This window comes from Oncorhynchus clarkii, chromosome 10, assembly GCF_045791955.1.
Source record: "Oncorhynchus clarkii lewisi isolate Uvic-CL-2024 chromosome 10, UVic_Ocla_1.0, whole genome shotgun sequence".
Taxonomy (NCBI): Eukaryota; Metazoa; Chordata; class Actinopteri; order Salmoniformes; family Salmonidae; genus Oncorhynchus; species Oncorhynchus clarkii.
Window position 1 is genome coordinate 37,811,343 of NC_092156.1, and position 144,179 is coordinate 37,955,521.

Sequence of the window (144,179 nt, forward strand, 5' to 3'; positions counted from 1 at the left end):
TGTTTCCTATAGCCTCAGGCTCTCTGCGGGGGAAAACTCCCATGAATAAGCTGTTTGAGGTTGGTTTTACTGCACAGAATAAGTATGGGATATTTAGCTACTGTACATAATTCCTCCCAAACCAGTGAGAAGCCTTGTAATTGATACCAAATGTTTGTGTGTAGAAAGGAATTGATTGAAATTGTGAGGTTTATTGAGCTGCTTGGCTCTGTGGCCTGGGAATGTCAGAGGTCAAGTCTAATTGTCTGCAGATGTATTCTTGATGCAGGGTTCAAAAACCAACTAAATGCCCTTGCTTTTTAGTTGCATTAAAATAATCTAACACTGCAGAGAGAGAGATAGAGAGAGAAACTGCAGTGTTAGTTGTTTATATGTGAACCCTAGAGGGAAACATTTGTGGTTTATTTAGGGTCATTCAAGGTTTATTATCTTCTCAAACGCTCACACATTCAGCCTTTAGGACTGTATAATGTAAGACCACACCTTAGCTAAAGGCTTGAGTAAACACTACTTGTATTTCTCAATGTCTGGTTGACTCACAGAAAAAGCAGACTGTTCGGAGTAAATTGCCATTTGTTTAAATATTCTGAATAACATGACAGTCCGCTCTCTTGGCAGCGTTGATTTGATTTCTCAGGATGTGTACTTTATTGTCAGGGGATTTATATTGTACCATAAACACTGCCGTTCCACTGTCGTCTGCAAAGGACCTCCCATCTGCAAGTAACTTTAACACTAGTATTTAAGTTATGAATACAGTACATGGAGATTACTCAGAGCAGAGATTAATGGGACGTGGGACAGACTTGCTTTCTCTTTCCAACATGAATATTTACTTTATCTTCATTTTCAGGCAGAGTGGAGATGATACTGATGCTATCCTGACAGGGCTGCATATGGCTATTGTTACTTTCAAGTTTCAAATTGTATTAGCCGTATATACGGGATACGCATGGTATAGATTGTCCAACAAAATGTTTACTTGCAGGTTCCTTCTTGACAATGCAGCAACAATAATAAATAATAAAATATAAGAATATGAACATCAAGTAAATGGCTCAGTGGAATAGAATAATACATTTTAGCATAAGCATAATACAGGAAGGCACAATTTATAGTCCAAAATTGTACATGTGGGGCCTCCCGAATGGCACAGTGGTCTAAGCTGTGCCACTAGAGATCCTGGTTAGAGTCCAGGCTCTGTCATAGCCGGCCGCAACTGGGAGACCCATGGGGCGGTGCACAATTGGCCCAGCGTCATCTGGGTTAGGGGAGGGTTTGGCCGGCAGGGATGTTCTTGTCCCATTGCGCTCTAGTAACTCCTGCGGCAGGCCGGGTGCATGCACGCATGCATGGTTGCCAGGTGTACTGTGTTTCCTCCGACACATTGGTGGGGCTGGCTTCCGGGTTAAGCGGGCATTGTGTCAAGAAGCAGTGTGTCTTGGTTTGGTCATGTTTCAGAACACGCACGGCTCTCGACCTTCGCCTCTCCCGAGCCGTATGGGAGTTGCAGCGATGAGACAAGACTGTACTTGATACCAATTTGATACCACGAAATTGGCGAGAAAAAGGGGGTTAAACAAAATGTTATATATAAAAAAATATATTTAAAAAATGTTAGGCAAAAAATTACAAATAATGTAACCTAAAAATACTACAAATATAAACATTCATACAAAAAAACAATTGTACATGTGTATTGGGGAAGGTGGGGATGGTGGGCAAGTGTATAAATTGAGCAGTATAATAAGAGACATTTTGGGTATTTGGGGTATTTATTAGGATCCTTATTAGCTGTTGCAAAAGCAGCAGCTACTCTTCCTGGGGTCCACATGAAACATGACATAATACAGAACATTAATAGACAAGAACAGCTCAAGGACAGAACTACATAACAAAATAAATTAAAGGCACAAGTGGCATACATATCAATGCATACAGACAAACTATCAAGGTCAAATAAGGGAAAGGTGCTGTGTCGTGAGTTGTTGCTTTATCTGCTTTGTGAAACCAGGTTTTTGTTCATTTGAGCAATATGTGAGGGAATGGAGTTCCATGCAATAATGGCTCGATATAATACTGTACTCTTTCTTGAATTTGTTCTGGATTTGGGGACTGTGAAAAGACCCCTAGTGGCATGTCTGGTGGGATATGTGTGTGTGTCAGAGATGTGTTTAAGTTGACTATGCAAACAATATGGGATTTCCAACACATTAACGTTTCTTATGAAAAGAAGAAGTGATGCAGACAGAAGAAGTGATGCAGTCAGTAATTTAGTTACCTCAACTTGTTCAACAGCCACACCATTCATTACCAGATTTAGCTGAGGTCTAGAACTTAGGGAATGATTTGTACCAAATAGTTTTAGAGATGTTCAAGACCAGTTTATTACTGGACTGAAACTGTTTGTTACAGACTGAAACTGTTTGTTAAGGGTTTCTGTGACTTCATTAGCTGTGGTTCCTAATGCATATATAGTTGAATCATCAGCTTACATGGACACACATGCTTTGTTTAATGCAAGTGGCAGGTCCTTGGTAAAAAAGAGAAAAGAGTAGAGGGCCTAGAGAGCTGCCCTGCGGTACACCACACTTTAAATGTTTGCCAAAGAGAGGATTCCATTAAAGAAACCCCTTTGAGTTTTATTAGATATATAGCTCAGAATCCAAGATATGGCAGAGGTTGTAAAGCCATAACATGTGTTTTTTCAACAACAGGTTATGGTCAATAATATCAAAGGCTGCACTGAAATCTGACAGTACAGCTCCCACAATATTCCTATTATCAATTTATTTCAACCAATCATCAGTCATTTGAGTCTGTGCAGTACATGTTGAGTGCCCTGCTGAAAGTCTGTTGTTCATTTTTCTTCTAGGCTCAGATTAAAGATATGACAGAGTCAGCTATCATCCTTAATAGTTTTCCATCTAAATTGTCAATGCCAGGGGGTTTGTCATTATTGATCGATAACAATAATGTTTCCACATCTCCCACACTAAATTTACAAAATTCAAACCTCCAAAGCATGTCTTTCATTATTAGTTTTTTTATGCATGAATACGATGGCTCACTGTTTGTTGTTGGCATTTCCTGCCTAAGTTAGCCCACTTTGCCAATGAAGTAATCATTAAAATAATTGGCAACATCAAATGGTTTTGTGATGAATAAGCCATCTGATTTGATGAAAGTTGAATTTGTCTTTGTGCCCATAATTTCATTTAAAATACGTCTGTTCAATCTCTCTTTCATATCATCCGAGATCCCTTAAGATTGAAAGCTGCCGCGGTCATCCCCCTCTTCAAAGGGGGTGACACTCTAGACCCAAACTGTTATAGATCTATATCCATCCTGCCCTGCCTTTCTAAAGTCTTCGAAAGCCAAGTTAATAAACAGATCACTGACCATTTCGAATCCCACCGCACCTTCTCCGCTGTGCAATCCGGTTTCCGAGTTGGTCACGGGTGCACCTCAGCCACGCTCAAGGTACTAAACAATATCATAACCGCCATCGATAAAAGACAGTACTGTGCTGCCGTCTTCATCGACCTGGCCAAGGCTTTCGACTCTGTCTATCACCGTATTCTTATCGGCAGACTCAACGGCCTTGGTTTCTCTAATGACTGCCTCGCATGGTTCACCAACTACTTCTCAGACAGAGTTCAGTGTATCAAATCGGAGGGCCTGTTGTCCGGACCTCTGGCAGTCTCTATGGGGGTACCACAGGGTTCCATTCTCGGCCGACTCTTTTCTCTGTATATATCAACGATGTCGCTTGTGCTGCTGGTGATTCCCTGATCCACCTCTACTCAGACGACACCATTCTGTATACATCTGGCCCTTCTTTGGACACTGTGTTAACTAACTTCCAAATGAGCTTCAATGCCATACAACACTCCTCCAACTGCTCTTAAACGCTAGTAAAACCAAATGCATGCTGTTACGTTCCCCAGTTTATGTGTTGTAGTTTGTGTATTTGCATGTATGTATTTCAGGATATGGCTTCCTGAATTCTCCCCAAGCAGCTGATTGGTCAGCCCCGTTGATGATTGGAGCTGACCCTGCCCCCTCGTCAAGATGCAGCTGTCTCCAATTACCAATGCCTTCTGACACTATATAAAAGCCAGTGTTATGTTCAGAAGAGAGATCATTGCTGGGAGGTCATTGCTGAGAGAAAGATCATTGCTGAGAGAGGAGGCTGATGGCTATGGGTGATATACTGTGTTGGTTGTTCTCAGAGGGAGATGATTAGTGTGTCCTGTATTGGTTGAGTGAGAGGGCTGATTGGTTATGTCTGTTGTGTGTCAATAGGACGCAGTGTTTTGATTATTGAAATTGTTTGTGTTATTCTGTTTAATTTGTTCCCAGGGGGAAGGGGAAGGCACCTAGGGAGTGCTTAGGCAAGAGGCCCGCGGGCATGCATATACCCGTAGTATATTCACTGTCTAGGCACACTAGGTAAGACCTGGGCGAACCAAGCCCTATATTTTGGTTAGGGCACCAGGTGATGCTAAATTAGGTAAGTAGTGGGTGGGGAGGGGGCTTTGATATTTACTTTCTTTGCTTTGGTTCCATCCAGCCCTTTTTCCCCATATTACGCGTGACGGAATAAATTCCTTGTAAACGGTACCACTCTCTCTGCCTTTGTCATCCTTACTCGCACCTACAGTCCCATATCTCTTTCACGTCATGGGGAGTTGAGTTGTAGCAGGGTTTTGCGTTCCCTCTTCACAAAAGGCTAAGCTGTGTTTCAATATATTTCACTTGTGATTTCATAAATATTTTCTAGTAATATTTTTTGTCCATTGCGTTATGCTAAATAGTGTCAGTTGATGACAATTCTCCCGGCTCCGGGAGCGGTAGTTCCTTCTCTAATCCAAAATTAAATCTAGAATCGGCTTCCTATTTCGGAACAAAGCCCCCTTCAATCACGCCGCCAAACATACCCTCGTAAAACTAACTATCCTACCGATCCTCGACTTCGGCAATGTCATTTGCAAACTAGCTTCCAATACTCTACTCAGCAACTCAGCAAACTGGATGCAGTCTATCACAGTGCCATCCGTTTTGTCAACAAAGCCCCTTATAGCACCCACCACTGCGACCTGTATGCTCTAGTCGGCTGGCCATTGCTACATATTTGTCGCCAGACCCACTGGCTCCAGGTCATCTATAAGTCTTTGCTAGGTAAAGCTCCGCCTCATCTCAGCTCACTGGTCACAATAACAACACCCACCCGTAGAACACACTCCAGTAGGTATATCTCATTGGTCATCCCCAAAGCCAACACCTTCCTGCTCTTTTGCACACACATTTTTACTTGCACATCACCATCTGCTCATCTATCCCTCGTGTGTTAATTTGCTAAATTGTAATTACTTCGCTACTATGGCCTATTTATTGCCTTACCACCTCACGCCATTTACACACACTGTATATAGACTATTTTGTTTTCTATTGTGTTATTGACCGTACGCTTGTTTATTCCATGTGTAACTCTGTGTTTGTGTCACACTGCTTTGCTTTATCCTGGCCAGGTCGCAGTTGTAAATGAGAACTTGTTCTTAACTAGCTTACCTGGTTATATAAAAGCACTCTTTTTTTCATAATTCTTTATATCATTGATCTTGGATTCACAATACAGTACAATACAATACATTCTTTTGTTGAGTTTAGTCACATAATTTCTCAATTTGCAGTAAGCCAGCTGTGTAACCAGACTTATTAGCCATTCCTTTTTCCCCCATCTTTCAACCATAGTTTTTTATTTCCTCATTAATCCATGGAGCCTTAACCTCTCTGATCTACCCATCCTGGATCCGGTATCAGGAATACAGACTCAAGCTCATTACCATAACGCAGCGTTAACTATTCATGAAAATCGCAAATGAAATGAAATAAATATGCCATCTCTCAAGCTTAGCCTTTTGTAAACAACACTGTCATCTCAGATTTTCAAAATATGCTTCTCAACCATAGGAAAACAATAATTTGTGTAAAAGTAGCTAGCTAGCGTAGCATTTAGCGTTAGCATTAGCGTTAGCATCCAGCACGCAACATTTCAACAAAAACATAAAAGCCTTCAAATTAAATAATTTACCTTTGAAGAACTTCTTATGTTTTCAATGAGGATACTCTGTTAGATAGCAGATGCTCAGTTTTTCCAAAAAGATTCTTTGTGTATTAGAAATAGCTCCGTTTTATACATCACATTTGGCTACCAAAAAAAAACGAAAATTCAGTCCTCAAAACGCGAACTTTTTTCCAAATTAACTCCATAATATCGACTGAAAACATGGCAAACGTTGTTTAGAATCAATCCTCAAGGTGTTTTTCACATATCTCTTCAATGATATATCGTTCCTGGAAGCATGGTTTCTCCCCTCAATCAAATGGAAAAATACTTGCACCTGGCTTTGCGCACCAGTTTCGACGCAGGACACCAGGCGGACACTTGGAAAATGTAGTCTCTTATGGTCAATCTTCCAATGATATGCCTACAAATACGTCACAATGCTGCCGACATCTTGGGGAGACGGCAGAAGGTCTAAGCTTATTCCTGTCGCATTCACAGCCATATAAGGAGACATTAGAAAACAGAGCTTCAGAAATTCTGCTCATTTCCTGGTTGACGCATCATCTTGGTTTCGCCTGTAGAATGAGTTCTGGGGCACTTACAGACAAAATCTTTGCAGATTCTGAAACTTCAGAGTGTTTTCTTTCCAAAACTGTCAAGAATATGCATAGTCGAGCATCTTTTCGTGACAAAATATCGCGCTTAAAACGGGAAAGTTTTTTTATCCAATAATGAAATAGCGCCCCTATAGACTTAACAGGTTAACAATTCTAACAGTCAGTTTCTTAACAGGTGCCTGTCTCTCAATAATTGTAAGAAGCAGTTTCTTAAATTAAATGCAGCGTCTGAGTCACATGCAAAATCGTTTGGATGATTTCTTATACACTATTTTAGGCCCAGCTTTTGGAACTTTGGCTTTCCTGGATATCACCACTATATTGTGATCACTGCATCCAATAGGTACGGATACAGCTTTAGAACAAAGTTATTCAGCATTAGTAAAAATGTGATCAATACATGTGGATGATCTTGTTCCTGTAGTGTTTGTAAACACTCTGGTAGGTTGATTAATAACCTGAACCAGATTACAGGTACTGGTTAGTGAGAAGCTTCCTCTTGAGTGGACAGCTTGATGAAAAGCACGCCAAAAGAAAATACTTCAGCAGTGCCAGGTTAACCTGAAACCACAGTTGAGTAACACTTGACATAATACCTTCTCTAAGTATTACTTCTGGGAGGGAGGATGGACAATGAGCCTGTCATAGCTGATGTAAGCAATATCCTCACGCGCTCTGGGCTTTCATGGCTGGGATAAGTTCTTTCCACTTCTGGTGCACATCTTCAGGATAGTCCTCATTGAGGAAGATATATGTTCCTCTCAAGTTCTTAGCTATTTTCAACACAGCTACCTTGTCCTTGAGCCTCAGGAACTTGACCACTATCGGCCTGTGCCTGTCACTTGGGCCAGTGGTGGGTTTTCCAGACCTGTGAGCATGCTCCACCTCAATATTCCTGTGGTCCATCTTCAATCTCAGAGATCATTTCCATCACTTTGTCCTCAGACTCCTTCCAGGTCTCATGTGGAGATTCTGCAATTCCGTCCACAACCATGTTGTTCCGCCTTGATTGTCCCTGGAGAGTCTGATTTCTCCATAATTGTTATCATGGATTCACACACAGAACTGATGTCCTCTCTCAATGACTTACAGATTGCTGTCATCTTGCCGTTCTCCTATTTCAACTCATCGAGCTTACCCTGGGAGAACTACAAACTGTTCTTCAGGTCCTGGACCTCTCTGGTCAGGCTGTCCATTCCACCATTTTCTTGTGGTTGTAACAACTTGTAGAACTTGTTGTTTGTTTAAAAGATCCCTCAGGGCCTCCCGGGTGGCGCAGTGGTTAAGGGCGCTGTACTGCAGCGCCAGCTGTGCCGCCAGACACTCTGGGTTCGCGCCTAGGCTCTGTTGTAACCGGCCGCGACCGGGAGGTCCGTGGGGCGACGTACAATTGGCTTAGCGTCGTCCGGGTTAGGGAGGGCTTGGCCGGTAGGGATATCCTTGTCTCATCGCGTACCAGCGGTTGCCAGGTGCACGGTGTTTCCTCCGACAAATTGGTGCTTCCGGGTTGGATGTGCGCTGTGTTAAGAAGCAGTGCAGTTGGGTTGGGTTGTGTATCGGAAGACGCATGACTTTCAACCTTTGTCTCTCCCGAGCCCATACGGGAGTTGTAGCGATGAGACAAGATAGTAGCTACTAACAATTGGATACCACGAAAAAGGGGTAAAATTTAAAAAAATGAAAGATCCCTCACATGTGATAGTGGCACCACTGTGCTCAACGGTACTCCCGCCAGCTTTAGTCTTTGTAATGGTCGCTAGCAACCTAGGTTACGCTGTTACTCCTCACAGTTCCAGACAGGGCAGGTCACAGGGAAGATTGAAAACAACAACAAACAGCAGGGATCTAGACAGTCACAAACTCGGGACAATCCGCAGTCCCAGCCACAATGGCTAACCGCATCTCGGGCTGTGTTCAAGCCATCAAGAAAACCCTACTAGCTTGATAGGCTACACCAAATAGCTCCTCAGACCCGACCTTGGTCAGCAGGATCACTAGACAGAGAGTAGCTGTCCCAGCAACTGATGCCAACTGCGTCATGGGATCCAAACTCAAAGGTTAGCTAGCTACTAAGAAACTTACCAATACACTTTCAAAACATCAAACTTTCCAAAACAACAAACCGAGCTCTCCCCTTGTAGCAACAGTTGTGGTGTGGGTGTGTTATTAAGGACACTTTTTAAAAATGTTATCCTAAAATGACACCCAAATCTAACTGCTTGTAGCTCTGGACCTGAAGCAAGGATATGCATATGCTTGATACCATTTGAATGGAAACACTTTGAAGTTTGTGGAAATGTGAAATTAATGTAGGATAATATAACACATTAGATCTGTTCAAAGATAATACAACAAAATTATGTTCCATCATCTTTGAAATGCAAGATAAAGGCCATAATATAATATTGCAGTTTAGATGCAATTTAGATTTTGTCCACTAGATGACAGCAGTGTATGGGAAATGTCTCAGATTGATCCTGTGAAGCATTGCAATACTGGACAATATTTAGTGTAAAGTCTGCCCAAATGTGCTGAATTGATCAATTGATACATTTTCAAGTACATAACTATGGTAATACAAAATGTAAGTTTACACTCTCCCAGGAATGTCATACATGAAGGATCATTAGCTTATACACTAACTTTCACACATCTAGATGACCGGGCAGGGTAGGTGTGGAGCAAGAGACAGCAGGAGTTCAAACTGTAGAACCCAGTTCCTACATTTGAATATAAAAATTGATATTATCCCAAAAAAACTATGTAACATTTTATATCTCAAACCCTCAGGATGACAAATTAGAGCAAGATTACTGAATATCAGTACATTATTTACCTTCAGAGGTGAATGTATCAAATCAGTTGCTGTGATAAGTGTGTTGTTGGTGTGCACTCTCCTCAAACAATAGCATGGACAGTTTTTCACTGTAATAGCTACTGTAAATTGGACAGTGCAGTTAGATTAACAAGAATTGAAGCTTTCTGCCCATATAAGACATGTCTATGTCCTGGAAAGTTTGCTGTTACTTACAACGTCATGCTAATCACATTAGTACAAGTTAGCTCAACCGTCCCGGTATAGGGACACCGATCCCGTAGTTAAGAGTGAGTGTATGCATGCAAGGTGTGGAGAATCAGAGCAGGTAGTCAGTCCAGTTCAAGTGTTCAGCAGTCTGATGGCTTATAGATAAACTGTCTCTGAGTCTTTTGGTATTAACATGCCTTCCTCAGGCACCATTTCGAGTAGATGTCCTGGATGGGTGGGAGCACGGTCCCAGTGATGTTCTGGGCCGTCTTTACCACCCGTTAAAGGGCCTTGCGGTCGGGGTCGAAGCAATTTATGTACCAGACTATGATTCAACAGGTCAGGACGCTCTCGATGGTGCATGAGTATTTGAAGAGGAGCCGTGGCGGCATGCTGAATTTCTTTAGCCGCCTTAGGATGTAGAGACACTGTTTCACCCTCTTGCCAAGAGTTGTGGTGTTGTTGGTCCATGACAAGTCCTCAGTGATGTGGACACAGAGGAACTTAAAACGTGTGACTCTCTCTAATGCTGTTCCGTTGATGTGGATAAGGGTTTGTTCCCTTCTCTGCTTCCTGAAGTCTGCAATCAACTCCTTTGTTTTGCTGATGTTGAAGGAGAAGTTGCTTGATAGGAAACAAATTGTTTCTCAAATATTATAGTATATCAAGTCCGTCTTTACTCCCTCCCTCAATGCCAAGCAAGACACATGAAAAAAATCTGATATGAATTCTCTATATTCCTTTTTAACAACAATATACTGTACACCTTGTTGTACAAAAAATACACTGTACTACTGATGGGGAACAGGTCATAAACACATGATGTATGCTTTTCACATTGCTATGTTCTTTGATCAGACCGTGACATTTTGTGTATGACTAATACAGCTATATTAAGAGTCAGAGGCCCCTTGCTCTGGCTCTGGGGTAGAGGCACCGTTGAATGGGCATCGGTCCAGGTCCTAAAGCCATGACTGTGCCTGATATTCAAATTACCAGTTCCCTCTGCTCTCTCTTAAGATTGTAGGATAGCATTGCTTGGCCTTAACCAAATCAACTAGCCCCCCTTGACAAAAAAGCACATGTACAAAATCCCTGACTAAATGATTCCAGTCTTACTGTAGAAAACATCCCAAAGGTAGATCCAAAATGTAAATAATAACATATTAAAGCCAGAGAATGGATTCTTTCTCTTCCTGCACAGAGACTTAAATTAGAAGCAATGATTCCAACCACAGGAAAATAAACCTCTGAAGAAGGATGGACAATTTCTGTGGTTTCCAGTCATTGTCCAACATACTGTACCCATGTTTCCACTTTACTACGTATTTCTAAATGCAAATGAAGGTGTCACAATAGACTAAATAGTTTACCTTTTCCATCTAGATCTTGTGTGATGCCCGTCAGATATGGGTAATGTTGCCTTTGTGGCAGTGAGTGGGACTGCTGAGGTTTTTAGTGTTTAGATGGTATTACAGTCTACTTTGCCCCTGCCTCTGCCCCTACCGCCCCACTGTCTGCACATGGCTCCTAGATTTAGGTCATGTCTCAGATGGAGGGGCTGCCGCTCTGCACTTTTCACATGACACAATTGATAGTGAGTGAACTGAACTGTACACTATGTACGAGGGTGAGTGGATTTTGGGAACAGTTATGCACTGCTCAGTCTATGAAGCGTAACAAGACCCCATCAAAGTATTTTTATGAGTTTGGCAATGTTTTCTTTCAAACTTTACAACAGATAAAATATTGAATGAGTTATTGACATAGCATATAAACAAATGTATATGCATTGCTTTTAAAAATGATGGGCATCTTTTATATCGGACCACTGCACTTAAATGTTACCCAATGTCTGACTAACAATGACAAAAATAATGCCGTAAGTAGGCCTACAGTGAAACATGGAGAATCATGTAATCATTGGAATCATGAGACTAGCAGTTTAAATAATTTATCAAGTGCAATTTGAGATCAAGGGACAGGGATTAGAGCACATGTTTGTCCGTGTTGTCCTCAAAATATATTGAATATGTATTTTTTGAATACATCTTTAATCCTGTACCGTGATAAAGTAATCTAATAGGCAAAACTATTCCATCACAATTAAATGTTTTATTTTATTGGAGTATTCAGTATGTTTGATTTCAGTATCGGGTGTGTTTTGGCTTGTATTGATATGCGGGAGGAATTCCAGGCATCCCGTAATTAAGGTAATAGTGTAAAACAAACCACAACCTGTCTTCGTCTCCACACTCATAAAAACAATCCTGTGGCTGTTCCAAACACGTATTTCAGCCAGCCTGTCATGTACCCAGTTATCAGATGGCCGGAGGAGGTACACGTAGCCAGCAAAGATTTGAAACTGGCAGAAAAATGTAATGCTCTCAGCCATGCACCTGAATACATGCCTGGTAATTTCCCAGGTTGTAGGAAAATGAGCTGCCCCTGCTTTACTTATTTAGCTGTTTAATCTGCACCCCAATATGAATCTTTAACATGAGCATATCCTGTGTTGGTTGGTCTTCAGCCTATACAGTGACAGTGTGTGTTAGGATCCGGTCCGGTGCATTGCCCTAAATGTGGATTGGTCTGTTGAGGCTGTTTCCAGGGGAAATGAGCTCATCCGGAGCAGTGGAGCCTCAGACTTGCCTCCAATTGGTTCTCACCTGTGATGTTACTGGAGACCCATTACTTGTCAGGAAATTACAGTAACTGCACTCATTACAACATCCTGTCCTGTGTATCTTGGATATCTGTGTATCACAAGTATCCAGCACATGAAATGTTTAAATTGCAATTGATGTATTCAGTTGCTGAAATGTTGGTTTAACTGACATAAAAGGGCAGTAATGCCAATACATAATTGTTTAGGAATCTCAAAGTACAATGTAATGGGGGTCAATGAGACTAATTTCCTAGTGGCATCACCATCAGTAAATTAAATGCATTTATTAAACCAGGAATGACTAATCATGACTGCATCTCTTTATTTAAAGACACCTCGGTTTGCTGTGTATGAGCGTGTTTTAAGATCACCCCTAGCATACAGATTGCTGAGTGATGTCAAGAGAGGGTGAAGGTCGAGAGTCGGCCCTTTTCATGTCACGGAAAGTGGTTTATTTTTCGTTCCAGTCGCAGCACAAACATTCATGATATGCATGCGAATTCACAGCGATGGGGAGATCAAACAGTCCGTCGTGAAGGAGAGAGGGGGAAACTACTTTTCCTCATGACAGTATGATGCACTGCAGAGTGTCTGCAACATAAACATGGCCCAGAAAAGTAATTTCACTCTGAATTTGAGCACCGGTCTGACAGCACAAGCCAGATAACCAGAATTTGTGGGCAGAGTGTTATCTCTGCAGGCAGTGTCAGGAAATTTACTGCTGAAAACGTTCAGCGGTAATCCATTTGTTGCTTACGGTCATTCCTAAAAGAGTGTTTCTCCCACCTCACTGACCATATCTCTGTCTCTCCACTTTGGCTTGATGCTCTCATCAAAGATGAAGAGAAATGTCATCTACACTATATATTACAGACATGATACAAAATCATGCATGCATGGCTTCCAAGGTGAACAGTATATGAAAGTAATAATGTTTAAATAATACTAATAATGTTTAGTTTTCATTATTAAAGCTCTAATGTTAAAATAAATAAAATAAAACATTATTTGTCACATGCGCCGAATACAACAAGTGTAGACCTTACAGTGAAATGCTTACTTAAGCCCTTAATCAACAGTGCAGTTCAAGAAGAGTTAAGATAATATGTACCAAATAAACTAAAGAAAAAATAATAAAAAGTAACACAATAACATAACAATAACGAGACTATATACATTGGGTACCGAGTTAGTGTTCAGGGGTACAGGTTAGAGGTGGACCGATTCATCGGAATGGCCGATTAATTAGGGCTGATTTCAAGTTTTCATAACATTCGGAAATCGGTGTTGGAGGCTGGCTGTTGTCGATGTGTTCCTGGTTCGAGCAATTTTTAGTTCTCCAATAATTGGTACCGACGTTGAAAAATCATAATCTGTCGAACTCTAGTACAGGTTAGAGGTAATTTGTACATGTAGGTAGGGGTGAAGTGACTATGCATCGATAATAAACAGTGAGTAGCAACAGTGTACAAAACAAATGGAGAGGGGTCAATGTAATAGTCCGGTGGTCATTTGATTAATTGTTTAATTGGGGGTAGAAGCTGTTAAGGAGCCTTTTTGGTCCTAGACTTGGCGCTCTGGTACCTCTTGCCATGCGGTAGCAGAGAAAACAGTCTATGACTTGGGTGACTGGAGTCTCTGACAATTGTATGGGCTTTCCTCTGACACCGCCTATTACATAGGTACTGGCAGAAGCAGGAAGCTTGGCCCCAGTGATGTACTGGGCAGTACGCACTACCCTCTGTAGCGCCTTACGGTCAGATGCTGAGCAGTTGCCATACCAGGCGGTGATGCAACCTTTTGAGGATCTGGGGACCCATGCCAAATCTTTTCAGTCTCCTGAAGGGGAAAAGGTTTTGTGCCCTCTTCATGACCGTCTTGGTATGTTTGGACCATGATAGATCGTTGGTGATGTGGACACCAAAGAACTTGAAACTTTCGACCCGCTCCAATACAGTCCTGTTGATGATAATGGGGGCCTGTTTGGCCCGCCTTTTCCTGTAGTCCACGATCAGCTCCTTTGTCTTGCTCACATTGAGAGAGAGGTTGTTGTCCTGGCACCACACTGCCAGTTTTCTGACCTGCTCCCTACAGGCTGTCTCATCATTGTCTGTGATTAGGCCTACCACTGTTGTGTCGTCAGCAAACTTAATGGTGGTGTTGGTGTCGTGTTTGGCAACACAGTCATGGGTGAACAGGGAGTACAGGAGGGGACTAAGTACACACCCCTGAGGGACCCCAGTGTTGAGGATCAGTGTGGTAGACGTGTTGTTGCCTACTCTTACCACCTGGGGGCGGCCCGTCAGGAACTCCAGGATCCAGTTGCAGAGGGAGGTGTTTATTCCCCGGGTCCTTAGCTTAGTGATGAGCACTATGGTGTTGACCGCTGAGCTGTAGTCAATGAACAGCATTCTCACATATGTGATTTTTTTTGTCCAGGTGGGAAAGGGAAGTGTGGAGTGCGATTGAGATTGCGTTATCTGTGGATCTGTTGTTGCGGTATGCGAATTGGAGTGGGTCTAGGGTATCCGGGAGGATGTTGTTGATGTGAACCATGACCAGCCTTTCAAAGCACTTCATGGCTACCGACGTGAGTGCTACGGGCGGTAATCATTTAGGCAGGTTACCTTCGCTTCCTTGGGCGCAGGGACTATGGTGGCCTGCTTGAAACATGTACACTACTGTTCAAAAGTCTAGGGTCACTTAGAAATGTCCTTGTTTTTGAAAGAAAAGCACATTTTTTGTCCATTAAAATAACATAAAATTGATCAGAAATAGAGTGTAGACATTGTTAATGTTGTAAATGATTATTGTAGCTGGAAACGGCAGATTTTTTATGGAATATCTACATAGGCATACAGAGGCCCATTATCAGAAACCATCACTCCTGTGTTCCAATGGCACGTTGTGTTAGCTAATCCAAGTTTATCGTTTTAAAAGGCTAATTGATTGTTTGAAAATCCTTTTGCAAACATGTTAGCACAGCTGCAAACTGTTGTTCAGATTAAAGAAGCAATAAAACTGTCCTTCTTTAGACTAGTTGAGTATCTGGAGCATCAGCATTTGTGGGTTCAATTACAGGCTAGGCCAGCATTCCGGAGTCGCCTCTTCACTGTTGAATATTGAGACTGGTGTTTTGTGGGTAATATTAAATGAAGCTGCCAGTTGAGGACTTGTGAGTTGTCTGTTACAGACTCATTCAGGGAGAGGTTGAAAATGTCAGTGAAGACACTTGCCAGTTGGTCTGAGAATTCTTTGAGTACACGTCCTGGTAATCAATCTGGCCCCACAGCTTTGTGAATATTGACCTGTTCAAAGGTCTCGCTCACACCAGGTAACGAGAGCGTTATCACACAGTCATGCAGAACAGCTGGTGCTCTCATGCATGCTTCAGCGGCAGGGTAGCCTAGTGGTTAGAGTGTTGGACTAGTAACCGGAAGGTTGCAAGTTCAAACCACCGAGCTGACAAGGTACAAATCTGTCGTTCTGCCCCTGAACAGGCAGTTAACCCACTGTTCCTAGGCCGTCATTGAAAATAAGAATTTGTTCTTAACTGACTTGCCTGGTTAAATAAAGATAAAATTAAAAAAGTGTTGCTTTCCTCGAAGCAAGCATAAAAGGCATTTAGCTAGTCTGGTAGGCTCGCATCACTGGGCAGCTCGCGTCTAGGTTTCCTTTTGTAGTCTGTAATAGAATTCATGCCCTGACGAGCATCAGAGCCCGTGTAGTAGGATTCAATCCTAATCTTGCATTGACGCTTTGCTTGTTTGATGGTAAATTTGAGGGCATAGAGGGATTTCTTATACGTGTCCGGATTAGTGTCCCGCTCCTTGAAAGCAGCAGCTCTAGACATTAGTTTGATGTGGATTTTGTCTGTAATCCATGGCTTCTGGTTGGGATATGTACGTACGGTTACTGTGGGGACGTCGTCGTCGATGCACTTATTGATGAAGCCGATGACTGAGGTGGTATACTCCTCTGGTACTTCCTGCTCCTGCTTGTAAGCAGGAATCAGGAGGATCGAATTATGGTCAGATTTGCCAAATGGAAGGCGAGGGACAGCTTGTATACATCTCTGTGTGTGGAGTAAAGGTGGTCTTGAGTTTTCTTTTCCTCTGGTTGCACATGTGACATGCTGGTAAATCTTTGGTAAAACTGATTTAAGTTTGCCTGCATTAAAGTCCCCGGCCACTAGGAGTGCCGCTTCTAGGTGAGCATTTTCTTGTTTGCTTATGGCCTTATAGAGTTGGTTGAGTGAGATCTTAGTGCCAGCCTCTGTCTGTGGTGGTAAATAGACAGCTACGAATAATGTACGTAGATGAGAACTCTCTTTGTAGATAGTGTGGTCTACTGCTTATCATAAGGTACTCTACCCACAGGCGAGCAATACCTTGAGACTTCTTTACTTTTTTAATATTAGACGTTGCGCACTAACTGTTATTGACAAAAAGACACACACCCCACCCCTGGTCGTAGCTTCTCTGTTCTGCAGATGCTTTGAAACTCCCTCGAGCTCTATATTGTCCATGTCGTCGTTCAGCCACAACTCGGTGAAACATAGGATATTACAGTTCCTAATGTCCCATTGGTAGGATAAACAAAAAAAATAAACATATTGCACAATTGATTACGGCCATGTAAAACGTTGGCCATCTTCTTCGGCACCATTTTATTTAAATAATCAATTATTTAAATAATCAAAATAATCAACTTCTACCATCTTCTTTATGTTAGATGGGTTGCTTACTGCTTAACGTTGCTTATTGATTGTGCCATATAAAGGTTTGTACTTTTTCCCCTACTATGTTCAGAATGGAATACCACGTTGGTCTTCCTGTGAATTAAAAAACAAACAAACATTTTAACAGTAAAATCAGACCTTGATCTCATGAATGCAAGATAATGCGTGGCCCTCCTGAGGGCGAACAGCCTTGGTTAGATTTTTATGAACACATAGATCTCTATATTATAACTCTCACATTTAAGTGATGGGTTGGGATAGGTGGAACCCTTTATCTAATGGGAAGTCTGCTGCCTTACTGGGTCACATGGCCCAGCACTGCTTTCTAGCTCTGCTGTTCTGTTCCAAGAGGAACAAATTAAAGTTGCAGGGAGGATAGGAAAGTTTCCAAAGTTAGCAGCGTTAGCATTCACTTTTCTCTTGAAGGCGGTGCATGTAATGATTTTTTCCCTCCAGACAGTTTTCTTTCACTCCATGAAGCAAATATGGAAAAGTTTATTTTTTTATATTCATGACAAGATATTTGCTGACAGTGGCACTTATGAAACTTTTTGAGAAGTCAAAGAAATATGTGCTGAATTTTCTTTCACAAACTGAGTGTCTGAAAGAGTTGAGGATGAAACATGTATTGGGGAGTGCCTGGAACATCTGTTTAAGAACCGATTCAATGCCTTATACAAACATTTAGCAAACCGTGTGAGAGACAGGCTACTTCCAATTAATACCACCAAATACATGTGTTTGACTGAAATTCTGTTTGAAGTGACGACACCTAAGAGCTTGCTGTGGTTGTGTTTGAGATTAAAATTACCAGCAATATCTAAATAAATTATCGCTTTGAAGAGTTGAATTTCTATAAATTCTGGAGGACTTCAGGGAGCTAATAGGGATCACTGCAACAACACATGATTTGTTCATTTGGATCAATCGCCAGTTTGGATGTCAAAAAGCCAGGATGTCGAACACCAGGATGACTCAGCAGCAGAGATATCCACAGTTAGAGCTCAACCTGCAAATACACATTTATTACAAGACCTCCTGCACTAACTCCAGCCATGAGAGCAACATTTGCTCATTAGATGTGTGCTGGGAGCTGAGGCTCGGAACAAATGGATAGCATCAACAAAAAAGTCAATGGAGAAGAAATGTACAGTCGTGGCCAAAAGTTTTGAGAATGACATAAATATTAATTATCACAAAGTCTGCTGCCTCAGTTTGTATGATAGCAATTTGCATATACTCCAGAATGTTATGAAGAGTGATCAGATGAATTGCAATTAATTGCAAAGTCCCTCTACCATGCAAATGAACTGAATCCCCCCAAAAAACATTTCCACAGCATTTGAGCCCTGCCACAAAAGGACCAGCTGACATCATGTCAGTGATTCTCTCGTTAACACAGGTGTGAGTGTTGACGAGGACAAGGCTGGAGATCACTCTGTCATGCTGATTGAGATTGAATAACAGACTGGTGCTTGGAATCATTGTTCTTCCAGTAAGATTGCACCTAAATCAACCATTTATCGGATCATCAAGAACTTCAAGGAGAGCGGTTCAATTGTTGTGAAGAAGGCTTCAGGGCGCCCAAGAAAGTCCAGCAAGCGCCTGGACCATCTCCTAAACTTGATTCAGCTGCGGGATCGGGGCACCACCAGTACAGAGCTTGCTCAGGAATGGCAGCAGGCAGGTGTGAGTGCATCTGCACGCACAGTGAAGCAAAGACTTTTGGAGGATGGCCTGGTGTCAAGAAGGACAGCAAAGAAGCCACTTCTCTCCAGGAAATACATCAGGGACAGATTGATATTCTGCAAAAGGTACAGGGATTGGACTGCTGAGGACTGGGGTAAAGTAATTTTCTCTGATGAATCCCCTTTCCGATTGTTTGGGGCATCCGGAAAAAAGCTTGTCTGGAGAAGACAAGGTGAGCGCTACCATCAGTCCTGTGTCATGCCAACAATAAAGCATCCTGATACCATTCATGTGTGGTGTTGCTTCTCAGCCAAGGGAGTGGGCTCACTCACAATTCTGCCAAAGAACACAGCCATGAATAAAGAATGGTACCAACACATCCTCTGAGAGCAACTTCTCCCAACCATCCAGGAACAGTTTGGTGACGAACAATGCCTTTTCCAGCATGATGGAGCACCTTGCCATAAGGCAAAAGTGATAACTAAGTGGCTCGGGGAACAAAACATAGATTTTTTGGGTCCATGACCAGGAAACTCCCCAGACCTTAATCCCATTGAGAACTTGTGGTCAATCCTCAAGAGGCGAGTGGACAAACAAAAACCCACAAATTCTGACAAACTCCAAGCATTGATTATGCAAGAATGGGCTGCCATCAGTCAAGATGTGGCCCAGAAGTTAATTTACAGCATGCCGGGGCGGATTGCAGAGGTCTTCTAAAAGAAGGGTCAACACTGCAAATATTGACTCTTTGCATCAACTTCATGTAATTGTCAATAAAAGTCTTTGACACTTATGAAATGCTTTTAATTATACTTCAGTATTCCATAGTAACATCTGACAAAAATATCTAAAGACACTGAAGCAGCAAACTTTGTGAAAATTAATATTTCTGTCATTCTCAAAACTTTTGGCCATGACTGTACACTAAAACACCCAGTTTTTTTTCTCTCTCTCTCTCTAAATCAAACTAGTTCCAAACTGTTCCAAACTGCCTCTGGAAGCAACATCAGCACAATAACTGTTTGTCGGGAGCTTCATAAAATGGGTTTCCATGGCCGAGCAGCCTAAGATCACCATGGTTGATCAAGGTTCGGGCTAGGCCCCTTCGTTCCAGTGAAGGGAAATCTTAATGCTACAGCAGACAATGACATTCTAGACGGTTCTGTACTCCTAACTTTGTGGCAACAGTTTGGAGGAAGACTCTTTCCTGTTTCAGAATGGCAATGCCCACGTGCATATAGCGAGGTCCACACAGAAATGGTTTGTCGAGATCGGTGTGGAAGAACTTGACTGGCCTGCACAGAGCCCTGACCTCAACCCCATCGAACACCTCTAGGATGAATTGGAACACCAACTGCGAGCCAGGCCTAATCACCCAACCTCAGTGCCTGACCTCATTAATGCTCTTGTGGCTGAATGGAAGCAAGTCCCCGCAGCAATGTTCCAACATCTAGTGAAAAGCTTTCCCAGAAGAGGCTGTTTATAGCAGCAAAGGGGGACCAACTCCATATTAATGTCCATGATTTTGGAATGAGATGTTCGACGAGCAGTGTCCACATACTTTTGGTCATGTAGTGTAGCTATACCACCACATATATTTTGTTCAGCTAAGAAATGTGGCAGTCAAGATATACACTCTGAATTGCTTTTCAATAAAACCCATATCAGTGCTGCCTTGAGTAAGACACATTCTACTGTGCATGGTTCAATGCACCATCTGCTTGCTATACATTTTGAAATAAAAGACACCAGATAAATTCCATAGGAAAAATTTATTTATCAATATGCAATATCAGGATTTCAAACTTGGCTCATGGAATTTCCATTCCATAGTAACTGGTTATGTTGAACATGGGTTGAAGCTGCGTGTGAATGAAAGGCGAAATATGAACGCGGAGCAGATACAAAACACACAAATGCACTGGGATTGCATACATGTACATTGAAAATAATACTGTATCATGAACAGAAATAGAACAATGACAATAATGACACAGAGCAGGGAAAGTGAGCAACCAGTCAAACTGAACAAGCCAGTACTGTTTAAACTGTGATGAGCAGGAAAACCAAAACACTGTATTACTACTCTAATAACATGGAGCTGTATAAGTTCATGTACTGTACTTCCACTATCATGTCGCTAATCACTGCTCGAATATTTTCCTTTGTGAGCGGCCTGGCCACCACAGCACAGCAGAGTCTGGCTGAACTTGGCTGTGTGGCGGCTGATAGCTGAAGAAATGTCTGGGGCTTGAGCTGCTTTATCATTAAAGAGAGCCAGAGATAATATTGTGATCATCTGCAAAGGTCAAGAGAGCATCTCCATTTCACCTTGAGGGCTGACAAAGGAGTGAGATCGAGCCATGTATGCTGGCATTATTTATTTCCTAAAGTCGCAAGCTCAGCAGAGCTCCAAGCACGCAGCTCCCCCTTGGACTCTCACAACTAGAGATGGAATGACTGTATTTAGGGAAACTTGCCCAGAATAATATACTTCCAAAGAGATGCCCGGAATAATGTTCTGTTCATCTGAATATTTTAAATCAGCATGGGTTTATTTATTTACCTATGGAGTATGTTATTATACTCAGATGAATCTTGATCAAGGCATTAGATATTTAACTGGTTGCTGACCCTCCCCTGTTTTACGTTCACTAACAGTTCCATTGATTTCAAGGGGTGACTGTCACAGAGAAAATTGATTACATGTATAGTAGAGTGTCTAGCCCTTCTCTAGGTTCTCAATCCAGCACCCACAAACAAACAATCTGGGACAGCTAGAATGAAACTAAGGGGGGGGGGGGGAATCTCTCATGCTGAATGTATATGGTGAACCATGATACGATGTTCTTCTCTCCTTGCAATGCCTGACACTTAAACACTGTCTCTAAGAGATGTGTCATCTATTATCGGTCTCTAAAAAAAAATCTGGATTTATATGAAATGTATTTCCAAAAAGACACCTATTTACAAAATTCTGCATACAAAAAAACCAAATATGTTCATAAATGGGGCTCTATTAAATGTAACTTTTAAATTGAATTTTTTTCACATATTTACATTATTTTAGGCCACTGAACAAACCAAACAATAATAAACAAGCAGTAAATGTATGTCACTTCTAGGACCACATGGTGTTTGTGGTAGTGTTAATTGAAGACCATACAGTGGTGTAGACATTATCCTTCCAACATTTTGACGATTATCATTGTATTCAACTATACCTTTACCCAATGACAAACCACACACAATAACCACACAATGTTTGTTCAATATCTGAAGAATTTGGATTCTGTTGGTCACCAGTTTGTCATTGACTTCATCTGAGTTTTTTTTTAAATCACTTATTGAGTTGTGCACTCGATAAAACTTAGTTACAGTATTGAACAAAATATGTTTAAAAAAATGTAATGCCAAATCATGATTACAGTCATTTTACATATGTTGTAAACAATGTATTTTTTCAATGTAGGTGTCAATGTACAAGACACTAGGAAGGCAATAGTACATTTTTTCTAGGTCCTTTTTAAGCCAAACAAATGTGAATGTATCAACATAAATCCAGACTGGGAAAAAATAAAATAAATGTTTTGTTATAAAAGAACAGGCAGTCTGCTATAGCCCTCAAAGCAAACAAATATGTCTGTGTACAGCACAGGAGGTTGGTGGCACCTTAAGAATCTGAAACAATGCCAACAAACTGGTCGCACATGTCCTGCTCTTGCTGCTATACTTCTTAATAACTTTAAACAATGTCAATGTTATCAGCATTAAAAATATGCCAGAATAACCTCTACTGTAAATACAGGACAGTGTCTATCTTCTTTCACAATAAACACAGACAACTAAACAACGGGACAAACTTCAGAACATGGGGATAAGATATTGACACAGAAAATACTGTACGTGTAATGATTTGTGTTGAAAACTATTTGGTACCAGTGTAATCTTCCCTGGTCTTTGAGGTTGCCATGTGATAGGAATTGTAAGTCATTAGTTGTCCTCCTGAAGACACCAGAGATGTTTAAGCGCCACCCCGTTGCGGTGGTAATAACTCTTTAGGAATTAAAAAAGCCTTTTCATGAGCAGGAATAGTTTAAGATAAAAATGTTCTGTATTGCAATTACGTTTGTACAACAATTTGTAATGTAGAATCATTATTTACTTTAAGTGTCTACTCTGTGCCTCATCTGCGCTAAGTGATTTTGAAAGGTTTGGTTTTCCCACCATCGCACAGCTGAGGAGAATAGGGACTGGAGCTGGTTGCCAAACTCTTTCTATTATCATTTATTCTCCTGAAACTCGCTTTTATTGAGATGCACAACACACATGATTGACATTACCTGCACCCACTTCTCATTCTGAGCACATGACTGATCCAGGCACCATGTCTACAGTATGTGACTATGAATGAATTCAGACCCAAAAGAGAATGTGGAAAACAATAAAAGCATCCTTAGCAACATCCCTATCCATTCCATTGTCTCCGGGTGCAGAACTAACACTACAAATGTCATACCATTCGGTGAACACCACTCATTCCCTCCAAAGCCATCCAATTCTTCTGAGAGCACGACCTTTAGGGGGGAGTGAAAGGTTTGATAACATCTTAATTGTGCCCACACTTTTTCTGCTCATGCAAATCAGATCTTGTTATTATTTTTCACTGAAGGGAAAACTCAGGCCTAATTTAAGAGTAGCAAAACCCCTTGAGGCTTCAGATACAGAAGTGACTTGTCAATTTGAAACAACATTTGTTTTATTTTATTTCAGTCATGATGGCCTCTCACCATGATTGAGTATGAGCTATTTGTTTTTTATTCATTTATATCCAGGGTGAGTCAACTTCGTTGCTCGTTTTTTCCCGCCACAGTTGCATAACTGACTTTGCCTGTTCAGACAAGCTTAGAGAAGTAGAAGAGGATACACTTATTTCACACAAGTATGTCACCTAGATGTGTGTTTTTTTTATACAGTACCAGTAAAAAGTCTGGACACAACTACTCATTCAAGGGTTTTTCATATTTTAAAAAAATGTTCTATATTGTAGAATAATAGTAAAGACATCAAAACTATGAAATAACACATATGGAATCATGTAGTAACCAACAAGACAATGACCTAAAACACCTCCAGGCTGTGTAAGGGCCATTTGACCAAGAAGGAGAGTGATGGAGTGCTGTATTAGATTACCTGTCCTGCACAACCACCCAACCTCAACCCAAGTGAGATGGTTTGGGATGAGTTGGACGGCAGAGTGAAGGAAAAGCAGCCAACAAGTGCTCAGCATATGTGGGAACTCCTTCAAGACTGTTGGAAAAGCATTCCAGGTGTAGCTGGTTGAGAGAATGCCAAGAGTGTGCAAAACTGTCATCAAAGCAAAGCGTGGCTACTTTGAAGAAAATATATTTTTATTTGTTTAATACTTTCTTGGTTACTACATGATTCCATATGTGTTATTTCATAGTTTTGATGTCTTCACTATTATCCTACAATGTTGTAAATAGTAAAAAATTAAGAAAAACCCTGGGATGCGTAGGTGTGTCCAAACTTTTGACTGGTACTGTGTGTGTGTGTGTGTGTGTGTGTGTGTGTATGTGTATATGTGTATATGTGTATATGTGTATATATATATATATATATATATATATATATATATATATATATATATACACTGTAAATATATATATATAAGAGAAAGAGTGGCAAAATATCACTAAAGGACACATGAAAAATATTAATATTTACCATAATATTGTATGTATTAACTAGATATACAGTATAAAATAAACAACGTTGAAGGAGCAGACATTGGTGAAGAGGGAGCTACTGTAGGTGACTGATAAAAAAGAATAGTGCAGGTAAAACATATTAAAGGGAAGTGTGTTATGCTATATCATCACACTGTGCCTTTTTCTGTCTCTGAGCAAACCATGAAGGCTTCATTACAGGAATGGAGCCCATGAGTGACAGCCCTATCGCGGGTCCTTTGTTTGTGTAGTATACCCTGTTTGCAACTTGTCTCCATTGTCAGAGCAAAGGCTTTTCTACTCCATAGGCTTGACCATCTTACAGTCCTCTCAGACACACAGAATAGAAAAACTTGGGTGAATTCAATTTCTAGCAAGAAGCAGGAAGAGAAGACGACACAAACCCTCCAAAACCTGCCCTTTGGCCTATCTGGAAACAAACAATTATTCAACTACCGTGTCCATGACGACCTGTTTTTTATTTCTGTTCTTGTGATGCTATTTTGAACATCAGATGGACAAGGTAGTAAAAGGTAGGCCAGAATTCTCCCCTACAAGCAAACATCCTAAAGATAGTCTTTGCTCAGACCTTGTAGTAGATGTTGGCTGGGCTCTGCGGGGGCATCTCCTGGACTATATAAACCGGATGGCCGTAGTCCCCGCTCACCTTCTCGTAATGGGGGCAGTAGTTGTTTTCTGTAGTCCGTAGAGGGATGATGATGTCACTGGGTTCTGAGCCAGCGTTCCCAGAGCACTTGGGGCTGGCCAGCGTGCTGAGTGACAGAGCGGTGGTCCGCTGCTGGGTGTGCTTGCGGTTCCTCTTCCTCAGCTTGATCAGCAGGACAATGAGGATGATGATGATCAGCAGGAAGATGACGCATCCCGCCCCGATGGCAGCAAACAGCGCTGGCTTGGAGGCAAAAATACCCTCTGCTGAGTTGGACTTGTTGTCCTGGTTCATGGTGTCTGTGGATGGAAAAATAAAGGAATCAGTTAGCAGCAGGGAATGAACAAGTGGTGGTCTGCTTGGCAGCCAAGTCAGACAAAGCTGTACTGTTGCTGATCAGGATAGAGGTGGAACCCTGCAAGGGTGCAAATGGGTTCTCAATGAGAAAAAGGCTTCTTCCATTATTTCTCTGAATTGACTGAGTAGCTAGGGGCTTCCTGACTGTGTGGCCTTTGTGAGAGTGTGGGGGTGTCCGTTTTCCACAGATGATAGCTCATTTCTTCTTGGCATGCATCCTGAGAGTGAGTGGAGGATTAAACTGTGTATGTTTAGCCATATGTTATAACTCCACATGAGGGGGTAAAGGAAGAGAAACTGTTTAAACGTATATAACCGGCTGCGAGGGAAAAGAAAACAACACCAGTCCCTCTATTAGACACAGAGGATGAGGATTGAGTCCAATTAGAGTGGCATGCCTATTTCCTGTGTGGTCCTGAAGCCTCCCTCCCTCCCTATCCCTTCCTCCCTTCACTATGTATACTTCACTGCATCCCAGCGCTGCCTGCCTGGGAGCACAGCTTCCGCCGCTGTCTGCCTGCCTGCCCAACGCTGCTGCTGCACTGTCAAATCAGAGGCTGCTAGCTGCATTTACACTGGGGGTAGAGGAATGGATTCCACAGTGATCCCAAACATAACCAAATCACCACTAGAATTATTCCCAGCTCTTATTATTTTCTTTCATTTTGCAGGGTAAGACGGCCCTGATGAAAGGGGAAGAAAATCCCATTTCAAAGTTGACAGATGGAAAACAGTCGACTATTGATCTTACACGAGACCATAGAGCCAAATGTGTGTTGAAGGCAATGGAGCTGATCAGTGTCTGTCAGTCCCCACTGCTTTTATTTTCCAGCATGTCGAGTGAACAGAAGACTAGTTTGTGAACAAAAGACTAGTTCGTTCTCGCTCATATTAATGAAGTCAAGACCACCTGCCGGTTAATGAGCATGAGGACGTTATCGTGACATGGAACATTAGCTTTCCTCAAGATCGTCTGAACGATTCTAAGACACTAGAATTATTCAAATGACTTCTGGGTGAACTAATTTTCACATTTGCACCTAACTGTAGACCCATGCCAACACTTCAGAATGTTCTGAATAATTTATAGAAATCTATTCTGGCCATCTCTCTACCCAGTTTAATTTAGATGCTGAGCATGAATGACTGTGAGTGTTATTATAATGTGCTTTCCTCACACTCTGCTGAGACCTTTTCTGCTTCCAAAGACCTTAATGGCTCAGGAAAAAAATGTGCATACAAATTAAAACGAGGTATTACCTCTTTGTATTACAGAGGCAAAACAACATTTGATCTTTCCACTGAATGAATGATAGGCAGAAGGAAGCAGCTTGATAAAAGCCTTTTTCTGCCATAATAAGCAGATACAGATAGTACCTGTGCTCCTCTGTCAAAGCTTCAACACCACAAAGGCAAAGCATTGTACCGGATATCTCAGTATATTTTCACTTTAGTGCAGAGGGATAAACCTCCCAACAGTATCTCTGACTGTTTAAATGCTGAAGTATTTGTAAATTGAAACGTATCATTTTGCTCCTGCTGGCAGCTCTGACAATAATCCCATGCATTTATTTTGTCTGTTGTCCTGATTGGCTTTGGATCAGTTGTGCCCATTTAGCCGCCGTTCAGCATTCAGCTGTGCAGACAGGCATGATAAACTGTGCACCTTTAATACATTCCTCTTCACCTGTGGTATGAGAGAAGTCAGACGCAAAAGGTTGTTAGGCGGAGCTCTCATGTGCAGGTAAAGGAATAGGACAGAAACAAAAGTTCAAAGTAACACACCAAGAAAGATGACTGTCAAACCTTCACATTGAAAGAAAACCCCACTGTGGGAGACTTGGCAGCTCTCCAGGATGAGAGGGAAGGCCATTTTGTTTGTCCTGCAGCAGAGCCAGAACTCTAGGGCCCAAATGACTTTCTAAACCTATGTAAACTTTTGCATTTTCTGTCTCCCTGTGAAAAAATACCATTCTGGTGACTGAAACCCAAGCAAAACAAACACAAATTGCTATATCTAATGTGCAGAAACCCTGCTGATGGATTTAATAGTCTCTGATAATTTTATAATCTGCGGCTAGATCTCAGCCGAGCAGATATGGTTTTAATTTTTCATTACCACACTTGAACACTGTGTCTATCTATCCACATTACTACTCAGCATAATTAAAAAAGTAGATTAGTGTAGCTTTCTCAAACCAAAATGGAAAAAAATATAATACTTTTGTGCCTGTCTTTGTGCATGCATGCGAAACAGAGGATGCTGGTGGGTGGAGCTATAGCAGGACAGGCTTATTGTAATAGCTTGAATGGAATAAATGGAGCGGAGTCACACATGTGGTTCCCATACGTTTGATGTGTTTGTTAGTGTGCCCTTATTAGTTTCCAGTCTTTACAATGAGCCAATCCTCCTATAGCTCCTCCCACCAGCCTCCCCTGGACTGAGAGAATATGTGTGTGGCAGACGTGGGGAAGCATTGTACTTAGAAAATGCAGTTACAAATGGTTTCACAATGTGGGATACAGTATTGGAAGTAAAACCATGACCTTTTGGCATTGAAGGTTACAGTCCAATCCACTGATAATGAGGACTAGAACACAAAACAGGGAAACAGGGCTCATACTGAGACAAATATTCCTCTTCCCACAAGTTTGAGCATCCTCACCTTTGTTGCCTGGCTCCACAGCCCCACCACTGCCCCCCTTTTTCTTATATGGGCTGGTGGTTGTCTCCTTCACAGTGTTGTCCTGGTCTTGGCTTGGCTTGTCTGTTATAACTGGGTCCGGTACAACTGTGTTTGGGTCTGCAATTTAGATGAAGAAAGTCAACAAAGTTAGATTCTAATGTGAATATTGTAAATTCTGTTGCTCTTTTTTATAATTTTCCATTAAAGATTTGAAGATGGAGTTTGGAATGGGAGCCATATTTATCAGTTCCTTTGAACTCAATTTCTTCAAAGTAGTCGATGGCACACTTTTCAATTTAAAAACGGACAAGTCATGATGTCATATTTTGAGACATGCATGACAGTATCTGCTATACCTTGCCAAATTAAGCTTTAAGAAATTATGTAACTTGTCTCCTGACAAAAATGCATTTGTTACTTTTTTCATGGTTCCCCTGAGTCTCATCAACGCCATGCAGAAGTCTACGGGGATACACTGGCATTAAGGGAGATTTCATTGACTGGAATATTATTGAATATTATTATATTATATTAAGTTTACTGCCCCTCCTTCCAAGAGAACTTAGAGATCTTGGAATTATTTTACTGTAATAGTTTATAGAAAATATTATAAATGTCCAATTGTTCTATTTTTAGAATTGCATTTTAAGAGCCCTAATGGAGGTGTTTTCTCTTTGGTTATTAACACAGTATTTATAAAGGCATAGCTACATATTCATTAATTTAAACCAGTTCATTTTGCTGCTACAGTGTGCTATGTATAACCTAAACTGCACCCTCAGTTTGTCTGTTTGATTACAGTTAAGAGAACTATTGTTCCTGACGCTTTGGTGGTGTGCTGTCTGCTACTGCTGAGTGCTAGTTTCTAATGTGCAACACAACAAACGGATATGTCAACAACCACTAAAGAATCTCCATCCCAAAGACAATATCACACATTTTAACATGACAGCTTGTTTTATAAAGACATTACACACCCCATACTAATATAAATGTGCCCAATTCATCTGAGTTTCAAACATCGACAGGCCTGGCTCTTTCTCATTATACTAACATTTTGAAAGCTTTGTCTGCAGATAAGAGAGAGTCCATCAAAGCCATCAGCCTCCCTTTAAACTACCCAGCATACGGTGCCATACAATCTCATTTCATGGGTGAATAGTCATCTTATAATTGCATAAAATTCAATGTTCATATACAAATCAATAAATTAAATCTCATAGTGTGCAGTAATACAAGAGTGACTCAGTATGAGGAAGTGTATCAGCAGATTAACAGTCTACTATATATCCAGATATTGGTCATATGATCGTCTCCAATCATTGCCATTTATGTTAACAAAGGCATTTTGTTAGAGATAAAGTTCTCTCCATGAAAAATATAGGAATTACTTTTTTTTCTCTTTTTTTTACAAAAGGGTTTATAGCTTACTGTATGTATCCTCTTCTGATAATATTACATTTGTTCATGTTGCTTTGTGTGTTGTTAACAATCATACTTTAGTGACCGTTGCCCTGGATGAGTCAGTGTAATAAAAGCAAAGAGACGATACTGTTTCTTCCTTCCTTTATTGTATGTAAACCGTTTCTCTGTGTCTACAATATTTGTGGCAACAGAGTTGCTATGACTCAGTGGCTGAAAATAGGACCCAATCCTTCAGCAAACACGCAGATGAATGTACTATGACCTAGGATCGGTAACGTCATTGCTCCAAATCCTAAAGAAATAAACCGTTGCATTCCAATCGTAACTACCTGCACAAGACAGCACAGTTAATGACATCTATAATCTTTTTACTGTTTCCTAGCTTCTAACATAATGGGCATCTTGTGCATTAAACACAGATTTACGCAAACAAGTCTTGAGAAAGACAAAAGGAATGTCAAGCCAACTATGATAATTATTATCTAAGGTCAGCTATACAAATAATCCCTATCTGTAGAATAAGAGTCTTATCGGCAGACCCTCCCTTTGTGGTTTGTTTGTTTTGGATGTGTGGACGCTGACTAGGGCAGTGATTAAGACTGACCCTGCCACTCCTAGCATGACGGCAGGCCAAGCAAAGGTCTCTTTAGAGACCTAGCTACACTCTTCGAAAGAACCTAAAAGGGTTCTTCGGCTGTCCCCATAGCAGAACCCTTTTAAAGAACCCTTTCCAAGTTTAACTATTTTGGGTTCCATGAAGAACCCTTTCCACAGAGGGTTCTACATGGAGCCAAAAAGGGTTCTCCTATGGGGACAGCCCTTTTGGAGCCCTGTGTAGATGAGTGGGCCAATATATCAGTGAGGATTTAAGGAGAGGGAGAGTGCATGTGCTGACTGATGCATATATATGGAGAACCTGGGTTTTTCCAGGGGTCTCATCTGTTCCACATGGCTGATGGTGCGTGTGGTAAACGTCTTTATTCCTTCATCACATTGATTTGTGTTGAATTGGTTTGTGTTGGCCTCGTAATCCACTGTCAGAATGATTATGTATTGAGACAAATGCGTATACATGTTGCACAGTGTTATTTCTAAAAGCTAGTGGGGACATGCCATGGCAGATTAGACAGCCCACACCACACCAGTGTAGAATGCCTGGAAACTCTTGCCCCACTTATCTCAATACATTGACATTATGTTAAGGCTGCTGCCTCATTTGGAAAACAATGTTAACACTTATTTGAGTTTGTGACACTGCGAGAGACAAAGTTCAAATTTAAGAGTGACAGTGTGTGAGAAACCTGGGCTCTTCAGGCAAAGCAATCTCATTCATGTTAGACCAACAGACAGGTAGGATAGGACAACAGGTAGGACAACAGGTAGTCCATAACATGCTCTATGGAATGTCCTCTATGTTTTCCACAGCTTTAATTTGTCATTGTGTGAGTGAGTTATTTTGGTATGTGTGAGAAAGTGTTTCAGTGTGTCCATCTGTATTTGCACAATAGCTTTTCTTTGTTTCATCTTTCCCTTCTCAAAAAAGAAAAGTAAAGAATGGAGTGAAATGTGATGTCTGAGGCCCTTATTTTATGAGCGATGAAGTCACTGGGCGACTCTCCACACACTGTGAGCAGCGGAGTATCCCACTGTAAAAACCCACGCCCGGGGTGTCTGGCTTTATGAACAATAGCTCATGAAACGCTCCTCTTGCACTGCAGTCATGACAGTCCCCATACAAAGCTTTCATTATCACTCATCCATACTTATATCCTGCCTGGCTCTATTGTGACTGCCTTTTACTACTTTCCTGGCATTCCTGCCAGCCCGCATCGAGATGCTTACTTACCCTGGCCCACTTTCATGACGATCTTCATGGAGAGGGTGTTGCAGACCCCTCCTTCCCTGTTCTCTAGACCCTCCAGGGTCCCATTCGACGTGGCTGTGATGAGACAGGAAACAGTGTTGGAACATAAATAATAATTACAGCCACTCAGAATTAATGTATGGCTTGATTGTTCATTCATGAAGAGAAAATATATTTGCTTCATAAGATACAATCTAAAATACTTTTTAACATCAAGCTGTATATATTGCTTACAACAGGTTCATTTTCTAAACCGCACACTGGTAATGTCCGCTCAGGCTGTGGTACCATATAAAAACAAGGCTCTATTATTTTTGAAGGTGCTGCTTATATCTGTACATAGGGAAGGAAATGGATGATGAAAAGTGGTGTCTCCTCCTACTAAGACATGGCTGTGATAGTAATCTGATCTCAAGGGAATGTGGTGGCCTTCAAAACACTGCTGAAATCATACATGTGGAGAGAGGGAGGTGTGCACAGTGCACAGTCCAAAAATGTATATGTGGTAATCACTTTTACCCACCTCCTCCTCTATCTCTCCTTCTCCTCTATAACACAGGTTTTTATTCTTTCCTTTTTGCTGAAGCAATGTACCAAACATTTGGCAAGGCATGTTATGCCAGAAGCAATTATCGCAAGCTGCAAATGCCAGGGGCTTAGCTTTCTCTTTCGGCATGTCCTGTAATTAGAGACTGGGTGGCACAATGGCCTGCAGCCCTTATCTCTGAGGGGCTTTCCTTCAAATCAATATCCACTGAGCGGAGCTGAGGAGGCCGGGGGACAGGGGAGGCCAATAGGATCTCTGTCGCCCTGTGTTGCTTCTGTCAGCTTCGCTTCCCAAGGACTTAAGTCACAGAAACGGGGCGCAATTGGCACTCTCTATTCTAAGTTGGGACAGAAAAGACCAAGGAGTGTGAATATGGATCGGGTTCTCAATAATGCTTTCAGCCCATATATACGAGGAGGTGGTTTCCATGCCAGTGAAAGCTGGGGCCCGCCCTGCCCTGTGTGATTCTTTTCAGACCTGCTCCGTGGGTATTTTTACCTCCAGAAACCTCAGCTTTTTTCTCCATCTGCTCCATTCTCCCCCTCACATGGCACTAAAGGGACGGCCACCTTATTAGCTGGTCCAGATTCCTCTCTCATTAAGAGTCATGAATGAGTTGCCATGTAGGAGAGTGTTTGACTAATAAGGTCCCTCTCCAGGAGAATCAAAGCCCCTCTCAGTGGAGCCCAGGCACAATGGCGGTGGGCCGGTGAGAATGGGGCATGTGGCGCTGCTCCAGCAGAGGTATCCCACCACACCACTGGCTCAAATCACCAACCGCTCAACAACACAGAATGGGAGGCCTGTGAACCTGATTTCACTCTTTCTTTCCCACATTTTGTTTTTTCATTCTTCAAGGATGCAATTAGAAGACAGAGGACACACAAAACCGGGCTCATGACAAACATTTTGGATTAGCAATTTCTTCTTATGGAGCAGCCAGATAGAATAACATGAGAATTTGAATAATTTTGTTTTACAGGCAAAGCTTAAAGGAGCTTATATTGATGACATTTCACTAATGACACCCTGCATATACTGACAGCCGTACAGTATGGCCAATCAAGAGACATTATAATGGAAAGGGATTCATTAAGTTAAGGAGCTTGAGAAGTACAGCGAAAAGACAATCTCATTGACTATTGGCCAATGCAGGGAATAAACGTGGAACCTAGCCTCGTCTACCTACAAGCCGCGACCTTAGCTGATTACATTACCTGACTGTCTCATTCACATTGCATGCTACATCATGCAGGGTACTTTCTGTAACTCTTTTACTACTACTACTACCACCAAATGAGACTTATTTGTCAGTCAAGAGAGGCTCCAGCAAACTAATGTTGGGTTTAAATAAAAGTGACAAGCTAACCTTGAACGGTTTGATGGAGCAAGAGAAGCAAAACCCTAGACACAATTCATTAGTATTTTCTGATTGCATTAACCACCAAATAGACTTACCATGTTTCTCAAAAACCAACTGTCTCATACATCCTATATCTGTCCAGTATTCCACAAATAGAACCCCTCATTTGACAGATGCCTTTTTAAACTTTGTCGTTGAAAAAGTGGGCTTGTCTTATTAGGTTTTGAGCACTCATGAAATGAGAACGGAAGTGAGAAAAACATGAGCAATCGATAGCTTACAGCACTTAACCCCAAGAACAAATTGCGTTACAAAAAAAATTGAACGGATCCTTAACGCTCTGTTAGTGGAAAGTTGAGGCAGTGAGTGGGAGTAAGCCCCGCTGCCGTGAATGATGTTACAACTATTAAGATGCATGGGCCTGGGAGAGGTGCCAGGCTCCGACCGAGTCGTCATGCACAATGTGAGCATGCCACCGTGCCCGCGAGAAGCAGGGCAGAGATACAGACAACTATCCAACAAGGCCTCCAATTATAGGCCACTATGTTGCCCATCAGAGAAACACTTAGATTCCAGGACAGGAAATGACGGCATCACTGAGAAAGGATAAGGGAATTTTATAACATGCATTGCAGTTGTCTGTTATTATTGTAAACACTGTATAATTGTTTGTCACTGCAATGAGTAAACTCATAGTTGGTTCCAGGACTGTCAAGGCCAACCTTTGAACTGGGAAAACATAATTTAACACAGGTTATGAAGCAGGGTCATCAGCAGTCCCATCTCTTCCACAGCTGCTGAAACTGACTTCTGTTTTCAAGGGAACTGGGGGTCACGTTTCACAACTCATGGGGCTCTGAGATGTTGGAAAGATATCTTTACCTTGCAACAACACTGGTCTCTATCATTCAACTTCAACAAAGCTACTGCACTCGTTCCATGAAACGGAGTCTGGAAAATAGGTATTCCAATGTAAAAGTCTGAAATAATAGTCAACTCTAGAAAAATTCAAGGACAATACTCAAACTATTCCGTCTGGGGGGTACTAAGAAATTGTATTTTTTTTGTCCCCAACTATACTGTAGTGTACCAAAAACATCTGGAGGACATCTTGAGATTTGAACCCAGCAGATTAGTTTAGGGACCGGGGATACTTTTTGCATGACAGCCTGTATCGACAAAAAGTTCCCTTCTTACCCAATAGATCAATGAGTTATGTTGATAAAAACACATTTCGGGAAAGGGGGATACCTAGTCATTTGTACAACTGAATGCCTTCAACTGAAATGTGTATTCTGCATTTAACCCAACCCCTCTGAATCAGAGAGGTGTTATATGTAAGATTACCACCTCAAATTATCAGGGCAAATGTTTGTTTATTTCTAAAGAATGTGGATCATATAGTGCATAGTCCAGGTCTGAGAATTCTAACTTGTTCAATTCTAGGTATGTTTATAAGACTGAGATGGGACCTTTTGTTAATATACGGTGCTCAAAATATAAATGACTTACTGTATAGCTGCTACCAATTATAAAAATCCCCTTGAGAAAGTGGAGCCTTTCTGTTTGAATCATAGCATGGTTGTTTGGAGCCTTACCACTGGGGGTAGGGAGCCAACAGACATTAGCACATAATTCATTTGGCAAGAATAAGCTCTATATGCTATAGTGTGTGGCTCTGAGGGAGGCTTCTCTGAGGGAGGCTTCATGACTAAAATAAATCTTGTGCCATTCTAGGTTTCTTCCTTTAGCACCTCTAATTAACTCCAACATGTTTCCTCTTGATTATGGTTTCTTTCTTTGCTCCAAGGACAAATAGCATGGTCTCGCAGGCCATCATACTTGTATGCAACTGCAACAGCACAGATACTGTGCTGCTTGTTTAAACATAAGCCAATCTGAAGGGAGTCTTATTCACTCATTGTAAGACATTGTGGGTGAGGATATGAAGCAAAACAGTTTGTTTTACAATTGACATTCTCTGTGGTTTGTCCTCATTTAGCTGACAAACAAAATGCAGACAGTATTTCCAAACTTAACTGTCATTTCAGTTTGTAGGACGCTATGGATGTTCCTCTGAGTGCAGCCAATACCACATCCCCACATACTCACCAATGCACACCATGTTTAGAAGCAAACACGATTTGTCCCAAAAATTATTCTCTGTACTTAGATGAAATGACAAAGACATTCTCCAAAAACAAAAGACCAAGCGCATTCAATTTTAATTAATGTGCTCTGCAGCATGCTTCTGTAGAATGCGTAGACAATACCTTGTACACAGTCCTGTGCATGTGTTCACTGAGCAATAGCATGTACTTATGCATGCATGACTCAACATCTGACATACAAGGACCCCTCTGTACTGTAATTAAACATGAGCAAAATCTATACTGTATACTCATTATTCATTTTTCAATTATATTTTATTACATATTGATTTAGCAGTATTACAGAACTTGCCAGTGTACACTACATCAGGCCCATAATGTTAATGCCACAGCTTCTGTATTCTTTCCCTGTAACTCACTGTAACTCCTAGTGGCATCTTTGCCCCAAACACCATCTGACATGTCTGAGCTTTGCCCCGTCTGACAAAAATTCATGTAATCTGTTTCAGTGGAGACAGAACCTTCCCTGACGCGCCACTTTAAAACCTTGGGACAAATGATAAGAAAAAGGCACAGAGAAAACCACGCAAAGCACCTTTAAAAGGCCTTGATGAGTGATAGGCTTAGCGGGATAGAAAGGGTTGTTGTAAACTCAACTCCCAGATGAGCACTGATAACTGTGTTCCAAGGACTATGCCAGGTAGCCACCCTGACAGAAACTGGAGTGGGATTCAGCATTCTGAGACAAGGCCACAGCTACTCTCTGACCCACATCATTTAGACACACAGGGGACACTGGAAACATTGCAGCTAGCTATTCTGTCCATAATAGAAGGAAATTATAAAAGTCTTGAAAAGTAAGAAACTGTGGTATGTTAGACAGTTTAAAATTATATTTTGACAATGTCAATCGCTTGTGAAATAGAGAACATTTTGGACTCACTATCTTTAGCGAGAAACTGGGTTTGGTCTGTGTTTATGGTCAGTAAGATAATAAGATACAAAATATTTGGGTTAGGAATAGAAGCAGTTGTTTTAGGGATTCAAGGGAGAGTGGCTAAGTCCCAAGGCTGCCCCATCAGATCAGGCACAGTTGACCTGCCTGCTGACAAATTAAGCTGAGGGTCTGGAGTGGATATTTCAGCGCTGCTGCAAGATTACAGCACACTCAGCTCCGCCAATGATATTAAGAACAACCTTTAAATCCCGGGGGCCAGCTGCACCATGGGAGCTAAGAGTCTCAGAACAGGAGGGAAGGGGAACTCAGCCCAGCCGCCACCACTGTCTCCCACCTACCCACCTCACATCAGAATGAGACCACAGGCTCACTACACGACATCAGAACCAAAGCAAGGCTTTCACGAAAATGAAGGGAAACACATTTTTTATTTTTCTCCCACTGAACCGGTCAGCTCTGTGAGTGTCTCTGTGGATGCTAGGGTGGATGCCAACTCACAACATTGCGATTACGAAAATTGATTGCTCCTACAGACTGTGAGTCACGTGGCCGTGGCTTGATATATAAAGCAGGCAGACAGGCATCGAGGCATTCCGTTACTGTTCGATTGAACATTAGAATGGGCAAAACAAGTGACCCAAGTCTTTGAGAGTGGTATGACCGTCTGTGCCAGGCACGCCGGATCCACTATTTCAGAAATGGCCAGCCTCCTGGGCTTTTCACGCACCACAGTGTCTAGGGTTTACCGAGAATGGTGCGACAAACAAAAAACATCCAGTCAGCGGCAGTCCTGTGGGTGATAAAAGCTCATTGATGAGAGGTTGAAGGAGAACGGCAAGAATCGTACAAGCTAAAAGGCGTGCCACAAACTGACAAATAATGGTGCTGTACAACAGTGGTGTGCAGAACGGCACCTCGCAACGCACAACTCCTCGATCCTTGTCACGGATGGGCTATCACAGCAGACGGTTCCACTCCTATCAGCTAAAAGAAGAGGCTTCAGTGGGCACGCAATCCCCAACACTGGACAATTGAGGAGTGGAAAAACTTTGTCTGGAACATAACAGTGAGTTCAGTTTACTTGAGTGTCCTCCACAGTCCCCAGACCTCAACCAAATAGAGTATCTTTGGGATGAGATGGAACAGGCTGTTCGCAAAATGAATGTACCGCCGTCTAATCTGCAGCAACTGCATGATGCCATTGCGTCAGCATGGACTAATATCCCTGTGGAACATTTCTGACACCTTGTAGAATGCCCCAAATAATTCAGGATGTTCTGGAGGCAAAGAGGGTACTATATGTACCAAGTACTATATGGGTGTACCTAATAAACGGTCCAGTGGGCACCTGAGAGGTTGCCTGTGGTTGAACAGACAATTAAATGTGGGTTATGAGTGGAGACACGTGCTCAATATTTACAAAACAGGGTTTTGTATTTCTACAACAAGATTCTGTAAACACTCCAGGGTGTAGCAATAATGAAAAGCCCTCAGATGTGTGTTTTGTGTAATGTAAATTGAAAAGTCAACATTTAATTCCGTTCCATATGACTTCATTAATGTATTGGGTTGGTTGCCTGAGCTTGACAGGGACCAGTAAATGACTAGTTTTACCCAAATCCCCAGTTTAATGGGCATAACTGTAATTATACACAGAGCACAGATCAAAGCTGTAACCCATGTTTAAAGATGATGCACAGGCACAGTAATTGTTTGTCTTTGGGGAAGCGGCGTTTCTGACAGAAATAGTGAGTTGAAAAGACCCCAGTCGACTCGTTCTGGGTCACTCCCTACCACTGTTCACAGAAACCTAAACTCTGGTCCCGCAGAGTGACAGAGGAGACGATGTCTGGAAGGCTCTGCCGGGATCTTCCTGCAAGCTGGGAGTATCTGATTTCACTCGAAGGAAACTACAGAGATAATATACAATCCTTCAATAGACACCAGAAGGGTTTTATTGGGAAACTACTGAGCTCAGGAAACAAACATTTGATATGCTGAATACCACTTTCAAAGATTCTTTATTCTCAAGGTCATGCTAAAAGAGGGATTAACGAAGAATACAATAGTTGAGAGGGGATGTTATTTTTTATTCTTGTTCAAACTGATTCACGTAGAGTGGGATCAAATAGAATAGGATCAAAAGAGTTTCAGAAAGCAATTCAAACAAAAAGCTTGACTTGAAGAGGACGTAATGGTGACATGTTTATTTAAACTATTATTTTCTGTGCACATATTTTTCTTTATGCTACATACTTTCAATGAAATCCCTCAAATTAAAAATGAAACAACCGGTTTTCAGATTTTTTTTTAAGGGGGCAGAATTTAGGTATGCACAAGTACCCCTACACAGTCAAATCATAAGAGTTGATTCAACTCCTATGGATTCAAATGTAACAGTATTTTTGGGTTTATATTGTCCCACCCCCATTTTGCTAAATCCCCTCTGGTCATGGTGTTGATCTTTTTTTCTTATTTTTAACGACACTAAATGGAGTAAATATTCAACTCTCAGAGAGTTTCTCAAAATGAACTTAAATGACAATTTAACTCTTCTCAGTATTATTTTTAATCAACTCCCTTGCTATGTTACATTTGCCTGTGTTAACAATCAACTACAGCATAGTACATTTTTATTTCAGTTTACCTCCTTTATTAAGGGTGTAAAGGGTGTATAAGCGTGTAATTTTGAGAGAAGAAAATGTATATATCCAATCTCTGTTGGAAGCCAACTTGCTGGAAGAAATCCATCACTTTTACATCACTCACAACTTGCAATTAAAATCCCTATCAGGGTAGGGAAGAAAATATCATACATGAAGGCTACCTACACCCTTCAAACTCAACTCTGGACCTCGAAGCGAGTTCCGCAGAATTTTTTATCGTTTGCCTCTAATCGGGGACTGATTTAGACCTGGGACATCAGGTGTGTGCAATTCATTATCAGGTAGAACAGAAAACCAGCATGCTCCAGACCTTGTAGGGTAAGAGTTGAGTACCCCTGACCGACACCATGTAAACTGGAACAACTATCTCACTAACTAACAGTTGCAATTAATCCAACCACTTCCAGATTGGATTAGTTTAGAAAAATGTGTGTTTCTTATCTTTGTGTAGCAATAGATAAAAACAATAAAATGTAAATGCAAAAACACAGATATTGAAACAAACAATTTGAAAAATCAACCTGCAACAGAGCATGCTGGGAAATATGACAAGGCCCATCCCACATATGTGGATAACTCAATAGATTTAACTGTCTCTGGTTACTCTTAATGGAGTTAAATGTACTCTGTCCCAATTAACCATAATTTATCAACATTAGGGAGCGTATCACTCCCTTGAGGGTTAAGATGATTCCCAGTAGAGTCAATTTAACCCACATTTTTTAACACTGATTTCAACTATCCTTGATTTACTTGATTTTATTTATTTTCCTGTAGAAATCTTGGTGTAAAGGTGGAAATTGCACATTACGAGAATGGTGTAGCCTCACATATCGCTTTTCTTCCAGAAGAGAAGCTTGCCAGCATTCCAACACTGGAACTGAACTGCTTTAATGTCCATCCATTTTCCCTCCCATAGGCAGATGTGATATTTAGTATACTGCCAGTTGGATTTTATACTCTCTGAACTCTTTTTTTCATGGGGACAACTGACATTTTTCACCCCCCATCCTATATACAGCATGATGGTAGCGCCATCCTGTGATCATACAGCAGTTCATCTTTAGTACCATAAGGGGTGATACAAACATAAAAAGGATCCAGATTATTGTAGCTTTATCATAGACCTATATTGCTTGGTACTAACTCAAACCCCTACAGTACTTCATCACAATCACACACACACACACACATTATCCACCGATATATGGGTTCTTCAAACGTTTGAGTCCTCCCTCCTTGTCTCCAGCTACTGTGCTGCAGAGTGTTTGTAATTCGATTTGAACTCTGGCAAATTGTTTGATGGGAAACACAAAAAAGTAATACGGTCCTGCACCGGGCAGGAGGTTCATTGAACCAATATACTCCACTAATTTTCATAGACAGCAGGCGAGGGGAGGGGGGGGGACGACAGTACAGGTGCATCAAAGCTGGGACCGCGAGACTGAAAAACAGCTTCAATCTCCAGGCCATCAGACTGTTAAATAGTCACCACTAGCCGGCCTCCGCCCAGTACCCTGCCCTGAAATTGAGTCACTCTCACAAGCCACCTACCACCCTGTACTCAACCCTGCACCTTAGAGACTGCTGCCCTTTGTACATAGTTATTGAACACTGGTCACTTTGACAATGTTTACATACTGTTTTACACAATTTATGTATACATTATACATCAAGGCTCACCCTATATAACTACTGCTGTTCACACCTTTTCTATTCATACACTGTCCATAAATGTCTATACACACCATCATATACAGTTGAAATCGGAAGTTTACATACACTTCTGTTGGAGTCATTAAAACTCCACAAAAACCACTCCACAAATTTCTTGTTAACAAACTATAGTTTTGGCAAGTCGTTTAGGACAACTACGTAATTTTCCCAACAATTGTTCACACACTAAATTGACTGAGCTTGGAAAATTACAGAAAATTATGTCATGGCTTTAGAAGCTTCTGATAGGCTAATGTATATAATTTGAGTCAATTGGAGGTGTACCTGTGGATGTATTTCAAGACCTACCTTCAAAATCAGTGCCTCTTTGCTTGACATCATGGGAAAATCAAAAGAAATCAGCCAAGACCTCAGAAAAAAAATTGTAGACCTCCACAAGTCTGGTTCATCCTTGGGAGCAATTTCCAAATGCCTGAAGGTACCACGTTCATCTGTACAAACAATAGTACGCAAGTATAAACACCATGGGACCATGCAGCCGCCATGCCACTCAGGATGGAGACTCGTTCTGTCTCCTAGAGATGAACGTACTTTGGTGCAAAAAGTGAAAATCAATCACAGAACAACAGCAAATGACCTTGTGAAAATGCTGGAGGAAACAGGTACAAAAGTATCTATATCCACAGTAAAACAAGTCCTATATCGACATAACCTGAAAGGCCGCTCAGCAAGGAAGAAGCCACTGCTCCAAAACTGCCATAAAAAAAGCCAGACTGGTTTGCAACTGCACATGGGGACAAAGATGGTACTTTTTGGAGAAATGTCCTCTGGTCTGATGAAACAAAAATAGAACTGTTTGGCCATAATGACCATCGTTATGTTTGAAGGAAAAAGGGGGATGCTTGCAAGCCGAAGAACACCATCCCAACCGTGAAGCACGGGGTGGCAGCATCATGTTATGGGGGTGCTTGCCGCAGGAAGGACTGGTGCACTTCACAAAATAGATGGCATCATGAGGCAGGGAAATTATGTGGATATATTGAAACAACAGCTCAAGACATCAGTCAGAAAGTTCAAGCTTGGTCGCAAATGGGTCTTCCAAATGGACAATGACCCCAAGCATACTTCCAAAGTTGTGGCAAAATGACCTAAGGACAACAAAGTCAAGGTATTGGAATGGCCATCTCAAAGCCCTGACCTCAATCCTATAGAAAAAAGTGAAGTGAACTGAAAAAGCGTGTGCGAGAAAGGAGGCCTACAAACCTGACTCAGTTACACCAGCTCTGTCAGGAGGATTAGGCCAAAATTCACCCGCTTTGTGGGAAGCTTGTGGAAGGCTAACCGAAACGTTTGACCCAAGTTAAACTATTTAAAGGCAATGCTACCAAATACTAATTGAGTGTATGTAAACTTCTGACCCACTGGGTATGTGATAAAAGAAATAAAAGCTGAAATAAATCATTCTCTCTACTATCATTCTGACATTTCACATTCTTAAAATAAAGTGGTGATCCTAACTGTCAGGAATTGTGAAAAACTGAGTTTAAATGTATTTGGCTAAGATGTATGTAAACTTCCGACTTTAACTGTACATACAATGAGTGTCTTTCCAAGACAGACTGACCAGGTCAATCCAGGTGAAAGCTATTATTCCTTATTGACGTCACTGTTAAATTCACTTCAAAATCAGTGTAGATTAAGGGGAGGAGACTGGTTAAAGAATGATTTTTAAGCCTTGAGACATTAATTGCGCAAGTGTGCAATTCAGTGGGTGAGTGGGCAAGACAAAATATTTAAATGCCTTTGAATGGGGTATGGTAGTACGTGCCAGGTGCACTGGTTTGAGTGTCAACAACTGCAACGCTGGGTTTTTCACACTCAACAGTTTCCCGTGTGTATCAAGAATCGGACTCCACCCAAAGAACATCCAGCCAACTTGACACAACGGTGGGAAGCATTGGAGACAACATAGGCCAGCATCCCTGTGGAATGATTTCGACACCTTGTAGAGTCCATGCCCAGACGAATTGAGGCTGTTCTGAGGGCAAAATGGGTTGCAACTCAATATTAGGAAGGTGTTCGTAATGTTTTGTACATTCAGTGTTTATATTTATTTTCTGAACTCTGACATTGCTCATTCAAATATTTCTATATTTCTTAATAATTTTCTTGAAATGTTTTGGCTTCGCATGGATTGTTTTGACAGGTATTACTGCACTCTCGGTGCTAGGAACATAAGCATTTTGCTACACCCACTAGAACATTTGCTAAATATGTGCACGCGACCAATACTATTTCACAGCCACCCAGCAGAGTGGTCCTGACTATCTCCTTATATTTTATTTATGTTAATTAATGGATGCTTAAAGGAGAAAAACGGCATCTTAACTTGCTCTCTAAAATCTCACAATCCATTCTGTACAGGATTGACAGCACTGGGACTAAACAGCCTCCTAAAATCCAGTAGATGCCTGGATAATTTATGCATCGGTGCAATGAGATAGCAGTGGGACACAGAGGCAGATATTTCAAACTTTATCAGGCCCTTATACACTAGACAAGATGGAGCTGCTCCCAAACTGGTATAGGGAATTATTACATGATGTGTATAACCTACATTACATGGTTTGGAGGTGTGTGTATGTACATCTGTACTTGGTTGTGCGTGTTGGGTGGGCGTGATAGATATGTTTCACATTTGTTTCTCATTTTCCCCATGTTTTCTATTTCTAATAAAACAGTGCATTTTAAAGGATAAAGTAGCTGCTAGGGCTGATCCCATTTAGTAGACTGGTCGATTGTTTGGGCGATAAGAAATGTTGGCCGACCAACAGCCTTAGTCGAGCAGTAGCAAAAAATATAAAAACAGTACCAGTCAAAGGTTTGGACACACCTACTCATTCAAGTTTTTTAATTTTTTAATTTTTTACCATTTTTCTACATTGTAGAATAATAGTTAAGACATCAAAACTATGAAATAACATATATGGAATCATGTATTAACCAAAAAAGCGTTAAACAAATCAAAATATATTTGATATTTTTGAGATTCTTCAAAGTAGCCACCCTTTGCCTTGATGATAGATTTGCACACTCTTGACATTCTCTCAACCAGCTTCATGAAGTAGTCACCTGGAATGCATTTCAATTAACAGGTGTGCCTTGTTAACCCTTTCATGTGTGAGTTCCAAATATCTCTAACGGTTGCCCCAGCGTTATTTTTTTTTATGCACATGATTTTAGAACGTTCTCTTCATTTCAGAATGTGATTGTTACGCAACAATACATTTAATCCGCGCTGCCCTCAAACCAAGGAACTTAGCCTGTTTATATTTATAGGCTGTTTCAACTTCAATTTCAAATGATTTTCTTACAAGTTGTATTTTCTAAGAACAGTTTGAATTGAGGTGTGTTCCACCTCCTCATTCATTGACATAAAAATAGTCCTTTTCACTTTTGCGGACAATTATGTTTTGGGACATTTTTGACCCAGACAAAATTCCCCAGGCACTTCCCAATTGTTTGCATGCATTACGATTATTGCATAGATTGTAATGGTCACATATTATGTGTAAAATACTTTTTTGAAGGTTGTACTGATTATGATGATCTAAGCTAATTCCAGCTGTGTGTAGCCATGTTTGTTGACAAACAATGCATTCTGGGTTTCACGTAATCGTCTGTTGGACAAAATATGTTATAACAAAATGAGGTGAGTAAGGGTTCACTCATTTTTTGAGTAAACTTCCGGAAATTAATGGTGGGATGTGAACGATGGTGGACGACACCCTCCCTTGAACATGCAAACTATAAACAGACCAAAAACATAGTCTCCTCTTATTATCTTTGGTTTCTGTGAGGGGAAAAAAGCATGGCAGCGCACAGAAACTACCCATCTTCTAATTACTTTCAATTTCTAGAGAGTGTTTTACTCAATTAGTTTGATCAATGGTGAGCTCACCTGTGATGTGATTAATTATACACAGTCATTTCTATTAGCTAATTCATATTGTAGTTTGTCAGCGAGAGTTATACAAACATGACCGCTTGTGTTACGTCAATCTTTCCTCAGTTAGCGCTAGGACAAATGTAGCCTACATTTCTCCGGTTTGGATGATTGTGTTATGCTGTAGATACTTTTGTGAATGTCTGAACATTGCATCCAAAAATAAACTGCTCACATTTTGGACGTAACTTTGTATGTGTGGCCAGCTCAAATGCTGATTGTTGCGTCATTCGAAACTGGCTGTTCTAAATAAGTGTTCTAATCACAACAGTTTGATCGTACACTATAGGGACCACTGTAGAACGATCACACCCGTGTGTTGGTACGTGTGAAAAGGTTAAAAGCTCATTTGTGGAATTTCTTTCCTTCTTAATGCGTTTGAGCCAATCACTTATGTTGTGACAAGGTAGCGGTGGTATACAGAAGATAGCCCTCTGGGTCTTCCAGGAAAGGAAGAGTTATCTCTGCTGCAGAGGATAACTTATTTAGAGTTAATTGCACCTCAGATTACAGCCCAAATAACTGCTTCAGAGTTCAAGTAACAGACACATCTCAACATCAACTCTTCAGAGGAGACTGCGTGAATCAAGCATTCATGGTCAAATTGCTGCAAAGAAACCACTACTAAATGTCACCATTACGAATAAGAGGCTTGCTTGGGCCAAGAAACACGAGCAATGGGCATTAGACCGGTGGAAATCTGTCCTTTGGTCTGATGAGTCCAAATGTGAGATTTGGGGATTTTTTGTGAGATGCAGAGTATGTGAATGGATGATCTCTGCATTTGTGGTTCCCACCGTGAAGCATGGAGGAGCAGGTGTGACGGAGTGGGGGTACTTTGCTGTTGACACTGTTGTTGATTTATTTAGAAGTCAAGGCGCACTTAACCAGCATGGCTACCACAGCATTCTGCAGCGATACGCCATCCCATCTGGTTTGCGCTTAGTGGGACTATCATTTGTTTTTCAACAGGACAATGACCCAAAACACACCTCCAGGCTGTGTAAGGGCTATTTGACCAAGACGGAGAGTGATGGAGTGCTGCATCAGATGATCTGGCCTCCACAATCACCTGACCTCAAGCCAATTGAGATGGTTTGAGATGAGTTGGACCGCAGAGTGAAGGAAAAGCAGCCAACAAGTGCTTAGCATGTGGGAACTCCTTCAAGACTGTTGGAAAAGCATTCCAGGTAAAGCTGGTTGAGAGAATGTGGCTACTTTGAAAAATCTAAAATTGCTTAACACTTTTTTGGTTATTACATGATTCCATATGTGCTATTTCAGTTTATTTCTTCACTATTATTCTACATTGAAGAAAATAGTACAAAATAAAGAAAAACCCTTGAATGAGTAGGTGTGTCCAAACTTCTGACGGGCACTGTTTCTCACAAATCTATTGTCCAAGGACATGCTATCATCTACTCTACAGGGATATTAAACGCTTTGAATTATTGTTCCAAAAGGGACTCATATGATATCAACATATTTCTTTTTTACTCATATCATTGACATAGAAACCAAATCATGGCTCCAAGAAGCATGTCGTTTGTCATATTTCAGCAACATTTTTCTAATCTTAAACAATTCCTAGAAACAGCTTAATAGGATGAAAGGCAGAATGCCCACTGTGTTTGCTTACAGCTTTATCTCAGACATAATGAGAAAGGTAGACAACAGGAATATTTGTAAGGGCCCGTGGAGAGGCGTTGGAAATAAAAAAATTCAGAGCGACTAGCAATATCCATATTAGCACATTTATTTATTATAGAGCAACAATAGTTTGTTTATGAGCAACAATATTGTGGAGGAAAAACATACTCCCAACGAACCTTCCTCCCGGTCTTTGATGTCTCAGCCAAGACAAATGGCAGTAGATTGGGGCGTGCCCTGTTTTCCTCACTGTACTCCCTGTCTATGATGGATCTGACAGTACCAACACCGACCTTTTCATAGTGCCCTTCTGATTTCATTGATTGAGGCATGGTTAAAGTCAACAGTGACTTATGAAACCCTACCACAAGAAATAATTTCCACAACTACCGATCCTTTGGCCAGGACTGAGATGGATGGTTTACAAAAGAGGGCTTTCACATCCAGCTTGAAATCCCATTGGCAGCAACACTTTTCTCTGGTCTGATAATGATTGCTCTCATTTATTTTAATGATGTACACTGAGTGCACAAAATATTAAAAACAACTTCCTAATATTGAGTTGCACCCCACCTTTTCGCTCTCAGAACAGCATCAATTCATATTGGCATGGACTCTACAAGGTGTCGAAAGCGTTCCACAGGGATTCTGGCCCATGTTGACTCCAATGCTTCACACAGTTGTGTCAAGTTGGCTGGATGTCCTTTGGGTGATGGACCATTCTTGACACATGGGAAACTTGAGCGTGAAAAACCCAGCAGCGTAGCAGTTCTTGACACAAACCAGGGCGCCTGGCATCTACTACCATACCCCATTCAAAAGGCACGTAAATATTTTGTCTTACCCATTCACCCTCTGAGGTACACATACACTATCCATGTCTCAATTGTCTCAAGGCCTAAAAATCCTTCTTTAACCTGTCTCTTCCCCTTCATCTAAACTGATTGAAGTGGATTTAACAAGTGGCATCAATAAAGGATCATACTGTCGCTTCACCTGGTCAGTCTATGTCATTCATGTTTTGTACACTCAGTGTATAAGTGAACACAACTTCTGCAGTCATTTTCAAATGTCTGATTAAAAAGTCCACTATTATTCAAAATTAGATTATTGCAAAATAGTGCAGTGTAACCTACCATTTACAATGGCGGAGCGTGTTCTAAGACCTGTCCAAGCAATTTTATTTAAATGGAAAAAATTATGATCCAGGATTGTAGGACAGTTCGTTGGAACTGCAAGCTTGATCTGACACTGCGAGATTTCTGAAAGAGCATCAACTTAACTACAATCTCTCCTCAGGGATGTGAGAAAGTCCCTGAAAGCATTAATTGGTGTAAAATTGGTCTTAGTTTCTGCTGTACGCACAGGGAGCGGACTCATTACCCTACATAACACACATCACTACATCCCATCATGCCTCACTCTATGGCCCCCAAAGGTCAAGGTGACTACCTTAGGGATATTGCTATGGCAACAGGTGGAGGATCTGATCCATGTGGGGGCTCAGATGGTTCAGTGTTTGAATAAGCAGAGGCTGACCAATGACTGAAAAAACAGCTACACTCTGAGAAGGCAAAGGTCAACTTTAATCATCTCCACAGCTCCCCACAGGAATCTCATAAAAAAGTTACACAAGTTCATTCTCATCTCCACCCCTACAAAAGAGAAAGGTGAGAAGAGATTAAAAGTATTTATCTAAAACAGTATTTAATCCTCTGAAAACTGATATAAAGACTAGTAAGTCATATTGAAAGTAGTTTGCTGATTGGGCACTTTGTAAGAAGTTAATAAAAACTTAAAATAAAACAAGCTAAGATTGGATATTTACCAAGAAACAAAAGGAAAGCTTTGCCTACGATCTCGACAGCACCTAGTTAAATAAGATAAAAAATCTAAAGCATATGCTTTGTTGGAACTCCAAAGCCTGCGATTAAATGTGTTGTCTGCAGAGCGAACAATTAATATGCTTCTAAGCCTAAGCGCTCATTACATTCACATCAAGGCAGTAAACAAGTCTACAAAAACAATAAAATGCAGATACAGTAGATATACAGTACATTACTGTACTGTGGTATGCAGCATACCACCCTGCATACCACTGCTGGCTTGCTTCTGAAGCTAAGCAGGGTTGGTCCTGGTCAGTTCCTGGATGGGAGACCAGATGTTGCTGGAAGTGGTGTTGGAGGGCCAGTAGGAGGCACTCTTTCCTCTGGTCTAAAAAAAAATGTCCCAATTCCCCATGGCAGTGATTGGGGACACTGCCCTGTGTAGGGTGTTGACTTTCGGATGGGATGTTAAATGGGTGTCCTGACTCTCTGAGGTCATTAAAGATCCCATGGCACTTATTGTAAGAGTAGGGGTGTTAACCCTGGTGTCCTGGCTAAATTCCCAATCTGGCCCTCAAACCATCACAGTCACCTAATAATCCCCAGTTTATAATTGGCTCATTCATATCCCTCCTTTCCCCTGTAACTATTCCCCAGGTTGTTGCTGCAAATGAGAATGTGTTCTCAGTCAACTTACCTGGTAAAATAACAGATAAATAAAATAAATACATTACTATGTAACACACTTTTAAAAACTTTTCACACTATCTTTTATGAGACAACTGCAGGGTGGTATGCTGGTATGCTGCATACCACAGTTTAAGGCGTTTCATGTCACAGACTCCTCTACGACTGATTTCTATTTTCAGTTTATTCACCACACACTGCTTCTGTCGATAAATCAAGCCTTTGACACTGTTGGTCACACAGAGATTTATGAGTTTAGTCACCACCTCACACCATTTGAATAAACCTCTGAATAGGATGTTCTTTCACACTATACTAGCGACCACTGTGGAAAGCCCCTTGGTCCCCACCTCAGGGAAACGTGACCCTTCTGACATGGCAGCCACTACGAAACAAAAAATGAACCTGGTAATTATAATTTTTCATCTGTGGCATATGAAAAATGTTTGCTCAGGCCGGCTCCAAAAGCTGTGGCTGCACTGCGGTACATCAAAGCCAGGGATATGTCCTCAAAATCAGAATCATATGTTCTTTATTCCAAAGTGACCGGCTATTCAACTTCCTTATGCATTCTAGTCAGCTCCGGCTCCGATCTCACCCTCAAGGTGCAGTCTAGGCCAGCGACGACTATCAATAAATAATCAGAGGCTCTTTTAGAATGAACCAGGCCCTAGATTAGCATTTCCCAAACTACACAGCTGATTTAAATAATAAACTCATCATCAAGCTTTGATTATTTGAATCAGCTGTGTAGTGCAGCGGAAATGCTGCCCTAGATAACTAAGCCATGAGCAAAGGTTCTACACTCCAGTGCCATTGTTGTGATATGTGCAACACAATACACTTGATAGGCCTTACATTTTTCATTATGCCTTCTCAATTGAAAATGTGGATCTATTCCTGATGAAACAAACCATTAGGGGTATCCAGGGACCAGTTGAACTAGTGATAAAAAGAGAACCTTTCAACTGTACATTTCCTGATCTTCGTTTTTCAGTCTGTTCCAGATTTGTAATACTTCTCTAGAGAGGATGACACTAGTTTCCAGGATCATGTTTTTCACATTATCTTCTCTTAGACAATACCAGGCCCTTTTTTTATTTATTCTCAGGCATGTTTCTTTCCAGATTTACGCTTTAAAAAAATTAAAAGCAAAGCCAATTCATTTGACGCCAGATTCATTATGAGCCAAATCACGGTTACTACACTGTATGTGACCTGACACATAACCACAAGTTTCACAAAATAAACATATTCTGCATATTCTTCCATAGCCTTCAGTCCGCACTGTATGCATATGAATACTGGCCCAGTTGTTTCTCTCTCGGTGCATCTCGACTCGTGTGCAATGAGAGACTAATTGGAAGGTCTTAAACCGACTCGTATACGATGGAGATGTCGTGGTGTGTCAAAAGGTAAGATGGAGCGCGGCAGATGACATCGTTCCTGGGGCTGTGCTGAAGATTAGAGAGTCAGCTGTCCGAGGGAGCCTCCATGACAAATCTCCCCATTCCCCTCCTGCATCCACTGTGCTCAAGGGGGGAACGTTGCTATATCTGGCCCAATTACACTGTGATTCCATCCTCCTCAGTGACAAGGCTCCTGCAGCTCTCTGCCTGCTTCCTGATTAACCTGATATGAAGGAGACCTCCAGAGGGGGTTAACGCCCGGGCATGGAAGGTAGCAGAGAAAAATCAAGAGGAATCAGGACAATAGAAGAGAGGCAACATGGGGAATATACGATCGGACAGATCGGTGCGGTCGGTCATAAAGATGGAGTAATGCCTGAGCAGCTGTTTGGCTGTGTTTGTGTTTCACATCCATTTGAATTACTAGAGGAAGGCTTTTGAGTCAAGCTCAGTTAGCGACCTTGACCAGTAACAGAGACCAGTTAACTGGATACACAAGTAAGATTTTAGTCAGCGTGTTGAACCAATGACTATGCATCAGTGATGTTCCGCTTGAAGTGTAATTTTTGTGCAATGCATTCCAATGTTGCGAGTCCTATAATCAAGGTTCCCACTGTAACATTTTAGAGAAGTTATGTCAGTGAGAGACGATGCTAGCGGAACACGATGAAAGAGTTTAATTGTTATCGGGCCCAGGATTGAAGATTTTCAAAGCTACAGTGGATTCTGCAGACGCAGTGCTTTATGAGCTGAATCTAGCAGAGGGAGATTATGGGAGAAATAAATGCACTACACATGGTGTGGGAGAGCCATGGAAGCAACACCTCCTGAAAGACGCTGCCTGCAAAGGCTTTGTTGTGTTTTGCTGTAACAGCATGGGCCAGATAAAATGACTTGGGAGACATAATGGGATAACTAGTCACATTTGAATGCTGAAAAACATTAAAACAGTTTGTTAGCTTGAAATGGTACTCATTATTTCATGTAATTTGTTCAAATCTATCAGTCTTTGAAAATCTTCATGTATTTCTTCCACAATACCTCTCATGAAAAATATTTGCCTTTATTGAACTTACACTCACGGTTATCTTTTCTTACCAGCACTAACTTTGTTGATAGCTACTTTGAGAATAAATGTACTTATTACTATGACTGATGTTTGATTGTTTCACCTAACTATTTTAAGATGAATGCACTTCAAATTGCTCTGGATTAGAACGTCTGCTAAATTACTCTAATGTAATGTAAAATGTATGTATACTACACTGCCCTGCAAAGGAAAAACTTTGATCTGTTGTAATCTGATTAGTGTGGTATTTAGTTTCCTGAGACAAGAATGAGCCAGTTGATCAGAACATATCATGAAATATCAGAAATGACTATGTCTAGATGGAAAAATACTTTGAATTCAGATTTTGCAGTAACAATAATTACATAGTTACTGTGTTCTGCCTTTGTAGGGCAGTACAGTTAAAAAGGTATTGTTTATATTATCTTGTAGCATCTCCTTACTCAGCTTTTCTTGCACAAATGTCCTCGTCTGCCCCTGCAATACACTGGATGGAAATTCAGGCTGTGGTGCCAATCAGATCAGTTTCCAGAGACATTTAGTGGATTATGTCCATTTCCTGCCAACAGCCCACCCAACACACACACACACACACACACACACAAAAAAGAACAAAAAAAACCCATACGCATGCAGACTTACATACTGTATGTGATCAAGCCCCCCCCACACACACACACACACACAGACAAAAATCCCCAATCCCCCATCCCAATTGGAGTGGCAGCTGTCAAAATGCGTCACCATCAGGCATGACGGGTTACAGGGAATCAGTGTGTAGCTGACAACACAGCCAGACTGGTTTAGTGCAAGCTAAAAAAATTATCCCTCTCCCAATAAATAACCTACTGTACATAGACATACACATCGTTCATAGCAGGGGATGTGTTGTCTTCTGAAAAGACAACAAGATAAATTGCATGGAAGAACTACATGCTAAGATGGATTTTTGTTTGGAGGATTGTTTTCTTCTCTGGGAGTATAATCACTCCAGTATGTCTGTTTCTTTCTCCTGCAGTTCTGTGGCCCTGCTGCCAAATGGTGGTCAGGTTGGAGTTGACATCAGTGGGTTATTACTGACACCCCTCCTGCTGAGACTCGATGACCCTCTGCACAGGGGCACATGGGAAAAGACCCACACCACAGGGGGAGGGTGTCGGTGACCACCACAGGCCACCACAGTCACTCTGTTTACTATGGGGCTGAACTATGCAGTGCAGCCAGCGCAAGAACTGACTCCCAACACACAACATGTGTACGAACTATACCAGTGTGCATACAGTCAACAAAGATAATCCTCTCCATGTCAGTGTAAACACGAGGGAACTATGCCAACGAATCAGTTGGATGGGCATTTGATTTCCATACGCGGGCACGTTTTTTATTTTTCTACACGGGACATTTTTTTAAAGGATGTTACAGTAAAGACCATAAGCGGCATCTGAGTTTCAAGTTTGGGGAAGCTTACAATTTATACATTTATACTGATCTGAATGCCAGGTAAGAGTTCCATATGTGCATTTTTGTGGAACTGTCATTTCATGAATAAAGTTTTTTTGTTTTTCAAAATCATTGTCAGGTGTTTAATCATAAAAATCTGAACTAAAATGATACAATTCTAAAAGTAAAAATGAAACTATAGGAGAGCACCAGCCTCTGCCATATGGACACTGATAAACTGTGATCCGTTGGCAGCTAAAGAAATGAGCGCATGGAACTCCGAGATAGTTGATGATGCATTGGCCTATAGGCTAAGTAAAATACATACAGTACATTCGGAAAGTATTCAGACTCCTTGACTTTTTACAAATTTTGTTAGGTTACAGCCTTATTCTAAAGTAATTACATTGTTTTCCCCCCCCTGATCAATCTACACACAATAACCCATAATGACAAAGCAAAAACAGTTTTTTTATTCATAATAAAAACTGAAATATCACGTTTACATAAGTATTCAGACCCTTTACTCAGTACTTTGTTGAATCACCTTTGGCAGCGATTACAGCCTTGAGTCTTCTTGGGTATGACGCTACAAGCTTGACACAGCTGTATTTGGGGAGTTTCTCCCATTCTTCTCTGCAGATAGAAGAGCAGGTAGCCTAGTCGTAACCGAAAGGTCGCAAGATCGAATCCCCATGCTGACAAGGTAAAAACAATCTGTCATTCTGCCTCTGAACAAGGCAAGTTAACTACCCACTGTTCCTAGGCTGTCACTGAAAATAAGAATTTGTTCTAAATAAATAAAGGTTAAAAAAATGATCCTCTCAAGCTCTTTCTAGTTGGATGGGTTCTGGCTAGGCCACTCAAGGACATTCAGAGACTTATCCTGAAGCCACTCCTGTGTTGTCTTGGCTGTGTGCTTAGGGTTGTTGTCCTGTGGGAAGGTGAACATTTGCCCCAGTCTGAGGTCCTGAGTGCTCTGGAGCAGGTTTTCATCAAGTAACTCTCTGTACTTTGCCCTGTTCATCTCTCCCTAGAGCCTGACTAGTCTCCAAGTCCTTGCCGCTGAAAAACATCCACACAGCATGATTCTGCCACCACCATGCTTCACCGTAGGGATGGTGCCAGGTTTCCTCCAGACGTGACCTTGGCATTCAGGCCAAAGAGTTCAATCTTGGTTTCATCAGACCATAGTCAGAGAACCTTAGGTGCCTTTTGGCAAACTCCAAGAGTGGTGTCATGTGAATTTTACTGTGGCTTCCATTTGGCCACTACCATAAAGGCCTGATTGGTGGAGTGCTGCAGAGATGGTTGTCCTTCTGGAAGCTTCTCCCATCTCCACAGAGGAACTCTGGAGCTCTGTCAGGGTTCTTGGTCACCTCCCTGACCAAAGCCCTTCTCCCTTGGTTGCTCAGTGTGGCCGGGCGGCCAGCTCTAGGATGAGTCTGGGTTGTTCCAAACTTCTTCCATTTAAGAATGGAGGCAACTGTGTTCTCGGGGTCCTTCAATGCTGCATAAATGTTTTGGTACCCTGACCCAGATCTGTGCCCTGACAAAATCCTGTCTCTGAGCTCTACGGACAATTCCTTCGACCTCATGGCTTGTTTTTTGTTGTTGTTGCATGCACTGTCAACTGTGGGACCTTATATAGACAGGTGTGTGCTTTTCCAAATCATGTCCAATCAATTTAATTTACCACAGGTGGATTCCAATCAAGTTGTATAAACATCAAGGATGATTAATAGAAACAGGATGCACCTGAGCTCAATTTTGAGTCTCATAGCAAAGGGTCTGAAAAATTATATAAATAAGACTTATATTTGCAAACATTTCTAAAAACCTGTTTTCGCTTTGTCATTATGGGATATTGTGTGTAGATTGATGAGGATTTTGTATTTATTTAATCCATTTTAGAATAAGGCTGTAACTTTACAAAATGTAGAAAAGGGGAAGGGGTCTGAATACTTTCCGAATGCACTGTAAGCCTAAAGCCAACAATTAAAAACAGAAAATATCCTGATACAGTCATGTACTTTCAATCACATTCATCTCTCTTCTCTGCCTCCCTTTTAATCTGTCTGATTTGAGCTATCACTAGTAAAGTGCAACATTGTATCAAATCAATCAACTGGGTGTGGCCCAAAGCTGTAGCTAGCGAACTTGTAACATTGTAACTAGCCTATTCCGGGCCCTCAGTTTCCAGCGCCAGTGAGCTCAGGACAGAAAGCTATTTTTGAGTAAGGGAAAAAACATCAGGTACTTTATTTTAAGGCATTTCCACTGGATATATGGGATCATCAGATCATGATGTTTTGCTCTTTCACACTGAGGCTTGGTGATTATCAAGGCCGGTGAGGAACTATTATAATTCGAAACGGATGTTAAAAAACATACTCCATTGACTTAGGCTACTGTGTGAGGTGAAGAAAAATGACTGAGTAGCTCAGGTTATAAGTGGTGGATGTGGTGAGTTAAGACAAACAGAAATCAGACATCCCCAGATGGGCATTTTCCTACATTTGCGCGCAGCAGGTCAGGTACTTCTATGCATGCTCACACGCAGCTCTCCCTCAACATTATCAGAACAGATACACCAGACTCATGCTCATTGTTCACATGGAGCACTCCAAACAAAAGACAATAAAGAAATGATATACAAATTTTACATTGCCGTGTATTTTACCAATAAAATAGTCAGACGGTGAAGTGGACATTCTCTGTATTCATATCCTGAAAGAAAGAAATTCTCACTACAATACATTTTTATAGAAAGTTAGCCAAATTAGACAAGATGTTGCTACCTTGGAAAGGACAACACCAGTCCATTTGTGGATAAATCACCCTGATTAATTCTTTAGTCATATTCCCGTTTACCTATTTACTTATTGCCCTGCCTACACCTAATGACTTGCTTTTTAAATTATGTGAGAAAAAAAATGTATGTGCCTATTTGGGTAGGAACTATATCTTGTGGAAGGATGAAATAGTATGAATACATTTTTTTAAATGAAAATATGTCAATCATTATGTCAATCAACGGTAACCCGTTGTATAAGACTGATAATGGAGGATATATTGGCACGATTTGCCGGCCCGAGACGTATACTTCAAACACCAACTTCTCTGGCATTATCACTTTAATATTAATTCAGAAGGCAGAAATTATGAAATATTAAAGCATTGGGCCTCTCACTAAAGGCTTCAGTCATACATAAACTAGATTTAAATCCAAACTGGTTCTCTAGCAGATTAGTACAACCTCTCACTTTCGGTTATTTCAAAATGAAATCTCCAAAATATTGCTATTTTTAAAACAAGCCATAGAAAGCTGGTTGCAATTTCAATTTAATCCACCAGAAAAGACAGAACAAATATTAGAAAAAATATATATTTCCGTTATATAAACGGAAATATACTAATTGATAAACATTTATATATATATAAAAAAAAAGATTATATAAAAAATAGGAGTTAACAAATATATATAGAAATGTCTGCTCTATCCAAAGAGGCTAGTGGAAAGGGGAGAAGGTAAGGAACTTGTCTGTCGGCCCTGCATTAAAATTGTGCTAAATAAAAGTATACCAGTTTAATTTAAGGACCAAAAAATGTATAGCTGCACCATACAGGTTGCAAAATAGTTTGGAGGAGATTACTGATGTACTGATACACAAAATGTTTTAAAATGTAAATTATTATACAGAATTCTTGCAACCAATAGAATGTTAAATATATTAGATGACTTGTTTTGGTACTGCCCATACTGTGTGTAGCTTGTTTTTGGTCACAGGTTTGGGAATGGCTGAAAAATCTCACTTAAATTCATTTTAAATTCAGTCTAACACAACAAAATGTTGAAAAAGTCAAGGGGTGTGAATACTTTCTGAAGGCACTGTAGCTCTATGTGTTTGATTTTTGAAACAATGCACAGCAAATTATTTCAAGAAGCTAGTGATCCTCTGTGGCTAGGTCATGCTCTCTGGTGAAGTGCTTTGAATTTTTTTATTTTGGAGTAATGATATAATACTGGCAAAACATACATTTATTTTAGGTAAAGCCAGCATCTGAACAGTGCACTGTGCCAAGTTGACAAGCTTAGGTCTTTCCTTTCCAATTCGCAAGAGACTGCTTGAAACCAGAGAACTGTATATAATGAAGAGATGCTCATGTCTCCGCCCTAACAATGGGAGTCGTTGTCCCAAAGGCGAGAATGCAGTTGACAAGCTCAGGTCTGCATATTAAGCCCATAGAAACGCACAGAGGTTATTCTGGGCAGATTTTGGCAAGAGTGAGCCTCTTTCGCTTCGTCTCTCTGCTTAAACTCTCTCACCGGAGAAAACATCGGAGCGAGTGAAACAGCGCCACTCTGTCTTACTATATGTAGCCCATGGATCTGATGCTGTCTGGTCAAAAAGAGTATGGCATCAGATACATGGGCTACACATACAGAGACAGAGGGGAACTGTTTCGCTCGCTCGGATGCTTTATCCGAGATTGATGCGTCTGTCTGTCGGCATGCGTCTCTGTCAAATAAATTAAAAATATTTATATATTTTACTTGGATGGGCAAGGAGGTAAGGTAGGGTGGGCCAAGCCCCCTAAGGCCCGCCCATAATGCCGGCCCTGTATGCCAGAGCATATATTTTTATTCTTAGAAGAGAGAGGGAGTTAAAAGTTAATGCTAGCCTTCTCTGTGTACTGTATTATCCACCAATCACTGGAGCTAATTAGAGGCATTATCTCTGGTCAGATGATGTTTACAGAGCAGTATACAAATCTTTGATGAAGCCTTACGGCTACTTTGCCACAGATCAGTAAAACAAGCACAGTTTGTCATAAAGCCACAGTTATTCTGAGAGAGAGAGTTAAAGTGCACACAAAGCTGGACCAGCTGTGTCCCATTGCCTCGAGACAATATTAAAGTGCCAGGGAAGTTTAATCTGATCAATGGAGTGATACCTAATAGAAAAATTGTTATCACAGAGTTAGATTGAGACAATTTGGCATACCAATTGAAAAAAGTGTATGATTAATCTGTACTGTCTGAGGAATGTTCATGGTCAGTTGTTTTGAGTCAAAGGAAACAAAGATCTGACCTCAACAGGGAAACTCTTCGAGGCACTTTATTTTCCCTAATGTCATAAAAACTACTTGGACCCATAAAACAGCTTTTATACACCCTTAGTACACTCTAAATGTAACCCCTAGGATCTCTGCCAATTTTCTGAAAATGAGGTTTCAATACACCAACAAGTAAACTAATTACATATGTTCTAATATGGACATATTGTATAACAGATTATATTGTCAATGGCTTACGAACATATATATTTTATTTCTTGTCTGTGTCTGACATACACTGAGTGTACAAAACATTAAGGACACCTGCTCTTTCCATGACATAGACTGACCAGGTGAATCCAGGTGAAAGCTATGATTCCTTCATGATATCACTTGTAAAATCCACTTCAATCAGTGTAGATGAAGGGGAGGAGACTGGTTAAAGAAGGATTGTTAAGGCTTGAGACAATTGAGACTTGGATTGTGTATGTGTGCCATTCAGATGGTGAGTGGGTAAAACAAAATATTTAAGTGCATTTGAATGTGGTATGGTAGTAGGAGGTTTGTGTCAAGAACTGCAACGATGCTGGGATTTTCACGCTCAACAGTTTCCCTTGTATATCAAGAAGGGTCCACCACCCAAGGGGGTGAGCAACTCAATATTAGGAAGGTGTTCTTAATGTATTGAAATATAGAAGTTGACCACTACTGATCAGATCATCAAAGGCACAAAGTCAGTAAGATCTCAGAGAGACTCACACTGACAGCAGCACTCTTGGCAATAGACGTCCTGCGTTGTATTAAACCATACTTTGATTTACGAGGAAACAATTGAATCAGCAGTGTAGAGTGCACTCTGCCTCGCCTCTCGTCTTCATCACTAATCCATCACTACTCAGAACTCTACAGAGTTCACTAATTAAACAAGCACTTGAGCTCATTTCCCCTATATCAAGGGTGTTTAAACAAACAAAAAAAGCCACTGTTTATCAAATGGATGTCAAAAGGATGCTGGATACCTGATCCAACATACTGTACATGTGTGGCTGGGACACCTCTTACACATTCAGTGTGCACACGTTTTGATAAATGTGGCCCATTTACTCGTGAAACCACATAAATCGTTCTTTTGGAACAAGACTAAAGAACATGAGAAAAATATACTGACTGCTTTCAAGGATAGTCGAAAATGTAATCGGTTTGTGGCAAATATGCAATATGTTTGCTTTCCTCACAGGGAAGTATCAAAACTGCAAGCCTTTTTTTTTTTCATGCTTCACCAGTCATTCAGAATGTTTTGATGGGTCATTCACGTTGGATTGGAAGACATTAGTGAGACTGGACATTATGGTGTCATTGATGTTCTAATGCTAGATCTCTGAGAGGATAGGACAATAGCAGAGTACCTTCCCCAGCCAGCCACCAGTGATTGTCTAAAGACATACCATGTGGATTAGAGGGTTAAAGAAAAGCAGCCGTGGGCCTGTGGAGTCAGTTGAAGTCGATTATGTGCTGGTGTTAGGATGTCAGAGCCAATGGGCCCGGCTCAGCAATGTGTAACAGAACAAATCAGGCCTGCTTGACTGGAGCTGACCCCTCTGCCACTGAGTTTTAGTGTTATTGCAACTGACCGGATCTGACAGAAACGATTTTGCCTCAAAAAATTCAGAAACGCCACTGCGTTTAGAGTAGCGCTGAGCAGGGAGAGCTAGGCTAGTAATGGCTGCACTTAAACACAATGGGTCAAAAAGATATCAAGGCTGCTAAGGCATTCCTGACCAAGGACTACTTGATAAGGCTTTTAATTCAACACACATTATATTCCGACGACCTTAAGAAAATGTTTATGGGGGGCCATGGGAGGTTAATGTGAGCTGTAATGATTTCAGGATCAGCAGGATAATCAATTCAGTGGTACTAGACAGGTCTCTTTCAGAAAGTTACATGCTCCACAGCAAATATTTTATATAAGCTTTAATTCCAAGTCAAAGGCACAAGTAAGTACAGTACCTCTTCTATATGTTGCATACTATGGAACGTTAAGCCCATGGAAATTACAATTGTTTGATTTTATCGCAGCATTGCAATACCCATTTCTAAATTGTAGATTTAGGAAAAGCCTCATTGCATTTAAGTGCCTTGTGAATCCTTTGTATTCCATGTCAGGACTGTATTAAAGGGATACTTTGGGATTTTGGCAAGGATGGCCCTTATCTTCTTCCCCAGTGTCAGAGTTTTATGTATTTACTATGAAGGAAGTTAGAGATAGTTTCGTGAGCCAATGCTAGCTAGCGTTAGCGCAATGACTGGAAGTGTATGGGTATCTGCTAACATGGATACCCATAGACATCCAGTCATCCAGTCAACTCTAGTACTTAGTTCAAACTGCACTCAGTCATAAAAAATGGTATCCACAAGTTCATCGGACTCTGGGGAAGTAGTTCAAAAATCCCAAATGATCCCTTTAAACTATGAACAATAAATGAACAATTATGTTGTAATTTGTAAGCATAAATAAAATGTTTATAGATGGTGTAAAATAAGATACAGTAAGGTAAAATGCCAGATACTCACATGTGATGAAGTAGTTGATGTTCTTTTTGAACTCCAGGCCCATGTAGTTTGGACTGAACTCCTGAAACTTGATGGTGAATTTGATGTCCTTCTCAGGTTTATTGCAGTTGACCAACACATTGGGGTCCATGACCGTGCTGCACTGGTCTGCCTGGTCCTTCTTCACCAGGTACAGTTTGTAAAACTCATATGGCCGCCCCATGTCTGCCTTTGGGCAGATAATGTCCAGCTTGTCCCCTATCTCTGGGTAGATCACTAAGCCCTTCCCATACTGAAATCTGAAACAGACAAAATATGACAGAGAAATATTAGAATATTTCAAATATTCTAATAACCATACATGCAACGTTTGGGCATACATCACATTAATTGCGTAAGTGTGTAATAACACTGTAAAATGCCATTCTTCGCTTCACACAAGTGTTTTTTTTTTCTGTGTCTGGCTGAACAGCGACTAAGGGGGCATTCACACCAAATTGGTTTGGAGTGTTTTTTCCGAACTCTGGTGCATTAATCCCCCTAGTTCGGTTCATTTGGACTGGTCTACGCACTAAACAAAGCATCGTGGTCCGTTCAAAAAGGGTGGTCTCGGTCCGATTCAATTCAGATAGTGGTGGTGTGGTTCTTTGCAGGTGAGAACGCAGTCCAGACCAAACACAGGAAAAAAGAACCAGAGTTGCGTAGTCATATTAGTTTGTTAAGTGCGAGCATAATTTGATATCTTTGAAACATTGTGAGAGTTGATGCATTTAGGAGCACATCCAATGCAGACGGGGGCTATACCGGGAATATAGGCTACTGAATATAGCATATTCACTTCGCAGTTAGAGCGGCAATTGCGCTGTTTCCTCCCGCATGTTGTTGGAAAACCAAAGTAATATGAAGATTGGGAAACAAAAGTGATGCTTTATAATAATCATGGATGGACATTTTTGTCCAAAGAACGAATGACTTGCATGGGCACGTGGTTTTGTTTAGGAATTTTTGTTTGTTTGACATTTGGAAATGTGAAACCAACCGGGCCAAGTGAAAGAAATACAAAGAATCAAACTATTCTAACCGATTTGAACTATAGCTCAAAACTGTGTAAAAACGCTCAAATATAGAGTAGATTGTTTGTTATTTCACTTCACTTAAAGCCGGTGCAAAATAAATCATGAGTGAATTCATTGCAAGGAACAGGTTAAGGGAAGCAGGGGCGGGTATTTACAACATCAAACACACAGATAACAACCGAGAGCCCAAGCAGTTATACGGTAAACACATGCATTAATTTACATTAATTCCCTTTGATTTAAAACACTGTAAACAAAGCAAACATACAGCACATTGCCAGGGTAGATGTCAATAGGAAATCAGTATGACAGAGGGCTGCAGGGGTCCTGACTGAGCTTAATCTGCGCCCGGCGAGGGAGAGTATAGATAAACACACAGCACTGTGATGGTCAGATGGCATGCATGCCTTATCGAGATGCTCCACGCCTTATCTTTCACATTCATTTTGATATCTTCTCTCTAACTCAAAGCAACAGACACTGCTGAATTCTATTTGAGGATTTGGACCCGCTGATTGCCTTTGGTGTGTGATACTTTGAGTGGTTTCATTTCCCTTTTGCCTTCTTGATAAGAACCCTTAGGTCTGCCGACATGCTTAATCCACACAATTCATTATAAAAGAAGAGCTGATGTAGGCAATATTTGATCTGGTACTGTAAGAAGTCAAACAAATCTGTGTTGAATGCATTTTTGTTCAGCTTAAAGTCTAAACAACCTTGTCCTAGTTACCAGAGTGACGTTGCTCAATTTGATAATGACGTATTTGGTTACGGTGGAGACGGAAAGGGACAATCTGATCCTTATTTACATTTGATTTGCATATACACTCTTCCAGACCAGTTAAATTAGTTAAATAAAGGTAATAAAAAATATACTGAAGCAGAACTGGCATACTATTACCATACTGTACATAAAGACCAAGCAGAGTGCACAGTCTGGAGTCAGCACAGTTTGCCTGGCCCTGCGGTTAGCTTGGTGTTGTCTTTGTTTCTCAGACAGTGGGTCCTCTGTTTGGCTTCTCAAACTCGTTTGATTTGCCCTTATCCTCAGGCTTCTTCAGAGACTGATCAAATGTCTGGCTTTAGTTTTCATATTGTCTACAATGTGTTTCTGAGCCAAAGGAAATGCATTCTTCAACGTGTGTAGGCTACATAATGCAGCTCTGTTAGCTAACTTTCTCAAACTAAAGACTTTCGCATGCTTCGGTTCGGTTGGCACCTAGCCGAGAACCCAACGAGTGTGCTCGCATACTCCTTTAAAATACCTTTGCTTGAGCAACAAAAACAAAGCGTCAATAGTACCGTTTGTCCATCTTGAGACTCCGTAGCCAGTATACACTTCCTCAAAAGTCTAAAATAATAATAAATAATAATAAATCTGTCATTCATTTTTACGTTTTTGTCAAGGAGATCTTAGTCGTGCAATTTTACTCCTAACTAAGATGTTTGGAGCAGTATTTCTCAAGTGATTTTCTTTTCTTCATGGAAACGATTCATCTCTTATTGAATGACAACAAACACGTCATTAAAGAATCCCTACTATTGACCAATCACCGGAGACCAAAACTAACAAAAACTGTTCTGAACTGTTTCGGATGGGAAGCATAAAGATGCCTTAACATTCAAACCTCCACAAAGCAGAAATGCTCTCTCTGCTATAATCCTCTGTATTTGCGATCATGGGACCCTGAGAGGATAAGGTAAACGGCCACGGGCCAGCACAAAGTAATGCGGCTAACAAAGGGTTCACTGCATTTGCGGTAACCGTCAACTAGCAACATACTGTATAAAAAAAGAAACCAAACCAACTGTATTTCAAACTAAAGTGACCAACACATAATTCATAGCTGTCTACAAAACCGACACTGATTGTCTCATTCTGTAGTCTCTCAGCAGTAGCCCCTTCTTCAGTTCACTTTTATGGCTTCACACAAGCATCTCAAAATGGAGTACTTCAACAGAAAAATATGACAAAAACCATGTTAGATATCTCTCTATACACTGGCAGAGCAATTGCTGTTGATAGTTGGCAGACTCTGCGTGGGCCAACAAAAATAGAGAATAGTACATGTACAAAAACACCAACAATAAATGCCCCAAACCTGACTAAATGAACAACAGAGAAGGATATAACTCAAGGATAACTTTAAAACCACGTAATACCATGTATGCTGCTGCTCTGTGCTGATTAGGATGTCTCAGGTTTTGTGACGCTTCTTTGCCTGCCTATTATTACTATTATTAACAATTTTACAAGTAGATGTCCAAACAGATTCTACATTCCCTTTGTACTGATCCAACAGGACTGCTGCTCAGAAGAGCTAAGAGGTGGAGCAAAAGACTGTTCAGATTCAAGACTGAACACTGGAAATTACAGGTCATCTTCACGATTAAGGCTTTAAGCTCTGATTATCCTCCCACTACTCTAGTTTCCATAGGAAATGTGGTTTAAAGAGTGACAATTTAACATGGCAAGCAGGAGTTTATATTTTTATTCATCACTATTATTTTCAGGGACAGATATCAGCAGAGACAGTGGGGTATTATGTGTGTTTTAAAGTGGAATGAATATGAATGAGATTGATTGGCATATTCATCAGGAGTGCTCAATGGTTGCCATTTCATTCAGTTTGCCCGTCATACAAATCCTTTCATGTCTTTTCAATGGTCATTTTTCATCAGAAGAAGACAGGTATTATTACAGCTCTCCACAGTCAGTGGGGTTTTAAAGTGCTGTTATCTGCACGTGCAGCGAGCACACCAGGATCCTTTTCAGTTTAGGATGCATGGTGATCCTCAAATAAAATGCATTATATAGAATATGGGTACAAGCATGTTCCAATCACCATAATTCATTGTTACAACATAGAGATGTTTTACTCAAGGTCTTAAAAAAGGCAGAATCAAACAAGTAACTTACATTTACATAAACGATCACAGACAATAGTGGGGTAAAAACAATGAATGGTCAGTCTCATTCTGGATAGTGATACAATGACAATAAGCAAAATAGCTATCAGCATAATAACATCTGCAACTATTGACTTGAAATTCAATTGTCAAGGTCTTCCAGGGCAGGGAAAAATAGCAATGTTGCACTGAGTGCATTTGTGAAAACAGATTAAAAAAAGATTGGATTTGATTTCAATATTGAGCTAATCCTCCATGACCAGGTTGCCTCTCCTCCTGCTGCAAGTTGCCACCCTGGGCCTGATGCTGCCTCCGCTTCGAGGCCCCTGAGATCCTGTTTAACATAATTAGGTACCAGGTCAACCCCTTATCACAGCCTCACATGCAAAATAAAATTAACTGGGGTCCAGCAGAGACACAATGACTGCTGCTCTCAATCTCAAGACACAGCCCCTGAAAGTCAATAATCTAATAAACATTAGAAAAACACCCAGTTTAAACCGTGGGGGAATTATTGCTTATAGATAAGCGGCTGCTAGATTAAGCCAGCTTCTGTTAACACTTTACAGCATAGTTATCTTAATGTTTGATCATTCTAAAAACATTGAGTGAGTGACAAGTTAAATTAACACTCCTTTAAGACAAACTTTGATTGTTCTCCTTGCTCTGAAATCAAAGCATAAAAATTAAGTCAATATTTTGTTTGAATGTTAAATTGATGTTTTAGGAGTCAACATATTTGCATTAAAATATACTTCCCAAGGCTACAACCTCAGGCGGACATTTGGCTCCATTATGGTCAAACACTGAATCACAGACATTCAATCAGCCTGTCAATGAAGATGTCAACTTCTGTGAACCATCACTGATACATGCCTCTGGTTGAACAAACCAAGCAGACATCTAATCAAATAAAAACACAAATGTCCCAGTATCTTTCCCACTGCTAGCAAAACTACTTAATCAAATATGTGTCAAATATACCAGGTGCAAGGGGACAAACTCAAGCAATATGGGCAAAGTTGAAGAAGCAAACTGATCTCCATTGTCTGCGCTGCTCATTATCAAACTGTGGAAAGACTGAAAAATAGCCCTCCTTTGTTCTTCACTCATTTGGGCCTCCTACACACTTAGAGCCTAGGCAGTTCCATTCAGGCTTTGGAGGAGACAAGGCCTCATTCTCTCGCCAATCGGATTTACAAGATGCACCATTAGGGCATAAACAAGTTGCCATGGAAACATTATGGTTTTTGCACAATCTGTCCCTTTTCCTCTCCCTCCTTCCCCCGCATCCTCTCTGATTGAAAATGATTAAACAATATACAGCTGTAGGGAGGGAAAATATGTTATCTTATTCAAAATGAAGGTAAAGACTTACATGTACTTTCGTCTGTGACTAATATGTGAAGTCAATTTATTCAAAGCCAGGAAAATAATATAAAATATAGGTTTGAAGTTACATTGTATGCGATACAACCCCACCAACAGAGTGACAAATGATAAACTTCATAGGACATCATTATCACAGCGTTCTGCTTTTCTCATTTTAACATGAAGCACCCAGGTTTTCTCTCTCTCTTTACCAATTAAAGAGCTACAATTCGTAGTCCATGCAAGTGAAGTTTATTCATTCACATGCTCTCACAATGCTACTGAGCTCTTCTCACAGCCAAGGGGGAAAAGGAGCTCTCATAAGTGGCATCGCCACACTCTCCTCCCCCCTTCATACATTCCAAGGGGGAATTCAAGCACATGACTTGGCAGACCCCTCCATCCCACAATGCCTCTCTGCTGGAGGATTTAGGCTATCCAATGGAATATCAGAGGGCAGTGCAACTAGTCTGACACTCTAAAGCAGTCACCATTCATACAACACTCTCAATAGGCCTCGGGCTAGCTAGAAGGCAGGATACACTCTACATTCAAACATGCACTTTGCATACTTAGTTATTTAATATATAGATATAATGATCAGTACATTTGAGTTGAAGACACAATTGACTATGCAAACTTGCTATTGACTACTTTTCTTTTGCAGTTGAAGGATGTTGGGCTCTCTGAAATAAACTTTTCTTTATTTCACCATAAGTAGTTTTCCCCTAGTCCTATTTTCAATGTTGGCTAAAAATGGAGATTGGCAGGTATAGTTTTCCTTCATGCCTGCAAATCATTAACTAACAGAAAAACATATTCTTGCTCTGACAGTAATTTGAGGGTAAGGGAACCACAGCCCAAATGAGCTGTTATGCAGAGAGGGAAGAAAAACAAATGCCTCAAAAAAGAAAATCAACATACATCAAATCTTAAAAACATTTCCTGCAAGTCTGTGATTGTGTTAAAATACTGAAAAAAAATATAAACACAACATGTAAAGTGTTAGTCCTATGTTCCATGAGCAATTTTCCAAAAAGCTTTATTTCTCTCAAATTTTGTGCACAAATGTATATACATCCCTGTTAGTGAGCATTTCTCCTTTGCCAAGTAATCCATCTACATGACAGGTGTGGCATTTTAAGAAGCTGAATAAACAGCACAATAATTACACAGGTTCACCTTGTGCTGGGGACAATAAAAGGCCACTCTAAAATGTGCAGTTTTGTCACACAAATAAATGCCACAGATGTCTAGTTTTGAGGGAGCATGCAAACGGCATGCTGACTGTATGAATGTCCACCAGAGCGGTTGCCAGAGAATTGAATGTTCATTTCTCTACCATAAGCAGCCTCTGCCGTTTTAGAGAATTTGGCAGTACATCCAACCGGCTTCACAACCGCAGACTACATGTAACCACGCCAGCCCAGGACCTCCACATCCGGCTTCTTCACCTGCGGGATCGTCTGAGACCAGCCACCCGGACAGCTGATGAAACTGAGGAGTATTTTTGTCTGTAATAAAGCCCTTTTGTGGGGAAAAACTCCTTCTGATTGGCTGGGCCTGGCTCCCCAGTGGGTGGGCCTGGCTCCTAAGTGGGCGGGCCTATGTCCTCCAAGGCCCACCCATGGCTGCGCCCCTGCCCAGTCACATGAAATCCATAGATTAGAGCCTAATTTATTTATTTAAATTGACTGATTTCCTTCAAGTAACTGTAACTCAGTAAAATGGTTGAAATTGTTGCATGTTACATTTATATTTTTGTTTCGGTATATATTTCAGATATGGATGTTGCTTTCCTGTTCAAAAGACTGCATCTGAAACAGTTAGTACTGGTCAATAAATTATTACTGTAGCGTTATAAAAACGATTGCCATATTGTACACATTTTCTGTTTGTTTTGCTTTAGGTTGATTCTGTTTGTACTTCATATAATTGCCAAGCGGAACATATCATGTAAACAGAAATGTACAGCCATTCATGGGGTACAGTATAAAAAGGCCTGTGATACCATTCACCCCTAAACCAATTCCTTGGTTAAGGTTGCTCAAATACAGACTGGTCATTGTTTAGAGTTCAGTGTGGAATAATGGCTTTTGTGTCAATGGGCTATACTGTGGTTTACAGAGGCCCTCGTGCATCACTTAAGTATCACAGCAATTTCAACGAACCAAGACATTTTGCCCTCAACAAGGATTTGTAAAGCAGATGGCCAGTTCGTGTCCAGTGGTGGAAAAGGTACCCAATTGTCATACTTGAGTAAAAGTAAAAAGGTACATTAAAAGGGGCTCCCGAGTGGCGCAGCGGTCTAAGGCACTGCTTCTCAGAGCAAGAGGCGTCACTACAGTCCCTAGTTTAGAGTTTCATAGGGCTGCACATAATTGGCCCGGGTTTGGCCGGGGTAAGCCGTCATTGTAAATAAGAATTTGTTCTTAACTGACTTGCCTGGTAAAATAAATAGAAAATAACAAGCAAAAGTGAAATTCACCCAGAAAAATACTACTTTGGTAAAAGTCTAAAAGTATCTGGGGTTTGAATGTATGGTGGAAGTGTTGGAAAAGTGGTGGAAAAGGTACTGAATTGTCATACTTGAGTAAAAAGTAAAAGCTATACATCAAATTCATTATATTAAGCAAACCAGATGGCACAAAGGTTATTTTTTATATATTTTTCCCCAGATAGCCAGGGGCACACTCCAACCCTCAGACATCATTTACAAACGCAGTATTTGTGTTTAGTGAGTCGGTGCGTGAATTGGACCATATTTCTGTCCTGCCTGAACATTTAAAATGTAACGAGTACTCTTGGGTGTCAGGGAAAATGTATGGGAGTAAAAAAAGTACATATTTCCTTTAGGAATGTCATGGAGTAAAAGTAGTCAGAAATATAAATAGTTAAGTACAGATACCCCCAAAAAATGACTTAAGTACCACTTCAAACTATGTTGACTTAGTTACAGAGGATCAGGCACAGATGTCATGCCCATAGGGGGCACAGGGCTCCTTATGTTCTCCCGAGTGGCGCAGCGGTGAAAGGCACTGCATCTTAGAGCAAGAGGCGTCACTGCCGTCCCTGGTTCGAATCTAGGCTGCATCACATCTAGCTGTGATTGGGAGTCCCATAGGGTGGAGCACAATTGGTCTGGGGTAGGCTGTCATTGTAAATAGAATTTGTTCTTAACTGACTTGCCTAGTTAAAAAGAATAGGGGCACTTGTCCTGCAAAAGAAACATTGCCACTTAGCAACTGTACGAAGTTGGCTTTAGCTAGTCCAGATTGGGAATCTATCTACCAACCTCATAACTAGCTGTCAAGAAGCCATTTGAGGCTATCAATCACGTTAGAGTAGCCAACTATCTTAGCTGACAAGGTTGGTAGACTAAATGTACTACATGTAAGCACGCATTAACTGACTAAGTGTGACATTCCTTTAAATCTTTTACCCAGATTTTAGCAGAAATGCAGAGAAGCATATTTAGTTTCTTTAAACAAGAACCACCAGTCAGGAGGATACAGACATATTTTTTTTTAAGGCTCTAGATTGCAGGAAAAGGCTGTTTCGGACCACACCCCAGCCATCCTCACGTATTGTGTGCCCCCTCAGATTTTTGAGGTGCATGATGCCCCTGATCAGGCACAGTTAAACAGCTAGAGGGCTGGTAATGTGTTATCATAAAGTTGCCATACCCTCACTGAAATGTTCAAATACATATCGAAGAAGGAAGGGTAAACCCTGGAGCAACAGATGCCCCCAACAGGCGGAGAGAGATAATCACCCTCCTTACTAAATTTGCTTTTACGTCTATTCTGGTCTCCAGTGCATGGAGCTGCCTGAGATTACAGTGATACAGTAATTGGCAACATGGCTGTGACTCTTCCAGATCAAGAGCCCAGTTTGGAGTAAATACGTTCTTGTGGGCTGAAGACTGAAGCCCAAGGCTGGCTGTGTGAATTATCGAATGATCCCAATTACCTTCAAGCAGGCTAAGGATTCTGCAAAAGGCCAGTGGCAGTATGAAGAGTTGTCACTATGACTGGGGTTTGATTCAGTGTAGTAACACACATCGAACAGTGACCAATGGCTAAACCTAATAACTCACTGGACAATTATCAGTCACATCATAGAAGTGCACAGCAGACAAGTTGAATGCTGAGAAATCATATCTGTCTACTACACAGTGCGTAAACACATATAAACGTGTATAAAACACGCACACATATCCACCTTATAAACACTTGATATCAGACACAGAAGCAGAAAAGTGCCTGCTGTATGACTAATTTAGACATTTCTTTTTCAACTGAAAATCTTTCCACACCTCCTTCTTGTCATATGCGTAAATGTGTCCCAGCTTATGCTGTAAAATACAAACAGGATTTCTAAATGATAAATTCCACCTAGAAATGAGAGTGGGATTCACCACATAAAATTCACCACCATAAAAATACAACTCGGCAACTGAGGCAAGCATGAACATCAACTGGACTTTTAAAGCCTACATCTGAGGGGTGGTAACTCTTTTAAACAGCTATGCCACTCTGACCACAAGGGCCTCGTACCAAAAACTTTGTTTAAATATTTGTTTTCTGAGATGTAGAAATGCTGACTTATCTACACTCTTAAATCTAGATACAAAAATTAGTACAGTCAATAAAATCTAGGTCCTTTCTAAGCAGGTTGGAGACAGAGGCAGTCCAGGGTCACTGTGGTCCTGAGAGACACGTTTTCAGTCCTGGAGGAAGCCCAACCCCAGATGGACTCTGATCTGCTGAGGAAACCGGCTACAGGCTGTAGACCCAGGGGGCCTAGTGGCAGCCCAGCAGACCAGGCCTGATCTGAACGGTGGCCAAAACACACTGAGTGATAGAAGAGCGCTCCATACCACAAGGTCCTCAGGATGCTCCTTAAATTTGTTTTTTTTTAGGCGTCTGCCTCTGACTGTGATATGTGCTTCTAATGAGGAGATATCCGGGTGGCCTCATGGAGACAGGGATGACATGATGAGACATGCTGTGTTATAATATGCAGGGGTAAACAGACTATTACCTGGGATCGGAGAGGAAGGTGACATCCATACCCTGCTACTCGATAAGAGGGGGAGATTTTCTGTTCAGTATCAAAAGGGCTTTGACAACATTTCTCTGTGATGTGTTTCTGAGGCAGGTGCCCTGGATAACATACCAGGAATATATTTGGCTGCATGGCACATGGAAATAAATATATCACATATTTACCACAGGAGACTACTAGCTAGCACTTGCTATGGACATACATTTGAATCAGAGGTATTTCCAGTATACAAAATGGTCAACCACTCAGTGTTTTTATTGTTTGGGTTTATGTATCTTTCTGTGATAGCAAAGAAGGAAAAAAAAAGACAACCTAATTTCAATATCCTCCAACACAGACCAATGCAAAACTAAAACCACCATAAAGATGTTCAGATAGTGCCTCTTCTGTTGTTGCATCCCTTCAAGGGTACTAGGAAAAGTGTATAGAAAGAAATGTATACAAATCAATGGGGCATATAAAAAGCAGAACTTTTTAAACTTATTTTTAAAAGTTGCCTCAACACTGCTTACACAACTCGTGTTCTCTGCTTTTTTCTCAGTTTTGCCTTGGTTTGGGGAAGGTAATTAGCTACTTTGAGTCCAGCAAGGCAGCATAATTTGTCTTGCTCACACCCGGCAGCACAGAAGCAAGTCATTGCTGATAATAAGTCTGAAGAACGCATTTGACCTTAGGACTGTTCCCATATGCAAAAGCATGGCAACAGTAGCTCAGGACAAAACCTGACAGGCAGGCAAGATTCATAATGCAACTGAACAAACTATAAGGGGTATAATGGTTTTTTTAAACATTTGTAACAGTGTTCAATATTTATCTTTCTTTGCTAGGAAATGGCCCATCACAACTATTGTTCAAGCCTCAATTGGACAAGCAAAGCATTCCTGGGGCAGGTTCCCCAGATACGTTCATGACTTTTGCCCACATTCCCATCGCTTTGGTTAGGAGGAGAGAATGCCACAGGTCAGAGGAATGAGACGATGAGGCTGGCTCCTTTCTTCCCCCTTCAGGTTTGACATGGAATACGTGATTGGCAGCTCTCTTTACTTTCCCCCAGTCAGAAAAATATCTCAATAATACAATCTGACTCCGACCAGTCCACTTGCAACAAGTACATATGATTCTAAATAAGAACTTTCTCCAAATTATTTTGAGGTAATACATTAGCAATGTACATACAGCTTTAAGATGTATTTGTCAACAAATATGATTCATAGTATTTCCAAATGTTACCCTCGCTACATTTCCCATCTGAGAGACTGCAGTCTTGCTTGAGGCGAAAACAAACCTTTCAGTGGATGTAGAATATTGCTCACTGACATTCCCAGGCAGCATTTGATGTGAGTGAGGGTGATCTGAATTCAGCGGGAATGTTCATAACTGTACTGTTACAGGAAGGACTTAAATCAGTGGTTTTAAGTACTTCAGTAAAAATACTTTAAAGTACTACTTAAGTATACTGAGCAAAAATGTAAATGCAACATGTAAAGTGTTGGTCCCATGTTCAATGAGCTGAAATAACAGATCACAGAAATGTTTCATACGCACAAACAGCTTATTTAAAAAAATACATTAAAAAAAGTGCACAAATTTGTTTACAAACTTGTTAGTGAGCATTTATCCTTTTCCAAGATAATCCATCCACCTGACAGGTGTGGCATATTAAGAAACTAATTAAACAGCATTATCATTACACAGGTGCACCTTGTGCTGGGGACAATAAAAGTCCACTCTAAAATGTGCAGTTTGCCACACAATGCAACAGATGTCTCAAATTTTGTAGGAGTGTGCAATTGGCATGCTGACTGCATGTCCACCCGAGCTGTTGCCAGAGAATTTAATTTTAATTTCTCTACCATAAGCCACATCCAAAGTCATTTTAGAGAATTTGGCAGAACGTCCAACCAGCCTCACAACCGGGCAGATGGCAGACAACGTGTATGGTGTTGTGTGGTTGAGCGGTTTGCTGATGTCAAAGTTGTGAACAGAGTGCCCTACGGTGGCGGTGGGTTTATGGTATGGGCAGACATAAGCTACGGACAATGAACACAATTTAATTTGAAAGATGGCATTTTATATGCACAGAGATACCGTGACAACGAGATCCTGAGGCCCATTGTCGTGCCATTCATCCGCCACCATCACCTCATATTTCAGTATGATAATGCACAGCCACATGTCGCAGGGATCTGTACACAATTCTTGGAAGCTGACAATGTCCCCAGTTCTTCCATGGCTTGCATACACACCAGACATGTCACGAATTGAGCATGTTTGGGATGCTCTGGATCGACGTGTATGACAGCATGATCAGGTTCCCGCCAATATCCAGCAACTTCACACAGCCATTGAAGATGAGTGGGACAACATTCCATTGGCCACAACCAACAGCCTGATCAACCCTATGTGAAGGAGATGTCGCACTACATAAGGAAATGATGGTCACACCAGATATTGACTGGTTATCTGATCCACGGCCCTACATTTTTTTCAAGATATCTGTATCCAACAGATGCATATCTGTATTCCCAGTCATGTGAAATCCATAGAGTAGGGCCTAATGAATTTATTTCAATTGACTGATTTTCTTATATGAACTGTAAATATACTATTTATATTTTTTACAACTAACTTTTACTCCACTAGATTCCTAAAGAAAAGATATGTACTTTTTACTCACATACAGTTTCCCTGACACCCAAAAGTACTTGTTACATTTCGAGTGCTTAGCAGGACAGGAAAATGGTCCAATTCACGCACTTATCAAGAGCACATCCCTGGTCATCCATACTGTCGCTGATCCATACTGTCACTAAACACAAATGCTTTGTTTGTGCCGTCTGGTTTGATAAGGAATGTGAAATTATTCATACTTTTGGTACTTACAGTGGGGCGAAAAAGTATTTAGTCAGCCACCAATTGTGCAAGTTCTCCCACTTAAAAAGATGAGAGAGGCCTGTAATTTTCATCATAGGTACACTTCAACTATGACAGACAAAATGAGAAAACAAAATACAGAGAATCACATTGTAGGATTTTTAATGAATTTATTTGCAAATTATGGTGGAAAATAAGTATTTGGTCAATAACAAAAGTTTATCTCAATACTTTGTTATATACCCTTTGTGGGCAATGACAGAGGTCAAACGTTTTCTGTAAGTCTTCACAAGGTTTTCACACACTGTTGCTGGTATTTTGGCCCATTCCTCCATGCAGATCTCCTCTAGAGCAGTGATGTTTTGGGGCTGTTGCTGGGCAACACGGACTTTCAACTCCCTCCAAAGATTTTCTATGGGGTTGAGATCTGGAGACTGGCTAGGCCACTCCAGGACCTTGAAATGCTTCTTACGAAGCCACTCCGTTGCCCGGGCGGTGTGTTTGGGATCATTGTCATGCTGAAAGACCCAGCCACGTTTCATCTTCAATGCCCTTGCTGATGGAAGGAGGTTTTCACTCAAAATCTCACGATACATGGCCCCATTCATTCTTCTTTTACACGGATCAGTCGTCCTGGTCCCTTTGCAGAAAAACAGCCCCAAAGCATGATGTTTCCACCCCCATGCTTCACAGTAGGTATGGTGTTCTTTGGATGCATCTCAGCATTCTTTGTCCTCCAAACACGACGAGTTGAGTTTTTAACAAAATGTTCTATTTTGGTTTCATCTGACCATATGACATTCTCCCAATCTTCTTCAAATGCTCTCTAGCAAACTTCAGACGAGCCTGGACATGTACTGGCTTAAGCAGGGGTACACGTCTGGCACTGCAGGATTTGAGTCCCTGGCGGAGTAGTGTGTTACTGATGGTAGGCTTTGTTACTTTGGTCCCAGCTCTCTGCAGGTCATTCACTAGGTCCCCCCGTGTGGTTCTGGGATTTTTGCTCACCGTTCTTGTGATCATTTTGACCCCACGGGGTGAGATCTTGCGTGGAGCCCCGGATCGAGGGAGATTATCAGTGGTCTTGTATGTCTTCCATTTCCTAATAATTGCTCCCACAGTTGATTTCTTCAAACCAAGCTGCTAACCTATTGCAGATTCAGTCTTCCCAGCCTGGTGCAGGTCTACAATTTTGTTTCTAGTGTCCTTTGACAGCTCTTTGGTCTTGGCCATAGTGGAGTTTGGAGTGTGACTGTTTGAGGTTGTGGACAGGTGTCTTTTATACTGATAACAAGTTCAAACAGGTGCCATTAATACAGGTAACGAGTGGAGGACAGAGGAGCCTCTTAAAGAAGAAGTTACATGTCTGTGAGAGCCAGAAATCTTGCTTGTTTGTAGGTGACCAAATACTTATTTTCCACCATAATTTGCAAATAAATTCATTACAAATCCTACAATGTGATTTTCTGGAATTTTTTTTCTCATTTTGTCTGTCATAGTTGAAGTGTACCTATGATGAAAATTACAGGCCTCTCTCATCTTTTTAAGTGGGAGAACATGCACAATTGGTGGCTGAGTAAATACTTTTTTGCCCCACTGTATGTATATTTGAGCAATTACATTTACTTTTGATACGTAAGTATACTTCAAACCAAATATTTAGACTTTTACTAGTATTTTACTGGGTGACTGTCACTTTTACTTTAGTCACTTTCAAGTAAGGAAACTTTACTTTTACTCAAGTATGAAAATTAGGTACTTTTCCCACCACTTGGACTAAATGAGGATCTGGCACCGTGTTGGTGTTGCTGATCAGGTTACACACAGAACGGATTACCCTCTGCCCATAAACCAGCAAATAAACAGGTTTTACTTGGCAAACTAGAAGAATGGATAACCTGAGTAGCCTGAGAGACCCATGTCAATTATTATAATATAAATTCCATTAAGGTGAATAAAAAAAAGTCCCTAGACTTGGATTTAAGACAGACGGGTAATGTGATCAATTGATTTGCTCAATGAGCTGCATTGGCATGAATGATGTCTTCTATCCTAGAAGAGGCATCTGTAGCACTAATTCACCATTAGAGAAGCCAGAACTAAATCATTTGGCAGTAATAGCTGATATTGAAGCTGCCGACTGTGACTAGTCTGCCTAGCTAACACCTCTTCCAGGAAAAAAAACTTGGTAGGCTCACAAAACACCTGGTTCAATGCAAGTTGAAACATCTATGACACAACAGCCATTTGATTGTCAAGGCCTGTCTCAGGAACATGGAAAGACTGCAATAAATCCATATAAAAGCACAGATCATTTTCTATAGGAGCATTACACCACTTTACATGTTGAGCCCTGCACAACCGAAAAGTAATATCTAATGTGTTTAACCAAAACCCACCAAATGCACACATAACATCAAAGTAAGTACATGTCTTGGCCTGACCAGATTTGTGTCTGATGGCCCTCTCGTCCCCGTATTAACTACCAAACCAAAGAGACTCCTTTCAGAGTCAAGCCAGGGATGAGAAAAGAACATGGGGTAATTGTACACAAGGGAACAAAAAGGATCCCAGCCTGTCATTGGGAAAGACAACTCAATCTCATATTGGTTACTTGAGAGTAACACAATGTAACAATTCCACTGTGGGGATCACAGTCAACTTACGTATATGTACGTGTATGTTTGATTAGAGGGCATAGCTTGTGATCATATCAACATCTAAAATGGACCTTCTTTGTATCACAATGCTGGTCTGTCTTGTATAACCAGGTGACATCTATATAAATGCAAATAGGATCTCCACCCAACACGTGGGAACATTCTGTTCACTGTCGAGAGGAAACAAGGTTAAAACGTTAAAACAACTTATTGACCTTTTCAGCACTTTGTGTGATTCTTTGTCACACTGGTTGTGAACAAGTTAGACCCCAAAGCAATGACATACATTTGCTGTCTACCTGCCTATTAACAGTGATACACAGGAGGGACTTTACATAAACAGCCGACCACAGAATAATGTTAATAAGGGGGGATAATTGTATATTATTTGACACAATGTAATCTCAATCTCCTCAACACACTCAATGGAAAGGTAAACCAGTAAACTAAAATATAGGTTAACAGTAAGACTAGACAGATGTGTATGGAACATACTACATTTGCTAATGCACCATTTCATTTGAATAGCTAATTAGAAAAAGGCAAATCTCTCTTGTGAAACTAGAGTTTCAACATTAGCTGACAGGAGTCAGAAGAAACAGGAGCAGTCTAAACAAAGCTGTTGTGATAGGGTTGGAACAGGTCTCCTTTAGTGCCTGGGGTGTGTATTACAGCTCTGGTCTGACAGACAGAAAGTTGACAGTCCTGTTCTTTCGGTGTTGTTTCAGTAGGGTTGTTCCCTTTTTAATTATAGTCTTCTCAAGAAACAATTTGTTTTTGTTTTTGAGGAACAGCTGGCTAATAGCTTAAGACAGCAGGGGGAAAGACACGCTATTAGGGAAGCTATATTATCACCATTAGTACCATCTGCAACAGATACTGGGCCATAATCTCACTGAGATCGGCCACATTGACACCGGAGCCTTCCTCTACCCAACAAGTCTTCCCTTTTTTGGAGACAGCTGCAACCTTGCCTTGCAATGTGACTGTGGACACGCACTGTTCTTCTAGCACTTGACCAGAACACGGATACAAAGTGATAACTGTGCTTAAGCAGACAATGCCAAATGCAGAAGACCACCACAGCCATAATGTCCGATCACAAAGCAAGTTCTATTTGGCTACTTTTTTCCCATGTCTTAATGAAATATTGCATAAGACTAGTTCATCCTCTTTATTAAGATGTAGAAATTAAACTCATATGTGATGTTTTCTACATGTTTGATTCTTGGAGATTTGATTCTTCCCTGGTTCTGCTTTCAACACACAGAGAACAAGAAATGTATTAAAAATCCTGAAAATACTTTTTGTGTGCTAAGCCAGGCTATTTTACAAACCTCGCTCTGAGGGGGTAAATGCTGACACACTATAATAGCACTTGTCACGCAGCTGGCAATCTTAATGCCAGCACAATGTATCAGAGGACTGCTGTTTTCTGAGCATCTTCCTACCCTCTTCTTTCAGCAGACAATTCAGTCCGACTAAATTTGGGAACATTGGAATCATTGCACAGCAGCTCCCCTAATATGTCAGAGAGAATTTTGATGCGTGGATATTGTTCCCTGTATCAAATAACTATTAGGACTTGGGCATGTGTGTTAGTTGCTTTGGTATGGCAGATGTTGAGCTAACGGAGCTGTTTGAGGTGTCAACTGCTCAAACTCTCCCCTCTCTTCAAAAACACAGCAGTCAACCGTGAAAATATTGTTCCTTTGTGTAAGGAGTCCATCGAGTTACTTGCCTTTTCCTTAGACTTACAATACATCTGTCAGTTTATATAATAAAGTTTAATTTCCCCTACAGCTACGCACCAGCCTGCACTCATGACAAATGCACCAAGACTAATTGCTCTAAGTTTTAGTGTGGAGAAAATTCTAACTCAAAAAGTAGGTTAAATCAGTCACTGGAGCATACATTTCTTTACACAGAATCTCAAATCAGTAAATCAGCTTCCCACCATTACTATAACATTCGATGTCCCTCCTAACAATGGTTGTCAAGCAATCAAGTTCCAGCCAATACAGTCAGAGGATAACCATGACCACTCTATTGAAACAACTTGCTTGAAAACTCAGAATTGAAATGTTTTGTGCTTATTACTGTTTACGTTACAAGCATTACTGAGGCAAGATGAAATAACATGCATATTTTTTGCTGCTATTATGCAAAACAGGCTTAAAAGATGCATAGCCTGGGGTTTCTCAGTCATATTTTACTTCAGAGTGCCTTTAAAAGTTTTTAATCTGCCAGATCCATAAAGGCCATTCTGTTGGGAGGAAGCTGTGGCTTGTGTCACAGCCTCATCATCAGTCAGAGCCTTGGCGCGGTGACTTGCAGCCACACTGTAACCTCACTGCAGGCAGACAATGACCCATTCCCCCAGAGGAGTACCTGTTCTCCAGACAATGTCATTCATTTTAATGTGAAAGGCCACACTGGGAGGAATTTCAATATGGCTTTGTGTGGACTTCATTGTCCCCTTTTCTTTCTGAAACTTTAACCTGACAGCTCACCGCCTCTTCCCAAAACAAATGCTTTTGTTTGCAGGATTAATTCTCTATTGGTATGCCTGCATTGTCTTCAATATTTTCCAATTTCCCTGACTGTCAGGCAGTGTTGGGGAGTAGTGAACTAAATGTAGTTCAACTAGTAATGTAATTACATTTTGCAGTAGCTTGGTGGTGGTTGAACTAAATTCAAATCTCTGTATTGTTTTTTAGTATTTACATGACATTTTTGCAATGTAGTGGTGTAGCTAACTACTGGAACTACACACCATATTTTTGCTAAGAGAAATGAAAATATGGATAAAGTAGGGAAGAATGTTTTATTTTTCGGCATCAGACCTGCCTAAATCTCACTTGAATCGTCGTTTTTGTGTTTAATAGGCCAAATTACATATTCTGTTAACATCTGACACCAGAGTGACCTGTTCTTGCAATTTGTAGTGAATGATAATTTTTCACAAATCTCCAAGAATCAAAAATGTGTTTGAATACTTTGACCTTGAAGTGTATATATTTAAGGATAACTTCAGTGTAGCTTAACTTCTTTCAGTCTGAAGTAATTGGTAGCTTGGTAAACTATATTTTCAGAGTAGCTAACACAACACTGCAGTTAGGTAATATAATTACATCAGAGTCATAAAAAGAGAACTTGCCGAAAATCAGACTTTTTCCATCAATCAAAATAATTCATTAAATGGACCTCAAATCCCACTTGCTTTAAGCCACTAAGGTTATAACTGAAGCATAACAGAATGTGTATGAAGCTCAAAACCACTATTCTCAGAATGTAAAAAAAAATATATATATATATTTATATATAACACACCTACTCATTCAAGGGTTTTTCTTTATTTTTACTATTTTCTACATTGTAGAATAATAGTTAAGACATCAAAACAATGAAATAGCACATATGGAATCATGTAGTAACCACGCCGGGAAGCATTCTCTCGCGCTCGTTTTAGGAGGCTGCTAAGGAACCTGTGCACACACAGAGAAAAAAAACAACCCACTTTTCTCCTATTTTTGACACATTTTAGGCAAACTATAGACTGCCCATAGCAGATGATTTGTAGTGCATATAACTTTTGACCATGTGGATGTAACGAACCGGTCAAAAGATTGGAAACACCTACTCATTCAAGGGTTTTTCTTCATGTTTACTATTTTCTACATTTTAGAATAATAGTGGAATCATGTAGTAACAAAAAAAGTGTTATATTTTCGATTTTTCAAAGTAGCCACCCTTTGCCTTGATGACAGCTTTGCACACTCTTGTCATTCTCTCAACCAGCTTCATGAGGTAGTCACCTGGAATGCATTTCAATTAAAATGTGTGCCTTGTGAAAAGTGAATTTGTGAAATGTCTTTCCTTCTTAATGCTTTTGAGCCAATCAGTTAAGTTGTGATAAGGTAGGGTTGGTATACAGAAGATAGCCCTATTTGGTAAAAGACCAAGTCCAAATTATGGCAAGAACAGCTCAAATAAACAAAGAGAAATGACAGTCCATCATTACTTTAATACATGAAGGTCAGTCAATCCGGAACATTAAGAACTTTGAAAGTTTTTTCAAGTGCAGTCGCAAAAACCATGAAGCTGGCTCTCATAAGAAACGCCACAGGAAAAGAAGACCCAGAGTTACCTCTGCTGCAGAGGATAAGTTCACTAGAGTTAATTGCACCTCAGATTGCAGCCCAAATAAATGCTTCACAGAGTTCAAGTAACAGACACATCTCAACATCAGCTGTTCAGAGGAGACTGCGTGAATCAAGCCTTCATGGTCGAACTGCTGCAAAGAAACCACTACTAAAGGACACAAATAATAATAAGAGACTTGCTTGGGCCAAGAAACACAAGCAATGGCATTAGACTGGTGGAAATCTGTCCTTTGGTCTGATGAGTCCAAATTTGAGATTTCTGGTTCCAACCGCCATGTCTTTGTGAGACGCAGAGTTGGTGAACGGATGATGTCATTGTGTGTGGTTCCCACCGTGAAGCATAGAAGAGGAGGTTTGATGTTGTGGGGGTTCTTTGCTGGTGACACTGTTGTTGATTTATTTAGAAGTCAAGGCACAATTAACCAGCATGGCTACTACAGCATTCTGCAGCAATACGCCATCCCATCTGGTTTGCGCTTTGTGGGACTAACATTTGTTTTTCAACAGGACAATGACTCAGAACACCTCCAGGCTGTGTAAAGGCTATTTGACCAAGAAGGAGAGTGATGGAGTGCTGCATCAGATGACCTGAACTCCACAATCACCCGATCTCAACCCAATTGAAATGGTTTGGGATGAGTTGGACCACAGAGTGAAGAAAAAGCAGCCAACAGGTGCTCAGCATAGACTGTTGGAAAAGCCTTCCAGGTGAAGCTGGTTGAGAGAATTCAAAGCTGTCATCAAGTGTGAAAAGCTGTCATCAAGAAGAATCTAAAATATATTTTGATTTGTTTAACACTTTTTCTAGTTACTACATGATTCCATGTGTTATTTCATAGTTTTGATGGTCTTCACTATTGTTCTAAAATGTAGAAAATAGTAAACAAAGAAAAACCCTTGAATAAGTAGGTGTTTCCACACTTTTGACTGGTACTGCACATCCACATGGTCAAAAGTTATATGCACTACAAATCACCTGCTATTGGCCCTCTATAGTTTTCCGAAAATTTGTCAAAAATGGGAGAAAAGGGGATAGTTTTTTCTCTGTGTATGCGCAGATTCCTTAGCAGCCTCCTATAAAGAGTGGGAGAGAATGCTTCCAGGCGTGGGGCTATTGAGCTGGCCTCTCCAGCTGCCAGGGCACTCGGCGGTTTGAGGGTCCGCCAATCCTAGGGAGCTGTGGCGTTAACAGCGTGACTTTTAATCCCCCCCCCCCCCCCCCCAACTCTGTGCAGTGGACTAGGGAATCCTTTCATGCTGGTCATTCACATAGCAACGCCTCGAGAGGGCTTTGAGGAGCCCCAGTAGAATGGGTTAAAGGTGGCATGGAGAAAGCCCTGGCTTACAGACACATTGGATCACTAGCCTTTGTAGAGCTGGACGGACAGACAAAGGAGAGAGGAAAACCTCAGCGTAGCTCAAGATGGCTCCCATCTGATGTGTACACTCAGAGCGGGAGAAAAATCAGGTTTATGAAATGTGAACGATATGGCTATTTGTCACTGTCAGGGCCTATGGTTATAATCACTATGTCTGTGTTACGCAATTTCTGCTGTGTAATTTCTCTCATTACACACAGTGGAAATTAAAGGGTCTGTTTCATAATAATAAAATGTATTCTAGCAAAAAAGTACATCTGGCGCAGCGACACACTTACAGAGGACTAGGCCCAGCAGGCCCATGGCATCAGCCATTTAGTTAAATCTGCTTTGAAACGCCAGTTCTAATGGGCTTTGAACTGGCTGTCACACCCATCCGTTCCAGAGCCAGGGACTAGATCTGGAATGCAGCGAGACACAAGGGTTTCCCTACTGTTGTCTTCTCCATGAAGGAGATCAAACCACTCTTTGGGATCCTGCTCAACACATAGGTGTAACTAATGGAGAAAGATCCAATCAGAGTCTTTGTCTGTGTGTGTGTGCTCTCCGAAGTATTGAGGATATAACAACGTTGATCCTAAGATAAAAGATAACACAAGAAGAGACATAGCATGTCTACACATTACCATACCTTTAGTCGTCCTTATTACGAAACGATTCAAAGCATGTTTTAAGAAAACCTCTGTACACTATTAACACAGACCACCTGTTGCAAACTGTGATACTGCTGCAAACTGTGAATGCAAAAACGATTATATTGTTGAAGCCCTCAGAGACAGAGAGCACATTGTTAGGGGAGCCATATGCATTTATGGACAGCAATATCTGGATCCAAATCTCACAGTTGGTTGGGGCGATATGTGTACTGAGTTTCAAGGAGAGTGTGTCTGGTGGAATACCCATTTGTGTGACCTATGCCTCTGATATCTAACATCTGTTCCTCTCTCCTTGTGCTACACAATCCTCATTCTGTACAGAAACCTCTCCGCCATTGTTGGTGCAAGCATGAGCTAGGCATGTAGAGCTGACCCCCCCTTGATTATTTAGTAGAGTCCCATGAATGTTGTAGTTAACTTAGGAATGGTCATGGATCGAGTGTGCCAAACAATGGCATTCTTGTGGTGTTCAACAATGACTCAGCCTACTCTGCCAATAAATATAAACTCAATGGCTTTGAGTCAACTGTATGTAACGGCTGTGTCAAGAGATAGAAAAATACATGCATCCATTTTCTCATGAAACAAAATGTCAGTAATGAAAAATAGAACCTTTCTGGCTATTTTCTTTCATTTTATATGGCTACCACTAATGTACTACACTTCTGAATTTGCCTTTCAAATTATGTCCAGGTGCTGTTTACATATGAGCACCTATGTAATGGTAACTGCTTTAGGGTCCAATCTAATGACGGATGTGAAACTATAGGACATTAACAGACAGCATTAATTATTAGTTGTCCCTTAAGCATTTGGGTATCTTTCGTTGCATTGGAGAGCTCAGTATTTCATTAAGAGGGCTGTATGCATGAGTCACTGCTAAGGAACTTTACAGCCAGACTGTCGACAGATTCCTAAAAGGATTCTGCACATACAAGTCGCCACGTGAAAAAAAATAATTGTAACAGCTAGAAAATACATATTTACTGCAAGAGATTTGGGTTGTCCATTAACAGTTCATTTGTCTGTAAATCTCACTCCCCAGTGTAGCCCTGAGAAAACCCGGTGTAGCCCTGAGAAAACATGCTGTAAAACATTCCCCTGAATATTCCCTTTTCATGTATTGATTTAAATAAGTAACGAGAAGGGAAAAGGCCACTTAGAGCGACCTGATCGGTCAGCTAGACTAGAGCACTCAGATACGAGAATGTGGCTCACATGAGAATGAAGCATCAATGTTCTCATAGACATAAGATGTAGGAACAGTTTATGGATTTTGTATGTATTCATTTCAAAATGTCTAAAACCATATCTAACAAAGGCTTTACTCAGGATCTCAGTTGCTCAGAATCAAGCCATCGATGGCTGCAAAAGGAAGCCTCAGACAACTGTCTAGACCAGAAGCTCCAGTGCATTCTAAAAGTAGAATATTAGAGTGCCTAATAACCAGTGTTTGTATTTATTAAGGATCCCCATTAAGGATCCCTGGGGTCCAGCAACATTAAAGCAGTTATATACAATTTAAAATATTACATGACATTACATTTCATAACACTTTTCACAACACATTAAGTGTGTTCCCTCCGATTTTCCCTTTTTGTGGCACCTGACCACAAGACTGAACAGTAGTCCAAGTGCTACAAAACAAGAGCCTGTAGGTCATGCCTTGTTGATAGTGTTGTTAAAAAGGCAGACCAGCGCTTTACTATGGACAGACTTCTCCCCATCCTAGCTACCATTGTATCAACATGTTTTGACCATGATAGTTTACAATCCAGGGTTACTCCAAGCCGTTTAGTTACCTCAACTTACAATATTTACAATATTACAATATTTAGTTGAGGTTTAGTGAATGATTTGTCCTAAATACAATGCTTTTTTGAAATATTTAGGACTAACCTAATCCTTGCCTCCTATTCTGAAACTAACTGCAGCTCTTTGTTAAGTGTTGCAGTGATTTCACTCATGTGACAAATACAATTTGATTAGATTTTATACACATCAGCTACTACAGTGAGTGAAATCACTGCAACACTTAACAAAGAGCTGCAGTTAGTTTCAGAATAGGAGGCAAGGATTAGGTAATACAACAGGTTTAGACCTTACAGTGAAATGCTTACTTACAAGCCCTTAACCAACAATACAGTTCAAGAAAGAGTAAAAAAGTACTTTTTTAAAAAATCAATCAAAAAGTAACATCAAAAAAGTAACAAACATTTACATAACAATAACGAGGATATATCAGGTGGTACAGGTTAGTCAAGGTAATTTGTAAAGTGACTATGCATAGATAATAAACTGTGAGTAGCAACAGTGTAAAAACAAGGAGGGGGGTCAATATAAATAGTCTGGGTGGCCATTTGATTTGGCCATTAGTGCCGTGCTTGTTGAACGTTCTTCCCTGTAAGCATGCTGAAAGTCTTGTCAATTTGTTTACAGTAAAATGGCATTGTATCTGGTCAAACACAATTTTTTCCTACTGTTTACTAATGGTTGGTAACGAGCTGATTGGTTGGCTATTTGAGCCAGTTAAGGGGGCTTTACTATTCTTGGGTAGTGGAATTACTTTTGCTTCCCTCCAGGCCTGAGGGCACACACTTTCTAGTAGGCTTATATTGAAGATATGGCAAATAGGAATGGCAATATCGTCCGCTATTATCCTCAGTAATTTTACATCCAAGTTGTCAGACCCCGGTGGCTTGTCATTGTTGAACAACAAAAAATGACCTCTTCCACACTCACTTTACAGAATTCAAAATTACAATGCTTGTCTTTCATAATTGTATCAGTTATACTTGGATGTGTAGTGTCAGCGTTTGTTGCTGGCATGTCATGCCTAAGTTTGCTAATCTTGCCAATGAAAAAAGCATTAAAGTAATTGGTAATATCAGTTGGTTTTGTGATGAATGAGCCATCTGATTCAATTAATGATAGAGCTGAGTTTGCCTTTTTGGCCAACATTTCATGTAAGGTGCTCCAAAGCTTTTTTACTATAATTCTTTATATCATACATCTTTGTTTCATTGTATAGTTTCTTATTCTTTTTATTCAGTTTAGTTACATGATTTCTCAATTTGCAGTACATTTGCCAATCGGTTGTGCAGCCAGACTTATTTGCCATTCCCTTTGCCTCATCCTTCCTCACATCCTTCGAGTGAGTTTCAAATATCTCGAACGGTCACCCCAACGTGAGTTGATTTAAGCATGTGATGTCAGAATTCACTCATTGTTCCAAAATGTGATTGTTAAGAAAAAGGACAGTTAACACGCGCTGCCTCATTATCTACAGTGGGGCAAAAAAGTATTTAGTCAGCCACCAATTGTGCAAGTTCTCCCACTTAAAAAGATGAGAGAGGCCTGTAATTTTCATCATAGGTACACTTCAACTATGACAGACAAAACGAGGGAAAAAAATCCAGAAAATCACATTGTAGGATTTTTAATGAATTTATTTGCAAATTATGGTGGAAAATAAGTATTTGGTCACCTACAAACAAGCAAGATTTCTGGCTCTCACAGAACTGTAACTTCTTCTTTAAGAGGCTCCTCTGTCATCCACTCGTTACCTGCATTAATGGCACCTGTTTAAACTTGTTATCCAGTATAAAAGACACCTGTCCACAACCTCAAGCAGTCACACTCCAAACTCCCCTATGGCCAAGACCAAAGAGCTGTCAAAGGACACCAGAAACAAAATTGTAGACCTGCACCAGGCTGGGAAGACTGAATCTGCAATAGGTTAGCAGCTTGGTTTGAAGAAATCAACTGTGGGAGCAATTATTAGGAAATGAAAGACATACAAGACCACTGATAATCTTCCTCGATCCGGGGCTCCACGCAAGATCTCACCCCGTGGGGTCAAAATGATCACAAGAACGGTGAGCAAAAATCCCAGAACCACACGGGGGGACCTAGTGAATGACCTGCAGAGAGCTGGGACCAAAGTAACCAAGCCTACCATCAGTAACACACTACGCCGCCAGGGACTCTAATCCTGCAGTGCCAGAAGTGTCCCCCTGCTTAAGCCAGTACATGTCCAGGCCCGTCTGAAGTTTTCTAGAGAGCATTTGGATGATCCAGAAGAAGATTGGGAGAATGTCATATGGTCAGATGAAACCAAAATATAACTTTTTGGTAAAAACTCAACTCGTCGTGTTTGGAGGACAAAGAATGCTGAGTTGCATCCAAAGAACACCATACCTACTGTAAAGCATGGGGGTGGAAACATCATGCTTTGGGGCTGTTTTTCTGCAAAGGGACCAGGATGACTGATCGTGTAAAGGAAAGAATGAATGGGGCCATGTATCGTGACATTTTGAGTGAAAACCTCCTTCCATCAGCAAGGGCATTGAAGATGAAACGTGGCTAGGTCTTTCAGCATGACAATGATCCCAAACACACCGCCCGGGCAACGAAGGAGTGGCTTCGAAAGAAGCATTTCAAGGTCCTGGAGTGGCCTAGCCAGTCTCCAGATCTCAACCCCAAAGAAAATCTTTGGAGGGAGTTGAAAGTCCGTGTTGCCCAGCAACAGCCGCAAAACATCACTGCTCCAGAGGAGAGCTGCATGGAGGAATGGGCCAAAATACCAGCAACGGTGTGTGAAAACCTTGTGAAGACTTACAGAAAACGTTTGACCTCTGTCATTGCCAACAAAGGGTATATAACAAAGTATTGAGATAAACTTTTGTTATTGACCAAATACTTACTTTCCACCATAATTTGCAAATAAATTCATAAAAAATCCTACAATGTGATTTTCTGGATTTTTTCTCTCATTTTGTCTGTCATAGTTGAAGTGTACCTATGATGAAAATTACAGGCCTCTCTCATCTTTTTAAGTGGGAGAACTTGCACAATTGGTGGCTGACTAAATACTTTTTTGCCCCACTGTATATGTTTCAACTTGTCCATTTCAAATTATTTTCTTTAAAAAACAACAGTTTGAATTGAGGTGTGTTCCGCCTCATTAATTCACATAGAAGTAGCCCATTTCACTCTTGCGGACAATTTAGGTTTGATGCTTTACTGAGCCGGACAAACTTCTCTCTTCGAGGAGAACCCAAGCATTTCCCCAGTGTTTCTGACAGATCAAGTATACATTTGCATGAACTGGCACATTTTCTATCTGGCGCTCGCATTGCCTTCATTGTTGTTTTCCTTACAAATAATTCCTTTGGACATGTGTGCGTTCCTATCCAAGTCAGTGCCTTATTTTATGTATATCATTTTGTCGTTTCTACTGTAGAATACAGTAGGTATGGAGCATGATGTATTTACAGATTTATTCACATGTTTTCAAGTACTGGTGGCAAATGCATTCCAATTATTGCATAGATTTTAATAGACACTTATGATGTGTGTAAAATACTTTTTTGAAGGTTGTACTGATTATGATGAGCTAATGCTAAGCTATTTGCCAGCTACATGTGGTACCATGCTTGTTGACATTATACAATGCATTCTGGGTGCCACGTAAAGTCTGTCAGACCAAAGATGTTATAATGAGGTGACGGAATGGTTCACTCATCTTTCGAGTAAACTTACGGAAGTGAATGAAGGGAAGTGAATGATCGTAGATGACACACTCCCTTCAACATACATACTTCAAACAGACCAAACTCGTCTCCTCTTCTTATCTTTGGTTGACGCGAAAAAACAAAACATGGTGGCGCACATAAACTACCCATTGTCAGATTACTTTCTGGATACTATAAAGTGTTCTCCTCAATTATTTAGATTAATGGGGAGCTCACCCATGATGTAATGAATTGTAAATAGTAATTGCTATAAGCTAATTCATATTGTGGTTTCTGTCAGCCAAGAGTTTGTCAGCCAAGCTAAGTATGACCACTTGTGTTACATCAATCTTTCCTCAGTTAGCGCTAGGACTAACGTAGCCTACATTTTCCAGTTTGGATGATTGCGTTATGCTGTCACTACTTCTGTGAATGTCTGAACATTGCATCTAAAAATAAACTGGTCACATTCAGGACAGAAATTTACAAGGACTGTGTTTGTACAAAATGTTTGTGTGAAAAAAGTGTCCAACTCAAACGCTGACTGTTGCGTCAATCGAAACTGGACGTTCTATATCAGCGTTCTAATCACACCGGTTTGAGTGTATGCTGCAGGGATCACTATGTTGGTACGTGTCAAAGGCTTAAAGTAAATTTGTGCAGAATTAGTAAAGATGTGATCAATATATGTTTATGATTTCATTCCTGTGCTGTTTGTAACTACCCTGGTAGGTTGATTGATAACCTGAACCAGGTTGCAGTCGCTAGTTACAGTTTGAAGCTTTTCCTTGAGTGGGGAGCTTGATGAAAGCCAGTCAATATTTCAATCACCCAGAAAATATACTTCTGTTGATATCACATATATTATCAAGCATTTCACATGTTATCCAGATACTGACTTTTAGCACTTGGTGGTCTACAGCAGCTTCCTACAATAGTGGGCTTGAGGTGAGGCAGATTAACCTGTAGCCATATTACTTCAACTGTATTTAACATGAGATCCTCTCTAAGCTTAACAGGAATGTGGTTCTGAATATAAACAGCCACACCTCCACCTTTGGCATTTCTGTATTTTCTGTAGATCTTATAACGATGTATTGCTACCACTGTATCATCAAAGGTATTATCTGAGTTTCAGATATTGTCAGAATATTAATGTCATCTGTTACTAGCAAATTATTGATTTCATGAACCTTGTTTCTTAAGCTATTTTTACCACTTTTTTGTGATGCCTTATTGTTTTTATTGCTTTACTGGAAAGTGTGGCAGAAGCAGACATGATCTTGTTATTTATGTTTGTGCAGGTTGAGCTGCACACAGTGGACTTCCTACTAGGGACACTGCCTCAGTGGTTCATAGGCACATGATTACTGCATACATTTGCTGTAGGATCAGCAGAGGCATTCAGGGCAGTTAGAGGGACATACATTTGGTTGCTTACATTTTGTCTTCCAACACCCCTGGGATAATGTACATTTGCTGAAGCATTATGACAACTCAGTGCCTTGTAAAGCTAAGAAAGGATCCAGGGTGGATCCCATCCTCCTTGTCACGTTCTGACCTTTATTTTCCGTTGTTTTGTCTTTATTTAGTATTATCTTTATTTACCTTGTCAGCTCAGGGATTCAATCTTGCAACCTTACGGTTAACTAGTCCAACGCTCTAACCACCTGCCTCACAAGGAGCCTGCCTGTTACGCGAATGCAGTAAGAAGCCAAGGTAAGTTGCTAGCTAGCATTAAACCTATCTTATAAAAAACAATTAATCAATCATAATCACTAGTTATAACTACACATGGTTGATGATATTACTAGTTTATCTAGCGTGTCCTGCGTTGCATATAATCGATGCGGTGCGCATCCGCAAAAAAGGACTGTCGTTGCTCCAACGTGTACCTAACCATAAACATCAATGCCTTTCTTAAAATCAATACACAGAAGTATATATTTTTAAACCTGCATATGTAGCTAAAAGAAATCCAGGTTAGCAGGCAATATTAACCAGGTGTAATTGTGTCACTTCCCTTGCGTTCATTGCACGCAGAGTCAGGGTATATGCAACAGTTTGGCAGAACTGGGTATATGCAACTAATTTTCCAGAATTTTATGTAATTATGACATAATATTGAAGGTTGTGCAATGTAACAGCAATATTTAGACTTAGGGATGCCATCCGTTAGATAACATACGGAACGGTTCCATATTTCACTGAAAGAATAAACGTTTTGTTTTCGAAATGATAGTTTCCGGATTCGACCATATAAATGCTTCAAGCATTGCACTGTTTATGACTTCAAGCCTATCAACTCCCAAGATTAGGCTGGTGTAACCGATGTGAAATGGCTAGCTAGTTAGCGGGGTGCGCGCTAATAGCGTTTCAAACGTCACTCGCTCTGAGACTTGGAGTAGTTGTTCCCCTTGCTCTGCATGGGTAACGCTGCTTCGAGTGTGGCTGTTGTCGATGTGTTCCTAGTTTGAGCCCAGGTGCGAGGAGAGGGATGGAAGCTATAATGTTACACTGGCAATACTAAAGTGCCTATAAGAACATCCAATAGTCAAAGGTATATGAAATACAAATCGTATAGAGAGAAATAGTCCTATAATTCCTATAATAACTACAACCTAAAACTTCTAACTGGGAATATTGAAGACTCATGTTAAAAGGAACCACCAGCTTTCATATGTTCTCATGTTCTGAGCAAGGAACTTAAACGTTAGCTTTTTTACATGGCACATTGCACTTTTACTTTCTTCTCCAACACTTTGTTTTTGCATTATTTAAACCAAATTGAACATGTTTCATTATTTATTTGAGGCTAAATTTATTTTATTGATGTATTATATTAAGTTAAAATAAGTGTTAATTCAGTATTGTTGTAATTGTCATTATGAATAAATAAAAATCGGCCGATTAATCGGTATCGGCTTTTTTTGGTCCTCCAATAAATCGGCATCGGCATTGAAAAATCATAATCGGTCGACCTCTAATAAAAATAGCTTTGTTTGCAGAAGGTATCAAAATTGTCAATGAATGTTACACATACAGAGCTGCAGTAGTCACATAACTGCCAGTTATGGAGGGCTAAAAGTCTGCTGAAACATTCAATGCTACAATTTAGGGAGGGCACAGGGACATATATTATGGGGAGTTTGTTGGTGTCAAGCAGAGATCCATCTTCAGCTGTTCTGAGCTGCCCTTAATGTAATTGAATCAGAGTCAATTTCCTGATGCAGGTTTAAATTGTTTGGGAGCAGTTTACTGATGTCCTGTACTCGTGCTCCTGGATAGCACAAAGTTTTGCTCCAAGAACTGAGACATTTCTCACCATTGAACTGCCCAATACAACAGACCGAGAAGGGGTTGAAGAAATCTGCTCATTCCTACACCTCACAAAATTCGTGGAACCTTTCACAGGCCCACAAGAAGCAGGATAGCATATGCCCGCAGCTCCCGGGCAATAGGTCCAGACCTCCCACAGCAGATAGATCCACAGATAGATCCAGAGAGAAGGAAAGGAGCTGAACTTGCTGCTGGATTCAGCCTAGTTGGAGTCAGCGCAGCCGTCGCAGACATAGGTAGTCCCAGCGGTGAAGGCGCAGTTAGATCAGGCACCAGGGCGGCAAAGCTATTCCTCATGTCAATCTGCGCCAGACCTCTCGCAGGCATTCCAGTCCGCTTAGCAGCATGCCGCTGCCTTCGTTTTCCACGACTTGTGACATGCGACCAGTGCTGATTGGAACAATCCTCTTGCTGTTCTCCGTCTACTCCACTGCAAGATGGAAGAGGAGAAGCAGATGGAGACGACTTCCTTGGCAGGTAAGTTACAGGTAGCATAGGCCATTCGGATAGGGACAGATGACAAGGTGGGGATACATCCATTAAGCCCGAGTGGCGTCCAGCCACAGGAGTTGAGAGAGAAAAAGTTCCAATTTGCGTTTTCCCCCATAAGTTCACACAGAATTGACATTTGCTTGCTAAGGATAGCCACCTCATTCCGCAAGCAAACAACTGCTTCATTGAAACTCCGGATTGTCAATATTGTCCCGGAAAAGAGCGTAATAAACACAGCTGCTACAGCGCTGGAGACGTTCGTTAGCTATTCCAGGCAAAGCAGGCTCCATTGCAACCTAGCTAGCTGGCTAGTAAGTAGCAGATGTTGCAGGCCTGGGCAACTCCAGTCCTCGGGGGCCTGATTGGTGTCACACTTTTGCTCCAGCCCCAGCTAACACACCTGACTCCAATAATCAACTAATCATGATCTTTAGTTAAAAATGCAATTAGTATAAAAGCAGGTGTGTTTGCTAGGGATAGGGGAAAAGTGTAACACCAATCAGGCTCCCGAGGACTACTGAAATTGCCCAGGCCTGTAAGAGGGTTGGGGTTGTTACTCCAACAAGGTCATATTATCTATTACTCATTACTTATTTTAACAGTAACAAATTACTTTACTTATCACTTCATGGGAAAAGTGATTAGTTACAATACTCTTTATATTACTTTTGCCTTACACCCCAAAAGGTTGCTCAATGTAAACAACATTACAGAGGTAGGATCTTAATTTGTGCCAGTTTGCTACAGCAGTAATATAATTCTGCAGAAACAGGAAAATATAATTATTATGTGGATTATAATTTATGGACATTTGTGTAGAGGTTGACAGATTTTGTTGTTAGGGCAAATCAAGTCTGAAATTTCAAAGTGGAACTTTATAAGCCTTTTTAAAACTCAAAAACACTCAAATGTTGCATTTCCTGTGTGCAGTAAAATTCTCAGCATCAAAAAAATGATCAAATTAAGATCCTACATCTCTACATTATGTAGGACTATTCTACCGTGGATAAGGGCAGAATTTCCTCTACAACATACCCAGTTACAAGCTTGTTCAGCTCCCCCCGGGTTACAGCCTGTCCTCCAGAACTATTCAAATCAAACCTTGGTTGTTTGGATGAGGTAGGCCTAAAGACATCTTCAGCAGCAGTGGTCAGGCCTCAGGGATCTTTCGCTACAAGTTTTGTCTTGCTTTTGCAGGTGCTTCTAAAGATTTGGAAGTTGTGTTTCTAGCAGTGGAGAGCACAGTTTATATTTCACAGTTATATTCTTGTCATTTTATCCTCCTACCAAATCAAAGTAATGGGAGTACTTCCACGCTGAGAAACCCAACGCTTCTGCCATGTTTAATCTCCCTCACTAAAGCAGTTAGTAGTAATGTGTGAGTGTTAACAGGAACTTGGTGAGAGGACATCAAACTCAGGTTGAAAACAATGAGAATCGGGGGTGGGGGATTTTTAAATATTGTGCCAACAGAGAGGGAATAATAATCTTCAAAAATATTTATTTGGATCAATAACTAATAGGAAGGGAATGATAACAAAAGTAACAATGAACTATCTGTGATCAGTAACTGTAATATTATTACTCAAATTGGAACAGTACAGTATTATATTACTTGTTACCACAAAAACGTATATTATTTCTGTAACGGGTTACTTTGTAACGCGTTAACCCCGACACTGCTAATGACTGAATGCTTTTACTTTCCTTTCATTCTTGAACTAAGCCGCCCTGAGGTGGCTCTAAGTCTCTCCTCTTTGTGATGGGGTCTGGGTTTCTGTGAAACGTTATCAAAACCAGCGTGAAGGGATGAGGCCATGAGGAGAACAAAACCACTCCTGTGACACTTCTCAAAGGAATCTCTTTCTTGTGTAAACTACGGCTGAAACCTAGGGAGCAGGGGCATGGGTGGGTTTATTAAAGGCTGGAGGGTTGGCACAGCCTATTTAAACAGTGACAGAGTTAATCTCTAGCCTGTCACTTTTAATCACAGGAGCATTGATCATGATGGCACAGTCAGGCAAAGCTCGAGCTACTTCACTTGGCTCTAATGCATTAAACACACAGGCCACTCGATATTTGCTCAATTTATCATACACTGCTGAATCTTCCGACCAAGCTAGATCTGTAATTGTCTGTATGGAAGGCCATGTGACTTTGTGGGAACAATTAAAACACAAATCAATATCAATTTTCTCTCCCGTTTTACAATGTGATGTCAAACTGTTGACATAACCATAGACCAGTCACTGCAGACAGTCCCTCGTGTCGGTCTTCACAGAGTGAGAATTCCGAGGTTTCACCCCTCTTAAAGATAACTTCAATAACACATGAGCTGAGTGGTTAAAACATTAACTGACTGGTGTCTCCCTTCTCTTTTTTTGTCTCCACTTGTTTTTCCTTGAGGAATTAAATCAGGGATTTGTTGAATTACCTAAAGCTGGAGGGTCTTATTTCAAGATTGCGCAAACAAAAATAATACTCCCTGGCTTTAACAGGCAAAGATAATTTCTGAATCATTGGCAACAGTATAATTATGGTATGAAGTGCACCATCAAATGGAATGAAACTGCTTTCAAACGTATTTTTTTCTTAACAGCTATCTTCGTGTTGTCCTATCATAACCTCTGTGAGAAGACCTTTCAGAAAATGCCCTCATGAAGATATTATAAAACTATTACTGTTTTCATGTAAGTGCAAGTTGTCTAAAAGCTTACCATTGCCTGTAATTCACATGTGCCAATGGTTAAACACAACAAATATAGTCTCTTGACGACATACAGTAGGCCTGACTGAACACCACCTGCTTGGGTCTGTCAGACACCGAACTCATAATCTTGGAAATTACAAGGCCAGAATTACATTACAAGGCCAGAATTACATATTGTTCTCACAAGGGAGAGAGATGGCAGGGTGAATGTATGAGATTTAGCAGAGATGGGTGTCAAAAGCTGATAGATTTACTACATGTAGGATGCTGTAAGTGACAAATGACTATATTCTTTCTCAATGTTTTTGTGAGATACCAGTTCCAGCCCAACATGGGAATTGCTATACCACACTATATTATAAGATGACAAATATGATATCAAGTATATTTTCTAAGGCTATCACATGCATAACAAAATAAATACAAGTTTGTCATAATATATCAAAAAAATAATGGTAGATCTGTAGTAAATGCAAGTAAGATTTTCAATTACCGCATTTTATTCCATCCTGAGAAATTAGAGAGAAGCAGGTTTGTTCAATATCAATAAATCCAATTACAGCTATTTCCCCCTTGCAAACACTCCATTTAGCTGCTGTCTCAGAAGAGAGAAAAAGCTCAAATAATATATTCGGTTATCTATCCTTCTTGCAGAAGAAACAGCAGGTTGCTATCTAGCTAGCTAGATAGCTAACATGACTAGCTAGCTAAACAATGTTTGTTATCAAACCAGAAAATAGAGTGTCACGAGTAGTTTAAAATGGCCCGTGACAGACGCACGAATCAACAGCAGAAAGAAAAAGCATAACTCTGGTAATATTGGGCATAACTTTCACATGATTTTGGTTAGAGGCACACAGTCTTCAGCTATGTAAAGGAGCAAGCAAGCATTGACTAGCTGTGTTCCATGTTGTGTTCTGCACTTAAAACAGTCAGTGTGGAAATGTGCACTTAATATGGTTATGTGCGTTGAAGAAATGGAGATGCGATTAACAGCGGCAAAGAAATGATGGTGGTAAACATGTCAAGCGTTAACTTTGACAGACGTAATTTGAATGTTTAAATTAGAAGTCTGCAAGAAACAACTTGTCCAAAATGTTAACAGTATCTTAAAATGTTGGCTTGTGACCAAAGAACAACAGCTTTTAAGTGCATTCATCTTTGTATTCTGTCTAGAGTTCACACTTTTAAGCATTCTGTCAAATTCCTTGGTCTACCACAAGCTTTTCCTCGTGTGCTCAATCACCATCTCTGCTTTTTATGATGTACAAGTTTGGTCTCTGCATCTCAGTAGGCCTATCTACATGTTTCAGTGTGACTTCATGATTCATGTGATTAAATGAAAGGAACGCTCTTCTTAAGTTTATAGCTGTAACGGTGTGGGCTAGCCAAGCCAGAGGTCTGGTACTGGTGAGAATTCAGCAGACAGTGTGGCTGAAGTGTATAAGACTCAATGTGGTAGACCGTCTGCATAACTTTAATAAGGCAAAATAATAAAGAGCCGGAGAAGGGAATGGTGGCAACCCAAAAACATTTATGTTAGTCTGTTAATCTGAACAAGCAACAGAAATACTGAGTGCCAAAGTAAAAGACCATTTGAGTGAACATTGACAGAGAAGTGAAGTATCCCATTGAGAAAAATGTGTAAATCATAAAATCATACAATATAATAATTTATGTAACAACCATTGCTTTTGAAACATACTAACAGCCAATATTTTATACCAAGGGCATTTGCATGAATGTGTTTTTCTTTTTTTTGGGGGGGGGGGGGCTTCAGCTTCTCTGAAAAGACTTGCTTTGGCCTTTTTTGTTATTAGGCAATATAAAACACTTGAGACAATGTCTTCTTCAACAAACATGTGTGGGCTCTGCTCATCATCTGAGAACTGAAGTTTGAGTTTATATCCACACTGGAACTAATCCCAACTACTGACAACTTTGACATACAATATCTTGATACAAAATGGCTGCTGCATTACAATTCAAAAACTACAGCTGCAGTTGGAGCAAACTTAGTCTGCACCAATTCAGCAAAATAAACGTTGTGCCTCTGTATAAAATTAATTATTTTAGTTCATACATTGGAAAGACAATCTATATTTTATGTTTTGAGGTAAGATTCTCTGGTGGTGCAGTCCTGCATTTGTTTGTGTGAATTCAATTTATAACAAATCAACCCAAAAAATGTTTATGCCTTTATGAACATGAACATGTCCTCATGTCCAGATAGATCTGTAATCAGCTTTTAAGGGCCTGTCTGCACTCTCGATGACCTAACTACAAGCATTGTAGAGGTAGGAAGAGCAAAGCATTACCCCTTGGTGGGGTAAGTAAACAAACATTAACTTACTTGAGAAAACAGCCACCAACTGTTTTAAAACAACAGTCTTTATTTTAACAAATGGTTAACGGCAATTGAAGTCTTGTCTTTTACGTTGTTCAGTGTCGTGACTTATTTTAGACTGTGTACTGATGAGTGAACAAGGCCAGGACTAGGCCACTTCACTTGTCTACATCCACAGCTGGTGTTTAAATCCTGAATATTGAGTCCCTTGGTAACTCATTTCAATAATAATAGAGATGTGTTCTGAACATTTCACATTTTGAAGAGATTATTATAAAATGTGTGATTCACCTTATCAGCCCATATACTGTATACTTATATGCACGATACATAACTCTGCTACCTTGTGGTACCACAACTTTTCCCCCTTATATTAATGAAATGTTGAAGGGATTGAATTGAAGGGATTTTGCCAAAAGGTTTTTTATATATATATATATATATATATATATATATATATATATATATATATATATATATATATATATGTGTGTTATTTTCTACACTGTAGACAGACAGAGACCACAACAGCGAAACACTTAATATAATCTATTGAAGACGAGGTCATATTAATAATTCCAGGACTAACTTGGATTGAAATACAAATATATAGACATTTGATATATATTAATCTAGATCAAATAACAAAATAACATTTAAAGGCCTACATATTCTAAAAGCAAAGTCCCTGTTACTCTCTGAGGACTTAAGCTGGGATGTTATCTTAGGCAACGTGTCTACCCTCAAAGCCAGAAAGATATTGATTAAACTTGAAAAACACACTTATAAATGTGTCATTCCAGCCAGAGGAGAGCACCTGGAAACACATATGAGAACACACACACCAACAGCAGTTGCTGCCTCTCCCTTGATTGTAGAGACCACTCTGCAGTAGAGATACAGGCTACCCGTAAATGATGGGGCCTGGTTGATTCTAGCTGAAATTGGCACCTCAAATGTTGGTTGGAAGTTGATTAATGGCAAACACGAGTTAATGAATCCTATCAAAAATAACCTATATGAAAGACATTTACCACAACATGTAGAAATCTGTTAATGACTCACTAGGCAGAACTGAATGCTTATTGTTGTATTGTTTAAACTATGGCCTTTATGATACATGCTATCAAACAATGTCTGGCTTTTTCCTATGATGCCTTCTTTCATATTGTTTTACAGCATGCTGTTTCATTCAACACTGTGTGAGTCTTCAGAGCCAGCACATCACAGAGTCCTGAATGTCATTCAGCGCAAACAGTAGTCGAAAACATGTCCTGGCGTCAATGCATATTTATTTCCATTAGCAAGATTTACGCATGCTAATAGAATAACATAAGTATTCAGTGTTTTTTTCAATGCATGGTAATACAGTTTACATCTTCTATAGACTAGATTAGCAAATTTAACACTTACTTGGGGTTTTGCGAGTTCCAAATCACCGATTCCAATGATTTGGCATAGGGCAACAGCGACCTGCACAAGACTGTCAAAATCCAAAGGTAGTACTTCCAATTGGAACCGGAGCCTGCCATTTCCACGCTTATTCAGTCAGGCAAATTAGTCAACGGCACGATGAAATCATTCGAAAATGTGGATACAGTGTAAATCTCGCACAATTCTAGATCCCAATCACTAGTGTCGCATGTAGCCTAGCCTAGATTATACGTAAATCTACGTTGACGATAGAAAAATATTAACCAGCAATGAATATAATATATGAAATCCTATTTTCCCGTTTCGTGCAGGCTATGCAAGCAGAACAAGAGTATCTTGCAGGTGAGTGAGTCAATGTTCTGGATTCTTTATCTCATCACCTTACCGGTGTCGAATATATTTCTAAGGTAGGATATGCGCACGTTTAAACGCATTGATAGAACAAGTTTCTTGTTACTGGTCAGAAAATAATGTTGAATCCGGTAACAAGTGGAGTCTTCACCCACGAACCCGTACGCTGGAGTGCGTTTTGCCGTTGTTGATGCACATTTAACAAGCAGACTACAATAAATGTGACCCTTTTGTTATTGCTTCTTCAGTAAACATCTGTTTTGTCCAGTTGGTGCAACTGTGTCTTCTTTGTATGGTGAAGTCGTTGTCTATAGATACATCCATTTAATTTTTAGCGACTATAAAAAAAAAAAAACGCTCTGACAGAAAATATTTTGCGTACCTCCAAAGTAGCCTACTCCATCAGTGTAGCAGCAGACTCAAAAACAGTCGCGATAAAATGCGTAAAATCCTTATTTCAGGTGGACATTAGGCTCCGATGCATTGAACTTAGAATCCACTTGAAATGTTACAGTCTGCCTGTATATTGTGGACACCAACTCATGTTCGAAGTCCGCGCTGAACTGCTTCTTCCAAAGGGCATGAATAGTCTCTTAAACATCACGTCATTGATACGAGTGAGTAATCCAGTTCAGTCTCTAAAAAAAAAACTGTTTGTAAATAAAGTTAAATATTGTGCCTATTTAACTTGAACTCGCAATGAATTTTAGCAGTGAAGGTTCCAGCGTACAGTGCACACCAAACTAGCATTCGATACTCATTTTTCGCACACACTGCTGAGTACGTAATGCAACGCTTAGATAGCCCTGGCCTCCTAACCAATCAAGGAAGCTTGGCGAAGTCCTCTCATTATTCAGTTGGTCAACATTCTCTTGACTGAAGATATTCAGCCATAGTGCAGCCTGGGTCTTTACAGTGAATACATTATAATTAAGAGATAATTATCTTTCTCAACATATGCACGGACTATGTTGTATAAATATGAATTCATTAGATATGGTGGCCTAGACTTGTCTCCACAATCAACAGGTAATATAGTATGCCTACATACGTTTTAACGTAGCAGTGCATGGTAAACGTATTATCAGATCTTGCTCACTACATGGGCTACTTATAAGATGTTTTGATAGAATCCAAAACATATATTTTTTAAGTTTCTTCGATTCTCCCATTACAGATGGTAGTCTATTCTATGTGACTCTTGTAGGTCTAAGATGGCTTGCAATACTCATTTGACAATGTTGCCCTCTATTGGAATGGGTGGAAACGTTGTGGGAAAACAGAAAGCATTATCACGAGTGGATCTTGCTGGATCTATTCTGTTTCTATTCTATTATAGGCCTATTATGTTATATAATAAAACGTTTCCCTGCTTGTAATATATTTGATGCCTTTGAAGTGAAATGATGTTTAATATCAACGTTATGGCAGCCTATTGTAAAGTCATTACTTGGTTATAGTCCGGCTTGCTCTTTCAAAACGTATTAACCAACTTTTTTACCAGTTATAATGTGTATTTAACATTTGCTATTGATTAATAAATATCTCGATATGGTTCCAATGTAAACTATTTCTTGCTAAATCACATTTCAACACAAGCCTTAACCAAAGCTACCTAGTAAGATTGTGCTTATACACCAAAAAACTAACTAATTCTAAAAATGTAAAGTTAGAGCACAACTGTTTTCATAGTTGTGTTTCATGCCATGGTTAGCAGTAGATGCATCTCTACAAAGTCAGGAATATGTGACCTTTTCATATTGCTGTAACTTCATCTATGGCAGGTCTCTAAAAATAACTCATTGCTCTAAACTAGATGTTTGATTGGTGACCTACTTAGGATAGACACCTATAGCAACTTTACATTGCAGTTTGCTTATTTGATATAACCTGATATCATGGCATGAGAGTAGACTATGTAGAAGTTTCTCCAACCTCCTTAACAAGGCATTTATTTCAACCTTTGGAATAAGGGAGGAAAAGACAAATAGGTCTTCATTTGAATATGACACTCATTGAAAATACCATTCAGGCATGTAGTGAAATGCTCCAGGAATCCAGCGGTATGATGTAGCAGACGATTGGCATGTGGCCAGGTTTAATTCCCAGATGTGGACACTACTGTTTTGTCCTTGAGAAAGGCACAGCTTCACTGAATATAATCAGCTGAATAGTTCTGTGTCAAGTATGACATGCAGAGTTACTCTCAGATTGCAATTGCCATCAACCAGACACATATTATAAATTGTTGTTTGTATGCATTTCAAGTCATGTTTGCCACCCAGTAAGAGGGAGATGGATGCAGCTAGTTGTCATCATTATATATTTTTTTATTGAACCTTTATTTAACTAGGCAAGTCAGTTAAGAACAAATTCTTATTTACAATGACGGCCTACCCCAGCCAAACCCGGACAACGCTGGGCCAATTGTGCGACGCCCTATGGGACTTCCAATCACGGCCGGATGTGATACAGCCTTGATTCGAACCAGGGACTGTAGTGACACCTCTTGTGCTGAGATGCAGTGCCTTAGACCACTGCGCCACAGGGGAAAATGAGTTTATTGATAAAAGATGGACTACTTTTTAGTACTAAGAGGTGTGTTTGGACAGTTTTATTTTAGAGCTGACTGTTTAGACTGATGTTATAAATACATATCCAATGAATGGCAGCCACTGTGGCGAGATTTTCATTTAGATCATTCTTGGCTATGGATTTCCCCTTGTGTTTTTACTGGTTATGGACTTAGACAGATGACCTCAACAACTGTCTGACATAGTACAGTCATGGCCAAAAGTTTTGAGAATGACACAAATATTAATTTCCACAAAGTTTGCTGCTTCAGTGTCTTTAGATATTTTTGTCCAATACTGAAGTATAATTACAAGCATTTCATAAGTGTCAAAGGCTTTTATTGACAATTACTTGAAGTTGATGCAAAAAGTATATTTGCAGTGTTGACCCTTCTTTTTCAAGACCTCTGCAATCCGCCCTGGCATGCTGTCAATTAACTTCTGGGCCACATCCAGACTGATGGCAGCCAATTCTTTCATAATCAATGCTTGGAGTTTGTCAGAATTTGTGGGTGTTTGTTTGTCCACTCGCCTCTTGAGGATTGACCACAAGTTCTCAATGGGATTAAGGTCTGGGGAGTTTCCTGGCCATGGACCCAAAATATCAATGTTTTGTTCCCTGAGCCACTTAGTTATCACTTTTGCCTTATGGCAAGGTGCTCCATCATGCTGGAAAAGGCATTGTTCGTCACCAAACTGTTCCTGGATGGTTGGGAGAAGTTGCTCTCAGAGGATGTGTTGGTACCATTTTTTATTCATGGCTGTGTTCTTAGGCAAAATTGTGAGTGAGCCCACTCCCTTGGCTTAGAAGCAACACCACACATGAATGGTCTCAGGATGCTTTACTGTTGGCATGACACAGGACTGATGGTAGCGCTCACCTTGTCTTCTCCGGACAAGCTTTTTCCCGGATGCCCCAAACAATCGTAAAGGGAATTCATCAGAGAAAATGACTTTACCCCAGTCCTGAGCTGTCCAATCCCTGTACCTTTTGCAGAATTTCAGTCTGTCCCTGATGTTTTTCCTGGAGAGAAGTGGCTTCTTTGCTGTCTTCTTGACACCAGGCCATCCTCCAAAAGTCTTCGCCTCACTGTGCGTGCAGATGCACTCACACCTGCCTGCTGCCATTCCTGAGCAAGCACTGTACTCGTGGTGCCCCGATCCCACAGCTGAATCAACTTCAGTAGATGGTCCTGGTGCTTGCTGGACTTTCTTGGGCACCCTGAAGCCTTCTTCACAACAATTGAACCGCTCTCCTTGAATTTCTTGATGATCCGATAAATGGTTGATTTAGGTGCAATCTTACTGGCAGCAATATCCTTGCCTGTGAAGCCCTTTTTGTGCAAAGCAATGATGATGGCACGTGTTTACTTGCAGGTAACCATGGTTGACAGAGGAAGAACAATGATTCTAAGCACCACTCTCCTTTTGAAGCTTCCAGTCTGTTATTCAAACTCAATCAGCATGACAGAGTGATCTCCAGCTTTGTCCTCGTCAACACTCACACCTGTGTTAACGAGAGAAACACTGACATGATGTCAGCTGGTCCTTTTGTGGCAGGACTGAAATGCATTGGAAATGTTTTTTGGGGGATTCAGTTAATTTACATGGCAAAGAGGGACTTTGCAATTAATTGCAATTAATCTGATTACTCTTCATAACATTCTGGAGTATATGCAAATTGCCATCATACAAACTGAGGCAGCAGATTTTGTGAAAATGAATATTTGTGTCATTCTCAAAACATTTGGCCACAACTGTAGATCAATACCATAATAAATGGTCTAATAGAAAATATAGTTTCTGAACATTAACATTTGTTTGGCCATCTTGTACCTGCTGATGTCATACTGTACCTTTACTGTAAAATTACAGTGATATCGGAATTACATTCTTACATTCCCCTTACATTGCTGCATCGCTGTACCAATTTAGGCTATGAAAAAGAAGTGCTACTGTTGTTAGAAATTATGTGTGTTAATTAGCTCTAAAAGGGGTTCTCTATCTAAAGTTCATTGTCTATATACAATGCATTCCAAAAGTATTCAGACCCATTTACTTTTTCCACATTTTTTTTTATTTTTCTAAAATGGATTAAATTGTTTTTTTTCCCCTCGTCAATCTACAGAAATGTATTTTAAAAACAAACAAACTGAAATATCAATTTACTTAAGTATTCAGACCCTTTACTCAGTACTTTGTTGAATCACCTTTGGCAGCGATTACAGCTTCGAGTCTTCTTGGGTATGATGCTAAAAACTTGGCACACCTGTATTTGGGGAGTTTCTCCCATTCATCTCTGCAGATCCTCTCAAGCGCTGTCAGGTTCGATGGGGAGCATTGCTACACAGCTATTTTCAAGATTCTCCAGAGATGTTCGATCAGGCTCAAGTCCAGACTCTGTCTGGGCCACTCAAGGACATTCAGAGACTTGAACCGAAGCCACTCCTGTGTTGTCTTGGATGTGTGCTTAGGGTCGTTGTTCTGTTGAAAGGTGAACTTTTGCCCCAGTCTGAGGTCCTGAGCGCTCTGGAGCAGGTTTTCATCAAGGACCTCTCTGTACTTTGCTCCGTTCATCTCTCCCTCGATCCTGACTAGTCTCCCACTCCCTGCTGCTGAAAAACATCCCCACAGCATTAGATAGCCCTGGCCTCCTAACCAATCAATGAACCTTGGCGAAGTCCTCTCATTATTCAGTTGGTCAACATTCTCTTGACTGAAGAGAACACAGCACCACCATGCTTCACCGTAGGGATGGTGCAAGGTTTCCTCCAGACGTGACGCTTGGCATTCAGGCCAAAGTGTTCAATCTTGGTTTCATCAGACAAGAGAATCTTATTTCTCATGGCCTGGGAGTCCTTTAGGTGCCTTTTGTCAAACTCCAAGTGGGCTGTCATGTACCTTTTACTGAGGAGTGGCTTCCATCTGGCCACTCTACCATAAAGGCCTGAATGCTAGAGTGCTGCAGAGATAGTTGTCCATCTGGAAGGTTCTCCCATCTCCACAGAGGAACTCTGGAGCTCTATCAGAGTGACCATAGAGTTGTTGGTCATCTTCCTGATTGCTCAGTTTGTTCAGGCTGCCAGCTCTAGGAATAGTCTTGGTGGTTCCAAACTTCTTCCATTTAAGAATGATGGAGGCCACTGTGTTCTTGGGGAACTTCAATGCTGCAGACCCTTCTCCATATCTGTGCTTTGACACAATCCTGTTTCGGAGCTCTATGGACAATTCCTTCGACCTCATGACTTGGTTTTTGCTCTGACATGCACTGCCAACTGTGGGACCTTATATAGACAGGTGTGTGCCTTTCCAAATCACGTCCAATCAATTTAATTTACCACAGGTGTTGTAGAAACAACTCAAGGAAGATCAATGGAACCGGATGCACCTGAGCTCAATTTCGAGTCTCATAGCGAAGGGTCTGAATACTTATGTAAATAAGGTATTTCTGTTTATTTTTAATAATTTTGCAAACATTTCTAGAAAACAGTTTTCGCTTTGTCATTACAGGGTATTCAAATCAAATCAAAGATTATTTGTCACGTGCGCCGAATACAACAGATGTAGACTTTAGTGAAATGCATACTTACAGGCTCTAACCAATAGTGCAAAAATTGTATTTGGTGAACAATAGGTAGGTAAAGAAATATAACAACAGTAAAAAGACAGGCTATATACTGTAGCGAGGCTACATACAGACAGGCTGATTGAGATAGTATGTATATGTAGCCATGGTTTTAGTGACTATGCATATATGATGAACAGAGAGTAGAAGTAGCATAAAAGAGGGGTTGGCGGGTGGTGGGTGTGCGGGAGCACTTGTTGGTCGGCCCAATTGAGGTAGTATGTACATGAATGTATAGTTAAAGTAGCTATGCATATATGATAAACAGAGAGTAGCAGCAGCATAAAAAGAGGGGTTGGGGGGATAGTGGGGCACACAATGCAAATACCTTTTCAGGAGTATTATGGCTTGGGGGTAAAAACTGTTGAGGCCTTTTTATCCTAGACTTGGCACTCCGGTACCGCTTGCCATGCGGTAGTAGAGAGAACAGTCTATGACTGGGGTGGCTGGGGTCTTTGACCATTTTTAGGGCCTTCCTCTGACACCGCCTGGTGTAGAGGTCCTGGATGGTAGGCAGCTTAGCCCCAGTGATGTACTGGGCCATACGCACCACCCTCTGTAGTGCCTTGCGGTCAGAGGCCGAGCAATTGCCATACCAGGCAGTGATGCAACCAGTCAGGATGCTCTCGATGTTGCAGCTGTAGAACATTTTGAGGATCTCAGGACCCATGTCAAATCATTTTAGTTTCCTAAGGGGGAATAGGCTTTGTAGTGCCCCCTTCACGACTGTCTTGGTGTGTTTGGACCATGTTAGTTTGTTGTTGATGTGGACACCAAGGAACTTGAAGCTCTCAACCTGCTCCAATACAGCCCCGTCGATGAGAATGGGGGTGTTCTCGGTCCTCCTTTTCCTGTAGTCCACAATCATCTCCTTAGTCTTGGTTATGTTGAGGGAGAGGTTGTTATTCTGGCACCACCCGGCCAGGTCTCTGACCTCCTCCCTATAGGCTGTCTTGTCGGTTGCATAACCCCGGTTCTCTGATAATATAAGTGAGGTATCTCACTATGGGGAATGCACTTTGAGGCGATGACCACAAGGAAACTCTAATCACCCAACATAGACAGACAGGAAGTGTGGCCAATAGTGGGGAACCCCACTCCTTATAAGGTGCCATGATCCCGCCCTCTAGCCATTATCAAGAATATGTTTTCTTTGATATTCATAGCATGAAGGGAAACATAGTTATATTCCTCACTCATAATATTAGAGTACGCAAAGTAACCGTAAGTTGTTTTTCAAATACTTATTTTGGTATTTCACTGTGGAGATATAGCCAACTCCCGTAGCGCTCATATACTCTCCGAAGCTAAATAGTCTCAAGAGCATCACCCCTCAAAGGCCTTGACACTGAGCACTGTATGCGCCAACGAAGTCCAGTCGGTAGAACCGCATTACAGATCTCTCTAAAAGAGATGCCATTGAACAATGCCCATGACACAGCCCAACCTCTGGTGGGGTGAGCTCTCAAGCCCTCCGGAGGTGGTAACCCCTCTCTATTTTAAGCCACTATAATAGCCTCCACTAAGCATAGCACCTCTGAAATGGAGCATTGGAAGGGAATTCTCTTTTTCTGCTCACACCATCCCTCAAACCCATGCCACTTATTGTCATAGTGAGCGTGTAGAAAGGGCCTTTTCGCTCTGAATAGTCTCAACGACTGAGCAGTAGGCCTGTTGCATTAAGATTCATCCTCTCATGGGCCAGGCCCAAAGAGATAGAATATCCGGATGAGGATGGAAAATCTCTCCGTCTGCTTGGGTCAACAGATCCCTGCACAACGGCAGCTGACAGGGCTGGCCATAAAAAGCAATGAAATTATCTCCACTAGCCACAGCTGTCCTGGTCATTGAGGTGCTATAAGAATGAAGAATGACGTTCACACGTGTGCCAGCGTGTCCACCCCTAGTGGCACATTGCTGCTTGCTAATGCAAAGAAAAGTGGACAGTGTGTGTCTTTGCGTGATGCGAAGAGATCTATGGACACTTGTCTGTATTTCTCCCACACTTTGGCCACCACTTGGGGATGGAGTCTCCTGTCCCTATATAGGGGATTCCTTCTGTGTTCATTAGGTCTGGGACATGAGTTGCACGTAAAGAGAGAAGATGTGCGCTGCTCCAGAGAATAAGCTTGTGGGCTAGTCTGCACAGTTGAAGAGATCACGTGCAGTGTTGGGGAAGCTACTCTGAAAATATAGTTTACCAAGCTACCAATTACAGTGCCTTGCGAAAGTATTCGGCCCCCTTGAACTTTGCGACCGTTTGCCACATTTCAGGCTTCAAACATAAAGATATAAAACTGTATTTTTTGTGAAGAATCAACAACAAGTGGGATACAATCATGAAGTAGAACGACATTTATTGGATATCTCAAACTTTTTTAACAAATCAAAAACTGAAATATTGGGCGTGCAAAATTATTCAGCCCCTTTACTTTCAGTGCAGCAAACTCTCTCCAGAAGTTCAGTGAGGATCTCTGAATGATCCAATGTTGACCTAAATGACTAATGATGATAAATACAATCCACCTGTGTGTAATCAGATCTCCGTATAAATGCACCTGCACTGTGATAGTCTCAGAGGTCCGTTAAAAGCGCACAGAGCATCATGAAGAACAAGGAACACACCAGGCAGGTCCGAGATACTGTTGTGAAGAAGTTTAAAGCCGGATTTGGATACAAAAAGATTTCCCAAGCTTTAAACATCCCAAGGAGCACTGTGCAAGCGATAATATTGAAATGGAAGGAGTATCAGACCACTGCAAATCTACCAAGACCTGGCCGTCCCTCTAAACTTTCAGCTCATACAAGGAGAAGACTGATCAGAGATGCAGCCAAGAGGCCCATGATCACTCTGGATGAACTGCAGAGATCTACAGCTGAGGTGGGAGACTCTGTCCATAGGACAACAATCAGTTGTATATTGCACAAATCTGGCCTTTATGAAAGAGTGGCAAGAAGAAAGCCATTTCTTAAAGATATCCATAAAAAGTGTCGTTTAAAGTTTGCCACAAGCCACCTGGGAGACACACCAAACATGTGGAAGAAGGTGCTCTGGTCAGATGAAACCAAAATGTAACTTTTTGGCAACAATGCAAAACGTTATGTTTGGCGTAAAAGCAACACAGCTGAACACACCATCCCCACTGTCAAACATGGTGGTGGCAGCATCATGGTTTGGGCCTGCTTTTCTTCAGCAGGGACAGGGAAGATGGTTAACATTGATGGGAAGATGGATGGAGCCAAATACAGGACCATTCTGGAAGAAAACCTGATGGAGTCTGCAAAAGGCCTGAGACTGGGACGGAGATTTGTCTTCCAACAAGACAATGATCCAAAACATAAAGCAAAATCTACAATGGAATGGTTCAAAAATAAACATATCCAGGTGTTAGAATGGCCAAGTCAAAGTCCAGACCTGAATCCAATCGAGAATCTGTGGAAAGAACTGAAAACTGCTGTTCACAAATGCTCTCCATCCAACCTCACTGAGCTCGAGCTGTTTTGCAAGGAGGAATGGGAAAACATTTCAGTCTCTCGATGTGCAAAACTGATAGAGACATACCCCAAGCGACTTACAGCTGTAATCGCAGCAAAAGGTGGCGCTACAAAGTATTAACTTAAGGGGGCTGAATAATTTTGCACGCCCAATTTTTCAGTTTTTGATTTGTTAAAAAAGTTTGAGATATCCAATAAATGTCGTTCCACTTCATGATTGTGTCCCACTTGTTGTTGATTCTTCACAAAAAAATACAGTTTTATATCTTTATGTTTGAAGCCTGAAATGTGGCAAAAGGTCGCAAAGTTCAAGGGGGCCGAATACTTTCGCAAGGCACTGTACATCACACTGGAAGAAGTTAAGCTACACTAACGCTAACCTTAAGAAAAAAGTTGTTTAGTTAACAACAATTACTATGAAAAAGTAGTTCCCTTCATCCTAACTACTTTGTGAAAAATTATCACATGTAAATCGGAAATCCCATTGACTACAAATTGCAAGAATAGATAATAATAGATAATAATATAGTTAGTTAACTGTAAGTGTAATTTAGCCTATTAAATACAAAAAATGTTTCAAGTGAAAATTGGGCAGGTCTGAGGTGGAAAAACAAATAAATGATTGCCTACCTCACTCATATAAAAAAATGTTTTGTTTTGCAAAAATTAGTATTGTGTTGTTCCAGTAGTTAGCTACATGGCAAAAAAAACAAATGAACTACTGAAAACACTACCTAGATTTGAATTTGGTTCAACTACCACCAAGCTACTGCAAAATGTAGTGTAAATGACTAGTAGTGAACTAAATGTAGTTCACTACTCCCCAACCCTGATCGGGTGCCACCCTGGCGGTTGATGTATGCCACCACAGTCATATTGTCAGTACTGACCAGAATGTGACAATTCTGAAGAAAAGGTAAAAAATGCGTATGGCCAGAAGCACTGTAAGCAACTCGAGGTAATTTACAGCTGTTCACTGCTCTGCCCTCATGGACTGCGCTCCACCCTGTGAGACATGTCTGTCCTTACTACTATCCTCGCAGACACTACCCCATGGAAAGCTGCTAAATAGAATTCATGGACACTGCACTGTTGTATCGTGAGCCCACGAGTGGAGTCACTCAGGGTGTGGGATGGAGGACAGATGTTCACAAGATCCCACATTCCGGGCCAAGATTCAGTCCTGAGTGCCTTAATCTGTTTGGGATAGGCGGCAGCATTTTCACGTTTGGATGAAAAGCGTGCCCAGAGTAAACAGCCTGCTACTCAGGCCCAGTTGCTAATTCATGCATATTATTAGTAGATTTGGATAGAAAACACAGTTTCTAAAACTGTTTGAATGATGTCTGTGATTATAACAAAACTCATATGGCAGGCGAAAACCTGAGAACAATCCAATCAGGAAGTGGGAAATCTATCGAATATACAGTGTCTATGGGGTCAAATTGCATTTCCTAAGGCTTCCACTAGATGTCAACAGTCTTTAGAACCTTGTTTGATGCTTCTACTATGGAGGAGGGGGGAATGGGAGCTGAATGAGTCAGTGGTCTGACAGAGTGGCATGAGCTGGTCATGTGCGTTCACGAAAGTTAGCTTGCGTTCCATTGCCATTGGACATAAATGGTGGACTTTATCGTGGAACTGGGATTCCTGGGAGTGCATTCTGATGAAGAATCATCAAAGGTAAGTGAATATTTATAATGCTATTTCTGACTTCTGTTGACTCCAACATGGCGGATATCTGTATGGCTTGATTTGTTGTCGGAGCGCCGTACTCGGATTATTGCATGGTTTGCTTTTTCCGTAAAGTGTTTTTGAAATCTGACACAGCGGTTGCATTAAGGAGAAGTATATCTCTAATTCTGTACATAACACTTGTATCTTGTATTAATGTTTATGATGACTATTTCTGTATATTTATTTGGCTCTCTGCAAAATCACCAGATGTTTTGGAAGCAAAACATTACTGAACGTAACGCGCCAATGTAAACTGAGATTCTTGGATATAAATATGCACTTTATCGAACAAAACATACATGTATTGTGTAACATGAAGTCCTATGGGTGTCATCTGGTGAAGATCATCAATGGTTAGTGATTAATTTTATCTCTATTTCTGCTTTTTGTGACTCCTCTCTTTGGCTGGAAAATGGATGTATGTGTTTTTGTGTCTAGGCTCTGACCTAACAAAATCATATGTTGTGCTTTCGCTGTAAAGCCTTTTTAAAATCGGACATGATGGGTAGATTAACAAGAAGTTTAGCTTTAATTTGATGTATTGCACTTGTGAATGTATGAAAGTTACATATTTCTACAAAATATTTTTGAATTTCGCGCACTGCCTTTTCAGCGGAATGTTGTCGAGCCAGCCTAGCCATTAAACATGCCTTAACAAGCTCTCATTGGACTGAACAAAATTAGAACTTAACTGAGAGAGCCTATGCTTGAGCTCTGACAAGGGCCTTCTTTGACCGAAAGCTCCAACACCAGGACCACTGACCCTTTTCCCTGTGTACCACTCTGTCATAATGGAAACTCACCTGAACCAGACAACACTCAAATTCACGTAAGTACTTTGTTGCATTTAATTTCCTATCTGTGTGACGCTGCTTCTGTGTGAAGGTGGTGTCAGTAACTGATTATTGTAAGTCTTAATTACATGTCATGATAAATACTGTTGCTGCGTTGTCCACATTCGGATGTGAACTGATAGCCTAGCCTTCTGGTAGATGGACCTATAATATCACTGTTATGAAGCTATGCTGCGCAGAGCACAAGCAAAGTGCTTCAACATCGTCAAATATAAGACCAGAACATTATCCGGGTCCACAGGAGAGATTATTTTGCAGAAAATAATGTTCCTTGAGTTTAGAGTGACGGAAGTAGCTAGTTTATAACTAATTGCTCTCTGTGTCATTATTGAGCAGAACAGCAAACAGAGGCGTTGCTATGGATACTCACACAAGCAGAGCCATGCACAGAGCACATGCAGCGTGAGCAGCGCAGACAGCAAGGGACCGACAGATGAGCAGCTAATGGATACTAACGGAGAAAGTTATTTCTGATTTTGGGTTTGGCAGGCCCGGGCAGAGATCAATCAGGCCTGGGTAGGGTAGTGCCTGAGCTTCGTGAGCAAGGGTAGGGCTTGGGTTTAAAATTCACACACATGCAGGTCTTTACTACAGAGCGTAATGTGTATGGCCCTGTACATCACTGTGACTGAGCTCCATGTCATACAATACCTCTATACTAGGCGGTTTCAAAGGAAGACCCTAAAAATTGTCAAAGACTCAAGCCACCCAAGTCATAGACTGACCTCTCTGCTACCGCACAGCAAGCGATACCAATGCACCAAGTCTAGAACCAACAGGACCCTGAACAGCTTCTAACCCCAAGCTATAAGATTTATAAATACATAGTTAAATAGTTAACCAAATAGATACCCGGACTATCTGCATTGACCCTTTTTGCACTCATTTTGTTTGACTCATCACATATGCTGCTGCTACGGTTTATTATCTGTCACTTTATTCCTAGTCAAATGCACATACAGTGCATTCGGAAAGTATTCTACCCTCTTGACTTTCTCCAAATGTTGTTACATTACAGCCTTACTCTAAAATGGATCAAATTGTTTATTTCCCCTCCAATCTACACACAATAGCCCATAATGACAAAGCAAAAACAGGTTTTCAGAAATGTTGGCAAATTTGTTACAAATAACAAATGGAAATATCACATTTACATAAGTATTCAGACCCTTTACTCAGTACTTTGTTGAAGCAGTTTTGGCAGCGATTACAGCCTCGAGTCTTCTTAGATATGATGCTACAAGCTTGGCACACCTGTATTTGGGGAGTTTCACCCATTCTTCTCTGCAGATCATGTTGGATGGGGAGCTGCACAGCTATTTTCAGGTCTCTCCAGAGATGTTTGACCGGGTTCAAGTCGGGGCTCTGGCTGGGCCACTCAAGGACATTCCGAGACTTGTCCCGATGCCACTCCTGTGTTGTCTTGGCTGTGTGCTTAGGGTCATTGTCCTGTTGGCAGGTTAACCTTCGCCCAAGTCTGAGGTCCAGAGAGCCCTGGAGCAGGTTTTCAACAAAGATCTCTCTGTACTTTGCTCCGTTCATCTTTCCCTCAATCATGACTAGTCTCTTAGACCCTGCCGCCACCATGCTTCACCTTAGGGATGATATTAGACAAGTGATGAGAGGTGCCTGGTTTCCTCCAGGCGTGACTCTTGGCATTCAGGCCAGATAATCTTGTTTCTCAGAGGAACTCTGGAACTCTGTCAGAGTGACCATCGGGTTCTTGGTCACCTCCCTGACCAAGGCCCTTCTCCCCCGATTGCTCAGTTTGGCCAGACGACCTGCTCTAGGAAGAGTCTTGGTGGTTCCAAACGTCTTCCATTTAAGAATAATGGAAGCCACTGTGTTTTTGGGGACCTTCAATGCTGCAGAAATGTTTTGGTACCCTTCCCCAGATCTGTGCCTCTACACAATCCTTTCTAGGAGCTCTACGGATAATTCCTTCGACCTCATGACTTGGTTTTTGCTCTGACATGCACTGTCACCTGTGAGACCTTATATAGACAGGTGTGTGCCTTTTCTAAACCATGTCCAATCAATTGAATTTACCACAGTTGGACTTCAATCAAGTTGTAGGAACATCTCATGGATGATCAATGGAAACAGGATGCACCTGGGCTCAATTTAGAGTGTTATAGCAAATGTTCTGAATACTTATGTAAATAAGTTATTTCTGTTGGTTTTTTAAAACCTGTTTTCGCTTCATCATTATGGGGTATTGCGTGTAGATTGATGAGGAACATTTTGTGTGTACTCTATTTTAGAATAAGGTTTTAACGTAACAAAATGTGGAAAAAGTGAATACTTTCCAAATACACTGTATCTACCTCTATTCCATCGTATCCCTGCACATTGACTCAATACTGGTAACCCATGTACAGTTGAAGTCGGAAGTTTACATACACTTAGGTTGGAGTCATTAAAACTAATTTTTCCACCACTCCACAAATGTCTTGTTAACAAACTATAGTTTTGGCTAGTCGGTTAGGACATCTACTTTGTGCATGACACAAGTCATTTTTTCAACAATTGTTTACAGACATATTATTTCACTTATAATTCACTGTATCACAATTCCAGTCAGTCAGAAGTTTACATACACTAAGTTGACTGGGCCTTGAAGCAGTTTTCAAAAAAATGATATCTTGGCTTTAGAAGCTTCTGATGGGCTAATTGACATCATTTGAGTCAATTGGAGGTGTACCTGTGGATGTATCTCAAGGCCTACCTTCAAACTCAGTGCCTCTTTGCTTGACATCATAGGAATATCAAAAGAAATCAGTTAAAGTACTCAGAAAACAATTGTAGACCTCCACAAGTCTGGTTCATCCTTGGGAGCAATTTCCAAATGCCTGAAGATACCACGTTCATCTGTACAAACAATAGTACGCAAGTGTAAATGCCATGGGACCAAGCAGCCGTCATACCGCTCAGGAAGGAGAAGCATTCTGTCTCCTAGAGATGAACGTACTTTGGTGTGCGAAAACTGCAAGTCAATCCCAGAACAACAGCAAAGGACCTTGTGAAGATGCTGGAGGAAACGGGTACAAAAGTATCTATATCCACAGTAAAACAAGTCCTATATCGACATAACCTGAAAGGCCGCTCAGCAAGGAAGAAGACACTGCTCCAAAACTGCCATAAAAAATACAGACTACGGTTTGCAACTGCACATGGGGACAAAGATTGTACTTTTTGGAGAAATGTCCTCGGGTCTGATGAAACAAAAATAGAACTGTTTGGCCATAATGACCATCGTTATGTTTGGTGGAAAAAAGGGGGAGGCTTGCAAGCCGAAGAACACCATCCCAACCGTGAAGCACAGGGGTGGCAGCATCTTGTTGTGGGGGTGTTTGCTGCAGGAGGGACGGGTGCACTTCACAAAATAGATGGCATCATGAGGCAGGAAAATGATCTGGCTATATTGAAGCAACAGCTCAAGACATCAGTCAGGAAGTTAAAGCTTGGTCACAAATGGGTCTTCCAAATGGACAATGACCCCAAGCATTCTTCCAAAGTTGTGCCAAAATGGCTTAAGGACAACAAGTCAAGGTATTGGAGTGGCCATCACAAAGCCCTGTCCTCAAACCTATAGAACATTTGCGGGCAGAACTGAAAAAACCGTGTGCGAGTAAGGAGGCCTACAAACCTGACTCAGTTACACCAGCTCTGTCAGGAGGAATGGGCCAAAATTCACCCAACTTATTGAGGGAAGCTTGTGGAAGGCTGCCCGAAATGTTTGACCCAAGTTAAACTATTTAAAGGCAATGCTACCAAATACTAATTGAGTGTATGTAAACTTCTGACCCACTGGGAATGTGATGAATGAATAAAAGCTGAAATAAATAATTCTCTCTACTGTTATTCTGACATTTCACATTCTTAATACAAAGTAGTGATCCTAACTGAACTAAGACGGGGAATTTTTACAAGGATTAAATGTCAGGAATTGTGAAAAACTGAGTTTAAATGTATTTGGCTAAGGTGTATGTAAACTTCCGACTTCAACTGTATATAGCCAGGTTATTGTTACTCATTGTGTGTTTATTTTTACGTTTTACTTTTCTATTATTTCTCTATTTTCTTTCCATCTGCATTGTTGGGAAGAGCCTGTAAGCATTTCACTATTAAGTTAGCAAGCGAACAGAGACAGCAAGGGGTTAGAGAGTGGTTTATATCTGGAGGCAAAAAAAACAGTACTGAGGGGGAGCTTTAGCTTGGAAGGCACTTGTGCACAGAACACACCGTGTTTTATCCCAGCTTCAGCTACTGGTTATAAAGATGAGCCTTGACATGGCTGGCTGACTTTTAGAGTCTCTTGGACTGGAGTACCGTGTAGGTGGGACCTGTTAAGTAAGCAAGATGACCAACTCAGCTCAGGTGAACTATGCAAGAGAGCTAAGCTAGCCTTGTGCCAGCTGAGGTAAGCCGTGGGACCATTTAAGCCTAGCTTAGGTTAGCAGTTGGTTCTCAGTAATGCCGTACAATACTCGCAGGACTACCTGAGCATGTTAACCGAGTAATGCGCTTAGCTGTGAGCTTCTCATAATTGGCCAGCTAGTGTTCGTTAGCTAGCTAGTGTTCACCCAGTGGGCTACTTTTCTAGCTAATGCTAGCACTGTGTCAGCCGAAGAAAACAGCGTAAATTATGTGCTCTTCGTTCTTGAGAGTCTCTTTTAACCTTAGTACCATGCGGTGTAACCAGTCAAAGTAGCCGGAGCTAGTAATTCCAGGAATTTGAGTGCTTGGCTTAGTTCGCCTAGTAAGGGGAAAGCAGTAGCCATAACTCTGAGAGAGATGGTTTTGTCAGCCAGGTTGTATGCGTGCTACTCAAAGCCTAACCGTGAGGTCTGTTCAGCTTAGCTAACGAGTAGCAGTCTTGTGGGCTAAAGCGTAGCTGTAGTTAGCACTTTGTTACCAAGAGAGCACTGCATGGTGGTGTTGCTCCACAGGCTGAAAAGTGTGCGTGCGTGTGCTAGATTGGTTTTACCTTGCAACGTGGGCTAACCAAATCTAAAAAGTCTCTTTTCTCTCTTCCACCGTGGTGTGAAAAAGCAGCAAGAAGCAGGAGCTAAGTGGGCTAGAGGGATTCCTGGGAGTGCATTCGGATGAAGATCATCAAAGATAAGTGAATAATTATAACGCTATTTCTGACTACTGTTGACTCCAACATGGCGGATATCTGTATGGCTTGATTTGTTGTCTGAGCGTGGTACTCGGATTATTGCATGGTTTGCTTTTTCCGTAAAGTTTTTTTGAAATCTGACACAGCGGTTGCATTAAGGAGAAGTATATATCTAATTCTGTGCATAACACTTGTATCTTATATTAAAGTTTATGATGACTATTTCTGTAAAAAATCACCGGATGTTTTGGAAGCAAAACATTACTGAACGTCACCCGCCAATGTAAACTGAGATTCTTGGATATAAATATGCACTTTATCGAACAAAACATACATGTATTGTGTAACATGAAGTCCTATGAGTGTCATCTGATGAAGATCATCAATGGTTAGTGATTCATTTTATCTCTATTTCTGCTTTTTGTGATTCCTCTCTTTAGCTGGAAAATGGATGTATGTGTTTTTGTGACTAGGCTCTGACCTAACATAATCATATGTTGTGCTTTCGCTGTAAAGCCTTTTTAAAATCGGACACGATGGGTAGATTAACAAGAAGTTTAGCTTTAATTTGATGTATTGCACTTGTGAATGTATGAAAATTACATATTTCTACAAAATACTTTCGAATTTCGCACGCTGCCTTTTCAGCGGAATGTTGTCGAGCCAGCCTAGCCATTAAACATGCCTTAACAAGCTCTCATTGGACTGAACAAAATTAGAACTTAACTGAGAGAGCCTATGCTTGAGCTCTGATGAGGGCCTTCTTTGACCGAAAGCTCCAACACCAGGACCCCTGACTGACCCTTTTCCCTGTGTACCACTCTGTCATAACGGAAACTCACCTGAACCAGACAACACTCAAATTCACGTAAGTACCTTGTTGCATTTAATTTCCCTTCTGTGTGACGCTGCATGCTACTCAAAGCCTAACCGTGAGGTCTGTACAGCTTAGCTAACGAGTAGCAGTCTAGTGGGCTGAAGTGTAGCTGTAGTTAGCACTTTGTTACCAAGAGAGCACTGCATGGTGGTGTTGCTCCACAGGCTGAAAAAACCCCACGACCGTAGTACTGAGCGTGTGCTAGAATGGTTTTACCTTGCACCGTGGGCTAACCAAATCTAAAAAGTATCTTTACTCTCTTCTACCGTGGTGTGAAAAAGAAGCAAGATGCAGGAGCTAAGTGGGCTAGAGGGGCGAAGGCTATTCCTTTCGATAAAAGTACTCAACCCTCTCGAGGAAAATCTGTAATCCTACTCTTGGAAGTGAGTTCTAGCGGGTCACCTGTTCCCAGTTAAGCAGAAAAGCAGTAATTCAAGTCATGCTGAGGGGAGTTGGTGAGAGTTTATGATCTCCGTAAGGGGAGAAAACAATAACGACTAGTGGGCGGGATTGTGGCACCTTATACGGTTCCCCACTATTCGACACACTTCCTTTCTGTCTACGACAGATGTTGTGTGATTGGAGCTTCATTGTGGTCAATGCATCGAAGGGCTTCCCCATCATGAGATACCGAAACAAGTATTTGAAAGAGAACCACATTTGCAAAACACTCTCAGAAATAGATAGACAGGGATAGAGGGAAAGAGAGAGGTGACTAATGGCCCTCATGTTAGCAGCACTTTAGAGATGCTGAAAGCCATAGATGTGCCTCTGATGGCATTAGAAACCTTGCCTACTGGAATGCAGCCAACCTTTGGTGCAGTCAACTCTGATAAATCATTGATGATACAATATACAACTTAGATAAGTGAAAGAGAATGCAAAGATATAATGTGTCTACAGATTTTGTTTTCAAAACAGTGGTTTTGTCTTTCTAAATTAATAAGAGGTTCTATGTGGAAAAATGTATAAGTCCAAAGAGCAACTGAAAAGCACATAACGCAAGAAGAGCACATAACTCAGTGTGTGTCAAGCAAAGGAAAGAGTGGTGCTGTTTTGGATAGGAGTTGAAGTGGCTAAAACTTCAGGGCTTACTGCAGTGTGGGGCATGTGTAATTATAGGGTCTAAAATGTGTCATCAATTATTTAATGGCGCCAGAGAAGAAGGCAGACGTTTTACGTGTCCCCTCTTATTTTTGTTAGTTTATTTGCGTTGTTTTGTAACTTATTTTTTTACTTATTTTGTACATAATGTTGTCGCTACCGTCTCTCATGACCGAAAGTAACTTCTGGACATCAGGACTGCGATTACTCAACCACGGACTAGCAGAATCCTTTTTTTCCTTTAACGAGTCTGACGAGCCCGACGCAAACGATATACTGCTTTCTTGGGAACAGGCCCAGATCCCCGTGATTTGCTTGGAGAGGAGAAGGAGAAAAAGGGGCCAGAGGGCGGGCTTACTTCTGAGAATTCGTAGGCGACCGAATAAACCCCCACTTCCTTCCATTCTGCCAGCAAACTTGCAATCTTTGGAGAATAAAATTGATGACCTACACACAAGATTATACTACCAACTGGACATTAAAACTGTAATATCTTATGCTTCACGGCGTCGTGGCTGAACGACGACACTATCAACATACAGCTAGCTGGTTATACGCTGTACCGGCAGGATAGAACAGTGGCGTCTGGTAAGACAAGGGGCGGCGGACTATGTATTTTTGTAAATAACAGCTGGTGCACGATATCTAAGGACGTCTCGAGCTATTCCTCACCTGAGGTAGAGTTTCTCATGATAAGCCACACTATCTACCTAGAGAGTTTTCATCTGTATTTTTCGTAGCTGTTTAAATACCACCACAGTCAGAGGCTGGCACCAAGACAGCATTGAATGAACTGTATTCCTCTATAAGCAAACAAGAAAATGCTCACCCAGGGGCGGTGCTCCTATTAGCCAGGGACTTTAATGCAGGGAAACTTAAATCCTTTTTACCAAATTTCTGTCAGCATGTTAAATGATCAACCAGAGGGAAAAAAACTCTGGACCATCTTTACTCCACACACAGAGACGCATACAAAGCTCTCCCTCACCCTCCATTTGGCAAATCTGACCATAATTCTATCCTCCTGATTCCTGCTTACAAGCAAAGATTAAAGCAGGAAGCACCAGTGAATAGATCAATAAAAAAGTGGTCAGATGATGCACATGCTAAGCTACAGGACTGTTTTGCTAGCACAGACTGGAATATGTTCCGGGATTCCTCCGATGGCATTGAGGAGTACATCAAATTGAGGAGGCTTCATCAATAAGTGCCTCGATGACATCGTGACCGTACGTACGTACATACCCCAACCAGAAGCCATGCATTACAGGCAACATCTGCACTGAGCTAAAGGCTAGAGCTGCTGCTTTCAAGAAGAGGGACTCTAACCCGGAAGCTTATAAGAAATCCCGCTATGCCCTCAGATGAACCATCAAACAGGTAAAGTGTCAATACAGGACTATGATCGAATCAGACTACTAAGGTAACCAGCCTAAATGACTAACAACCTGTAGCACTCACATCTGTGGCCATGAAGTGCTTTGAAAGGCTGGTCATGGCTCACATCCAAGAAACCCTAGACCCATTCCAATGTGCATACCACACCAGCAGATCCACAGAGGATGCAATCTCTATTGCACTCCACACTGCACTTTCCCACCTGGACAAAAGGAACACCTATGTGAGAATGCTATTCATTGACTCCAGCTCATCGTTCAACACCATAGTGCCCTCAAAGCTCATCAATAAGTTAAGGACTAAACACCTCCCTCTGCAACTGGATCCTGGACTTCCTGACAGACCACCCCCAGGTGTTAAGAGTAGGTAACAACACATCCGCCACGCTGATCCTCAACACAGGGGCCCCTCAGGGGTGCATGCTAAGTCCCCTCCTGTACTCCCTGTTCACTCATGACTGCATGGCCAGGAACGACTCCAACACCATCATTAAGTTTGCCGATGACACAACAGTGGTAGGCCTGATTACCGACAACAACGAGACAGCCTATAGGGAGGAGGTCAGACACCTGGCTGTGTGGTGGCAGGACAACAACCTCTCCCTCAGCGTGATCAAGACAGAGGTGATGATTGTGGACTACAGGAAAAAGAGAACCGAGCACGCCCCCATTCTCATCTACGGGGCTGCAGTGGAGCAGGTTGAGACCTTCTTGTTCCTTGGTGTCCATATCACCAACAAACTGACATGGTCCAAGCACACCAAGACAGTCGTAACGAGGGCACGACCAAACCTATTCCCCCTGAGAAGTCTGAAAAGATTTGGCATGGGTCCTCAGATCCTCAAATGTTTCTACAGCTGCACCATCGAGAGTATGGTTGCATCACTGCCTGGTATGGCAACTGCTCGGCCTCCGACCACAAGGCACTACAAAGGTTTGTGTTCTCTATGCCACTACACGGCAAGCAGTACCGGAGCACCAAGTCTACCCCAAGCCATAAGACTCCTGAACACCTAATCAAATGGCTTTCCAGACTACTTGCATTCCCCCCCCCCCCCCCCCCCCCCATTTACACCGCTGCTACTCTCTGTTGTCATCATCTATGCATAGTCACTTTAATAACTCTACCTACATGTACATTACCTCAATTAACCGGTGCCCCCACATATTGACTTTGTACTGGTACCCCCCTGTATATGGTCTCCCTATTGTTATTTTACTGCTGCTCTTTAATTACTTGTTACTTTTATTTATTATTCTTATCCGTATTTTTTTAAACTGCATTGTTGGTTAGGGGCTCGTAAGTAAGCGTTTCACCTGTTCTATTCGGCACATGTGACTTATACATTTTGATTTGATTATAAAATATTTGATTTGATTATAAAACACATTTTCTTGTCATCCAATATTGTAACGTCTGTTGTCGGGAGAAGGAGAAGACCAAGGTGCAGCGTGGTAAGTATTCATAATACCTTTTAATCAATATGAATACTTGAACAAGAAAAACGACAAGCGAACAGTTCTGCAAGGTGCAATACACAAAACGGAAAACAACTACCCACAAACACAGGTGGGCACAGGCTACCTAAGTATGGTTCTCAATCAGCGACAACGATTGACAGCTGCCTCTGATTGGGAACCATACCAGGCCAAACACATAGAAATACAACACACAGAACAAAACAGACTGAAAAACATAGAATGCCCAACCCAATTCACGCCCTGACCAAACCAAAATAGAGACATAAAAAAGGAACTAAGGTCAGAACGTGACAAATATTTAAATGTTGCTTCAAAGGAAGCCATTGAGTCCCTCTAATGTTTGGCTTTCAAGAAAGATTTAACAATAACAAGACAACAGCATTATAGAATCAATGACGGAATTGTTTATTGGGATTTTTATGGATCTACAGGAACAATTATGGTTGCTTTTGTGTTTATTTGCTATGACAGTAGAGGCGAGCATTTCTCTCAACGAGCAAGCCTATTGCTGAATATGCATAACCCACAATAGGAGAGAGGACGAGAGGACCCCCTGAGTACTCTCAGGGTTGTGAGAATGGAACAATACTAACTTAAAAACACTTTATTTAAACTGCTCTCCAGAAACTACTCTGCCTTGGAATATTATAAATCAGCCATGGCTAGATGAGGCAGGGGAAATTTCTATCGACTCATGGGACAGAATAAGTCAATTGAATTAAAAGACTGTTGCACAATGAGGAATATTTCCTCTCAACTTTTGTCAGGCAATTTCCTTGCCATTTTGACGTATCTCAGCAGATATTAGATTTTCCTACTAAAATAAAGTTGCAGGAGTTGATAATACAATTATATCTAGGTCATGCACTTCTAGGAATGTATTAAGACTATTCTTTGGGATTGTCCTTCATTGCCTTCAGCTACCTTGGCGTGGTCTGACTCTGATCTCTGATTAACACTTATCATTTCATGATGTGCCAGAAACATTCTGGGGGGATTCAAAAACCTCCAATAAAAAGCAGCTGCTCCTGGTGCAGCTGCTGCATGAGGGATGTGGACATGGCTGGATCGCATGACTGTCATGAACCTTCATATGTAGGCTATAGTACAGTATGATTTCTATGGGAAAGCGGTAAAGCTGATGGATGATCAGACAGTCGCAAGGGCATGTGAGCTTGGAAAGCACATTTTGCTACACCAAAGAAAACCAGTACAAACACTGCCACTATAGCATAGTGCAGACCAACATGACCGGCCCTAAGTGACATAGGCAGACACCTGGGGCCACCGGCAACTAAGGGGCCGCTGACCAGAAAAGGGGTCTTGACTTACTGTTGAGCTGTTAATAGTACAATACACAAGGTGCAATTTCTTAATTTGTTTGTGCATCAGCAGTTCTCTTCTTCTTGTCAGGTGCCCTGACCTCCAGGGGGTCTGTCATGCCAAATAGTGTCCCTCTACCAAAAAGTGCCCCCCCCCTGCTTCACAGTGGGATTCACTAAGCTATTAGTGTCCGTTGCTATATAGATGATATGATGAGCTAATGCATTGAATTTTGGAGATCATTACAGCCTAAATGACGTTCTTTTCATCCCCACAATGCAAGCAAAGCTGAGTTCTGCGACAATTTCGCTGTTTAAACTAGTTTTGCTTAGCTAATAAGATGAAACCATTACTTCAAACTACTTTTCGGTAGCTTGTTAACATTTCAACAACATGAAGTCCATGTCATAAACGTTGCTACGTTTCGGAAATAGCAAAGCAAATGTTTAATCTGCTTGACACGTCAATGTTACTTACCTTACAGATCACAAAGTCAGCGAATTTCTGCTCCATTCATATGCAAATCCGTTTGATTCATACACTGGCTTGTCTGGCTGCCATGTTTTTTATTTCAACCTGCCCTTCCCTTATCTACAGTGAAACAATATTATTTCAGTCCTCTATCATGATTCATTTCTTTCTATCTCGCATAGCTCATTAGTACACCTTTGTGGTTGAATAAATATGTATCTATTGTAGGTCCTAGGATACAGCAATGAATAATGTTGAACTAACAAATACCATCAAGGGATACCTTATCATTTACAACAATGAACACCTTATGAAACAGCTGTGAAAACCAACCTGGCAACATTTAAATCTATTTTAACTTTTTTTGGTACAGGTGTGGCATTCCTTTATTTTCACAGATTTTTTGTACACTCACATGGTAATCATAGACTGCAATACAAAATGTTGGTGTGTGTAATAGAGAAGAGGTCACTTCTGTGTGCGTGGGAGGTTCTGCCTGTCACTTGTTCTCAACAGGCAGCCAGTCTCGGAAGGAGGACTCAAAGAGAGAGACTGCCAAGTCCAGGCACTGCTGCTTTCTTTGTTCTGAGTGTCTGCAGTGCTAGTGTTTTTAGTTAATCTGTGTATCTCACATATTATGTGCCCAGTATGATAGAGCAAGAAAACTTTCTTAGCAGATAATGACAACATGACAATAACAGAAGCTGTATATTATGTAATGAAAAGTTGGAGGGTGGTTGGAAATTGAGAAAATCAGGTTGACACCAGGTCATGACCTCCCAAAAGTCCTCCATCTGGCCACAGAGAGTAGCTGGCCTTATTTGCCCCCGTTGGACACTAGTGACAAGAACCTGAATAGTGTCTTCTAGTCCAGTGACTGGACTTACCTGCCCCTGTTCCTCCAGTCGACACAAGCCACCTGTGAGAACATTTGATGGATTAGTGCAGTTTTATGAAGGATAGATATGTACTTTTCAACCGTTTTTGAAGGTATAGCCTACCTCAAGCTGGTCCCCCTCCGAGCACAGAGAATCATCAGACTGATCCGAACTCACTGGCTCTGGTAGATGGTATACCTCATGGGTGGCTCGGACAGTCAATGGTCCTAAAGTCATTTGGAGAGGTCAATTGTAGAGGTATATTTTGTAAGCTCAGCATAACTACCATTTCTTGCTTTCTTAAATGTCAACCAAAGCTTAACATACTTTGTCTCATGGACTTCACCGAAGTGTAGGCACTCAGGGCTTTCAGTGGTCAACCATCCGACTGTTCCAACTGGAGAAGATTGTTGGCTTCCAGCAATGTAACCCAAGGAAAACAAAGAAAAATATAATTGAAACTAAACCAGACTAAAACTAGCTTCAGGTTATTTTGTTTGCAAATGCAAATTGTTATTATCTGAGATTTTTATATTCACCTTAACATATGGTGAACCCCGCTAGGAGTGAAAAAGCATGGTTTTCCAGGTCTCGCCTTCATTTCCTCCTTCTTCCAAACCAAGTCACTTGACCGGATGTCGAAGCACTTGGTCCCTTTCTTGATTTTCCTCCGGTAGCTCTCCTTCTGTTTCTCCTGCGCCTTGTCAATGTTCAGTCTCACCTTGATTGATAATAGAAATGCAATCATATTTCATATTGTTACAATTATACTGTATCTCTTACATATCTCTTGAAAAGACAGAGTTGTTTTACTTGGTCAATAACGAAAATATATTTTTGGTTCAAATCACCCTTTTTTATGGGATACAGAAGGGAATTTAGAGTTGAGCACATGCTCTTCCTTTACTGAATTTAAAGGGTTTTGCCTCCACCCACTTGGTAAAGTTGCCGTCAGACACCAGCTGTTGCCATTCGTGGATTTCGTAAAGGGTCTAATGAGGTCCACCCCTAGCATTTAAAGTGTTAGAGAGAAGATTACTTAATTCTTAACTGTATCTGTGTAATACAGTATGCAGCTTTTCATATTTGTAAGGATACTGACACACACACATTCTATAATATTGAACTCTGCTATGGTCAAATAAAGCAACCATTACAAAACAACAATCAGGGCAAAGTTTTTGACACTTACCGATCATGTGCCATGGTGAAACAACTGATGGGTTTCAAGTCCGGCGCCACAGTCTCTCAAACTTCTGGGAGACCAGGTACTGACCATTAATCACAAAGAGACAAATTGAAACATTGTGTGCTCTCTGATATCACATTCATTGAAATCATAATAATTTCAGATATAATAGAATGTGAATGATAAACTGGTTATTTCATTTGCCCAGCTGTCCACATCCTTGACAATCCCATGCCAGAAGAAGCGTAGGTTGATTTTGGCCATCAGCGCTTCACTCCAAATGGCCAACATGCATGTTGGTCAGCACGGCCTCCTTCTCCTCAGTGAAAATCACCCTCCATAGGTACATGCTGTCTTTCTCTCTCTTTTACTCTCTCTCCCCCATCTCTCTCTCTGTCTTTCACTCTCTTCCCACCTCTCTCACTTTCATCCTTTATTTATCACTTTCTCCCCTGTCTGTCTGTCTGTCTGTCTGTCTGTCTGTCTGTCTGTCTGTCTGTCTGTGACACCGAGTTAAGGGTAGTTGGAATTACCATAATTGCTTACACCTGTCCATTTGATTTATCAGGGTTAACTTATAGCTACATACCTCAATCAGCAGTTAGTCCCCGTCAGAGCGATTCTGAGGTAATCATTTTGTGCGAACTGAGCGAGAGCTTATGAGGTGGAATAGAACTAGAACTGCCCACGTCCTCCATCTTCCGCGACACCTACGAGGACAAATAGTGCCAGGAAACCAGCATAGCAATAGATGCTTTGGTTCATTACATAGGCCAGTCAGAATTTTGCAAGTTCTAGCAACAACCCTAGAAATGGAAGCTGGACCTCATCGAAACCCCCTCCCTCCTTTCAGCAAATCTGAACACAACTCCATTTTAATCCTCCCTCCCTATAGGCAGAAACTCAAACAGGAAGTACCCGTGATAAGGACTATTCAATGCTGGTCTGATCAACCGGAATCCACACTTCAAGATTGTTCTGATCACGCGGACTGGGATATGTTCCGGGTAGCTTCCGAGAATAATATTGAGGAATTCACTCAAACGGTAAATTAGTTTATCAGGAAGTGTATTTGGAGATGTTGTACCCACTGTGACTATTAGAACCTACCCTAACCAGAAACCGTGGATAGATGGCAGCATTTGCGCAAAACTGAAAGCACGAACCACCGCATTTAAACGTGGCAAGGTGACTGGGAATATGGAAGAATAAAACAGAGTAGTCATTCCTTCCGCAAGGCAATCAAACAGGCAAAACATCAGTATAGAGACAAAGTGGAGTCGCAATTCAACGGCTCAGACACGAGACATATGTGTTAGGGTCTACAGGCAATCACGGACTACAAAAGGAAAACAGTTGGTGTCCAGGCACGTCATGGCAACGTCTTGCTTCCCTGAACAAGCTTAACACGTTCTTTGCCCGCTTCAAGGATAACAAAGTGCCACCTACGCGGCCCGCTACCAAGGACTGTGGGCTTTCCTTCTTCATGGCCGAAGTGAGTAAGACATTTAAACGTGTTAACCCTTGCAAGACTGCCGGCCCAGACAGCCTCCCTAGCCGTGTCCTCAGAGCACTTCAATTTTCTTACCGCTCCAATATGTCCACAGATGATGCAGTCGCCATCACACTACTCACCGCCATATTCCATCTGGACAAGAGGAATACCTATGTAAGAATGCTGTTCATTGACTATAGCTCAGCATTCAACACCATAGTACCCTCCAAGCTCATTATTAAGCTTGAGGCCCTGGGTCTGAACCCCTCCCTGTGCAATTGGATTCCGGACTTCCTGACCGGCCGCCCCCAGGTCGTGAAGGTAGGAAACAACACCTCCACTTCGCTGTTCTTCAACACTGGGGCCCCACAAGGGTGCGTCCTCAGTCCCCTCCTTTACTCCCTGTTCACACATGACTGCGGGGCCAAGCACGCCTCCAACTCAATCATCAAGTTTTCAGATGACACAACAGTAGTAGGATTGATTACCAACAATGACGAGACAGCCTACATGGAGGAGGTGAGGGCTCCACACGACGCATCAGCAAGGGCAAACTACCTGCCCTCCAGGACACATACAGCACCCAATGTCACAAGAAGGTCAAAAAGATCATCAAAAAGACAACAACCACCCGAGCCACTGCCTTTTGACCCCGCTATCATCCAGAAGGCGTGGTCAGTACAGGTGCATCAAAGCTGGGACTACTATATCACAGTCTATGCCGCTCTGACATTGCTCGTCCATATATTTATAAATTCTTCATTCCATTCCTTACTTAGATTTGTGTGTATTGGGTATATGTTGTCAAATTGTTAGATATTACTTGTTAGATATTGTTGCACTGTTGGAACTAGAAGCACAAGCATTTAGCTACATTCGCAATAACATCTGCTAAGCACATGTATGTAACCAATAACATTTTATTTGACGCACAGGAGGGCGGGGCACTTTTTGTCAGGGGGCACTATTTGGCATGACAGTCCCCCATAGATTTTGCTAGTCACTCTTAATCAGATATACAGTGCCTTGCGAAAGTATTCGGCCCCCTTGAACTTTGCGACCTTTTGCCACATTTCAGGCTTCAAACATAAAGATATAAAACTGTATTTTTTTGTGAAGAATCAACAACAAGTGGGACACAATCATGAAGTGGAACGACATTTATTGGATATTTCAAATTTTTTTAACAAATCAAAAACTGAAAAATTGGGCGTGCAAAATTATTCAGCCCCTTTACTTTCAGTGCAGCAAACTCTCTCCAGAAGTTCAGTGAGGATCTCTGAATGATCCAATGTTGACCTAAATGACTAATGATGATAAATACAATCCACCTGTGTGTAATCAAGTTTCCGTATAAATGCACCTGCACTGTGATAGTCTCAGAGGTCCGTTAAAAGCGCACAGAGCATCATGAAGAACAAGGAACACACCAGGCAGGTCCGAGATACTGTTGTGAAGAAGTTTAAAGCCGGATTTGGATACAAAAAGATTTCCCAAGCTTTAAACATCCCAAGGAGCACTGTGCAAGCGATAATATTGAAATGGAAGGAGTATCAGACCACTGCAAATCTACCAAGACCTGGCCGTCCCTCTAAACTTTCAGCTCATACAAGGAGAAGACTGATCAGAGATGCAGCCAAGAGGCCCATGATCACTCTGGATGAACTGCAGAGATCTACAGCTGAGGTGGGAGACTCTGTCCATAAGACAACAATCAGTCGTATAGAAGAAAGAAAGCCATTTCTTAAAGATATCCATAAAAAGTGTTGTTTAAAGTTTGCCACAAGCCACCTGGGAGACACACCAAACATGTGGAAGAAGGTGCTCTGGTCAGATGAAACCAAAATTTAACTTTTTGGCAACAATGCAAAACGTTATGTTTGGCGTAAAAGCAACACAGCTCATCACACTGAACACACCATCCCCACTGTCAAACATGGTGGTGGCAGCATCATGGTTTGGGCCTGCTTTTCTTCAGCAGGGACAGGGAAGATGGTTAAAATTGATGGGAAGATGGATGGAGCCAAATACAGGACCATTCTGGAAGAAAACCTGATGGAGTCTGCAAAAGACCTGAGACTGGGACGGAGATTTGTCTTCCAACAAGACAATGATCCAAAACATAAAGCAAAATCTACAATGGAATGGTTCAAAAATAAACATATCCAGGTGTTAGAATGGCCAAGTCAAAGTCCAGACCTGAATCCAATCGAGAATCTGTGGAAAGAACTGAAAACTGCTGTTCACAAATGCTCTCCATCCAACCTCACTGAGCTCGAGCTGTTTTGCAAGGAGGAATGGGAAAACATTTCAGTCTCTCGATGTGCAAAACTGATAGAGACATACCCCAAGCGACTTACAGCTGTAATCGCAGCAAAAGGTGGCGCTACAAAGTATTAACTTAAGGGGGCTGAATAATTTTGCACGCCCAATTTTTCAGTTTTTGATTTGTTAAAAAAGTTTGAAATATCCAATAAATGTCGTTCCACTTCATGATTGTGTCCCACTTGTTGTTGATTCTTCACAAAAAAATACAGTTTTATATCTTTATGTTTGAAGCCTGAAATGTGGCAAAAGGTCGCAAAGTTCAAGGGGGCCGAATACTTTCGCAAGGAACTGTAATTTTAACATGGCATAAGTCATCGCAAAATGTGTTACATTTCAGTACATTTGCTTTAAAAGTGCAAAAATTTCTCTCCACCCTATGGCAAAATATGTAGAATTGCAGGAAACTTGCTGTAAAACTGCTAATTTTCTCTCCGCCCATGACAAAACGAGTACAATTGCATGAAATTAGTTATACAATTGAAAAATTGTCTCTACCCCATTGCAAAAGGAGTAGAATTGCAGAAAATGTACTTTAAAACTTCAAATTGTTCTCTCTGCCGTCAGGCGGGGAGCCATTAAAATGTTTTTTCAGCCTAACGGCCTACCCAACCCAAACCTGGACGACGCTGGGCCAATTGTGCGTCGCCCTATGGGACTCCCAATCACGGCTGGTTGTGATACAGCCTGGAATCGAACCAGAATCTGTAGTGATGCCTCTAGCACTGAGATGCAGTGCCTTAGAATGTTGCGCTACTTGGGAGCCTGGCTAGGGCCGGTCCTACTGACCAAAGTCGATTTATTAAAGTTTTGAACACCCTTAATATCAACGAATGAGTGCCAGCAACCATCATACCTTCATACACATCATACATACAGAAACTGATAACCCACAGCGATACAAGCTACATCAGGTTATGTTTGTATCATAAGAAAAGAAAAAGCTGCACACTCTTGGAGCTCTGATGCAATAACGTATTTTTTTTACCAACGTTTCGACAGTCAAGCTGTCTTCATCAGGGTAGCATTACATCCATCATGTGGTTCAGAAGCCTCGTCTCCCAGACTGTGCACATTCAGTAAACTCTCATGTTTATCCGCAGTGGATTAGATTGTGCATTAGCTAGTTAGAGAATTATCCACTCAACATGGCTTAGTCTCCACTTGTCTTTATCATGAGACCAAGGGCTGAGAAAAAAAGGTTCATCAAGATCTTTCTTCACTCCTCTTCATCATGAGACCAAGCACTGAGAAACAATCAAGGTACAGCAAGGTCTTTTTTGTGATTACTTAAGCAACCCCTTATCAGTGTTAGGGAAACTACTCTGAAAACATAGTTTACCAAGCTACCAATTACTTCACACTAAAAGAAGTTACACTAAAGCTACCATTAATAAAAAGTATTGTTTTTTTAAACTAAGGTTACTTTCAAAAAGTAGTTCTCTACTTCCAAATTAGGCTCCTTCATGAAACATGATCATATGTACATTTGAAATTTCAAAGACTACAAATTGCAAAATTGGCATCATAGTGTAACAGAATATGAAATGTAGCCTATTAAACACGAAAACATTGTTGTGAGAGTCAAGGAGATCTGATGCCGAAAAATAATATTTAGGGATTCAAGCCAGCAAAGCTGGGTGAAACCCAGCGGTCTAAGGCACTGCATTTCAGTGCAAGAGGCGTCATTACAGTCCCTGGTTCAAATCCAGGCTGTACCACATCCGACTGTGATTTGGAGTCTCATAGTGCTATGCACAATTGACCCAGTGTCGTCCAGGTTTGGCCGGGGTAGGCCGTCATTGTAAATAAGAATTTGTTCTTAACTGACTTGCCTAATTAAATAAAGGTTAAAAATATAATAAAAAACGTATTGTATTTGTTGGTATTCATTATTAAATATTCTTGTTCGGGTTCTTCCATCAATTTTGTGAGGAAAATACAAATTCCTGTGGCATGGTAAGGCCTAGGAGGTTGCAACCTTGCTTAATGATAAAGGGCCACACCCTCTCATGCAATGTCATGCCAATTGGCCACATGGTGGCGCTATAAAAAGCGATGGAAATTGCAAACGTTGAAAGGTCAAGCCCCTCACCCCGTGTGACCTTGAGTCCTAAAATGAGGTACATAGGTCCCTCTCTTCACAAGGAGCAAATTTGCCTCAAGGACTCTAAAGGTCCGCCATGATGGATTTTACACAATTTAGAATTTTGTGAAACACTTAAAACGCTACTCTTCTGGCACTGAATGAGCGATCTGCACAAAACTTGGCATCTATGGGTACATGGCATCTATGGACCAAGCACTCACATTTCAAACAACATGGCCGCTACTAAACAAACTTTCACGTGGGCATGGTCTGGCACATAAAAGCATTACTCTGACACAGATATTCGTATTGTAACAAAACTTGGTACACATGTTCCAAACACTGTCAAGACTCAATATTTCTATATACATTCAGAACAACCACACAGTGGTGTATAATGCGGACCTGTTTATATCTCTTGATTTGACTCACAGTGATGAAATTTGGCACATATGCTCAGGGATATGAGTCTAGCTAACTTGGTTGAGTTTGGACACATGGTGGCGCTGTTGGACAGGAAAACACATTCACGCAAGCTGGTTTATAACTGCCCATGTTATTTGAATTATAGGCTTTGAAAATGTTGTTTAAAGATGAGTCTATAGATGCTATATACCAAATTTGGTGCCGATTGGTCAAGCGGTTCTAGAGTAGAAGTCAACAGAATAAAATAAAAATCCTAAATCCATCAAAAGCATATTGCATGATCTGTTCGATTTTGAGTTCTGATATTTGGCAAAAGTGGTAAGAAGTACAGAAGTAGCTCATCCAAGGGCAATGTGTCCAATTGTCTTGATGGTGGAGCTGTGGGGCCAAAGCTTGAACCCCGGCATGGCTGCTAAAAAGTACTGTGTAGTCCATTCCAGTAGTTAGCTGCACTGCTACATGGAAAAAAGTATATTAACTACTGAAAACACTACCTAAATGTAGATTTGAATTTAGTTAAACTACCGCCAAGCTACTGCCAAATGTAGTTAAATTAATAGTTGAAATAGAATATCTCAATCTGTTGCATGTTTCTTTCACATTAGCTCCACCTGGCTCAGCTATCTCATAGCTTAGCCTCAATGCTATGTTGCCACAACTTGATTGATAGGCATTCTGATTCTGACTTTCTTTGTTGCTCTCAATTTCGAATCTTAAATAAATGTAGCGTGCTTTCAGAGACATGTACAGTATCACAAATTAGTTAAGTGTATCCACTTGAAGGCCCAATGCAGTTAAAAACGTGATTTTCCTGTGTTTTATAAGTACAGCATTTCCACAATACAATATTTAAATAATACTGTTAAATTGTGAAAATATTGATAATGGCCCTTTAGTGTAAGAGCTGTTTGAAAAAAACAGCTTTACATTTCTGCCGGTTTTGGTGGGATGGATTTTTTTGGTGACATCACCAGGTGGTAAATTAGTTAATGCACCAATAAAAAAAAGAGAGTTCCAAATCGCAATAACAGCTAATTTTCTGTTTTCCCCTCCCCAATCTGACCACTCGCAGACAGTCCTAGAATAATTATTGATTGAGAAATGGCTCTTTACTAAGAAGTTTTTTTTTTTTTTACCATATTAATTCAAAACAAGCTCAACTGTTACCCATAAATTATTTGATATTGAGGTAAAAATGGCTGCATTGAACCTTTAAAGCGCAGCATGTCTTCAACACCTTTTGACAGACTTTTCAGAAGGTAATGATGATTCAGACCATGACTCATGTGATTCAGTGTGAGCTCATAACTCACTGTCGGGTGGTGGTTTAAAAATAAAGAATTAGAGGAAGCCCTCTAACATTTATCTTGACCCTGCAGGCTCTCACATCAGTTTGCCTTCCGCATGTATAATTGTGAGCCCATGATCCCTGCACTGGCGTCCCTGTGTGTAACAATGCTTTCAAGTTTCCTCCCTGATTAGACGTCTCCCTACTCGTGTTGAGGTTGGGCATGGTCCAACACTGCCATCCAACAATTCAGACCTGAAATAGCAAGTTGTGGGAATATATTGTAGAAAGTATAGATGTAAGAGATAAGCAAGAAGATAATTGAGTCGTAAAAGACTGTTTAATTAGCATGTTTATTCTCTGTGATGTGTTGTTTATTTAATCTGCTACCCAGTAATTAACCCGGGGAATTTACAGTCCATTGAGACCAAGGCGATGGATCCCATGAAGAATTACTTATTCATAGTTTGTGAAGTGGAAAAACATCAAAGCACAAGGGCCTTTTGTTTTTTCGTTAGTTTATTGGTTTTATTCGATTCAATCAAGAACGTGTGTTCCATGATTGTGCCTTTTTTTGTACATAAAATTCCTCAGATACTTTTTTAAAAATTGGGTTATCTGGTGAAAAATGTGTCAGAAATTTCTACATATCTAAGCACGTCAGACTTTGTTCAGTGATGGAGTATAAGAAGAGCAGGTCATCTAGTACTGACAGGAATGCGATGGAAAAGTTTTCTTAAAAAGGTTGAAATCGCTTCCTTACTCAGGACACCCTCTGGGCTGTGAGGAGGACAGCTTTGGGATGGAGGGTGACACAGGGGTATTCATGGGGTAATGGACAAATTTCACACCTCCACCTCTAAGACCCATTTAGAGCTTAACCCCTTTCCCCTGAGAGTTTTTTCTTTGTGTCGAACATGAATATGAATCCCCAAAGCCCCAGCAGTGAATGCCCTGAAACACCTCATTGAAAGGGGAGTGCAGAGTTCCTTAGCCCCCTCTCCACGTGAAGAATCTGTCTTCCTCTTTCTCTTTCTCTCGCTCTCTCTCGCTCTCTCTGTCGCTTCAGTCCCACTGTTTCTTAGAAAGACAGGAGACACAGCACCACACGGTCATCCTCAGAATTGAGCTGCTGCTGCTATTGGGGAGTTTGAGATGTGTTTCTCATACACTGTAGTTGGCAGACTGCTAGAGAGCACACATCCATTGCAAAAAGCAAAATGAAAGATGTATGAAGTAAAATGTGACCATGTGGCATAATAGGCCGATGCATCTCTGTCACACTAAGAAGATATAGACCCGACTCCACGAAATACAGAATTAGTTCAGCTGGAGCATCAATCATGTCAGCTCACTGAGCGAGAGGGACCCTCTTCCACTCCGCTCCACATGTTATGTTCCCAGATTTATTTCAGCTCTTGTCCCGGGATCATCTCTCCTTTTTGAAGATGAGCATTCATTTTCCCTGGGCATGCAGCAAAAGAGGCCGCCACGAGCTAATCATCCTTTTCCACTGTGAAATGGGGACTCGGGAGATTCAGTAAACAAGGCATGAAATTGTAGAGGACTGTGACAGACCCATAATTTCCACTGGGGACACTAATGGGAGGGGGGGGGGGGGGGGATTAGGATGGAGAAGATTAGGATCTTTGTTCTCACCCCAAGGGATGGAAGTTGGTGGTGATGTGGGAGGATGGGGGTTCAGTACAGTATCCAGCCCTTATGTTGATAAATGAGGTTTCAGTGTCATACATAGTTATGTAATAGCTCTACATTACAGCATAAAGTGAAAAGGGACTAGACGCTGAACCCTGGTGTAAAGAGCTTTCCTCAGCGCTACAGTACATGATTTAATGATTAAAAAGTCCATTAGTACTGACATATGGATGTACTAGACAACTAATTAGGTGAAATTTTGCACTAAAGTGGAGTCCAATTCCAGAATTGTTATTGCTCTCCTTTATTAAAAATATGTTTTATTTACAAGATTCTTGAAGTCCTATTGTTACAAATTCCCATGACTTCAACATTTTATTCACTGTAAACAATGTAACTTTTGATACAAATCAGCTACTTTGACCACTTTCCCAACAACTTAGACAAAAACTTAGAGGGTATGATATCTTGGTCTTATTCTCTGCTTTTTAAATCAAAAATCAGAACTGTAATTTATTCAACCAATCAAATTATACATCTGTTTTAGTAACCATATCAACTACTTTTTGTTTCAACTTTTTGAAACAAGTGACGTTTTGACCACTTCCCCACAAGTTGGACAAAAATGTAGAGTATATTAAATATTTGTCTACTTCTCTGATATTTTAATCTGAATTCAGAACATTTATCAACTCAATTCATTACACTAACTTTCCACCGCTGAATTAACTGTCATAGAAGTTTCAGAAATGTCCAATTATAGCACTGGCTGAGCACATTCTAAGCATGAGACAATAAGTAAGCATTGTGACACAAATGAGCTACTTTGACCACTTTCCTAACAAGCTAGACAAAAACTTAGACGTATGAAATCTTAGTCTACTTCTCACCTATATAAATCTGAAATCAGAATAAAAATATGTTCTACTATTCAAACGATGCACCACTCTTAGTAACCACATCAACTACTTTTTATCTCAAATTTGACAAACAATTGACATTTTGTCCACTTTCCGAACAAAGGAAGTCTTGGTCTACTTCTCTGCTTTCAGAACAGACATTTCTTCTACCAGTCAAATTATAGCAGTGGGGGAGCAAAGAAGACTGATTGTGCCATTCAGCTCATCCAAACCCACTAAACTAACCCACTATATCAACCCCCACACTCACTAACCAAACTACCATAACGACCCAACTTACTATAGATAACCCATGACCCACCTATCTAAAACACTCCGTATTACTACTGCAATGTACTGCTACTAGCACTTCTGAGCTACTTACTACTTACTACCTAGTCTCCCACTGAAGGCTACTATCAACTATTTATAAAACAGTCGCTCCCTACTACACCAGCCTAAATGTTCAACACTAGCAAGATATATGCACCACTAGATGCACCATCACATTTCTCTCACCAAATGATAGCCTAAAACTTTTCTTATTCCTTATGAGTAAAAGTGTAGTAGTCTGAGCGTAGTTATATTTTTTATTAAATATGTGATCTAACTGCCCCACACTCCAAAGTAAAAAGGTTGATATAGTAGTCTATCAAACTTTGACTCTATTTACTGCTTGAATAAATCAAATATTTTCAACTTCTTCAACTACCACAAAAATACTTAGAGCGGAAGCAAGTCACCAAATGTTTTTTCATGGAAAATTACCATTTAGTTATTTCTGTAATTATTTATCGTTAGCAATGAAGTACAGTATATTTTGACTTAATCCAAAAGGTGAATATGTGTACTTTTCATGTTTCATTCCCATGAGAAGCAATTGCCTATTGTTGTTATTTTTATCACTTCCATTGAATGGGATGTGACAAAGTGATTAGTATTTTTTGAGGATTTAAGCATGATTGGCAGAGTGATTGACAGAGGAGGCTGACAGTCCAGAGTAGGGGGACTGAGAACAGGAAGGATAAGGATGTTGCATTTACAGTTCATGAGTGGACACTGAAGTGTTTAACTGGTGGTAAGGGACAGGGGAGCTGGAATGACTATTTTGTTACGCGATCATATGTATTTACATGAATGTTGTAATGTAAACAATAGGCCTAAATAAAAATGAAAATGTATTTTACTGTAAATTCAAATGTTCTAAATAGTTGTCTCTGTGTTGCCTACTCTTGCTCCTGTCTCTGTTCCTCATGTAATAGTTTAATTGCTATAGGTCTACTTATTTTTCTTAAAGAAAAGGTCTGTATTCGAACATGTATTAATTGGAAGTTGTATGCAAATTCCAGATCCCTTACAGTTAACAGTAAGAGTACTTTGTTACCACCAGCTGTGAAAACACACATACAATTGAAAACATCTCATACTGTACATTCTTCATCCTGTTTTTATCCTCATTTATATGGTCCATCATAAAGTCACAAAAAAAGTAATAGATACGGTAAGGCCTGGGTTGCTTGTTCTGTATATTGACTACCATAGGGAATTCCTCAATTTAAAGATTTTTCTTTTCTTGTACTTGGCACGAAAAGATGGAGCTCTCACCTCCCTGAGAATTGAGAGGATTTCTTCTCTTGTGGGGAGATAAAAAGGCTCCATTGTATGTTGTCCTAGAGAACACACTTATGAATTGTTAGTAGCCCTGCTATTTTTCATTATAACTGGAAAATAAGCACTTTAGTCACTATCAGCTGAGACTTACTCAGTCTGGTTTTGAAATCGTGTACTTTCCATCATGGAATGGCAAACTAATTACAGTACCTTGCAAAAGTATTCATCCCCCTTGGCATTTTTCATATTTTTTGCGTTACAACATGACATTTAAATAGATTTTATTTGGATTTTATGTAATGGACATACACAAAACAGTTAAAACTGGTGAAGTTAATTTTTTTTTTTTTTTTTGAAAAAGTAAAAGTGGTGCGTGCATATTTGCTATGAAGCCCCTAAATAAGATCTGGTGCAACCAATTACCTTCGGAAGTCACATAATTAATTAAATAAAGTCCACTTGTGTGCAATCTAAGTGTCACATGATCTCAGTATATATACACCTGTTCTGAAAGCCCCCAGAGTCTGCAACACCACTAAGCAAGGGGCACCACAAAGCAAGCGGCACCATGAAGACCAAGGAGCTCTCCAAACAGATCAGGGACAAAGTTGTGGAGAAGTACAGATCAGGGTTGGGTTATAAAAAAGTATTCCAAACTTTGAACATCTCACAGAGCACCACTAAATCCATTATTAAAAAATTGAAAGAATATGGCACCACAACAAACCTGCCAAGAGGGGGCCGCCCACCAAAACTCACGGACCAGGCAAGGAGGGCATTAATCAGAGAGGCAACAAAGATAACCCTGAAGGAGCTGTGGGGATGTTTTTCATCGACAGGTACTGGGAAACTGGTCAGAATTGAAGAAATGATGGATGGCTAAATGCATGCTCTTCAACCGATCGCTGCCCACGCCCGCCTGCCCGACTAGCATCACTACTCTGGACGGTTCTGACTTAGAATATGTGGACAACTACAAATACCTAGGTGTCTGGCTAGACTGTAAACTCTCTTCTAGACTTATTTTAAGCCTCTCCAATCCAAAATTAAATCTAGAATTGGCTTCCTATTTCCCAACAAAGCCTCCTTCACTCACGCTGCCAAACATACCCTCGTAAAACTGAATATCCTACCGATCCTTGACTCCGGCGATGTCATTTACAAAATAGCCTCCAACACTCTACTCAGCAAACAGGATGCAGTCGATCACATCAATCCGTTTTGTCACCAAAGCCCCATATATCACCGACCACTGTGACCTTTATGCTCTCGTCGGCTGGCCCTCGCTACATATTTGTCGCCAGACCCACTGGCTCCAGGTCATCTATAAGTCTTTGCTAGGTAAAGCTCCGCCTTATCTCAGCTCACTGGTCACCATAACAACACCCACCAGCAGGTACATCTCACTGGTCATCCCCAAAGCCAACACATCCTGTGGCTGCCTTTCCTTCCAGTTCTCTGCTGCTAATGACTGGAACCAATTGCAAATATCACTGAAGTTGGAGACATATCTCCCTCATTAACTTTATTAAATTCAGAGCCATATCCATGTAATGCTTGGAGAAGATCCTATGGCACATCTAAAGCCTTTTCTTTTGGTTTGTTGCTATGGGCCACCAAGTGAGAACAGTCAGTATCGAAATAATGTGTGAAATGCTTGATAGTGACTGGATATACCCATTGGATGCAGTGATCACATATAGTGGCTATATCCAGGAAAGCCAAAGTTCCAACAGCTGGGCCTAAAATGGCGTATAAGATATCATACAAAAGATTTTGCTTTGACTCTTATGGATGATGTTAAAAATATTTGTTGGTCTGATGTGATTAATAATTAGCATCCTGACACTGCACTTTATTTAACCTTCATTTAACATTTTACAATGATGGCCTAACCCGCCCCCCCCCCTAAAAACTGAATGGTTGAAAGAGAACGGGGCGAAAGGAGTGGCAAATAAGTCTGGCTACATTTCTAACTGGCTGACTTACTGCAAATTGAGAAATTATGTGACTAAACTCAACAATTTAAAAAAAACTGTATTATGAAGCCAAGATCAATGACATAAAGAATTATGGAAAAAAATGTTTGACTACTTTAAATGACATTATGAGCAGAAAGACATTCAACTCCATCATTTATCGAATCAGATGGCTTGTTCATCACAAAATCATTTGATGTTGCCAATTATTTTAATGATTACTTCATTTGGCAAAGTGGGCAAACTTGGGTTATAACGACACAAGGCGAGACCCAGATGCAGACACAGGAGGCAGATGGTTCTAGTCTCTGATATTTATTGAACAACGAGATGCAGGCAAGAGGCAGACGAGGGCAGGCAAGAGTTCATAACCAGGTCAGAGTCCAAACAGTACAGGCAGGCTCGAGGTCAGGGGCAGGCAGAATGGTCAGGCAGGCTGGCTCAGTGTCAGGGCAGGCAAAAGGTCAGAACTTGGAGGACTAGAAAAGAGAGACTAGGAAAAACAGGAGCTTGGAAAAACGCTGGCTGGCAAGACAAGACAAAGGACAAACAGAACACAGGTAAAATGAGGGTAATAGGGAAGATGGGTGACACCTGGAGGGGGGTGGAGACAATCAAAAGGACAGGTTAAATAGATCAGGGTGTGACATAGGCAGGAAATGCCAACAATGAATAGTGAGCCATCGTATTCATGCATAAAAAAATAAAAACTTTGCAGGTTTGAATTTTGTCAAATTAGTGTGGGAGAGGTGTACAAATGATTGAGAAACCTCCTGGCATTGACAACTTAGATGGAAAGCTACTGAGGATGGTAGTTGACTATAGCCACTCCTATCTGTCATATCTTTAATCTGAGCCTAGAGGAAAGTCTTTGTCCTCAGGTCTGGAGGGAAGCCAAAGTAATTCCGCTACCCAAGAGTGGTAAAGCGGGCTTTACTGGTTCTAACAGCAGACCTATAAGCTTGCTGCCAGCTCTTAGCAAACTGTTGGAAAACATTGTGTTAGCCAAATACAATCCTATTTCTCTGTAAACAAAAAAACAACAGACTTTCAGCATGCTTATAGAGAAGGGCACTCTCAACATGTACTGCACTGACACAAATTACTGATGATTGTTTGAAATAAATTGATAATTAGAAGATTGTGGGAGCTGTACTGTTAGCTTTCAGTGCAGCCTTTGATATTATTGACCATAACCAGTCCTATGGCTTTTAAACCTCTGTCATATAGTGGATTCAGAGCTATCTATCTAATACAACTCAAAGGGTTTTCTTTAATGGAAGCTTCTCTAATGTCAAACATGTAAGGTGTGGTGTACCACAGGGCAGCTCTCTAGGCCATCAACTCTTTTCTATTTTTACCAATGACCTGCCACTGGCATTATGCAAAGCATGTGTGTCCATGTATGCTGATAATTCAACCGTATACGCATCAGCAAAAACCGCAAATGAAGTCACTGAAACCCTTAACAAACAGTTGCAGTCTGTTTTGGAATGGGTGGCCAGTAATAAACTGGTCCTGAACATCTCTAAAACTAAGAGCATTGTATTTTGTACAAATCTTTCCCTAAGTTCTAGACCTCAGTTGAATCTGGTAATGAATGGTGAGGCTGTTGAACAAGTTGAGGAGACTAAATTACTTTGTGTTACCTTAGATTATAAACTGTCATGGTCAAAACATATAGATTCAATGGTTGTAAAGATGGGGAGAGGTCTGTCCGTAAAATAAAGAGATGCTCTGCTTCTTTGACAACACACTCCAAAAAGTTCTGCGGGCTCTAGTTTTGTCTTATCTTGATTATTGTCCAGTCGTGTGGTCAAGTGCTGCAAGGAAAGACCTAGTTAATCTGCAGTCCCCAAATCCAGAACAAATTCAAGAAAGCGTACAATATTATATAGAGCCATTATTGCATGGAACTCCGTTCCATCTCATATTGTTCAAATTAACAGCAAACCTGGTTTCAAAAAACAGATAAAGCAACACCTCATGGCACAACACCTCTCCCCTATTTGACCTAGATAGATTCTGTGCATGTATTGATATGTAGGCAACGTGTGCCTTTAAATTTTTTGTATGTAGTTCTGTTCTTGAGCTGTTCTTGTCTATTAATGCTCTGTATTATGTCATGTTTCATGTTTAGTGTGGACCCCAGGAAGAGTAGCTACTGCTTTTTCAACAGCTAATGGGGATCCCAATAAAATACCAAAATACGGTAGCCATGCATGGGATCGACTGCTTCACAAAGCATGATGATGTGGCAAAATCAATATCCACATTTATAAACACAGGGTCACTACAGTTATTTATGGTCATAAACAGGGGTTTAATGGTGCCTGGAGAAGTGGGTATACTCTAATTTTGCCTCAATTTTACTAAGCAGCCTGCCCGGCGAAGGAAAGGCACCCTGTGTCAAAAGATCTATGTGAAACAGGGACATACACTCTGACCTAAAATGATGAATCCCATATTGGTCTTTCACATTCAGGCCAACACAAGCTGTACTGTTAAAGTAGGCTAATAGTAGGCCTAATATTGAAACAGATAAATGAGGCTGGCAACGGGGTCAAAAATTCACAGGTTTCAGTTAATTCCCATTTTTTGTGAGGTTTTTGCTCTCAGTTACACTTTTTTAATAGAAAAACAACAAAATGGTATGTTCAAAGTCTTAACATTTAACTGAGAAGGTTTTTGGGAAAGCCTTTCCATATGACATAAGACGGTTAGGCCTAGACGGTTAGGCCTATTATTAGCGTCTATATTTTTCCTGTTCCTTAATTGTTTGAAACCTGGAATATTTTTTTGTTGTTGTTCTTGCTGTGAGATGTTACCCCACTCTTCCATCAAGGTACTGTCACGACTTGCGCCGAAGTCGGTCCCTCTCCTTGTTCGAGCGGTGTTCGGCGGTCGACGTCACCGACCTTAGCCATCACTGATCCATTTTTAATTTTCCATTGGTTTTGTCTTGTCTTCCTTCACACCTGGTTGTAATCCCATCAATTACATATTGTGTATTTAACCCTCTGTTTCCCCTCATGTCCTTGTCGGAGATTGTTTTGTTTGTATGTGATGTGCTATTTAGTGTTGGTGTGCAACGGGTTTTGTACTCACTTTGTTATTTTGTAAATTTTGGTTGTTTTGGAGTTTTGTCAGCATTTATTAAAAAACTCAATTTATACCAAGTTCGTTCTCCTGTACCTGACTTCCCTGCCACCAACACGCACCCCTTACCCCGGACATTTCTGGGAGGAATGACCCTAGCCCTCACCCACCGATCCAACAGGTCCCAGACATGCTCAAAGGGATTGATATCCGGGCTCTTCGCTGGCCATGGAAATCATGCACAGAACGAGCAGTATGGCTGGTGGCATTGTCATGCTGGAGGGTCATGTCAGGATGAGCCTGCAGGAAGGGTACCACATGAGGGAGGAGGATGTCTTCCCTGTAACGCACAGCATTGAGATTGCCTGCAATGACAACAAGCTCAGTCCGATGATGCTGTGACACACCTCCCCAGACCATGACGGACCTTCCATCTCCAAATCGATCCTGCTCCAGAGTACAGGCCTCGGTGTAACGCTCATTCCTTTGACGATAAACTTAAATCCGACCACCCCATGTGAGACAAAACCGCGACTTGTCAGTGAAGAGCACTTTTTGCCAGTCCTGTCTGGTCCAACGACAGTGGGTTTGTGCCCATAGGTAACATTGTTGCCGGTGATATCTGGTGAGGACCTGCCTACAACAGGCCTACAAGCCCTCAGTCCAGTCTCTCTCAGCCTATTGTGGACAGTCTGAGCACTGATGGAGGGATTGTGTGTTCCTGGTGTAACTCAGGGAGTTGTTGTTGCCATCCTGTACCTGTCCCGCAGGTGTGATGTTCGGATGTACCGATCCTGTGCAGGTGTTGTTACACGTGGTCATCCACTGCGAGGACGACCAGCTGCCCATCCTGTCTCCCTGTAGCACTGTCTTAGGCATCTTACAGTACGGACATTGCATTTTATTGCCCTGGCCACATCTGCAGTCCTCATGCCTCCTTGCAGCATGCCTAAGGCACGTTCACACAGATGAGCAGGGACCCTGGGCATTTTTCTTTTTGTGTTTTTCAGAGTCAGTAGAAAGGCCTCTTTAGTGTCCTAAGTTTTCATAACTGTGACCTTAATTGCCTACCGTTTGTAAGCTGTTTGTCTTAACAATCGTTCCACGGGTGCATGTTCATTAATTGTTTATGGTTCATTGAACAAGCATGGGAAACTGTGTTTAAACCCTTTACAATTAAGATCTGTTAAGTTATTTGGATTTTTACGTTCTTTTTTTGCTGAGTTTACATTGCTATTGATTACGACATTGTTGGGTTTAGAGTGTGCAAGAAAGGCATTTCACTGTACTTGTGACATTAACTTCAAACATCGTCAAGTTTAGCAGTTGAAGTTAATTCTTTGCTAGGTGGGCACCCATCTTACTCTGGCACGTAGAAAGTGCTTTCAGTACTCTGTAAATGTGAACTTTCCACAGGGACCACCAGTCATTTGATACTTTCCTGGCTGTAATGTCAATGAAAGAGCAGGCGACGCCTTCAGAGTCTCTGCATGACTAGGTAGACAGGCCTACTGTATAACCACCAACTCCCAGGAACTGTTTGAGAGGCCTCTCTCTGCCTGCAGCAACATTTGGTCTATGTTCAAACTGGAACTCTCTCTAGCACATTCTAAGAGATGAGAATAAAATACCTCTGAGATGTTTTTGTTTATCAAACAAATATTTGTATATATGTGGCTTGGTGCCATGTGCCTGCTTAGTGCTTTTTATGTGAGAATGCATAGCACTCCCAGTAGAGACACAAGAGTTGTAAATATTTTAATTAGGTGCCTCTGATATCTCTATAAATGTATTTTATTCCATTCATCAATGGTATAATTTTTTTTATTCTGTCACTGACAAGTAAACAATTACCACAGGTTATTTGCATGAAGACTGTCAACCACATTGATTCTTCTTCTCAATTACCCAAAGGTTATCTGCATAGAGTCAGCTAATGGCAGCCAATGACTTTTCAATGATAGAGTAACAGCAAATCACCAAAAGCCTGTGGGGTTTTCAGGGTGTCTGTAGCATGTCACCATACGATTTGTCAGTTTCCTACTGCAACACGCAACACGTAACTCTAACCGTCACCTACCAGAGCAGGTGCTTCGAAATGCCGCTTGTCTGTAACCTGAACTGACTGGCAGTAAAAAAAATTCAGCAGCTGTCACTCAAACAGGACTTGCATGAGTAATGTGAACCTGTCAGCTCTGCAAACTCTGATTTCAACTGTCCAAACATTGAGGACTTACAAGACAGC

At 41.0% G+C, this 144,179-nt stretch overlaps 1 protein-coding gene across 1 annotated transcript; it reads right to left on the reverse strand.

Moving 5' to 3' along the window:
* Positions 1–24,500: 24,500 nt before the first annotated feature.
* On the reverse strand, positions 24,501–99,690 carry LOC139418428 (ephrin-B1-like). The gene is made up of 5 exons (XM_071167838.1): positions 98,566–99,690; positions 60,608–60,885; positions 31,546–31,638; positions 28,254–28,391; positions 24,501–25,529 (listed from the first exon to the last, which is right to left on the reverse strand). The coding sequence occupies exons 1-5, from the start codon at positions 98,682–98,684 to the stop codon at positions 25,147–25,149; spliced, it is 1,011 nt and encodes a 336-aa protein (XP_071023939.1). The 5' UTR covers positions 98,685–99,690; the 3' UTR covers positions 24,501–25,146.
* Positions 99,691–144,179: the final 44,489 nt, after the last annotated feature.

What these genes read in the sequence shown, in the direction of transcription:
- LOC139418428 (XM_071167838.1), bottom strand. Translation starts at nt 98,684, where the DNA reads ATGGCAGGCTCCGGTTCCAATTGGAAGTACTACCTTTGGATTTTGACA. An exon ending in CATCAACTACTTCATCACAT is followed by an intron (nt 31,639 to 60,607) that starts GTGAGTATCTGG and finishes GTCTCATCACAG; the next exon opens with CCACGTCGAATGGGACCCTG. An exon ending in TGTGGAGCCAGGCAACAAAG is followed by an intron (nt 25,530 to 28,253) that starts GTGAGGATGCTC and finishes TTCCATCCACAG; the next exon opens with ACACCATGAACCAGGACAAC.